This window comes from Chanodichthys erythropterus, chromosome 14, assembly GCF_024489055.1.
Source record: "Chanodichthys erythropterus isolate Z2021 chromosome 14, ASM2448905v1, whole genome shotgun sequence".
Classification (NCBI taxonomy): domain Eukaryota; kingdom Metazoa; phylum Chordata; class Actinopteri; order Cypriniformes; family Xenocyprididae; genus Chanodichthys; species Chanodichthys erythropterus.
In genome coordinates this window covers 25406284-25550462 of record NC_090234.1, presented here as the reverse complement: position 1 = coordinate 25550462, position 144179 = coordinate 25406284, and the positions used below count along the sequence as shown (strand labels likewise).

Here is a 144179-nt window from a genome sequence, read left to right as displayed (position 1 = left end):
GATTTGTGTTTTATGGGGCGTTCTGTATCACAAGTGCAATGCTGTAAAATTGAGTATCAAAAAAGCTATACATTCGGACCTGGTCAAGCTAGTCATAATAGTTTACAAATTGTGCAGTATGGTAAAAATGTTTTGAGGTCATGTGAAAGCATGCAAAAATAAGTGTTTACCAATAACAGATAATCTGCCCCATAATCATAATTTGTGTGAAAGGGAATCAAGTTTGTCATAGTAATTTTAACTGTAAACTGCAGTGAATTTATGTATAGGTATGTTTTGCATAAATGTAGGTAATAAATGTTTTTTTTTTTTTTATCCATTCAGCCAAGGTTGGCTTTTCAAGGTTGGAGTTTTCATTCATTCTTGTTTGAAAAAATTGCTTTAAGGTATATGACATTTGTATGACAGCACGGCCTGTTTTATTTTACAGAGATAACAAATGTGTTGCAGATTTATTGTGTTGTGATTAATAGATTTGGTACGTTTGTTACGCTAATTAGAAGTTGAATCTGCCAACATTAATGATATATGACACCCAAAATGAATACATACTTAAAACTCCCAGAAAGAACAGTCAGTTGGACATGTTCATGTTCTGGTAACTTTGTGTTTCAAAGAAATTAGTATCGTTAGAGATACAGTCACTACAAAACACCCAAGAAATCCTCAGGTGTTTCTTGGCTTTTGCGACAGTCATTCTCTTCCATTAGTGAGATGAGTGTTTACAGTAATTACAGAGAACAAGGTCTCTCATTCTCAAAGGCAAGAGCGTTTAGGCAGACTTCTGATTGGCTGCCAGTGAGAACATTACAGCCTCCTCCTCACACATAGACAGAAATCAATGGTGGGGAGATTGTGCTAAGAATTTATGCTGGCAATTCTATCAGCAACAAGGTGTTATTTTAAATGGCATATACAGTAACAGTATATACTTGTTGGTAATGACCTGAATTTGAAATGTTTGGTATAGGAATAAATGGTCTGATGTCTTCAGCAGAATTTAGATGGGGAAATAGTATTACATAAAAATGAAATCTGCCAATTTAACACCAAAAAAAAAAAAAAAAAAAGATAAAAAATGAATTCTGACTCCTTACCTGGATTTTTCCTACCATCAGAGTAATTCAGTCTTAAAGTAAATGTAACGTAAAGTAAATCCTGTTTTTGTCTACAGTAAGTCTCAAGGCATGCAACTTGAAATCTTACAACATGCATAGTACATGGTGCTGTATAACAGAGAGATTGACCATGACCAAAGACAGCAGTACAATAAACAATGACAAATAATAACAAATAATCAGTCAAATAAAATTATTTTTTTCATGACAACTCTTGGGGTGTTTTTGCATGTTAATGGGTACGACAATGCTGATATATTTGGTCTTGGTGGAATAGTTCTGCTATGCTGCTGCTGCTTTTGCTGCTGTTATTGCTGCTGCTGCAAAGCAAGTACGAGACTTGCTACTGCCAGTACATACATGACACATGAATTAACCATTCAGATCTATACAGGTGGAGCTGGGGAAGGTGGAAGGTTTTCTCAGCAAATATTGATATATCGGATGTATTATGATTATTTGATTAGTTAATCAGCATAAACATGTTGAAAAAAATTAAAACAGTATTTCAGAAAATATAGTTTTTTAATGTGTTAAACTATTTGAATTTGCACTTATAGGAAATAGAGGAATTTCTCTTTAGAGAGACCAACTTATCCATAATCACTACAACCCCTACAACAAACAACCTTGAGAAAAAAATCAATTTTAATTGGTTGTGTTGACAAACTTCCTCTCTTGACATTGGTTTGATGGTTTCAGTCAAAGACAGTGAAACTCCTTCTGTTTCAACTGCATCCGAGGGAGCACTTGAGGGTATGTGTACCATGATGAAAAGTTGATCATAAATAGCATCGAAGACAAATATGATAAACATGCATTGAAGACGATATAAAGACTTTTCAGCTCCAGGAGAGACTCAAAAAGTTGTTAAATTACAGACTGACATGAGTATAGAGACATGTGCACAGTCAATCAGAGCATGTCAGTTCATCAGCACTAACAACCCAGGACTATGATGAGGTACTAAATTAAGACTCCAGTACAAGATTCCACCTACACTTATCAGCTTCTCTGTTTCCCAGCATTGATAGAATTCGGAAAATCAATCTATGTCACCAAATTCACTAAAAACATCACCAACAGCAACAATGCAACAGCTTACTGTTATGATGCTCCCAACTAGTAACTTGTTACTACTAACCTAACTTCTATCTTTTTGCTGACTCTAAAATTACGTGTATTTAAAAAAACAAATAAAACAGTAAAACAGAAAACTCTGCAAATGCAGCATTAATGTCTTAAGTTCAGCCAAAAATAAAAATTCTCTCATCATTTATTCACCCTCATGCCATAAAACCCATTTATGAGATATGTCTGAAAACATAGTTTGTCGATGCAATGGAAGTCAGTGGTCACCCAAACTGTTTGGTTGCCAACATTCTTCAAAATATCTTTTGTAAATAAAGTAAATGAAGACAGAGTGTTCGTTTTTGTTTTGTTTTTTGGTAAACTATCCCTTTCAAGTCAATATGAATTGATTTTTGCAGCCCATTTTCTATCTGTAATTGCCATCATGTTTTTGAGTAAAACAGGATATTCAATAAGAAAAAATGTAGATAGGAACTTTATTTTATCTATCGCTGAATTGACTGAATTATGAAAAGTGGACATTATGTACCAGAATGAAACCAGAATGAATAAAGTTTGCTAAAACAATGCCTAAATAGCTGGTTATTTCTTAATCTTATGAATGTCAATGCAAAATAAGTTTTTTTTTTTCGAAGGACGAATTAATTACTATCAAATAAGTATTTGATTAACACTAGCACTACCGGAATTCTATAACTACTAGAACTGCCAATAGCGGTCATTTTGACTGTTCATACCAGACAGCAGTGAATGTCATTTTTTTCATGTTATATTTACTTCAAAGCTTCTATGGTCATGTTTAATGAAAAATGTGGGGTAATTTAAGCATACATAATATAATATGTTCGTGATATTATTGTGTAAGAGCTACTAGACCTCCCACAAAAGTGCATGCCGCAATTTGCTTTCCGCAATTTGCATCCGGCAAGCTGGAGATCAAAGTTTTTCACCGCAGTTAAAATGTTGTTTTTGAAAGTCAAAATGTCAACAAATATAAAATGAAGCAGAATATTTCGTTAGATAAAAACATATTGTGAATTTTGGAAATGATTACATCTGTCTTTATTCAATACATTTTGACTTTTGGAGTTTACGCTGCTTTAGCATTATCGGAAATGTTTGGACCACACGAATCGGAAACAATTTTATGCAGCCTCTAATGAAATCTAGAAAATCTTTTTTTACGAACCGGAATTATCTCTGAATCACTCTCAGAATCAGTGTCAGACGAACTGTCAAGAGACCAAGAGACTCCAGACTCCATCAGACTCTGCATCATCAATGTTCTCAAGCAAGGATAAAACCTCAGTGACAGTCATTTTCTTTCTTGTTGCCATTTTGACGGTAAAGCTAAGTTTTAGCTTAGCAAAAGCATACAAAACTGCCAGAGAAAGGTTGCTAGGCAACAGCTACGCACATCTTTAACGGTGGGAAAAAGCGCTGAGGAGATACAACGCCTGTAATATGTGCGGTCAAATTGACCGCTATGGCCATTCAAGGTAGAAATACTCAGAACTCTTTTGTGTTTTGTAATTTTAATAAAATAACAATGTTAAAATAAATTTTACATTAATTTAAGAAAAGTCATGGAACTGTAGTTATATGGGTTTTATTTCAACAAAGTTATTACATTGCAAATCTTTAAAACGGTCAAAATGACTGCCTTGGTAGTTCTAGTGTTAAGGGATTATGAAGACTAACTTTTGGAGTAAAATGCACTAATGAATCTTTCACAATAATAGCAGGAATGTGCATGAAAAAAGACAACAATTTCAACTTACTAGTTTTAGGCTGAATGAGTTTGCAGGTAACATAAGGTTATTATTACATAACCAGTCGACTCCCCTTCAATGATCTAATTATCCCCTGTCACTGTCCTTTTTCCCTTTTCATATTCCCTGTCCATTTTCCCCCAGTTCACTTAAATCCCTCATTTAATTTATTTTCATTGTCTCTCTCTCTCTCTCTCTCTCTCTCTCTCTCTCTCTCACTCACACACAAAGATGAGGCAAAGAGTCAAAGGGCTAAAGGTAGATGACTAGAAATCTATTATGTTTGTTTTGGCGCAGTGATGGACAACAGCAGCCAACACATGAGTGCCAGCACACACTCCAGACACTGGCTGCTGGAATGAAAATGAAGCTGAGCTGTGCGTGACTCTGTGGGTGGTTTATAAACTTAATTGACAACAATACTGATACCCAGACTCCAATAACATGTCATTTAGCTTCCATAAACAATATAAACAATAAGTTTATATTGAATAGCCTAATTGATATTTTAGAGACGACTTTTCCACCTAAGCTACTTTGTCTATTTTTGGTTTGTCAAAGAAAACCACAAGCCACAAGCAGTGTCAACCACTGCGCGTCTCTGAGCAATACACGATTCCTGTATCATGTAGTGGACTCTTATTTTGAAGTGCATTTTCTGTTCCCTTTCCTGTTATTTCCTGTTTGCCTTTGTTTCTGTCAATCGGCAACCTCCCCCTGTTTCTCTTAAAGGGTTAGTTCACCCAAAAATAAAAATTATGTCATTAATGAGTCACCCTCATGTCGTTCCAAACCCGTAAGACCTCCGTTCATCTTCGGAACACAAATTAAGATATTTTAGATTTAGTCTGAGAGCTTTCTGCCCCTACATTGAAAATGTATGTATGGTAGACTGTCCATGTCCAGAAAGGTACACTGTAAAATGTAATTAGTTGAGTTTACTTAGAAAGCTTAATTAAACTGTTGGGTTTAGCTACCACACAGTACAGAGTACTTAGAAATCTTGAGGATTGGTAATTCAATTTTACAAATTGAGTACTTAGTTCAGTTAAAAATCTTGTTCACATTATGTAGAAACTGGCTTCAATTTCTCAAGCATTTTTTACTCAGTTGCAACAATGGACCATACATTTATTTGTATTTATTAAACTGGAGATACTGTTTAAAATAGTAAAGTTTGATGTCACCATCATGGTGGAAAGTGTTTGCTTTAGTTGGGCTCTTGACCTTGACTTTTAACATTAGTGTTTCTCTGGCTGTCGTAACTCAGTGTTTGTAAGACGCAGCTGTTATGATGAAAAAAGCCAAGAGAAATAATAGGATTGATCTGTTGGATCTTTCCTGATGAGATCATTGAATACCCACAGATTTAATCCTGAGGTTTATACTTGATCAAAAGTGTGGTTTGTCATTAAAAACAAATAAATATTTTTTTAATAATTAATGAAACTATAGCAAGAGATGGAGCACTGTTGAAATCATATTTTTAAAATGTTAGTCAAAAAACATTTTGGACTATATAGACACACAGAGACATCAAGAATCAGTGTATGCATCTCAACAACGGTGACATGCTTCATGCTGCAATGCATGCTGGGAGCCATGGATGAGTTTTATACTATGATGTCTCCCAGCATGCATTGCATGTCACCGTTGTTGAGATTTATACGCTGATTATTGATTCTCTGTGTCTAAAAGTAGCCCAAAATGTTTTTTGACAAATATAATATTAAAAATATATGATCTCAACTGTGCTCAGTCTCTTGATCTAGTTTCAGCAATAAAATATTTAATTGTTTATAGTAACAAAGCATACTTTTGATCAAGTACAAACCTTGAAATGAAATCTATGGATTTTTGATAATGACATTATAAGTACAGATCCAACAGATGAATCCCAGTATTTCTCTTGGCTTTTTCCACCATAACAGCTGTGTCTTATAAACACTGAGTTAGGACAGTTAGAGAAACACTAATGTTAAAAGTCAAGGTCAAGAGCCCAACTAAAGCAAACACTTTCCACCATGATGGTGACATCAAACTTTACTATTTTAAACAGTATCTCCAGTTTAATAAATACAAATAAATGTATGGTCCATTGTTGCAACTGAGTAAAAAATGCTTGAGAAATTGAAGGCAGTTTCTACATAATGTGAACAAGATTTTTAACTGAACTAAGTACTCAATTTGTAAAATTGAATTACCAATCCTCAAGGTTTCTAAGTACTCTGTACTGTGTGGTAGCTTAACCCAACAGTTTAATTAAGCTTTCTAAGTAAACTCAACTAATTACATTTTACAGTGAATACTCAAGATTTCTAAGTACTCTGTACTGTGTGGTAGCTAGTTTTATCAATTCAAAATGATGAGTTAAATTCAAGGCAATCGGTTTCCTTAAGTTTTTTAAGTAAACCCAACAGTTTAATTAAGCTTTCTAAGTAAACTCAACTAATTAAAACATCATCAAAGTAGTCCATGTGACATCAGTGGGTTAGTTAGAAGTTTTTGAAGCATCGGAAATACATTTTGGTCCAAAAATAACAAAAAACTACGACTTTATTCAGCATTGTCTTCTCTTCCGGAATCCTTTCCATTGAATTGATTCCATTGAATTAATTCCATTGAATCTTTTACGAATGCACTTTTACGTCATTGTTTTTGGCAATTAGGACATCCGCGACATGCACACTTACGCACCATTTTAAAAAAATATAGCAATACCAAAATACAAACAATGTAGAATAGCTTGAATACAGCGTGCGTCTCCCTCAGACTGTAAACGAAACTCTGGTGCACCGGATAACACGTCAGCAGTGTCTTACGTCAACAGCGTCACTGCGGAGTCGTGAACCCAGATTGACAATGACAACAGACCCGGAAGAGAAAACAATGCTGAATAAAGTCATAGTTTTTGTTATTTTTGGACCAAAATGTATTTTCGATGCTTCAAAAACTTCTAACTAACCCACTGATGTCACATGGACTACTTTGATGACGTTTTTATTACGTTTCTGGACATGGACAGTATACCGCACATACATTTTCAATGGAGGGACAGAAAGCTCTCGGACTAAATCTAAAATATCTTAAACTGTGTTCTGAAGATGAATGGAGGTCTTACGGGTTTGGAACAACATGAGGGTGAGTCATTAATGGCATAATTTTCATTTTTGGGAGAACTAACCCTTTAAAGCCAATACTGAAGTGACTTAAACTGCAATTCATCAACTGGCCACTAGGGGCTCCAAAAGAGAGCAGAATCTCATTGAGCCCCATGTTAAAATGCCCAGCTTTACAGCAGCAGAAAAAAAAAAAACATGTTTACAGCCTGGTACAAATTGTGATTTTGGTCAATTTAGCTCATTTTGTCCTTCATGACAACTGTGAGGCGGGTAAAAAAAAATTATAACTCATCAGTTTAAATTATATTAAGCCTTAAAGTTCTGCATAATTATGGGTGCAGCCAGGTGGATTGCTGCTGCTGCCACCACTAGCCATTTGTCTGTTGCCGTCAGCTCCACCCACATCCAGCCTCTTTGCCCATTTTCTGTTATTCGGGAGTGAGGAGTGATGGCAATGGCCAAAAATGCTCTTCAGAAACCTATGGGTGACGTCACGGACAATACATCCATATTTCTTTTATAGTCTATGGTTTCTGTAGATGTCTTGTTTGTTACTATAGTGATTAATCTGTTTCAGATGTGCCTTGTTAACCTTTTGTTGTACTGTGTATATATTCCCTTTTTTCAGTCTTGGTTTGTCGGTTGTTGTCTTTGCATGTTATGTGAAGCTGTAGCATTTCTGTCCTTTGGATAATGTTCCAGTTTAGTTCATGTTCCATGTTCCAGCCTCTATTTGGATTGTCTTTGTTTTGTCTCCTGTAAATATTGTAGCATATAGTATAATAGTGGAGTTTTCGTTCTTGATTGAATCAGTGTTTTTGAATGAATCGGTTGAGTGATTTATTCGTGACTCACTTACTTGTCTATTTTTACTCTATCAGTGAAAATAAATTTAAAGAAGCTACAATCAACTGTCACAAGTCACTGAGCAGCAAATATAGTTGTGTTTTCGGTCCCAATTGAATAGGCTATTTTTTAATGAATCGGTTGAGCGAAATAGTGTTTTGAATGAATCGATTGAATGAACGAATCAGTTACTCACTGATAAAAAACGTACTTGTTGCTACCTACTGACATAAGTATTTAAGGAGTAGTTATTGTCATTTTAGTCAGAAAATGTTTACTTTGTATTTTGCATCAGTTTATTTATCCAGACCTATTAATTAGCTTCAATACTATCCGAATAATAGTAATTATATCCTGTTAGTTGCCACAGAATCTTGTGTCTCTGTGAATGTTCACTTACCACGTCTTCCTGTCCATCATGTCCAAATTTTTCTGTTCATGTTCTATTAAACACAATTAGTCAGTGAGTGACAAACATACAAGGTTATAATTCTTCAGACCTGTGAGCTTCAGTTTAGCCACACGGGAGGCAGTCAAATCAATTACAGCAAGTGTTTGTTCTCTCTGACACGGCATGGCTGAGTAGCTATGACCTTGTGGAGATACTCTCTGTTCTTCGCCTCTATCTTTAGGGATCAGTAATCATTTAAATGGAAATTTCCTCCCAACAGTGTGTAAAAACTGGGGCAAACTGCTCCCTTCGCTTGACACCAAAGACCACCCAGTGGCTGGCACTGAGTCTTATAAATGTAAACTGCTTGGGTTATCAGTGCAGAAAAAAAATGCATAGTTATTTCTTATTTTTCAAGTCATTTTGTTCCCATACGGTTAAGATTCTGATTGTTTCGCACACTAGACTGCCCCAGTATGGGTCTGTGCTCACTCAAAGGGACAAATAATATTGAACACATTCTGCAGAATGAAAGGAGGTTGAAACCTTTCATTAGTGCTGCACGGGGTCTCTGGAGCTGTTTAACTCGTGGGTGACATCCCGACCTCAGCTTCCTTTCACTGACAAAGTAATTTCCCTCTTGAGGTGCAGTGCACAATCACTGCGCTAGAACACATTGACATCCACAAGTGACATCCAGCATGATATATTGACTATTTAGACTTTGGTTTTGGAATTAATTGGATGGTGAGTAAAAGCATTATTGTGTCTCCATAGGTATGTTGCTGGAGAAACAACCTTTTACTGTACATGATATTGATTACAAATGAGGTCACATTTGTAGGATATGGTCTTCAGAACTTTGCAGTTTCTTTGAAATCCATTTACCAATTAATAAAACTCACCTAAGAGACATCATCCCATATCTGCAACAATGAGTTCAGCATCTAAAATATCAAAGTTGCCTTTGCCAAATTTTAGTATATAAAATGAGCACATAAAGTCCTTTTTTAACATTTCTATTTTAAATTTGTGAAACTCAACACCGTTTTTTATTGCCATTTTAAGCATTTTGCATGGGCAATGTCAGTCTTTGCCTTTGGCAAGAGCATTAGCCAAGAGAAACTGAAAACTGTCCAGGAATGTATCTGAATGTATTTGAATAATTACCTAAAAGTGACCTTTCAGTGACTCCATTGAACTGATTTGGGGAGCTGATCCAATCTGATTTCTTTTGATTTCTCACAGCTGATGTCAACTGATATTGTACCACTGTTTGATTCTGTCACACTTATGTTAGTGCCTCTGTGTCAGCTTTGTTCGAAGGAAGGAGGAAGTCGATGCTTTTAGAAATGGAAGGCAAATCAACTTTGTATTAAAAGGTTTCAGAGTCTGTGTTAGAACAGAACAGCAGAACTAATGCAACTGAGCACCAACCAGCAGCTAATGTGCAGATATATCAGAATAGTGTGTGGCTTATTGTGAAGCTTACTAATGCATTTCGAGACTCGTGCTTAAAATTCCCACTGCAGAGCAAGTAAAAATTCATTCCTTTTGCTAATGTGCATGAAATTGGCTGATATGTATTCCTTCTTCTTGTCAGACAGTCTCTGTTTGACTATTTATGATGCTCTGTGAGATGAGATGCACTCAGTATTACAACTGCAGCCCAAAAATTTAAATGTTTTTTTGGCTAAAACATGCAAAATTGGACACAGTGTGTTAGCACACCATATGTTAATGTGATCGAAAGTTATTGCTGTGCTAATTTGCCAGAAAATGTCTTAAGTGTCACTACAATTTAATGTCTATTTTAACAAGCAAAGTGTTATATCTTTATACAGTTATGCTGTGAGAATATAAACTGTTTTTTAGTTGTTGTTGTTGTTTTTTTTTTTCAGTATCTATGATCCTTGATTTTCTTCAAAAGCTGAAACACACTGGGGATATGTTAGACTATGGTTACCCAAGTAATTTTTAATACCAGTGAAACAATACTTTGTAAAAATGTGCCTGTGTCGTACATTTATGGTCATCACGTCTCCTCCCTATGGAGCCTAATGAGGTTTTCATAATGATAAACACTGTATGGAGAACAATAACTATATGCCTTACACTGATGCGTTCCGCACAAATTGCTGAAGAAGTGAAATAGCTTTACAATTAAACAATTGAATCTTAATTTTTGAGCAATAAAAGCAACATTTTCTGTTTTGCTTATATAAAAGGTGGAGCTTTAAATCCCGTTGTGCTTGTCTGGGCTCCAATATAGGCATCTGTCTTTTTGAGTATACTCGCTTCCTGTAGTCTCTCCCTAGAGTGTCTCTCTTTCTCTCTCTGTAGGTTATTTTCTCCACTGAATGCTCAAATCAGTGCATTCCCAACCCCTATAATGAAGCCTGGTCACTGGCCTGTTATTGACCACACGGGGACTCTAATAATCACAAAGTAATATTTCTCCATGGGGGATGAATGTGGGCTGTAATTTGAGAACTGTCAGGGATCTCTTCAGTAAAGTCTTGAGGGTTGTAGTGGGACATATTCTTGTGCATTTCTTTCTGACATTATTTTCTGTTTATCTGTACAGGACTAAAGGCTCAGTAGCAAAATTTTGCAGCTGAAAAAAGGTCCATTGTCCATCATCAATAGTGTAGCGATGATGAATGATGCACTGATTACTCAGAGGTGATTTCTAACTCCAAACTAATGTTCATTATTTAACAAAATTGAATGCAATGAAAAATACACAATGGGAAATATTTTGCCTCATGTGAAATTCCAGAATGATTGGATTCGTTTTGAGATGAATGCATTTGACCTGCGGAATTTTGTTTTACAAAGGTAAATGTGACCTTAGACAGTATATTTATTGCATTAATACTGCAAGTAGCCATTATTACATTAATTCACTTTTAAACCTAGTAAGCAAGCTTCTAAGAAAGGACATTTAAAAATCATTTGTTTCATAATCTCTCTTTTGACTTTAAAATTAGATGGAGAGTGAACGAGGGGAAGAGAGAAGAAGTGCTGCAGGTCTCAAGCAAAGTGATTGTTTAATGACTTTAGGGTTTGTTTAATCAAATTACAGTTGTGTGTTCAAGTACAAGTACATCGTGCTGTTTAAGGCTTAACAGACTATAAATAGATAATTGAAGATAATTTACTTTCCCCTATTTTATCAGATGATTAATTATAAATAAAAATTAGAGGCAAGCTTAGTAGTGCATGTTGAATGCTTTTGCATGGTGCCTAGCTTTAACCCTTAAATGCATACCTCGGGTCTTTAGTGACCCAGGACGTCATTCACTACCCTCCTCCTCGTTCTTTTTTTTTAAGTTAGAAATCAACCTTCTTGGTATTCCTCAATCAATTAATTATAAAGAATATAACAAGAAAAAAATCATTATAAAAGAATGCCTGTTTTTGTATTAATTTTTTGTAAAAAATGTATAGGGTCGCTATCGACCCGAGGTGTGTATAAGTGTATGTATATTTTTTCTGCACAGCAATAATTGAATCTTAGATGATGGAATGAGTGCAATTCACCTTTATTCCACAACTTGGCAATGTCTGATACACAATGAAGAAGTGACGATTCATTCAGACAAAAAACGAAAGAATAAGCAAAACATGAAATGGCTCAGCGATTTACTGCAGAGCAAGTACTGAACGCAATCAAATATGACTGTAACTGTCACTGGATGGATCTGGTGAAGCTATTAACGATCAAAATATTGATTTTGAAGATGCTGAAAATTATATAGTTTTGAGAATATGTTTGAGATCGCGAATGGGCTCATATTCGCGACCTCAAACATAAAACTATCCTATTATTTGATGAATTTACTGGGAAATTAGCTCTGACGAGGATAGTGAGGATTGCATAAAACATCTGCTCAAACTGAGCCCTTTCAAGCTCCAAAAGGTAACAAAATATGATTTATTATATTCTTCTGAAGTTTTATATTATCACGTCAGGTAGAGATCCATCCGTGTTAGATATAGATCCGAGTCAATAAAGACCCAAATATGTAAGAATGATTGGCGAAACAGTCATTCATTTAAGGGTTAAAGATGGATGGATTATGGCATTTTCTCCAAATCAAAACAATAATCAAACCAGTTATACATGATAAATTCCCTATAGTGCTGCTGTAAGATATTTTCCACTATTGCCAGCAGATTTAACCAACCTTGAATACACAACTCAGTTGTTTGCAGTAGAACAACAGATGGAAATTCCATTGAACAGCTGTCATTTTATCCTAATAATAACAAAGCCTGCTGATGCGATGTTTACACATGTAACATTGTCCTAGGCTCTGTGATGATGGGGTGATACCCACTAAATGTCTTTATATGAGTATGTTTGAGGGCCCATCTTTAATAATGTTGTTCCAAACCCCACAAAATCAGGCAACAACTCTGTCATCATCTAAGTCATTAGAAAAAAAGACTAAGTATAAGCATGCAGTTCCCTTGGTCTTCTCTGAAATCTGTAACTGTAGAACATACAGGGATGAATTCTTCCTCTGGCTGCACTGATGTGAAACTCAGGCGCACATCAATGAAGCTTACAAAATCCCTGTGCAAATGTCCTCCTGTTATTATCGCTCAGAACTTACAGAACATCTCTCACTTTGGTAAGTTTAGGAACTTCAACTCTCATGTTGTTTCAACTTCTTTACTGTATATTTGCCTTTCACTGGTACTGCAGGGACATCTGCAGATTACTGTCTCAATCAGACAGTGTTTACACTTAAGCTCTTGGGTTTGAAAAGAGACTGGGTAGGTTTTCACTTCAGAACTACCACCAAATACTCTATAAATTGTCTCTCAGTATGAGGCCTTGAGAACGATTTCAGTTTGAAAAGACTTTCAGTCAGGCTGCCGTTTCATTGCATAATTGTGCCTGTCGACCCAGAGGAACAAATGTTTTATTTATTTCTTTATTTTTATTTATTATTAACCTTCACAAACTTGCTGTTTGCTTTTAAATATTTTAACGTCATTCTGCAAATCAAAACAATGTTACACTGAAATGTCTTAAAAATATCTGAAACTGTGACATCTCCTCATAAAACACAATGTGAGGCCGATGGCCATAGCAAAAGGTGCAATATCCTTTTTATTCTCAATAATGGCCAATAAGGTGCTCCTCATCAAAACACTTATGCACACAAGAGGGCTTTTCATGCATTCTATGGGCTCCCAGGTGGAAGTTCATGCTGAAAAACAGATGACCTTTATCCGTTTGCCTTTATTTTCCTTCAATTTTTGCTGACAGAAAGCTCTTTAAAGCTATAAGTGCTGACCATTGGGATGTACTTTGCTTGGAGTGTGTTGTCTTATTATGTAGGTCAGCAAATTTCCATATAAGCATACCTCTAGATAATAGGAAAATCCATTAGAGATTCCCAGGTGGCCTGTCTGAAATGGTTTGCAATGGACATCTACATAAGCATACAGAAGAAAAGGCATGGTGCTGATGAAGGATGATTGTTGGAAAAATTGAGAAAAATCAGTTTTCTATTGTTATTTTAAAGTTACACTAAGCAGCTTTTGGCCCATGGGTTAAAAAACATACATTTTTCGGAAGAACATTATTTTGGTTGTGCTTTGGCTCTGATTGACTATATGGATGAATATGGTTATCCTACTGCTCATAAAACATTCACTGTTCAATAAAATACCTTACTCACCTTTGAGTAATAAAAACGCCATCTCCGTGTCACTTTTACAACATTTCAAATCCCTCAATTCTCAGATCTCCATTAATGTTGATTCTTGTTTTATTACGAGCTCTGTCACATTCTCTTTTGCTAGCAGAATCTCCTCAGTTTGGTGTTTTTTAAAACGGGTATTTCCCCGGAGATTTAGCGTGCTCCATGTCAACCTTTCTTATTGTTGTGACAACTAACCTATGACAGATCCACACCATAGATCCATGAAAAGTAGCCAGAGCAACTTTTCTCTATTTACATGAGACACACACAGGCAATAAGCAATTCCCTGCAAAAATCATCCCGTAAGGTCTAAAATATAAACACTTATAATAGGCTTTCTATAGTGAATCAGGGTAAGACAAAATATGTTCTGTAAGGATTGATTATGTATTGACTCATTATTTAAATTTCGTTAATTTTAAATAACAAAAAAAGTTACATAGTGTACCATTAAACACATTTATTATTATTTAAAATACACTCAAACTTCCACATCCAGCGTGCTCTGTGTGTTAAAACTGTGCCACATCATTTGGATTCTACGTGTGAAGCCGCTGCCACTCTCTGCTTTAGTGACAAATGAGGACATCTCTCTACATGAGATTTGAGCGGCATTAGGGCTACGGTGCGAGAGTCACGCTTGATAAACCACGGTAAGAGGTGGTCATTTTAAAGCCCTGACACTCTGTCGACCATCACTGATTAGAGAGTGATTGACTGTCACTCACAGGCTCATCACATGCTTGCACAGAGACCTCATGTGAATTCCTGAGAGGAGAGGTATTAAAATCCCGGAATCTCTCTGACTCGATGACAGTACGGTTTAATTTAATGCAATAATGTCAATGCTTAATGCCCAGTAACAATGGAAACTCTTTTGGCAGAGTGATTATGTGCCTCATTTTGTGAAAAGCTGATGCAACAGAAAGATTTAGATACATGAACTCAACACTCGAGACAAGAATAATGAGTGAAGCGTTCCTCCATTAGATACATTTGACTGACATACAGTCTGCAGATATAGTAATCCACTGATGATTATTATTATTTCCAATAGCTAAAATATAATGTGATAATATTATAATTACAAAAAAAATTTCTTGAGCACCAAATCCACATATTTAAATGATTTCTGAAGGATCATGTGAGATGAAGACCGGCGTAATAGTTATTTTAAATTGCAATAATATTAATATTACTGTTTTACTGTATTTTTAATCATATGAATACAGTCTTGGTGTGCATAAGAGACCACACAGCTGCAGACTTTTACGAGGCAATGCCAACGCTATCTCACAACCGATTCGTACGTATTTTACGAGGTGGCTAATTTGTATGAATTTGTACGACCTCACTCATACAAATTCGTATGATGGGTAGGTTTAGGGGCGGGGTTTGGGGTAGGTCATTCGTATGAATTCATACAAATTTGTCAACTCGTAACATATATACGATTTGACAAAAAAAATGTGTAAATTCAAGGTCGTATGAATTCGTACAGATTAGCCACCTCGTAAAATACGAACAAATTGCCGTGAGATCTGGTTGGCAATGCTGCCTAGAAAATCAAAGAAAGATTTTTTGCACACAGATCAGTTTTCAAGGCATTGCTGCAAAGTCTTCTTTCATTTTAAACTCTTGTAATTTGTCTACTACAGAATCACTTTGGAGTAAGCCAGCTGGAAATTGCACCACATGAGGCGAATCAAAGTTTAATGATACAAGTTACTTTTTATAATTATTCTTATAATTCTGCCATCAGATCTAGTCTGGAGTCTAGAGTAGTTTAAATTGCATATGGAGAATTTATAAAATAACTGGGTATCTGCTTCATCTCAAACTGTCGTTTAGCTTCTGCTATAGATGAAAAATGCCTGCCACTTCTTCATTCACCAACTTTGGCAATAACAATTTTCTAATGTGGGGGGAAATCAATTTATCCCCACCATTTTTCTCTCCAGGTAGCAGAAAAAAAATGATAGCATATGCATCATACCACTGAGCCATTTTCTGCCAGTCTCTCTCTTAAATAATCCATTTATTGAGCCCTGTGGATGTTCTGATCACTGCACACCTAAATCTATGGGTGTATTCAATCTGCAGCACAATCCCTAATGTGTGGTGCTTGTTTTGAGTGGATATTTGTTTTCAGTGATTTATAACAAGCTGAAAGCTCACATTTATTGAGGTTTCACCATTCAACACATTAATAGATATCTGAGTGATACGAGAGACATCAAACTAGTATTGCTATGAGATTATTTACCTGGGATTCAAATATGCAGTTTAGTGGTCATCATATTAAAATATTTCTGACCAGTTATAAAACTGACCAGGTTTCCTGTGGAATCAGTTTTGTTTCCATCACATTGGATGGCAATGGTGTTTTGTCTCAACACGATCACATGAGAATGCGTATCAATAGTACGAGTTTGTAATCTCGTAGAATATATAGGCCAAAATGAGTTTTGGCGTGCTTATGGTACGCAGTTTTTCGCGTGCATATGATACGCACTTTATGGCGTGTATATGATACGCTCTTGGTTAGGATGGGGGTGGGGGAGTGGGGGGTTCGTATGTATAATACGCCATAAAGTGCGTATCATATGCACGCGAAAAACTGCGTACCATAAGCACGCCAAAACTCATTTTGGCGTATATATTCTACGAGATTACAAACTCGTACTATTGATACGCATTTTCGTGTGATCGGGCTCTTTGTCTCAGTGACTTCTTCATGAGTCTTCCACACACTTCTGTGCTTTCTGACCTTTTAAAATTTAGCATGAAAAAAAAAATATATATATATATATATATATATATATATATTCTATTTTCTAAGTGCAAATTATAGATGTTATTGGGAACAATTTATCTGTGCATATGTTTCATTTAAAGGTACCCTAGAATGTCTTCTTAAAAGATGTAATATAAGTCTAAGGTGTCCCCTGAATGTGTCTGTGAAGTTTCAGCTCAAAATACCCCATAGATTTTTTTATTCATTTTTTTAACTGCCTATTTTGGGGCATCATTAACTATGCACCGATATATAAGTTGCGGCCCCTTTAATTCTCGTGCTCCCCCTCCCCTGGACCTTGCACTTGCCTTGAACAGCATAAACCCTAATATAACCCTCAAAATGGATCTTTACAAAGTGTTTGTCATGCAGCATGTCTAATCGTATAAGTATTGTATTTATTTGGATGTTCACATTTGATTCTGATTAAGTTTGATAGTGCTCTGTGGCTAAAGCTAACATTACACACTGTTGGAGAGATTTATATAAGAATGAAGTTGTGTTTATGCATTATACAGACTGCAAGTGTTTAATAATGAAAATAGCGACGACTCTTGTCTCCGTGAATACAGTAAGAAACAATGGTAACTTTAACCACATTTAACAGTACATTAGCAACATGCTAACGAAACATTTAGAAAGACAGTTTACAAATATCACTAAAAATATCATGATATCATAGATCATGTCAGTTATTATTGCTCCATCTGCCTGCCAGACGTTCTGCTCTTGTCTAATGGCTTGAACATGAGCTGGCATATGCAAATATTGGGGGCGTACATCCCAACTGTTACTGTTACTGTTATGTTGAGATTTGCCTGTTCTTCGGAGGTCTTTTAAACAAATGAGATTTATATAAGGAGGAGGTAATAATGGAATTTGAAACTCAATGTATGTCTTTTCCATGTACTGAACTCTTGTTATTCAACTATGCCAAAGTAAATTCAATATTTAATTCTAGGGGCACCTTGCATAGAATTCTTTTCCGATAATCTGTTACACACGGATGTACATCACAATATGGACGAAAAGATCTCTTGCTACTTCAGTCTCATGCGGACTTCAAATCCTCATGCTAACCACTTTCACCCAACAAATCCAAACACTGTTGATCTGGCATGGGTTGAGCCAAATTCATCAAAACAAAAGCAGATTACTAACAAACTATCCACATCTCCCCTTGATCTACATTCAGAGTTAATTACCTGATGTTTTTCACTCCTTAGCGGCCACTGACTCATGTGAAATTAGATAAAGATATTCTTCAGGAGAGAGAACAGTAATCATTGTGATCACTGACAGTTTTATTGTGGAGTGCTTGGCTGCACTGCATTATTGGTCTCAAAGGACAGATCATGATAAAGCCAAATGTGCTCTTCAGCTGTTTTATATCAGGTGTGCAAATCTTTATTATTGTTTTTTTTTTTTTCCTCATAAAACCGTATTTTTCAATATATTCACAGTTCAACATTTTTATTTTATTTTATTTATTTTTTAACCAATCGTGAAAAGTAGCTAATAAGAGCCCATCAAACTCATTTAAATCTTCAAGTATACTAAAGCAGACTGACTGAGAGACTGCAGTATTTCCTGTTTCCCAAGTTATATTTGGAGTTTAAATGATTTACTGAGTGTTAGGACCCAGAGGGAATAATTATAGAGTTTTATTGGATCATCATTGGGAAGGGATAAGGCAGATAATGAGATAAAAAGCCAAAACTGTCCTTCAAGCTACAGTATTTAAACAGAAGTTTATAAGATGAAGTTGTCTTCAGCAGCCATCCTTGCATAATTAGCTTCAAACAGAGAGAAATGTTGGTCACCCCTGCACTTATATAACAGAGAAGTTCAAAGGGTTTTTGTTTTGTTTTGTTTTTTTGGAGACATTTTCTGAATTCGCAAAAATGGGACCAGTTACTGTATGTTCCTCTGTTGAATGAAAGCAATGAGATTTATCAATATCCTAAAAAGCATTTGGCTTTTTAATTGTTAAATGATGAAACAATGCTAGCAAATGGGAAATGATTTGATAATCTGAAGCTGTCAACCATAAAAACAGAAAACAATGTGCCCAGCCAAGCGCAATGAATACATTTTATATAGCATTTCAAGAATTGGAGTATAGTTCACTATAAATGCAATCATGGGTGCACACTATTGTCACAAACTCCTGAGGAAATTTGTGAAACTTTTTTTTTTATCTTAGCTCATCCTTACCTAATATTGAGTCATATGTACAGTAGGGGTTTTGAAAACACAATATTCGATTAAAATAACAATGTGAATGCGAATCTTCATGTGTGATGAGTTGTCTGGAATAGCTCAGAACAAACAGCAGCTAACATGCAATGAAAGGCAATTCCACATTTTGTCATAGTACACATTTAGACATTTACACAATTATGGAGCTTTAATGGTTAATTTAAGCCTAAACTCTATTCCTCGATTTAAATAAAGTTATACAGCTGACTGTATATGCACATTTATCCAATCACTGACAGACGTATCACAGGCTGTTCAGCAAAACATGTGCTACACACACCCCCATCACAGTTAATGAGGCATAAAGCAGGTGTAGTGAATGCAAATTCTACTTTCTTTGAAGGGGCAGTCCCAGATTTCAATATACATTTCAATCAAATTGAATGGTTAGATTGAATTCAGAGGATATCATGTGCAGGATCTGATACACAGTAAATGTTCCATAAAGGAGACTTTGCAGATGCAAATAAAGTGGCGTCAGCCCTTTACTGGCAATCCTGACCAATCAGACGGAAGCACAGCAGACAGCAGTATTTGCCAAAATAGGTTAACATATAATACAATAGTGGGATATGCTACATACATTGTCTGTATTTGAATTTTATACTTGCTTATTGTTTTGGTGGCTGTTGAATGAAAATGCTTTACATTTCATTTAATTATAATCAAATAAAAGGTTACTTTACTTTCCACTATATATATATATACACACACACAAATAACACAAAATTTAAAACATCCAACTTTTTCTTGACATTAATTTATGGATAAAATGTATGTTTTTAAACTACTTTAATTTGAAACAGACAAATATGGGAATATTATATGAAAACTTGAGATATATAACGAAAACACAGTTATAGACATTTAATGTGTTATAACATTCCCCAGTCCACCCATAAAAAATATTATTTCCACACATTTCTCATTTTAACCTTATAACATGAATAAAGGGTAGAGTCCACATGCTTGATGTAAAAGATATAATAGATATCAAATATAATGAAAATATAATGATAATAAATGGCATGAATCCTAACACAAGGCATTCATCTTGAGTTTGTTTATCACGCTTACAATTCCATGGCGAAACACAGACTGGGAGAATCCAAAACAAAGTATATTTCCCAAGCTGGATGCTGAGCAAAATGTCATTGTAATAAATCTATGAGGATCAACTATTTCAAAGAGGTCTGTTATGAATAAGGCAGCAACTGCTACAGTCCAGAGGCTGCTGGGCAGGAACAGGGCCGCCTGTACCATGCCTGTTACTGTGACCCGCATCTGGCTCTTCTGCTGGGGTTGGGAAAAAGATTCACTGCTCTGCCCCATCTTTTTCATATGTTCACGCAGATAAACAAATGTTTTGCCCCAAGAGATTAATAATGTGATCATTGGACAGGTGCAATATAGCAAATACAAAAAATTTGCCACATGAAATAAATACAGGTCTAACTCTAAGCTTTCTGCTGATGTTGTGTTCAGATCATGAGAGGTAAAATTCTCTGGGACAGGCTCAAGCATAAAATATGACACTGTTCCCAAAGTCAAAGAAAACACAAGCATTATCTGATTCAGAACGAAGCCGACATATAATACGACTCTAATATTCCTCTTAATCCAGATAAAGATGGCACGATGTTGAGGAACAATTGACGTGTGGTAGAAAATGCTGATCCAGGCATTGCATGAGAAGTTGCCGCAGAAAAATTGATAAATCAAAACTCTCAATAGCGTTTGAAGCCAGAAAGGGGATTCAAAAAGAAGCATAATAATGGCGAGTGCAGTGAGAAGCTGTTGAAATGTTGAATTGAATAACACAACGATTAACAAGAAGCGCAGTGGATTGCGAAGCGTCACTCCAGAGACTGGTCGCATTAGGCAAAAAAAGAAGATGATGTTGAAAACAGTGGCTGTGAGGCAAAGGGGACTGGAAATCAAAGCAAATAGCCATGGCTCCATCTTCAGTGTTGTCTCCAAACTGTTGCATGTATGGTGGCACTCCAGCAAATGCCCTGCTCTTCCTAAAACACCTAGGCTTTTATTACGACATCGCCAATAAATAAGGTGAAAGTAAAATAGGTTGGTGAATTAAATGTGGTTCAACGGCCAACCATAAACAAATCACACACATTCTTACATACTATTCACAAGCTTTTTTTGGAGTGTTATGTAATCAGTGCAATGCAGAAATGATTGCTTGAGCTCTCAATACTTTGTGTGTGTGTGTGTGTGTGTGTGTGTGTGTGTGTGTGTGTGTCTATATATATATATATATATATATATATATATATATATATATATATATATATATATATATATATATATATATTATTCAAGGTTGGGCAAAAATACATCAAAATGTATTTTAAAATAAAATACAAAATACTCTAATTTTAGGTGTATCAAAATAAACTACAAAATACAGCAGCCACACCATGTATCAAAATAAACTACAGTATTTTTGTATTTTAAAAATACTAAAAAATACTTTTACAAGGGAGCATGAAATTTCATCGCAAACCTTCCATCAGTTGGCCTATTTGATCTATCCCTGCTTCATACTGCAGTAATGTTAATCTGATCCATGAACATGATTTCTGACCAAGTCCCATCCTGGTTCTTTTCCACCGGCTGTAGACGTGAAGACAACTCATCCCATGATTCCGCAAAGGATAAGCGACTGAATAAGCGACTTCTAGTGGCGAAAATGTACACACAAAATGTACACATGTGATTCAATCTAAAACCATCTTTAGCTCGATAATAATTTTCCTATTGTCACTGTGAAGCTGTTTTGAGACAATGTGTACTGTGAAAAGCACTATATAAATGAAGATGACTTGACATTGTGGCTTTAACAGATCAAATATTCAAATATCTCTGTATATCAAATATCTCCCAAATGAAGGTTAGTTTTAAAGTAAACATTTTAATGTTTAACAATTGCGAATGGTCATATAATTGTATCCTAATTTATTTACTTGGTGTTTGGTAAAAAAGGGCCTACTTTGCATCAGAAACACTGATGCAATGACAAACAAGTAATTTATAAGAAGAGAACTGATGGTGCCTGTATTCATAGCAACTAGTTTCTATTATAAATTAGCCTATAACTATTTATCTTGGGCTAATAAAACAAACACCAACTTAACATGAACTGTTAAAAGTTATAGCAATTTCTGCAAAAAAAAAAAAAAATGTATGGAAAGCTGGCAGCCTGCACGTTTTTTGACCACCTTTTTCCAAACGGATCAATTTTCTGTTTGTATCTCAACAAGTCTGGGCAAACTACTGAGTATGCACCAATCAGAGGCCGTATTTTTATGGTGTCATCATGTAAAGTATTTTACAGTATTTATAACTACAAAAATACAAAACACTAAAGTATTTTGATACAAAATACAAGGCCATTTTCGTCAACCCTATCAAATACAAATTACAAAATACTATTTTGTATTTGAAATACTGCCCATCCCTGTATATATTATATGTGTATATATATATACTTAATAAATAAATATATATATACTTAATAAATAAAACTGTTCATAATTATTGGGACATATATTAAGTTTTATATTTGTATTCTTTTAAGACTCCCATCTTAAAATCATAAAATCATGTTTCATAGTTACCGAAGAATATGACAGATTTTATCTCCAAAATGTCATCAGATGTGTATTAAGAAAAAAAAATTATAACCAGATTATGACATTATAACCAGATGTTGAGATTGCATTATTTATTTAATGGTGCTTTTTAATAATACTCAAATCTGTAGTTACAACTAGGGATTTTAAAGCTGCAGTCCATAACTTTTTTTGGTTAAAAATGATCCAAAATCAATTTTTGAGTAAGTACATAACTCTCCTTACCGATACACAACGGTAAGCTTGTAATAATGTTTTCAAATAAGAGCGGTACTGGTGGGTTTCTGCAGGGAATTCGAGCATGCAGCCGTTCGTCTTTGCGTCATTACATCATGTCTATTGTAGGCCAAATGCTTTTTTCCTCAGTTGGTCAAAACAAAAGTGGTAGCCATGTTACTTGCTTAGCCATGTTAGTGGTAGCCATGTTACTTAGTTGTCTTAGTTGATTACATTTTCCAGTGAAAATTCTTATTTTGGTCATACTTCCAAGACGTAGAATCTGTGTTTCTGAAGCACAGTATCCACACCGATGAGGTGACTGACAGCAAACATTAGACTCATCCGCATGGAGTCGTGCCGATGCACAATGCGCGTAACAATAATCATTCCGCATACAACTGCAATTGCAGGTTTCAAACAGAGATGGCGTCACTTCCTGACTGCAGCTTTAACAAGTCTCTAAAATAAAATACTACAGTATAGGTCAATATACATATGATTTCTGCCTGGTGGACAACAATAAAAAAACATAGATGGGACCCAATACTTATGATGGACTACAATATCTTGTGTGTTGGCTCTGGCCAATGAGTAACCACATGGAACACCGTAGCAACCACATAGCAAGCATCATAATAGCGGTAAGTTTTGCACAGGTAAGCACTTCATTTTTTGCCAACATAATGTAAACAATGTCCATCACTGTAAAACCTTAAGTCAATATTCATTATTGTAACTCGTTGTTCACTTTTGCATATGCATGATGCAGCTGGGCTCCTGTATTAAAGTGTTTAATTAGCCATGACAAGATTATGCAAACCTTTATGTGATATTTGCATTGGTTAGGATGCTGCATGCTATGTGAAAGACAATAATGACTTTAATAAAAGGCCTATAGGCACAAAGGCATATTCAAATTACACATGGACAAAATCCTAAACCATTGCTGGCACTTCTTTTTGATAAACTATTTAATTTATTCTGTGATATTAAAAAAGGGGGAAACATTATCTCTCCTCGTGTGAACGAAGGAAATGAATAGTGAATAAAGCAATTAAAATAATTATAATTAAAAAATAATACAGTGACGGCCACTGTAATGTGAAATGAGACTAAACTACATTACAGAGTGAAGTTTTTAAAGACGTTTTACAGTGCTAAGATAAAGTTCAAACTGTAATTTTCATATCAAGTGTTCCATTTAATGCTCTTGAACTTATCCACTTCTTAAATTACCTTATTTTTCCTAAATGCCGCAGCAAATACTATAATTGTACAGTACATAAAAATGTTTAATAAATTAAGTTAATAAATTACATTTAAGTAACCAATACACAAAAATGTGGCACAATGATGAAAAAAAAGTGTCTTTTTTATTAAACATGTATTTACAATATAGCTGTACATTTACATTCATACAAAACAGCCCCTAAAATAATTAATATCAATAGAGGTACAAAAGAGTTTGAGAGAGAAATATATCAAAGGACACTTCAGTTTCCAAAGAGAAAGATAAAGATTTGTCAGTCCAGTCCAACATAATACAACCATTTGTGTGTGTGTGTGTGTGTTAGCAGGGAAAAACAATATAATAAATATCATCTGAAAAAAAAAAAAAAAATAAAAAATACAATGCCACTTACTTTACAATGATTATTTTGTGTATTGGAGTAAAGGACAGATAACATCTGTTGTGTTAATTTAATAGATATTCAAGGAAGTGGTTGATATTCAACAACCACAGGTAAAATGTATAGGCATGACAAAATCTTTACTTCAGAGTCAATACTGATTCTGTATTACAGGCAAATATTAAAGGACTAACTGCTACAGTTACGACCTACTCAGAATTGTCTGTGAAGATTCTCAGTTATCCAGATCATTGAATGATGTCTAGTGTTATTCTTGTCATTTAGACACTGTGAACTGATCGTGAAATTCAGTGATACATGGTTTGAAACAGGGACGGCAAAGACGTATTATCCGTCTCAGATCTGATGTGCTGTGACAACATATGATCGGATTTTAAAGGGATGGTCTCTGATTTTTAGAGGAATGCTCAATGTTATTTTAGTCAATCTTCAGATGTTCTTCTGTCTGCATGCTAATGTTGAACCTTCAGAAACATGTTATTACCAGATGTAAATGGGGTCAGATTGTCTTAGGGAAGAGTGGATGGCCCATGACAGATCGTGATTCACATGGTTAGTGTAACACAGAAAGTCCTGAAACAGCACTGTGTGCGATTAAGGTTAAATTCCATCATCAGTTCACAACATCATCATGTCAACAGAGAAAAATGTCCAGGTAACCTAGAACAACTCAGTCAATCCAGAATCACGTTTGGGGTTGGTATGATTTTTTTTAATGTTTTTGAAAGAAGTCTCTTATGCTAAGAAGGCTGCATTTATTTTATCAAAAAACAGTAATATTGTGAAATAGCCAAACTAAAATAATGTTTTTCTATTTTCATTTATTTTTTAAATGTAATTTATTTGTGATGGCAGAGCTGAATTTTCCAACACAAAATTTAAAAGAAGAGCATTTATTTGATTTTTTTTTCTTTCTTTACTGTAGCTTTTGGTTAATTTAATGCATCCTTGCTGAATAAAAACATTAATTTTAAAAAAAATCTTACTGACCCCTTAAGGATTTGTTCATCATCAATATGGCAGATATTTCACATCATAACACAGATGGGTAATGTTACATTAGACAGCATCATGTTTAAATCTACAATATTTCTGCACATTTTTTTTTTTTTTTTTTCAGTTTCTGAATTAAGCCACTTTACTGAATGAGTTTGGTCTCTGTTAGCAGCTTCTTTGTGAAACAAAAATCATTTCCTAAGGACAATTTTGAATCGTCCTGCATGTTTGTGCATTAACTCATTTCATTAACAATGCTTTTAGGCAGAATAACATAAAATTATAAGCCAGGTTTGGACAAGCTACTGTTCTTGAAGCGTTATACTTTTCAAATAGTGTACCACGACTTCCTCCTACAATTTTGCCACTTCAAAGATGTTTCTGGTAACCTAAAAAATTCACAGGCTTTAAAATATGTGTTTAGTTTGTTGTTTTGTTAAGAGTACGATTAACACTTCAGAATCCGCATTCATGCACTAAAGATGACAGTGTCATTCTCCATTCCAGTTTCTATCCAGAGGGCATTTTATTGAATTAATACAAACACCTCCTAACACACCACTCACATCCCATAAATGACCTAATGTTGATTGATCCAACACTTGGGGCAAGCACTGTGAAAACTACAAGCTACTACTTACACAGATCAGAAGATTCCGCTGTTCCCAAAGCGAGGGAATCTCCAATTAACGATCCTTACTGGATAGAAAGGGCCTCATGACACGTTTGCCGAAGGAGACACAGGAGGAACTGACAGCTGAACTGAAAACTACAGGGTCGGATCGTCCATCAGATGTAGTATTCTTGCATGCTGTCTCTCATGGAGTTGTGAAGGTGAAACTCTGCCCTGTAAGCAGCTTCAAGGCTACGTTGGTGCTCCTTTTCTTGGAGGCTTGCAGTTCTTTGAGCTTGTCGATGTTGGTAAAGGAAGCGGGTCATCACTGCCAGCACACAGACTGTACTGAAGACTGCAGCTGTCACCACACCTGTGAATCAGAACAGACACTCAGATTATGGGTGTCTTGAACTGGAAATGGGGCTGCTCACATAGGACCCACTCTTGCATTTCATAAAAAGCTAAATGGAGACCAGTGGAACAGAAGAAAAAGAAGGTCTGTCAAGGCACAAATTTATATATTAAAGGGTTAGTTCCACACCCGTGAGACCTTCGTTCATCTTTGGAACTCAAATTAAGATATTTTTGATTAAATCTGATGGCTCGTGAGCCCTGCATTGAGAACAAGTTCATTTAGACTTTCAAATGCCCAGAAAGGTACTAAAGATATATTTAAAGCAGTTCATGTGACTTCATTGGCTCAACCTTAATGTTATGAAGCAACGAGAATACTTTTTTTGTGTGCCCAAAAAAAAAAAGAAAAAAAAAAACTTTAAAGAACTTTATTCAAGAATATCTAGTGATGGGCGATTTCAAAACACTGCTTCATGAAGCTTCGAAGCTTTACAAATCTTTGTGTATCAAACGATCTCAAAATGCCAAAGTCACGTGATTTCAGTAAACGAGGCATTGTTACGTCATAAGTGTTTCCAAAGTTCAATGGTTCACATGACTTTAGTCATGATTCGAAACAAAAGATTCGTATAGCTTCGAAGCTTCATGAAGCAGTGTTTTGAAATCACCCATCACTAGATATTGTTGAATAAAGTCCTTTTTTTTTTAGTTGGACAAAAAGTATTCTCGTCACTTAAGGTTGAACCATAGTCACATGAACTTAAATATGTTTTTAGTACCTTTCTGGGCATTTTGATTTTATCAAAAATATCTTAATTTGTGTTCCGAAGATGAACGAAGGTCTGACGAGTGTGGAACGACATGAGGGTGAGTAATTAATGACAGAATTGACATTTTCGGGTGAACTAACCCTTTAAAAGGGTTGCATCCTTTCAGAAAGGCATCTTACCCTTTAAAAGAACATTCCATGTTTAAGTTAAACTTAGTAGGCGGCATAACAGCACAATGTCCATTATCACAGAAAATATTTTGGATCTTGCATCTTTATATGCCACACCTGTGAGGTGGATGAATTATCTTGGCAAAGGAGAAGTGCTCACTAACACAGATTTAGACAGATTTGTGAACAATATTTGAGAGAAATAGGCCTTTTGTGTGCATAGAAAAAGTCTTAGATCTTTGAGTTCTGAAAAATGAAAAATGGGGGCAAAAACAAAAGTGTTGCATTTATAATTTTGTTCAGTGTAAAAAAAAAAAAAAAAAAAGATAAAATAAAATAATTACAATGACAGTAAATGTGCCAGTAAATGCAATAATTGAATACTCACACATTCTATAATTTTCCTTTCTCCTTTAATGGAACATTTATGCTGCCAACAAATAACTAACAGTCAACAATCCCTTGCGACAATTTTAATGGAGATTTTATTACCATAAGTTACTGCGCACAACAAATTACCAATACAAAGTCATTACCCATTTCTGAAATAAAGAGAGCAAAAAGGAAAGATGAACATAAACAATACGTGTGATAGTGAAAGCTCATTTCATACTTCACTGACTGTTACAAATGAGACAATGAAGCAGACTGAGGTGGTAAAACAAACCTCCGATTACAGCTGAATCAGGCTGGCTGTCGTCTTCACGATGCTCGTTATCTTTTCCCACCTCCTCTCCGTGATCTACAAGATGGTGGAACATGCATCACACAGAAATACAGCACAGACTGAACTCTAAAGACATTTTTTTTTCTGACAGTTTAATATGTGTGTGCAAAATGCAGTTGCTTTACATTTTAATGGTTTAACCCTTTTGTTTTTCAGAATGACCATTATACCTCATTTACATTATATTATTTCTTCTTTTAAAAAATATCTGTTCAAAGTTAAAAAGTTAGTTTTGTGTCTAAATCTATTAATTTCAGTTATGACAGATTAGTGCTTGTGTTGCTTGGCAACTCTGTAAAAATGGTTTAAAAATTCTGCATCGTTCTCTATCATGTTTCAATGATATCCTGTGCATCTGATGTTTTTTTTATTTATTATAAACTGATTTACATAAATTAGCATCTGTATCTATCTGTACTGTACATTTTTAAGAAATAATTGAAAAGATAATGGCTGATATAAAAAAAAGGACTCTCTGGTTCTCTGACATCACATACATTTTTATATTGCCTCTTGCAATTATTTTTAAGTGTTCGCTTTTTAAATTGCATCTATTTTTCTTCAAACTAAACAAGCCATAGGAAGTCTTTATTATGCCAGGAGTAACTTTGAAGCTATATGAGCCATTAGTAGCACAAAAAAGCACACCAGGTGACCCAGTGTCATGGTGAATTAGGAGATGTTTACCACCAAACACAATTGTGGTGCCCATCCTTTTTTTAAATTGTTATTTAAGTGATGGATATATGTCTGGCAGCATTCCATACCAAAACCATTACTTAAACTGTATTGCAAAGAAATGCTTTACTTAATGCTCTCAAAGGCAAAAACGATCCATTCTCAAACAGCGTGATCATTTCCTACTGATTTCTAAGAACTTACCTAAACGAGACACAGAGGTTGAAAGATCAGCTAATGCTCCGCAATTTGATTCCAGTAAATGTCCTCGTATGCTGACCAGAGAGCTACCTCTGTTCAATAATGCTGCCTTCAATGGAGCAACGTGGTTGTACTGGACAGATGAGAAGCAGCCGATGAATCCTTTGGACCCTGCATGAGCTACCTCATCATCCATTACATCACTTCCTGTTTGGGAAAAATAAAAGTATATAGGTTAGACATTGTTTCTGTCACACACATTTACAGTAATTTCTCATTAAAAACATTAATTTGAATTGTGCATATTATTGTAAATTGTGCATTTATTTCAAAAGTTACAATACAGACAGGCACGAACACTTTCACTCTTTTCAAATCCCTGAATATTCCAGACACAGGCACAATTCTGCTCATGTGTTTCATGATTGTCAGACACCTTGAATGACTGAAAAAAGATAAAAGGTTTCAAACTGAATTCAGCCTTCATTGTTGAATCACCCTTGTTTAATGTCAGGAAAGGGGAAATTCAAACCCATCAAGTATCATGACAGGTTATGAATAGTCAGGGCACTATGTAGCGGGAGTATTTTAGGTGAGGAAGGTGCAAAATAACATTCATGAGTATGTATCAAGATAGGTTTTATCCATATTACAGATAATGCTAAATCCCACAAAGGCTTCAATTAGTGTCTTTTTAAATAGGATCAATTTACAATAGGATCATTACCTGTGACTTTTCCCAAGGTCAGTGACTTCATAGAGTTAAACGCTGCTTCATATGAAAGTGTGTACTTCTTATTTTCATGGTCAACCTATAAAAAATAAATACATAAATAAAAAAATCTGGGGCAGTTGAATGAATAAATGATAAATCACTCACTATATCTGTCCACAATTTAGCATATTCATTGTCTTGGCATCATGTTGAAAAAGTTTGGTTTGAATCAAACTCGCTAGGAGTAATAGTTTAAAATTCAGAGCTTGATTTTCAAAAAAAAACACATTCAAACCAAAATATCTGACTTTCTTTTGGTTGGAGCTAATGACTGTAAATTAAAAAGTTGACCAGCACGATGAGAACAATATATATATATATATATATATATATATATATATATATATATATATATATATATATATATATATATATATATATATATATATATATATATATATACATACAGAGTTTGGTGACTTTTATCAAAAGGTGGCGCTACTGAGCCCCTCCACCACATCTGTTTCGAAGGCCTTGGCCATGTCTACTGGCTGAGACCTCTAACGTGTGTGCCAAGTTCCATGCAAATTGAAGCATGCTAAGAGTCTCAATTCAAAAAGAATATTAAGGTTTGATGCATTGCCATGGTAACAGAACTTAAGATATCAAGAATCCTTTTGCAGGTCTACATCTGCCATGTTTTGACATTATTCTTACGAAGTTTGAAGTGAATCGTGTAAAAATAAGGGCGATCTCAAAGCATTTTGAAAGTGACACATTTCCTGTTGCCAGTTGGTGGTGCTATGACTTTGACTCACAGTAGTCACATCCATGTGATTGGCCTCCTACAATGAACACACAGCTGAAGTTTTATCAAAATCAGTATATGCAGAAGTTATAACACACTTCCCGTTTCCCTATTTTTTGCCATAAATTCGTTTCAACGCCACGGCAAAAAATCTGCTCGCAATTTAGCATCCTCAATGTCTTGAATTTACACTGACTGAGTTTGGTTGCGATCGGATGAATCCCCAAGGAAAAGTACATTCCAGACCATGAATTTTTTAAACAGCCCATAATAGCTAACTTCCTGTTGGGCTGGCGTGAGACTTAGAGTGCAAAAGTTGTTCGGCTCGATGAGATCTATAACTGTATGAAGTTTGGTTACTGTAGGTGAAACAGGGTGCGTTACAGAGCTCCTCAAATACAACCATATAAAAGGGTGTGCCACAGAGCCCCCCCATGACAACTTGTGCCCGGCCGAAGGTTACTAAGTGTGTGCAAAATTACAAGAGTTTTTGAGCATGTTAAGGGACCCAAAAGTGCCCAAAAAGTCGGAAAAAAAATTAACCTAAGGAAAACAATAGGGCAATTTAAAAAAGCAATCAATTCCAGTTATGTAATGTCTTTTGTGTTCTAACATTTGCTAACCATAGCATGTTTTTATGTATGCAGTGAAATATAACACCTGAACAAACACATCCTTTCCCTCCCGCTGGATGTGAACTCTATGCAGCCGTCCGTCTGCCAGGCTGCTCAGGATAGGGCTAAACACATCCGGTCTCTTCTCCTTATGCAGTTGGTACCAGATTTGTAAACTCCCTGAGAGGAACAAATCAATGCATTAGCATATTTGGCAAACGTTACTTATAGCTCTAGTCAGGGATGAATGATTTTGTTGTGAGCATGTTGTAAATCATTGTAAAAATCCATTTTATTATCCAGTTGGTACTTGGATTAGTCAAGCAAAAATTAAAAGCATGTAACTCCAGTCATGGTGAATTATGTATGTTCCGATATAATAGTGAGTCATCCTGTAGCGTTCTTACAGAGCTCAGCAGATGGACTCCTCAGCTCCAGCACCCAAGATGAGTCTTGCATAAGTCTAAGACAACGCATTTATATATAGACTATGCAGGACCTTAGCAGCTGCTCTTAAAGATTTATAAATATTAATTCCCTGGCAGCCCTTAGCCCTTTTTACTCTGTATTGAATTTGTCAATACACATTTATTTGTCCTTCCTACACACATACAGTGCAAATAAAGGGTCAAGGTGCAGGTTGTTGCTGAGATTCCCTTACCAAGTTGGTATAGTTATATCTGAGACGTCTCTTGACTTTCTTTGTGTGCCAAGGATTACTGCACTTTACACTTTCTGTCAATATTTCTAAAAAGCATTGTGATTGGTTTTAGCACAGCAAGAATGTGGGTGGTACTATTATGTAGGAATGAGTGTTGCACAATAAAATCCATATTTTGGTAAGCTGGGTGATGGCATGACTGATCTTAAAAGAATAGCTCTTTCTGCTTTTTCTCAGCCTCTTGTGGTTCTAAACCTGTATGATTTTCATTCTTCCATGGAACACAAAACTTGGGACAGTGGGATGCCGCTCTTTTCCATACAATGAAAATGAATGGTGACCAAAAGGACAAAAAGCACAAAAAAGTATCATAAAAGCAGCCATATGATTTAGCACTATATTCTACATCGTCCCATATCATATCATAACCGTACGCGTATCCCACCTCAAAAGCAGCAAAAGTGTTTTGCAATAAAGTATGAACACAATAAGTACACTGTAGGTTACTTATTTTTTGTGTAAGTACATACAGGACACCTATTATAAAGTGTGACCAAATGTCCATTTTCTTTTTGAGTACTACAGCATTGGCTTTTCCTAGTAAATTTTTACTTACTGCTGAAATATGTATCTAAAAGCTCTGTGTGACACACAAGAGCATTCAGCTAGACAAAACCAGCATTCTTGTATAGTGTAGAAAACAGACAGTCTAACTAAAAAGTAGAAAGCACATGAAATTTGTATTTAAAGTCATCATGAAATCAAAATTGACACTATTTACTTTGTTAGTGCGTATTACTAGTCTTGTGTTGAACAATTAATCAGTGCAAGTTAATACACATAAAAAAATTGTTTGTCATTGTAATCTTTAATCAGAATCTGAAAAGTTACTTCCAGTTTGGAATGGTGTTCCTTCTCTGATGACGTCAGTTTGACGGCTTGGGTTGAAAATGCTTAAACCACTCCCCCTCCAACCGTTAGTCTGCTATGAGCGAAAGATGGAGAGGAGGCGTACTAAAGTAAAACCTGCCCTCTATTCAATATTCCGTTTCACTTGTAAATGCATTACAACACTGGAGAAAAGTCGTTTGCAACTTCTGGGTCACGCGGACAAATACTTCCATGGTGAAAAAAACATCTAAACATTTTATTTTGGTGGCACTGGCCAATTTGCTGTCACATAAACTAGGTTTTGAAGCATGAATTAAATGTTTTGGGTGAGTAACTACATTTTGCAATAGAGTTCTGATGTTCCAGCAAACAATTGTGACAATTACACTTAAGAGAATGTTAAGACAGTTTTAAAAAAAATGTGCCGAAGCGATTAAGAAAAACTGTAATGTGAGCTTGAAGAATAGCATAGAATTAGGAGTTCTGGTTATGTGAAAAAGCCTGATCTTGCTTGGCTGTTAATGTTTTGCTAGTTAATTGTGATTTACTGTTAATACAATTCATACACCTTCCAGTAATCTACAAGGCTGTAAAACTGACAGTTAAAGAACCAAATCAGCAGGATTAATCAACAGCCTTGCGGCCTTAATCTAATTAGAGAAGAACACAATCAGAGAACTATAACTTTTTATGTTTCTTTAAATTTAATCTCGCAGTACAGCATTCCACATAATAGAGGACGTGAGTAATTAATTTAATACTACAATATCCCTATTATAGACATATAAACCTTTCATAAACTAATGTGATCCAGCATGATATACGTTTGCACAGCCATCTCACCGTTCCGTGCTAAGATGATGGCTACATACTGCTGGCTGAGAGTGTTGACTGTGAGCAGCATGGCAGGACTCTGAGTGGTCTGGAAACTCAGTGCTATGTTGTCCCTGGTCTTGCTGTACTGAGAGGGGACAGACAGCACTGTGGCCGACCTGTTCTGTATGACGGAGAATGGCTCCTGAAATATGTAGGTGACCGACGCTCCTCTTTCAAAGGACATGGACACCTCTGTGGACACAAAAAGAACAGATGGATATTGTCACTGGCTATAAATCTAATCAGAGTACACCTGATTTCCTACAAGTTTTGTTTAAACACTTTAAGCAGGGGGTATGTGACTATAGAAAATCTGTGAAGACAAACTCTGAATGTTGGCTTGATAAATCCTTGTCTGAATATATATGAAAGACCATTTACAACTAGTTTTCTATAATATGATGACAGACGGAAGGAAAGAAAGAAAGAAAGAAAGAAAGAAAGAAAGAAAGAAAGAAAGAAAGAAAGAAAGAAAGAAAGAAAGAAAGAAAAAAAGAAGTTTAAAACAAGGGTTAGTTCACCAAAAATGAAAATTCTGTCATACTCAAACTGCCAAAGTCACATGACTTTGTTCAGTAAACGAGGCTTCATAACATCATAAGTGTTTCGAAATTTCAATGGTTCACCACTGGGGGCGTGACTTTGGCAGTTTGATACACACTCTGAACCACTGATTCGACACAAAAGATTCGTCACAAAAGATTCGTAAGGCTTCAGAACTTCATGAAGCAGTGTTTTTAAATCGCCCATCACTAGATACTGTTGAATAAAGTTGTTATTTTGGTTTTTTTGCCGCACAAAAAGCATTCTCGTCGCTTTATAATATTAAGGTTGAACCACTGTAGTCACATGAACTGTTAAATATGTCTTTAGTAGCTTTCTAGGCATCTGAAAGTGTTAATTATCTTGCTGGCAATGCAGGCCTCACTGAGCCATCAGATTTTATCAAAAATATCTTAATTTGTGTTCCGAAGATGAACAAAGATCTTATGGGTTTGGAATGACATGAGGGTGAGTATTTAATGACAGAATTTTCATTTCTGGGTGAACTAACCCAAATATTTACAACCCTATTTAAATATTCCACATATCACAATAAATCAATGACTACTGCAGCAAGAATCAAACAAATACTTTGGCATTAATAATTACAATTTCTTTTCTGTCAGATTTTCAATAACGTGCATCATCACAATGATGAGTCCTATTAGATACAGACTATCAGACAGACAGACTAAGGCAAGAGAACAAAACAGTCAGACTTTCTCATCTCATCCTCGGCGCCTTTGATCAGCACAGCTCATCAGATCAAACTAAAGGCAGCTTAACACACATCTGACTTTCTGATGTCTTCATGAATACAAATGTGTGGATTTTCCCTCCTTATTTACTGACAAAGATTATTCAACCTTTATTATATTGTATTATATAACCTTATAACAATATTTCTGTAAACATTCAGAAAGGTATACGTTTTCAAATACATCTGCCAGTATGTCAAAACTTTCATTAACAAGAAGCTAGAACATTCCACCCACATAAAAATAATGGCAAATTCAAACATAGCAAGGATAAAATAAGCCAATAATGCTTTGTTGTTCTGTATTAATGGCAGTTTTTTTTTTGTGTGAACTGAACGATACTTATGTAAAAAGTAGCTTTGTTTCAAAGTCTGTACATCAAGATGTTCAAAAATCCCACTCAACACATACGCCTCCAAGACTTCTGTGCTTCAGTTCTCATACAGGCAACATCAAAGCTCTCCAATCCAGCATCAGAGAGCCTTTGATAGAGCCGAGTTATTCAACGACTGGCAGCGCTTGCCCGCTGACATATGGATAAATTATTTTTACAGTACATTATGCAAATATATAGGCATCACTAAGTCAACCATGAATTCATGTTTTATATTACATGGCAGTTTCATCATGTATGAGACAAAGATGATGCTGTTGGAAGTAGGCTATTCATTATTGCATAATGACTGTCTGCAAAAACAATTCTATTTTACATTTAGGATTTTAATTGTTAGATTGCATGTGATTATTAAAAAGGAAATTAATTTAATATTTTATTCATTTATTTATTTGATTATGTTTATTTGGTATCCACCAAGTCATAGTAAAAAGCAGATTCTCTCAAATTAAGTATGTTATTGGTGATTATGAATAGTCTTTTTAAGTGCTTTCTTTTTTTCTTCTTGCTAATGTTAATTTTCTGTGTTTTGATTTTACGGTTATAAAAGGTTTAATTTATTGACATCACTAGTTAAATTTGGAATATTACCTTCTGTGCAAGAGGGTCCCCCATAAGCAGAGTTAGTGCAGTCGCACATGTAACCGCTGCTCTTCTCAATGCATTTCCCCCGATTGTGACAGAGCCTAGCTGAGCTGCTACAGTGACCCGCACACCCTGAACTCACTCCTGGTGTCACTTTGGCCCGTTCCTCCATGTCAAAACTCACTCCGTTCATGTTTAATGACCGAATACATCCAAGAAAGCCTCTTTGTCTTGTGGCTGTGCCCCCTGAGAGATGAAATGATGGAAATAAGAGCAATCAGAAATACTTTTCAGTGGCAGATGCATGAAATGACACCTACTAGACTGAATGAAGAATAACAAACAAATAAAACACCTTCCTTTCTGTAATGCACATTCAAAAGGTCAGTTTTACCAACAAACAGCTGGTTTCCAAGCTGCAGGCGAAGGTGTCCATCAGGTGGGGTTTCTATGATCCGCAGGGGCAGCTGGTCAACCTGCAGGCATGCCTCTTTCACATTGCGTTCGGCTCGAACCCAATGCCACTGCCTGTCGTTCAGTGGCACAGGAGATTTGACGGTCAGGACTACTGGCCCGTCGCCCGCATTAAAGGAGAAAGTCACTGCTGATGGAGCTGGGTGCACAGGAACATGAGGATTTGAAAGCAGCCTGAACAAGTAGAAAAACTAACACTTCTAAAACCGCTAGCATTAAAGCAAATCATAGTGCAGGGGTTCTCAACCCTGGCCCTCGAGATCCGCTTTCCTGCAGAGTTTAGAGCCAAACTAATCTGCTTGTAACCTTCTAGTAATCCTGAAGACCTTGATTAGCTTGTTCAGGTGAGTTTGATCAGAGTTGGAGCTAAACTCTGCGGGAAAGTGGACCTCGAGGGGCCAGGGTTGAGAACACCATAGTGTGTTAACATTAGTTGCATCTACAGTGGGTACGGAAAGTATTCAGACCCCCTTAAATTTTTCACTCTTTGTTATATTGCAGCCATTTGCTAAAATCATTTAAGTTTATTTTTTTTCCTCATTAATGTACACACAGCACCCCATATTGACAGAAAAACACAGAATTGTTGACATTTTTGCAGATTTATTAAAAAGAAAAACTGAAATATTACATGGTCCTAAGTATTCAGACCCTTTGCTGTGACACTCTATATTTAACTCAGGTGCTTTCTATTTCTTCTGATCATCCTTGAGATGGTTTTACACCTTCATTTGAGTCCAGCTGTGTTTGATTATACTGATTGGACTTGATTAGGAAAGCCACACACCTGTCTATATAAGACCTTACAGCTCACAGTGCATGTCAGAGCAAATGAGAATCATGAGGTCAAAGGAACTGCCTGAAGAGCACAGAGACAGAATTGTGGCAAGGCACAGATCTGGCCAAGGTTACAAAAATGTTTTTGCTGCACTTAAGGTTCCTAAGAGCACAGTGGCCTCCATAATCCTTAAATGGAAGACGTTTGGGATGACCAGAACCCTTCCTAGAGCTGGCCGTCCGGCCAAACTGAGCTATTGGGGAAGAAGAGCCTTGGTGAGAGAGTTAAAGAAGAACCCAAAGATCACTGTGGCCGAGCTCCAGAGATGCAGTCGGGAGATGGGAGAAAGTCTTTGGGGTCTGAATACTTTCCGTACCCACTGTATATTAACAAGAGATAAACATACACAATTTTGCAACATTTTGGTTAATGTAGTTAGTTTCTACATACATACATACTACATATACGTACATATTACTACATATACATACAGTATATGTTAATCAGTGAGATTTTAATTAATACTTTTATTTAGCAAGAATGCATTCAACTGTTTAAAAGTGATAGTAAAGGCATTTATAATATTACATACGATTTCTATTTCAAATTCTGTTCTTTTGAAATAATAAGAAGATATAAGTGTATATTAATATATATTTATCATTTAAATTTGTATAAATTAACATTATTTTATGTATTATGGACAAACATGAATTAACAGCAAACAGTTATATATTTGTAAATTAAAATTAACACTTAAAATAATTAAGGGTGCGTTCACACTTGTAGTTCGGTTCGTTTGGTTCATTTGGTCCGGACCAAAGAAGAAAAAAAAAACATTTAGTCCTGGTCCGGTTAGCGTTCTCATTGGCAATTTTATCACCGAACCAAAAGATGCCGAACCTTAAGGCATAGGGATACATTCACAACGTGATTGGTCAGATTTTATGACGTATTGCCTATTTTGAGACAGAACTTACCGAACATCCAAAACAATTCTGTGTGCTGAGGTAAACGCACTTGTTATGTGTGTGTCGCCTGCATGTGGTCGCATTTTGGCCAGCTGGGAACTCGTGAAGAGCTTATAAAATGTGTAAAGTAGTCAAAACAACGGCGGGAATCCATCCGTCACACACACAAATGATCTGCTGAGTGGAGACGCGCGTCTGATGCCTGTCATGGGCAAACTCGCGTCTATAACAAGAAAAACCGACATGCGTGAGGATTCTGTCCTTTTTAGGGTCTCGTCTTCCTGTTTTTGGTTCGGTTACATGTCTTTGGTCCGTGTTGCGTTCATATATCATTCGAACCGCACCAGAGTTCGTTTGGAAGTGGACCGAGACCCATCTTTTCAGCGGTCTCGGTCCGCTTGTTTGGTGCCCACCAGGGTTCGGATGGCAGCGTTCACATTATGTTCAAATGAACCGCACTAACCGAGCAATCGCACCAGGGTTCGTTTTAATCGAACCAAACATGACAAGTGTGAACGCACCCTATAATGCTATTTACAACATTTTTTATTGTTAGTCATTATACCTAATGTAAGAAATTGAAACTTATTTTAAAATATTACCCAAGTTATATTACAATTGGAGGCATCATTGCATTAACAATCAGCTAATCATAGTTCAAGGCTCAGTTTCCTCTCTAAAGATTTTCCATGTGTATTTCATCATTACACAGTGCCTCTAAAAGTTTCTCAACCCATTTATTTATTAGTCTGTATGGATTTGTACACCAATCGATAATGGATTGATAAGAATTGAATTTTGTTTAGTTTAATATTAACTTCTTTTTTAGATTTATATTAAATTATTTGTGCTATTAGATTTCTAAAACAGAAACCCTAATCTGACATTTCTACAGTCTTACAAATGTATGATGATGACTCACAGCTCAGCTCAATCCTGATAAAGTCTTGAATGCCCCTGTTTTCCAAAAAGACCCCGGAGGGGGAAGCAGTCTTGAAGTAGAAGGAGACATCGAGGGAAAGCTCTGCCTGAAGGGCTGGGAACTGCAGACTTGAAGCCGCTTGATAAAAAGATACAGCATTCCACAGGGACTCTAACAGGGAGGAAGAAAGATATATGCCATATATTTGATAGTCTGGACCGTTTACATATTCCTTTTATACATAAAATTATCTGCCATTTGTCTTCTTGTTTTCAAACATCATGTTTCACAACAGAAGAACAGATCAGTTCAGTTCACGTACTGTCACCAGAGCACTGCAGGGGTCCCACAACATACATGGCTTCAGAGCCTTGTCTGTAAGTATCGCCAATCACAATCTCCTGCACCGGCAAGTGCTCCTTATATGAGAGGACACCAGTGTCATTCTCCCTGTAAACAAAAGCTCAAATTCAAAACAGTACTAACAATAGATGTATAAGGCAACAAGTACATAGCAACAGCATTTAGACGAAAAAAAAAAAAAGAATGCACACAAATAGACCATGGTTCACATTCACTAATCCTTCATAGAGTAGCCTATGCATATACTTATATAATGCAGAAATCATGCAAAAATCATCAATTTACTTATATTTTTGATGCATTTTAAAATAAACTAAAATGAAACATGGATATGTTAGATATACACTACTGTTCAAAAGTTTGGAGTGTTAGGATTTTATTTTTTGAAAGAAATGAATGCTTTTATTTAACTAGGATGCATTAATTTTATACAAAAGACAAAGAATTATTTCACTTTCAAATGAAAATTACCCTTAGCTTTATTCACCCTCAAACAATCCTACGTGTGTATGACTTTCTTCTTTCTGATGAATGCAATCAGAGAAATATTAATAAATATCCTAATGCATCCGAGCTGAAGAAAGTGTTTCCAACCACATCCATCCATCATAAATGTGTGCTCCACAAGGCCTTCTGAAGTGAATCGAAGCATGTGTGTTAAAAAATTTTCATATTTAACAAGTTATGAAGTAACATATCTAGCTTCCGCCAGACCGCCTTCCTTATTCAACTTACGGAAAAAACGGAACTGGTGTTGCGTCAGTTACACTTTTTCCGTAAGTTGAATAGGGAAGTCTTAGGACTTAGCGTAAGCTTTTTGAACTGCAAGAATTTTACACTTTCTTTGTAAGTTGAATACGGAAGGCGGTCTGGCGGAAGCTAGATATTTTACTTTCATAACTTATTGACAATGGAGATTTTTTTACACAAACGCATCGCTTCGCTTGAGAAGGCCTTTATTAACCCCCCGGAGCCGTGTGGAGTACGTTTATGATAGATGGATGTGGATGGAGACACAGCTCATACTCGTTTACTGCCATTATAAAGCTCGGATGCATCAGGATATTTATTAATATTTCTCCGATTGTGTTCATCAGAAAGAAGAAAGTCATATACACCTAGGATGGCTTGAGGGTAAGTAAAGCTTTAGGTCATTTTCATTTGAGTGAACTAATCTTTTTTTAAATTTATACAAAAAATATATTTAAAATAGATGCTGATATTTTGAAACATATATTCATCAAAGAAAATTGTATCACAGTATCCACAAAAATATTAAAGCATTACAACTGTTTTCAACTGAGATAATAAAAAGAAATGTTTCTTGAGCATCAAATCAGCATATTAGAATGATTTCTGAAGGATCATGTAATACTGAAGACTGGAGCAATGATGCTGAAAATTCAACTTTGTATCACAGGAATAATTACATTTTAAAATATATTAATATTAATATATATAAAATTGTAAATTTAATAAGCATTTTACAATATTACTGTTTTACTGTATTTTAAATAATAAATACAGCTTTGGTGAGCGTAAGAAGCTTTAAAATAAATAAAAAAAATACATATCATAAATTCTAAATGTGATAACTTAGTGACCCTAAAATTACGTCTTATTTCAGAGTAAAAATGTATATACCTGGATCTGGTATAAATTCTGAACAAAAGTAATCTAGGCTTATATAAGGTGTTTACTGTTTTTCATCAGGTTTTGAGCCTTGTCTGCGCATATAATTACGCAACTTGTTCACAATTATCAGTGAATGAGACCCAGCGTTACTAAAAGTAAGGTCCATCTCTGTAATCGAACAGACATAATGAGTTGCATTTGCCTTGTTACCATGACATTCTGTCAGCATCACAGTTGCAAAAGTAGTTCATGTCGACACAGTTCTCTTCCAGTCCGCAGGAGCACTGCTGCACCCCTGGCTGGTATCCACCCCAGTAGGTCCTCTTCTCTCCTCTGCGGTCCACCCACCAGGACAAAGGGGTGCCATCTGCAACAACACCAGACATATTCAAGTTATGGAGAACCTGTATAAATGTAAGGCTCAAGAAATGTAACATCAATATTGATGCACAACAAACTCATTGTTGCTATTTTAGACCTGCACAGTCCTCTACCGCCTCCCAAAATAAAAGACAGTTCTATGCATATAGGCACAAATATTAATAAACAAACAAAACAGTTTTTAGTGTGTTAATAATAATGTGGGGTATAGAGACATAATTTCATATGCAATTGACTAAATCACACACTGACATTATAGTGCTTTTTTTTACTTACTTATACCCCAGTTAATGGGGTAGCCATAGGTAGTGACTGCTGATATATCAAAGATGTTAAGGTAAAATTTCAATGTTCAAATAACTGATAAGCAAGCAAACAAACAAACAAACAATTATGTATGATCTTCCCTATGTGGTCCATTTTGAACATGCGCACAAAATGGAAACAAATTTATTAAAAATGTAAGGAAAAGTAACAGTAAAAGTGACAATAATTACTTGATGACAGTGACTATGGGAAATCTGATACCCTTGATTTGTGTGAAAGAGAGAAATTTGCAGTCTCAATAATAGATCTGAAAAAAACTGACAGATCTTTAAACTGACTGTTTAATTTAGCACACTAAATCAGAAAACTTGTGATAAGGTGTGAAACTGTAATAATGACTTCCAATAAATCTTTGGTCTGCACTGAATATTAACGCCAAGTGGAATTTAATCTGGGCAATAATTATGGTTTCGGACTGGGATGACTGCCAGACTGAAAATAAATATATGGATATTCTTTCATTCTCTGCAAGCTTATGAACTACAAGACATCTGTAACTTAAATAAAACTACATTTGGGATTTCTCTTTTTTATTTTAAAATTTGATAAAATCTATTGAAATCTGTTTCCTGAATGTGAGTGAGTGAGAAACACTTTATTCTTTACACTTCATGTGATGCCATGATAATTATAACGTAATTACCATAATAATTCACCCACACCTCTAAATTGAAAGAAAGAATTGTCAAACTAGATAACAACCCTCAAAATAAATTTGAATTGGTGTTAAACAACTATGATGGAAACCAAACGAGACATTTTTAAGCCTTTAACATTAATATTTCTCTTTAATGTATTGCTTTATGTAATTTAGATATCAAATGGAGCATTTTCATCATAAAATATACTACTACTACTAATAATAATACTTCCAACATAACTCTATAAACATCTTTAAAATTCAATAATTTTTTGTATCTGTTGAGAAATATTCACATGGCATGTTCAACTCATATAATTGTACATTTTAGTTTAATTTAAATTCTGTTTTTTATTCTTTACATACGTAAATAAGTAGTGCTGGGGAAAGTTACCTTAAAAATGTGTTAAAATATTGTGTTGCTTTCTAAAAAAGTAACTAATTGTGTTACTTTTTATGGAAAGTAATGTGCTACGCTACTTTTGCATTACCTTTTCTCACCTGGCCTGGGCTTGTTTGTTTGTTTGTTGTTTTATATCAAACAAAACAAAAGCTTCATACTTTTAATAACAACAGGGGGACAGAGAGAAAACTAGAATTTCAAAAGCAATAAAACAAATTATGCTTTTTTTTTTTTTAAAGACAGCTGGACCAGAAGAAAGAAGATATTTTTTTTTTTTTTTTTTTTTTTTATGATACAATAGGTAGAGAATAATAATCTTGTTTATAGTCTGCAGTGACATGATATCTCCCTCAGGGGAACTGAGATACATCAATTTTTCATAAACTGAGGAAAACTGCACATGACTCCCTTCAAGAGCAGCCAAAACTGAAATAACAGCTTTTTGAAATCTCTCTCTTCCTTCCTCCAGACACTGGATGACCATTATGACCTTTCTCACATACGTTTGTTGAGATGCTAATGATGCATCTTTTTGCATACCAATATTATCTAGTCATTCACTTCATAAAAAGTGTCTGTCTTCATTTATTTTCTCATGATGCTTTGACAGACCAACATGTACATAGGCAGAATTCTCTTCAAGAGTGGCATGTCTAATTTTGATTAATATTTCATAATTCATCATAATTCAGAAAGAATAAAGAGAGGAAAGAAACATCTACCTGACAGAGGGACCCCTCTAATCAGTCTAGTATATCTAGCATTGATTGTTCTTTCAACAATGAATACCGAAACACTGAGAGACTAAGACCAGCACTTACCCCAGGGGTTAAAGAGCCGTGACCTTCTGCAGTGGTAGGTGATTCTCTGCTCACAGTGCTCCGACAGAGAAACTAGGGCTTTCAGTTGTTCAGATGAGGTGCTATAATTGAACCATCCGACATGTGGCTTCTGCTGCGTAGAGCCTCGTACTCTGACTGCATTCGAGCTGTTGTGATGAACCACCGTCCACACTTTGTTTCCTGTAAAGTTTGTTGCTCTGCATTATTTCAACATTCCAGGACATATAAAAGGTACAAAAAAAAAAAAATGAGTGTCTTTTTTATCATTTTAAAAACAGGAGATACAGTGGCATGAAAAAGTATGTGAACCCCTTGCAGAATCTGTGAAAATTAGCATTATTTTAATAAAATAAGAGGGATGATAAAAAATGCATGTTATTTTTTGTTTATTACTGTCCTGAGTAAGATATTTTATATAAAAGATGTTTGCATTTAGATCACAAGACAAAACAATAGCTAAATTTATAAAAATAACCCCATTCATAAGTATGTGAACCATTGATTCTCAATACTGTGTGTGGTTACCTGATGATCTACGACTGTTTTTGTGTTTTGTGATGGTTGTTCATGAGTCTCTTGTTTGTCCTGAGCAGTTAAACTGAGCTCTGTTCTTCAGAAAAATCTTCCAGCTCCTGCAGATTCATCAGTTTTCAAGCATTTTTGTATATTTGAACCCTTTCCAGCAGTGACTGTTTGATTTTGAGATTCATCTTTTCACACTGAGGACAACTGAGGGACTCAAACTCAACTATTAAAAAAGGTTCAAACATTCACTGATGCTCCAGAAGGAAACACGATGCATTAAGAGTCGGGGTGTGAAAACTTTTGAACAGGATGAAGATGTCACAATATTTTTTATTTTGTTTAAATATCATTGTTTTTCATTTAGTACTGCCCTTCGGAACCAGCAGAAGATACTTGCATGTTTCCCGGCAGAAAAATTAAGTACAATTTACCTTGATATTTGAATTCAAAAGTTTTCACACCCCGACTCTTAATGCATCGTGTTTCCTTCTGGAGCATCAGTGAATGTTTGAACCTTTTTTAATTTACTAACCCTCTTCTGGTGTTAAAAAACTACTGTCAGGATTTACTTAAGGATTTAAATACTGAAGAAGCATTTAGCATTTTAGTATGTAAAAAAGCAACTGCATGTCAGTAGATACTGTATTCTGTACTGTATGAAGTTCAATTGTACAATATGTGATAAAAATATATATTTTTTTATATAATCAGGGTTTGAAATTAACTTTTACACACTTATTTGGCTAATAAATGGATAAGATACAAAGATTAGCCTTGACAGGCTGTCAATTCATAAAGTGATAAGCAACAGTTTCCTCACAAAATCAGCGTAATGAATTCAGTGTATTAAAGCCTTCTTCCCTTGACATCCATTCATATCGCACACAGGACGAGTCATTCATTCACTTCAAGAATGAGTTTGAATTTAAGTGTTTGAAAATACAACTGTGTAAACGAAAAAAGAAAGGGTGATCTATATTATCATATTGCATATGAAGCATAGACATTATTCAAGCCACAATACTGAAAAGTAAAAAAATAAAAAAATCAGAACAATCTTTCGGCCTAGTCACAAATATTTATCCCAAGCTATTGTTAATGACATGTAATGTAAAACTATGAGAATAGCATGATTCTGAACAGGCTCTGGAGTTATAGTTAGACATTACCGTCAGATGGACGGTGCTGCTGGTGTTGCGGACACAACATACTCGAATTTAAAAGATGTGACACTTCCCGTCCAGAGTACGACCCTCTTTACACTTTGTTTTGCTAATGATGGAAGCTTGTGGTTGGGGGACATAATCTAATCATATCAAATTGACTAGTGAGTTATGTATTACCCACCACAGCTGATTTTCACACGCATTTGGTGGGTTGGCGGGTATTAATTTCAAACCCTGTTTATAATGTATATAGGGCCTGTTAAAGAGAGTAAAACACATGGGAAATATATAACAGTTTTGTCAAATATAACATTTGAGCTGGGCTGAGGACAGGAATAACTGACCTGTAATATTGCAGTAGACCTGAACGGGATCAAGAGGGCCACTTCCATCAGGATCTATAGAGAAATATCCAGAAGTGCTTCCTGCAAGCCTGTAGTGTTCACATGAAGCTTCATAGACAGCTAGGAACACAAACAGAGAATAAAAGATTTCATAAAAGCACCTGAAATATTTCATAAACAAGATAAAGGCCATTGTTTGAATCTTCTGTACAAAACAGTGCTGTCTAGATGTCTGTACTTTTAACAGACATTATCTAAAGAAAACTGACTTTGAGGAAAAACACAGATCTTTAAATACAGGATCAAAGCTTCCTAAAAAATGTATTTGATAATTTCCATATGTCATGTCAGTTTTTGTATGTTTTCAAAGAATAAGCTCTAATTTAAATACCCAAAGGGAACATTGATAGTGAAATGTAAATGTGTAAAATTAAATGTGACCCACTAACTGTTACTATTTAGTTTAAAAAGTCTAAAAGTTAGGTGTTGTGAATAAAACCTTTCCAGAAATGCTGTGTGTAAAGTAAATCTCACATAATAAATAAACAGTAAGTGTGTTTGAAATGTAGGAATCCATTGCGCAGACCTACAGTTATGGCACGTAGCTCCACTGTATCCTGTACCAGTGCAATCACAGGTGAAAGAAGACCACGTCTGGGAACACCGGCTGCCATGCTCACAGAAATTATATAGACACCTGCCAGAGAAATGGAAGAAACATATTGTATAAAGAGATACACAAACATTTAGTTCAATACAAATTCACTGTGAAAGGAATGAGAACAAACCCAGCGTGACCAAAGGTTACAATGTATATTTAACTTAAACAGAATAAAAGCAGTTAGCATTTATTTTAACAGGCTCATTTCAAATAAAAGTCCTCAGTCGACAGAGAACCGACTACATGTCAATCTCAAGTCAAAATCAATTTTCTGAGACTGAATGAGTATGTCACTATACAATTAAGTTGTCTGTTGCCGGCATTGAAATAGACCTTAACGTGGCCTCGCCGCTCAGACGGCATCAAACAGTCTGTTAAATCAAGAGAATCGTTGAGCTTTTTGACAGAATATTTAATATAAAGTGCAGCTGGATCTAATTTACAAAGGGTAAAATTAATATTTAGATTTGTGTGAGGAGAGAATCAGAGACAGGATTGTCGCTTGACTGGAAAAAATGAATTTCCTTTTCAAGAATGTATTTGCTTTTCTATGAAAAGCACAAACTCATTTTGGTTTATAATCTTTAATAAAGGAAACCTTTTACGAATGAAAGAGCAAAATAAAGTAAACAAATCTAAAAGCTTAGTCAATAGAGGCATTCAGTATAGTATTTGATAACAAGAAATGTCATCTTAACCCAGCACTGAATATTTAAAAAAAAAAAAAAAAATACGGTAGATGAATATTAATTTGCAAACTAAAAATGTTTAGCCAATTTCAGCTCATTTCATCTTTTCTGATTTCCTCAATAACAGTGCTACATGAACACTTGATTTCTTCTGTGTTGGAAAATCTTGTTTTAATGCAATGGTTGTCGATAAACTAACACACAGACATACTAAAAATTGATATGCTTGCAGGAGATGTGTTGATTAATAGCGCATTAATTTGTCTGCTTAACTTTCACAATTACCAGCCTTTTAGGCATGCATATATTATTTCACAGAGCTCAGTTTGCACGCCTGGTCCCTGAAGAGCCCACTTTACGAGGCCTCCACGTGCAATACAGCCATTCAAACAGCCATTAACCACTACAGGGAGAGTCAACTGCAGGCTGGATACTGTTTCAGGTGATGATTTCATTACCTCTGTGCTATTTCTAGTCATGCTTGGAAAAAGGCTTTGCTGGACCATAAAATTATGCCAACCAATGTGCAGAACTGCTCTGGAGCAATAAACCGCCCAGTGAAATTTTAGTGATAGAGGTTGCTGGTAAGGGGACATTGTCTAAAGTAAAAGTCGATGACCTGAAAATTTGTTGTTAGGTTTGTGATGTGGAAAAAAACAGGACACTGTGTGCGTTTTCAATGGTTTCAATAGACAGTCGATCTACATTCGTGATTTTAACTGGTCGTATAAGTCTCATTAAGTCTCATAACTGTCACTTTAATACTTCAGTAACATTAAAAATTTAGAACAGCATTAATATTATTAGCAATATAAATCAATAACTGTAATATAGAGACATAAATCAAAGAACACATTAATCTAAATGGGAATTAAAAGATAATTGTTTCATGAGAATGAATGACCTTATTATCAATGGGACATGCACAGCAATGTTTAGGAAGTTAATTTTGAGGGTTTCCAAACTGATGCCAAGGACCCCCAAATATGATGATACCTTTGCAAAGGAACGTACCCCCTCTTCAAATGTAAAGGCAGCTATACCTATACCCTACCATTCAAAGTTTTTACCAGTTTTTTTTTTTTTTAAGAAATTAATATTCATCAACGTTGCCTTAAATTGATCAAAAGTGACAGTAAAGACTTTGACATTGTTACAGAAAAAATAAAAATCTAATTAAAATGTATTGCTGTTCTTTTAAACTTTTTTGGTTTCCACAAACAATCATTTTCAACTGTGATAATACATTAAGACTGGAGTAATGGCTGCTGAAATTTCAGCATTGCCACTGCAGGAATAAATTACATTTGTTTTAAATTTTAGTAATATTTCACATTTTTAATGTTTTTACTGTATTTTTGATTAAATCAATGCAGCTTGATCATTTCCAAAACATTTAAATATATTACCAACTCCAAACTTTAATGGTTGTGTACTTTCATGCATAAAATTATTATTTGCTAAATTCAGTACTAGTATATTTAAACTATCTAAGAATATAATTAGTGATAAAATTTGCTAAAAAAATTAATTCTTTAATATGCTCCAGCATCGCCAGGACCCTACATGACAAGCAGTTTAAACAATGGATGGATATTTCTATTGGATTTAACTTATATTTAGTTTTTAAACTTATTAAATTAACAACATATTCAGGATTAACTCTACAAAATGCAGTCAGTAGAATGAAGTAATTAAAATTTGAAGACCCCTGAACTAAACTACATGCTATTAGCAAAACAATACACATGTATTTAATATATAATATTATATATATATAAACTATACTTTGATATTATTTACTAATTGAAACAGAATGAAGTTACAACATTGCCACTTTTATTTAGTCACTCAACACTGCCGTTATGTGATTGCCAAACTAGTTCTGATAAGCTTATGTAGCTCATTTGCAGATACCTCAACCTGAAACAGTTTCCCATGTGTCACCACCTTCAGACAAAATAGGACTACATCATTAAAATAAAAAAAATAAAAAAATGAATGTCTTCCACTGAGGCTTCATTAAGTTAAAAAATGTAAGTGCTAGACAAAAAAAACATTTGTCTCCATGGAGAAGCTCTCTTTGACAATATCCAAAACCCAAAAGAGGGCAAAGCGTTGCAGGGGTCAGCTATTTTGGCACTTGATTATCAGAGACACACAGTCTGAGGCTGCATACAGAGGGGACAGAGACGGAGGAAAGGTTCAGTCTAGCAGCCAGGAGCATTCGCCCTCTGGCAGGCTCACAAAAACTGTCACATAGCTCACAGCGGAGGCCCTCAGACTATGACAGCTGCTCATGAATGATTTAGACTTGCCACTGATGGAGGGGTCTTGTCATGTTCATACAAGTTCACTATTAATAAAATCCCACTGTACAGACAAGCCAGAGGGACATGTCCCTGCCATCAAATAAAAACATACTGAGGGACTGAATTAAAGCTAGTATGGTGATCTGGTTGAAGTGATTTGAGGGCTTTTGTATAGAATAATAAGTGCAAAAATTCACTGAAGGTAAAAAATATTGTTACTGGGCTAGAACTGAATAATGTTTGAATTAAAGGGATAGTTTCAGGTTTGTGCACCAATCAGAACTGAATTGAAAATGCCTTTAAAATTTTAGTTCAGTTCCTGAATTTGACCTGAAGTAGCAAACAGGATGCAGAATTGCAATTTAAATGTAAGGAAATTAAATTAAAATAAATTAAATTCACAGAAATTCAAATATGAGTTTTAAATTTCACCAATATAAATTTGTATGTAGTTTATATATTTCATCATACTTAATAAATAAATTTTTTGCCCAATGTGAAAGAAGGTATTTTATTAATAACTTTAGGTTTCCTACAGAATCTTTTAGGATGAGTAGACCTGTATGTAATATTTGATAAACGTTATAATTTGGTGTCAGAATTTTTTTTTTTTTTGAAAGGGGGGGGGGGGGGGGTGGACAGACTAAATTGATCAAAATATTATTTTTAAAAAATATTATTATTTTAAATATACTAAAATAGAAAATGGTTATTTTAAATTGCAATAATATTTCAAAATATTACTGTTTTTACTGTAATTTTGAAATAAATTAAGCCATGGTGAGCATAAGCATGACCTTTTTCAAAAAACAAATAATACAAAAAAAATCTTACAGACCGCAAATATTTGTACAGAACTGTATATCCCCTTTGTCTTCTACAGATCTATAACTGAAGATCCCACCTTCAGTTGTTGCCATTTATCTTGTTTACTCAAAAGAAAGTTAAAAAGGAAACAAGATCAGAAATCCCCCATCCAAGCAGGACCCCTGTAGACCTGGGGGACAGCAGGGGTCATGTGGCTCATGCTCGATGAGGCCTCTGATTCCAGTATGCAGTAATGAGAAGAAGTGCCGAACGAAGCACTGAGCTTGTTATTGGGCCACAAACCACAATGAAAGTACAAATGAACTTCTTCCAATTCTAATTAGGGCTCTGCCAATAGCTCAGACGGCAAGACCTGAGGCCTTAATGACAAAGAACAGCTCTGATATGTGCAAGTTTCCAAGGTGCTATGAATAAAATAAAATCCAATGGATATTTTTGTGGTAGACAAATGTAAAACAGCAAAAGAAATATGGATGAGGCATATGTTCAACTGTGAAATGAAAACTGCACCTGTCACGAATGCCACATAAGTCAAACTGTAGCTGACTGTAGCTTCCTAGATGGCCTTGCTGGACTGACAGAAGATCAACTGGTTGGTTGTTGACAAGGATGAGCCGGACGCAGCCTTGAAAGGCCATTGTGGGACTGAAACAGCTGGATTTGTTCTGGGATACAGGACATCCTGAAACATGAGAACAAAATAAACGTAACTGTAGGTGTGGATGTTATAAAATAAAAAAATGGTAAAACTTTACAATAAGGTTCATAAACATTAGTTAATGTATTAACTAACATGAACTAACCATGAGCAATACATCTGTTACTGTATTTACTAATCTGTTAATGAAAAAACAGTTGTTCATTGCTTGTTCATGTTAGTTCACAGTGCAAAAACTAACATTAACAAGATTTTAATAATGAATTAGTAAATGTTGAAATTAACAAAGATTAATAAATGCTGTATACGTGCAGTTCATTATTAGTTCATGTTATTATTAACTAATGTTGTAAAGTGTTACCGAAAAAATAAATCTAAAATCAAAAACTGCTTCAAAAGTGACACTGACGCCAAAATATGTTATCTATATCTTCCCAATTTCACACATCATTATCTTTTATGGCTTCCTTTATGCCACCAAAATACAGAAAGGCAAAATTCTTAGGGCAAAATTGGGGCCATTATGGCCATTGCTAATATATATTTTATGTAATTTATTTAAAATTGAATACATAAAAAATATTTAATACATAATTACATTTATCTAGAATAGTATATCTTTAGCTCTTGCTAGTGTTATTGCTGATATTAAAAATTGTTTCTGGTAATTGATATAAAGCTGAAATAAAATAAAAATATTAGATTATTAGAAATGCTGCCTAAAGCTAAATACAAATATAAAAAACAACATCTAATAAAAATGACAAAAAAAGCACAGCTGAAAAATGAAAATACAAAAATAAAAGCTAATTTAAAATATTAATAAATACTACAATATTACATAAATAATATTAAAATGACACTGGCTCTTCATCTCAAATCTGTTTCATTTTAAATGTTTTAACTTTGTGATTTACATACTACAAGTTTTAGTCCTTTCTGGAAATATATGTGCACTCTTTTACCTCCAAAATAGTGTTTATCTTTTGGTTCCAGGTAGTTTGTCAGCTGGATGGTGGATGCGGGCTCACTGTCCAGGGTCATGACGATCTGCAGACCTCTAGCATTGAGACTCACTGAATGCCACAAACCATCATTGACCCTCTGACCTGTCAATCAAAATTGCCACGTACTGTTTTAAAGAACACACCGAGTATGTATGAACATGAAACACCTTTTAGTGCAAGATATCACATGATGTTAAACAAACCACACACATACTGAAAAATCATCCAAGTCAACTGTCAACTCTCACCAAAAAAACAAAGCCATGATGAAACAGAGAACTCTATATCACAATACAAAGAGCCAAGAAAGCAAATCTGCTGGCAAAATAAAAAATCTGCCCCCTCTACCCCCATCCCCAAAAGATAAATTCTCTTTGAGGTTTGATTTAATTAATTCTGGCCATTACATGTGAAGGGCGCCCAAGCTGTGTGCGGCCGCTGTGTGTCTACAGTCTCCCCTGTGCCAGCCATCTGTTTGTCGTTTGAGCTCAAGCGCTTCACTTCTTCTATTCCGGTAATTACAACACTCTCTATTTCTGCCAACACTCCTATGACTTGAGTTAGACCAAAAAAAAAATGGTTTCAGGTAGGATAAAACAGCAGCTCTAACACAGACTGGCCCTGAACAACAGATGGAGAGCGCCCTCCTTCCCCTGCTGCGTGTCGATTGTTGTTCAAACATCCGGATTTTTCACTAGACGGAAACACACAACTGTCTGTCTCAGACACTAATCTTGTTTAGACCAGCATGTATGTTTCCTTTGATCTTTTGTCCAGAATACTGAACAAAAATGACTTTGCCTTTTTTGGGTGATGAGATAAGCTGTAAGTGCTGACTTTCATACAAATGGTTTTGTTTTGTTCACGCATCTCATTGGTGAGAAAAAAGGACCATAGAAAAAGCATGTCATTCTGTGCTGTGAAAGTAATAGGATGCCTCTGCACTGCCAGGCTGGCTGAATTGAAAAACAGAGACATTTATACTCTTGATCGTTATGTGCACATAATTGCTGAAACTGAGCAGCATTTCCAATTAGACTCCTTCAAAGCAGTCATTTCAGTGGCTAGAGTGTGTCATGCCTGGATAAAAGTGACAGCTCTACCATTTGATCACTGCTGCATTTCCGTGTCACTTGCTGAAGCTTTACACCTTTTACAATTTGCCTGGTGCATGTTAAATTGCTGAGCTTAAGAATGAATGTTAAAAAGAATAAACGTTATATCAATTACATGATTTAGCAACATAAATGACTGGGTTTGTTATGCTTCTACATGTTTTTAATCAGTTTATGTACATGCCAGCATTTAAAGAACAAAGTCTTGTTGTAAAATTATGCCTATTCTGCTGGAAAAAACAACAACAACTTGCTGGTCTTAGCTGGTTTCCCAGCCTGGCCAAGCTGGTTTTTAGCTGGTTTAGCAGTTTAAATTAACGGTTTCCCAAAACCACATTAACTTTGTCACACATCCATCGCTCAAACCACATTTGTTTAACAATATAGAACTGTCATTTGTAATGTCATGCAGTTGGTGGAGTATTAACTTCTTCTAATTAGGTCGTTCGAGATCATACTAAGGTCATACTAACAAGAAACTATGCTTGTAACCACAGGTTGAGGGCTGTAGTTCCAACCACACAACTTTGCGATGCTGCTTGAGAAAAGTTCATTGGAATTATGGTTTCAGGAAACACTGATTTGTTGGAACATGAACCATAGTTGACCATCAATGCTTTTGGGACATTCACCTTAGACTTGGACACCAACTAAGACCAGCAAACAAACTTTCTAGTTTAAAGCCCGGAACACACCAAGCCGACGGGCAGTTTTTGTTCGTTGGCTGACTAAGTTTTCTCAGTGTGTTCTGCACCATCGGCTGAAGTTGGTCCTCATCAGCTTTTTTTCGACTGATTCGACATGTTGAATCGGAGTCGGAGCTCGTTGGTCAGTCGGTCCATCTGATCACTCTGATTGGCTGTTCAGCTACTGCCAGCCGCTGGTACGGAAAGGCATTTCTTCTTAGGCAGGCGCAGAACGGACGTGCTACTTGGCCATGTGGTGTTGATTATCGGTTTGGTGTGTCAGAGCAACTTTGGACCCAGATGCAGCCGACGTGAGCCAACCCCGCAGTCTGCTTTCGTCGCCACTAGTTCGTCAGCGTCGGCTTGGTGTGTTCCAGGCTCAAGGTTTTTCTGCAGGGTTTGCCGACAAAGTTCCCTCAATGCAACTATCTGAACTGTATTTTTGAAAGAACTGGCACATAAAGTCAAGCTACAGAAGAGCAGAAAGGGGTTTACTCACCAGCTGACACTTCTGACATCTTCAGAGTTAACGTCTGGTGTGTGAGGTGGAGGCGCCCACTGCTGATCTGCAAAATCAGGTAATGAGGCTCCTGACCAGAGATCAGTGGACTGGACAGCAGCAGGCCATCAGGGTTCCAGGTGCGAAACTGCAGGCGCACCGAAAGGCCCTCCAGGACCGGTGCAGGAGCTGGCAGCGACAGAAAGCTGCTGCTGGAGCTCTGAAATGTGGCAGCCACCAGCTGTGGTTCCGAACAGGAAAAGGTCACGTTGCCCTGTGAGAGAAGAGAGAACGACAAAGCAACAGTTTACATGCAAGCAGGGAATGACCAAATGGCAGTGCAGCCTGCATACAAATGACCCAATTGCATCTATTGTAGCTGAGTGCACATGAGGTAATCAGTTCATTTATATCGATGTCAGATGACACTGCTGAGGCCAAAACCATGCAGTCATAAGAGAGTCAAAGAGATACTGTATAAGACTGTCCTGAAAAAAGAAAAGGATAACTCCTTTAAAAAAAATCTACTCGTTACAAATGTGGAATTTGTATTCATGACAGTTTCACAAAATATATTCCAGTTTCAAGAAGTTCCTTGATTCTAAAAATAAAAGTTTTCAAATATTATTAATCAGCAAAACAAGTTTTGCTAAAATATTTACTTTTTTTTTTTTAATTTATGCACTAAAAACATCTTGCAAAGAATTTAACAGAGATTAAAGGTGCCCTAGAATTAAAAATTGAATTTATCTTGGCATAGTTAAATAACAAGAGTTCAATACATGGGAATGACATAAAGTGAGTCTCAAACTCCATTGCTTCCTCCTTCTTATATAAAGGTTTAAAAGACCTCCGAAAAACAGGCGAATCTCAACATAACACCGACTGTTTCATAACAGTCGGGGTGTACGCCCCCAATATTTGCATATGCCAGCTCATGTTCAATGCATTACACAAGGGCAGATCGTCTAGATCTGTGCACAGATGAATCATCAGACTAGGTAAGCAAGCAAGAACAATAGCGAAAAAATGGCAGATGGAGCAATAATAACTGACATGACCCATGATAACATATTTTTAGTGATATTTGTAAATTGTCTTTCTAAATGTTTGATTAGCATGTTGCTAATGCACTGTTAAATGTGGTTAAAGTTACCATCATTTCTTACTGTATTCACGGAGACAAGAGAGCCATTGCTATTTTCATTTTTAAACACTTGCAGTCTGTATAATGCATAAACACAACTTCATTTTTTATAAATCTCTCCAACAGTGTAGCATTAGCCTGTTAGCCACGGAGCACAGCCTCAAACTCATTCAGAATCAAATGTAAACATCCTAAAAATACAATACTCACATAATCCGATGTATGCATGCAGCATGCATGACAAACACTTTGTAAAGATCCATTTTGAGGGTTATATTAGCTGTGTGAACTTTGTTTATGCTGTTCAAGGCAAGTGCGAGCTCCAGGGGCGGAGAGCATGAGAATTTAAAGGGGCCGCAGCATGAATCGGCTCATAGTTAATGATGCCCCAAAATAGGCAGTTAAAAAAATGTATTAAAAAAAATCTATGGGGTATTTTAAGCTGAAACTTCACAGACACATTCAGGGGACACCTTAGACTTATATTACATCTTTTAAAAAACGTTCAATGGCACCTTTAAAACATGCTCATCATAGAAAAGGTGTATTTAAAATGTGTATATGAACTGCAGTTGAAAAACTTGTGGAAAGAACAAAAGAGTGTCATTTTTATCATTAAATGTACAAAATTAAAATGCAATTGAGAAAGCTGGTAGCACAAAAGACTGAAAAAAAAAAAAAAAAAAAGCTGGAGGGTTACATGAGAATTGGAGAGGCTGAGAGCCAGACCCACAAAGGCAGCAGGCGGTCTGGATAAATGTCACCAGCGCTGCTCCACGGAGAGTAACAGAAACACAGAGAGCACATCCGCAGGACAGAAGCTCACGTAGGCGTGAAAAGGTTACTGCACTGTGAGGAGAACACCTCATTGATCCCTGTGCCACAGGGCAGTACAGACACCAGATCGCTGAACTGAGGCCTCGGCAGACCTTCTACCAACCTGACAGCCTTAAGCTGTGTAACATCAGTGCTTAATTTGAGCTGGATCCTGCCGGATCCTGTTCCGGAAAATGTCAGATTTTGGATTTTTGCATTCCGGCATTTGTTAAACCAATCCGGCATTAACAAGTGCATTACATGTTGGTGATGTTGTGTGTGTATGAGAAACAGAATGAGGCAGAGCGAGCACGGGTTTATACAGATGTATTTGGAGGTTATGTTTTGCTATTGGCCCTCAGCAAATATATTTCAAAAATATAGTTCAAAATCACTCTCATTGGTTGCTGCTTACTTGCTAATTGTTTTGTGCGCAGTAAAGCATTAAGTTTAGAGAGTAGCGCTTGCTTTGGATAGAGTGTATATACCTGATGAATGATTCGAAAAAGTTAATATCACTAAAATGTCAAAAAGACAGTTAAGCCTATTTTCATTTTCCATTTCCAAGAGTAAAGCTGATGGTGTTTCTGATCAAAAGAGATCCCGAAGATGGAACAGCTAATTCTAATTAGACACGAGCAGTTAGATCAGTCAGAATCAGAAATCGGTGTAATGAAAGAGGTAACAACATCAAAGGTGAGAGAGATTATGGTAATACTTTATTTTAAGGTGACATAGGTGACAATAAGGTGACAATCTCTTTTAGGTGACTATGTGACACTGTCACAACACGTTACTACATTGCTGTAGAAATAACATCAAATTATGCATAATTACAACTAACCCTAAGCCAAACCCTAACCTTAACTCTTTAGTAAGTACATGTAGTTAATTAATATTACTCAGTACTTACAGTATTTGAGTAAGTAAAATGTAACTATGTCACCTTAAAATAAAGTGTAACTGAGATTATCACTGATCAACTGAACAATACTGGATCTCAATGTACCTATATTCATGTATTTAGGGCTGTGCAGAAACCTATGAATGATGCTCCTATAGTTGTGCCATCACGGTTTAGTGTCGTAATTGTATGTTCAGAGAAAACTGAAGTTGAATAGTCAGTGCTGGTCACAGCACCTTTTAATTGCAATACTACTAGATAAGTTAATTGTTTTTTTGCAGAGCTAGATGCAATATTATTCTTCTCTCCTCTGAAGTGATTTAGTCATGGCTGTCTAGTCATTTTTATTTAGGGAAATAGACAGGAGTGTGATGTGATCATTTAAAAGATATTTCTGTTTCTAACAAGCAGCTTTTCAGCAGTAAAGCAGATCTCAAATGTGATAAAAATATGATTTGTGAAATTTCTGAGAAATTAAAAGTGTAAAACTTGGCACAGTTTGTGCACACCTTTAATGATTGTTGCTGATATTGAAGAGGCAAAAGTAATATGTTTGGGTATGATTGTGAGAATCATACCCAGAAGGCAGAAGTGAGAAGATTACAATCTTATAATAAACCAGCTGCTTACCACACTGTAAATCTGAGGCTTTCGTCGTTTAGCCAGGTCGATGACATTCACTCCATTGTAGTAGAGGTTCTCCATGCAGCCATGAAAGTTACGTCGAATAAAGGTTCCAGGTTTACCTGGCAGTGGGATCCCACCAAAGCTTAGCTGTTATAGAGAATGAATAAAACATCTAATTTCAAAACACAAACAACATTAAATATGTTTTTCTATTTATTGCAATGTATTATAAATATTGTATATTTATAATATAATTAAATCAAATTTATATATATATATATATATATATATATATATATATATATATATATATATATATATATATATATATATATATATATATATATATATATATATATATATAGAGAGATTTTTAATGTTTTTAAAAGAAGTTTCGTCTGCTCACCAAGGCTACATTTATTTAATTAAAAATACAGTAAAAAACAGTAATATTGTGAAATATTACAATTTAAAATAACTGTGTACTATTTAAATATATTTCACAAAGTAATTTATTCCTGTGATGCAAAGCTGAATTTTCAGCATCGTTACTCCAGTCTTCAGTGTCACATGATCCTTCAGAAATTATTCTAATATGCTGATTTGCTGCTCAGTAAACATTTATGATTATTTTCAATGTTGAAAACAGTTGTGTACTTTTTTTTTTCAGGATTCCTCGATGAATAGAAAGTTCAAAAGAACAGCATTTATCTGAAATACAAAGCTTCTGTAGCATTATACACTACCGTTCAAAAGTTTGGGGTCAGTAAGAATTTTTATTTTTATTTTTTTGAAAAGAAATTAAAGAAATTAATACTTTTATTCAGCAAGGATGCATTAAATCAATCAAAAGTGGCAGTAAAGACATTTATAATGTTACAAAAGATTAGATTTCGGATAAACACTGTTCTTTTGAACTTTCTATTCATCAAATAATCCTGAAAAAAAATATTGTACACAAATATTTTGTACAATTGTACACATTAAATGTTTCTTGAGCAGCAGATCAGCATATTAGAATGATTTCTGAAGGATCATGTGATACTGAAGACTGGAGTAATGATGCTGAAAATTCAGCTTTGACATCACAGGAATAAATTACTTTGTTAAATATATTCAAATATAAAACAGTTATTTTAAATTGTAATAATATTTCACAATATTACTGTTTTTACTGTATTTTTAATTAAATAAATGTAGCCTTGGTGGACAGACGAAACTTCTTTTAAAAACATTAAAAATCTTAGTGGTTCTAAACTTTTGGACTGTACTGATATATATTATATACAACAGAGACATGGAGGCAGGCGTAAAAGCAATACAGGTAGGTTTATTTGGTTAAACAGCAGAGCAATGGGTAATGATGAGCAGAATAGCAGTTCTTGAATGATGGAGAGAAAGTGATACTGTCCCTTTGATGTTTCACAGATGCAGATGATGGTTGCGTTGGAGGGAGATGGCGGAAACACTCACACACACAGGCAGGCAGGCACACGAGGAGAACAGGAGACGAAGGAGATGGAGGAGACGACTGGAGCAGGTAAGTATGGCATTTGGTGTCCTTAAGGTAAGCATACATAGGTTGTAGTGCAAACGAGACCGGACAAAGACTGTGTGTGAGTGTGGTGGTTATATGGTGCTGGTGATTGCTGAGATGATGACGTGCAGGTGGCGGTTATTAGAACTCTGGTGATTGTGTGCGTGGATACTGCAGGGAGGTGGAACCTGACGTGTCTGTGACAGTACCCCCCCTCCCACGGCCCGCTCCTGAGGGCCGCGGACCCCGACGTCGTGGTGGCCGTCCTCTAGGGCGTGGGGCAGGTCTGTCCAGGTGGTTGGTGTGGAAGGTCTGTAAGAGGATAGGATCAAGGATATCATTCTTGGGAACCCATGAGCGTTCCTCGGGGCCATAGCCTTCCCAGTTGACCAGATATTCTAGTTGACCACCACGGCGCCGGGAATCCAGAATCTCGTGAACCACGTAAGCAGTGCCATCATCCAGGATGAGTGGAAGGGGGGGCTCGGCGGCTGCCACGTCAGGTTCTGTGGAGGGAAGAACAGAAGGGTGGTGAGGCTTGAGCAGTGAAACATGGAATGTAGGATGGATTCTACTATACTGTGCAGGAAGCTGGAGGCGATAGGTGACGGGGTTGATCTGTCGGACGATGGTGAACGGGCCAATGAAGCGGGGACTCAGCTTCTTGCAGGGCAGATGCATTCTGATGTCCCTGGTGGACAGCCAGACCTTCTGCCCCGGTTGGTAGACAGGAGCGGAGCGCCGAAGGTCGGCTGCCATCTTGCGTCTGTGCATGGCTCTCTGCAGTTGGTGGTGAGCCTAGTCCCAAACCCTCTCGCTCTCCCGGAACCAGTAGTCGACTGCCGGAACGTTGGAGGGTTCCCCATCCCAGGGGAACAGTGGGGGTTGGTAGCCGAGTACGCACTGAAATGGTGTTAGTCCAGTTGTGGCTTGGCGGAGGGAATTTTGTGCGTACTCGGGCCAACCCAGGTACTGTTCCAGGAGTTCTGGTGGCCGTGACAGAAGGTACGCAGGAAGCGGCCTATCTCCTGGATCTTCCTTTCCGTCTGCCCGTTCGACTGAGGATTGTATCCAGATGACAGGCTGACGGTCACACCCAGGAGGGAGAAGAAGGCCTTCCAGACGTGGGAGATAAATTGGGGTCCTCTGTCGGAGACTATGTCTTCGGGTATTCCATAATGATGAAAAACATGGTTGAACATAAGTTCTGCAGTGGCCATGGCGGTAGACCCTCCAGGGGGATCAGACGGCAGGATTTTGAGAAACGATCTACCACCACCAGGATACAAGTGTGACCATCAGACTCAGGGAGATCGGTGACGAAGTCCACTCCCAGGTGTGACCAGGGTCTCTCAGGAACGGGCAGAGGATGGAGCTTGCCGGTGGGAAGATGGCGTGGGCTCTTGGAGATGGCGCACTCCCTGCAGCCCTGCACGTACCTTCTGACGTCGTTGGCCATGTTGGGCCACCAGAAGCGTTGTTTGAGCAACGAGAGGGTCTCATTGACCCCCGGGTGGCCAGTGCCAAGTGAAGAGTGGGTATTGTGCAGAAGTGGAGTTTGACGTGCCCGTGTGACGTATTGCAAGCCTTGGGGACAACCCGGCGGAGTGCGTGTGGAGGCATTGGAGGAGGGAACGGTTTCTTCGGACCACTGGATGGGGCTCACGAAGATTGACTCCGGTAGGATGGTCTCTGGGACTTCGGGCTTTTCTTCTAGGGCATAGAGGCGAGACAGGGCGTCAGCTTTGGTATTTTTAGAACCAGGGCGGTATGAGATGGAGAAGTTGAACCTTGAGAAAAACATGGCCCAGCGAGCTTGGCGAGGGTTGAGTCTTTTGGCCGCCTTTAGATACCCAAGGTTTTTATGATCGGTGAGAACTTGGAATGGATGAGTAGCCCCCTCCAGCCAATGCCTCCACTCCTCTAGGGCAAGCTTGACGGCCAGGAGTTCACGGTCACCGATGTCGTAATTGACCTCCGCCGGGTTGAGCTTGCGGGAGAAGAAGGCGCATGGATGGAGTCTACTTGGTGTCCCCTTCTGCTGCAAGAGGACCGCTCCCACTCCGGTGGTGGAGGCATCCACTTCCACAACGAAAGGGAGATCAGGATTAGGGTGGAGGAGGAGGGGAGCGGTGGTGAAGGCTCTCTTGAGGGTCTCAAAGGCGTTGGTGGCTTGTTGGGACCAGGACAGAGACTTGGCCTGGTGACGGAGTAAGTTGGTGAGTGGACTGAAGATGGTACTGTAATCTTTGATGAAACGACGGTAGAAATTGGAGAAACCTAGGAAGCGCTGGAGTTCTTTGATTGTTGATAGAGTGGGCCAGGTCTGTATAGCGGAGACCTTCCCCTCGTCCATCCGGATGCCACTGTGGTCAATTACGTACCCCAGGAACTGGACAGAGGGCTGGTGAAAGGAGCACTTTTCAGCTTTGAGGAAGAGATGGAATTGCCGTAAGCGTTGGAGGACTTCCACAACGTGGTGGCGATGTTCGGCCAAGCTCCGGGAGTAGATGAGGATGTCATCAATATACACCAGAACGAACTTGTGGAAAAACACCTCGTGTATGAAATCCTGGAATACGCCCCGTTGACCAGGCCATACGGCATAACGAGATATTTGTAGTGTCCGGTGGGCGTGACGAAGGCAGTCTTCCACTCGTCCCCCTCACGTATCCGGATGAGGTTATACGCGCTGCAGAGGTCCAACTTAGTGAACACAGTGGCACCGCGGAGCTGTTCCAGGGCCGCTGGGACGAGGGGAAGTGGGTAGCGGAACTTGACTGTAATTTTGTTGAGGGCACGGTAGTCGATGCAGGGCCGCAAGGCTCCGTCCTTCTAAGCCACAAAAAAGAAACTTGAAGCAGCAGGGGACGTAGACAGGCGGATGTAACCTTGATTGAGGGCCTCTTTGATGTATTCCTCCATGGCCTTCTCCACCGGTATTGACAGGGGGTAAATGCGTCCCCTGGGCACTGGCTCACCCGGTAACAGATCGATGGCACAGTCCCATGGCCGGTGTGGAGGAAGCTTGGAGGCACGTTGCGGGCAGAAGACGTCACTGAAGGGGGCGTAGTCTGGGGAAACATCCACGGAGCGCTTCTCTACAGGACTTTCGATGAACGTGGCATTGATGGAGAGAGACTTGGAGAGTTCGGAGCAGGAAGTGCTGGGAAGCAATCAGGAAAACAGTGGTCGTCCCACTTCAGGACTTCACCCGTGCGCCAGGAGATGGTGGGACTGTGTTGCTCAAGCCAGGGACGCCCTAGAACCACGTCAGCGGTGGATTCCTCCAGAACCAGCAGATGGATGTTTTCAGTATGAAGAATGCCAACAAGGAGTTGAAGTGGTCCCACACAATGACGGATGGTCTTACGGCTCAGGGGTTTGCCCGTGATGGAGTGGATTTGATAGTTAACCGGAGACGGGGAGATCTTGAGCTTGAGTTGTCGACAGAGGGCGCCGGAGATGAAGTTTCCTGCTGACCCTGAGTCGAGGAGCGCCAGCACTTGAATAGAGGCATTTGCAGCAGTAAGGATTACAATAGTAGTGAGTGGTTTCATTTTCTGAATGGAGGGAATAATTGCACTCACCACGGGCTGAGGAGGACGGGTTGGGCATGTGGAGATGACATGCCCCGGAGATCTACAATATAAACATAAGTTCAAGGTCAGCCTTCTCTGTCTTTCATTAGTGGTAAGACGTGAGTGATCGATCTGCATGGGTTCGTTGGCTGGTTCTGGGGAGCTGACGGGTTCGGACCGACGGAGGAGGTTGGTGGAGGGTGACTGGCCCTGGTGCTCGAAGAGACACGACTGCATACGAGAACCCACGCGGATGGCGAGTTGGATGAAGCGTTCGAGTCCCATGGAGTCCTCGTATGCAGCGAGATGCAGCCGCACCTTAGGCTCCAATCCCTGACGGAAGGTGGTGATGAGGGCTTGTTCATTCCATCCGCTGGTGGCGGCTAGCGTTCTGAACTGCAAGGCATATTCGTTAACAGAGTGATTTCCTTGTTTCAGATTATAAAGTTTCTCACCAGTCGATGAATCTGCCAGAGGTTTCCCAAAGACCTCACCGAAGTGAGAGACGAATGCTGGGTATGATTTGACAACAGGGCCTTTCTGGGTCCACAGAGAATCGGCCCATTGAAGGGCCTTACCTTGCAGTTGCGAAATGATGAACGCAATTTTAGCCGTGTCGGTGGTGTAGAGGTGCGGCTGCATCTCCAGGACCAGTTCGCATTGGAGAAGAAATCCGCTGCAGTCCTCCGCCGATCCAGAGTAGGGCGTCGGTTTGGCCATGGGACTGGTGGTGAACGCTGGAGAAGAAGTGGTGATGGTGGGTGCGGAAGCTGCAGCGTTGGTAGATGATGATGAGGATGGTTGTGGGGTGAGTGCTCGACGCAGTGCATCCACAAGCTCTTGAAACGGGTCGTTGGTGCTCATGCTGTTGACTGTTGTTAGGGTCCGGTCTTCTGTTATAACAGAGACACGGAGGCAGGCGTAAAAGCAATACAGGTAGGTTTATTTGGTTAAACAGCAGAGCAATGGGTAATGATGAGCAGAATAGCAGTTCTTGAATGATGGAGAGAAAGTGATACTGTCCCTTTGATGTTTCACAGATGCAGATGATGGTTGCGTTGGAGGGAGATGGCGGAGACACTCACACACACAGGCTGGTAGGCACACAAGGAGAACAGGAGACGAAGGAGATGGAGGAGACGACTGGAGCAGGTAAGTATGGCATTTGGAGTCCTTAAGGTAAGCATACATAGTCTTTGTCCGGTCTCGTTTGCACTACAACCTGTGTGTGAGTGTGGTGGTTATATGGTGCTGGTGATTGCTGAGATGATGACGTGCAGGTGGCGGTTATTAGAACTCTGGTGATTGTCTGCGTGGATACTGCAGGGAGGTGGAACCTGACGTGTCTGTGACACATATATATATATATATATATATATATATATATATATATATATATATATATATATATATATATATATATATATATATATATATATGTCAAATTTACACACATATATCCCTCACAGCCCATAAAAGCTGCTTCTGAACATTGTCTTGAGACTGGCACATTGTAGTGGTAAACAAAATGCCTGAAGTCTTTGGTATTTTGGACTGTCTTACATGATTTGTTTCAGGTCATGCCATAACATTTCAGTGGGTTTAAGGTCAGTACCTGACATGGCTTTTCCAAAAGAGATATTTCCAAAAGAGACTTAGCCATTACGTTGTACATTCTGTGAATCATCATTGTTATTCTGCTTGAGCCTCATTCTGTTAAGCTCCATCTCACATATGGACAATCTGACATGGTTCTATACAATTTATGGATACAGCCCAGAATTTATTTTTCCCATCAGTTACTGTCCAGCTCTGCTGCAGGGCAGTTTTAAACTATTTTGAATGCTTTGGATGAAGTTTTCCTTGTTGGATCACTTTTTCTACATTCCCCAGTTCTTTCTATACAGCACATCTGTCTGCAATACTGTCTTTAGTCCAGTGATGTTCCTTTACCAAGGGCACTAGATTCTATTTAAAACAGTAGGATTGCAGGGGCTTATTTAAAAAATAAATATATAAATGAACAAGACAACCGAGTAATTAGGAAGCATAAAACGACAACAGCAGTGTCCTTGCTGCTGAGGGAAGTAAAGGTCAGTCTGTGGCCAGGCGGTCTCAGTGGCAGTCAAGCGACAGAATGTCATGTCAATCCTGGATCTTGAGGACACCTTGTACAGCTCATACACAGAACAGTGTCTCTCATAGGTGAACTGCTGCCTTTATAGTGCTATTAACTTCAGGTGCTCCTCATCAGCTGCGCTCCAGTTAGCCTTTGACTATTGTAAGTCTGGCTCTGGGACAGCCAGTGGAGGCCTGGGGAAACAGTGATACAAGGGGAGGCAGATACTCCATCAAAGTGGATTTATGAACTACATTTTCCCTTCATTGATCAATAATGTATTTTCTTGTGGTAACCTAGCACCACATGGCTATTAAAAAAATCATTTTCCTACACCCCCCGAAAGCCAAACCTGCATGATGAAGACAATACAAATACAAAAACTCTTTTTTTTTTCTTTTCTTTTTTTTTTTTTTTAAATGTGGTAGTAATATAGGTACTTTACTTCAAACACCTGCTTTTTTTTTCTTTTTTTTTTCCCTTTTTTTTTTTTTAAATGTGGTAGTAATATAGGTACTTTACTTCAAACACCTGCTTTTCATCTGTTGGTTGGATCTTATTTTTACTGCCCATTATCCTTTTACAGTAGTTCAATTACTTATTCAATTATTTGTTCAGTAATTATTTAATTATACTTGGACAATTGAAATGATTTCATTTCAAAATGATACCAGTGCGCTTGATATACACTACCGTTCAAATGTTTGGAGTTTGGGATATTTTTTTTATTTTTATTTTTTTTTGAAAGAATTGGATTCCACAAAATATTGTTGAAAACAATTGGAAGAATTATTGTTAGTGTGAGCACTCAGAATTATTTCTGAAGGATCATGTGAGACTACAAATATTATATTTTGCTATATTTTATTTTAGAAATATATCATTTTATTTTTTATTCAAATGAGTCCCTGTTTTCTATCATAGCTATATAAAAATCAACATACATCTAAGTCAAATGATTTTAGCATAACAGGCCATTTAAAAGAGCCAACTAGATTTCTTGCACCTCTATTTAGGCTTGTGTACAACTGTGACTTACACCACACACATTGCATAGATGTAGAATTTGTCATTTCCAAAAAGAGGAAAATAGAGGGTCCCAGGGTCCTACCTCATAGTCGACCTCTAAAGAGTCTCCATCACCCTTGGTCCTAAAGTGCTGAGTGTGTCTATCCAAAGTGAAGTTGACCTGCTTGTTAAAGCGTTCGATCAGAACAGAGTGCCAGTGCAGATCGTCCAGGAGACTTCCTAAAGTGACCACCATACGAGCACTGCTGGATCTCACCCGGCTGTCATCTGCCAATGAGAAGGTTTCTCATGAGTCATATGTTAATAGCCATGAATAACTTCCAGTCATTAGCATGCACTTCCATTAAAAACTCAGGGGTTGGTAAAATCTTTTAATTGTTTTTTAATATAAGTCTTGTATGCTTATCAAGATGGCATTTATTTGATCCAAAATACAACAAAAACTGTAATATTGTGAAAAATTATGAGAATTTAAAATAATTTATTCCTGTGACAGCAAAACTGAATTTCCAGCATAATTACGCCAGTCTTCAGTGTCACATGATCCTTCAGAAATCCTTCTAATATTCTGATTTGGTGCTTAAGTAACTTTTCTTATTACTGTCTATGTTGAAAACACTTATATTATAATATTTTTGTGGAAACCATGACACATTTTTCAGGATTCTATAATGAATAGAAAGTTCAAAAGAACAGCATTTATTTGAAATGGAAATCTTTTGTAACATTATAAATGCCATTTTGTGTAACGTTTTTTGATCAATTTAATGCATTCTTGCTGAATTTAATAATTCAATTCTTTCAAAAATTGAATTTACCTCGGCATAGTTGAATAACAAGAGTTCAGTACATGGAAATGACACACAGTGAGTCTCAAACATCATTGTTTCCTTCTTCTTATGTAAATCTCATGTGTTTAAAAGACCTCAGAAAAACAGGCGAATCTCAACATAACATCGACTGTTATGTAACAGTCGGGATCATTAATATGTATGACCCCAATATTTGCATATGCCAGCCCATGTTCAAGGCATTACACAAGGGCAGGCAGTATTAACATCTGGATCTGTGCACAGCTGAATCATCAGACTAGGTAAGCGAGCAATAACAACAGTGAAAAATGGCAGATGGAGCGATAATAACTGACATGATCCATGATATCATGATATTTTTAGTGACTCATTTAGTGAGATATTTTTCAAACTCATTCAGAATCAAATGTAAACATCTAAATAAATACTATACTCACATGATCGACGCATGCATGCAGTATGCATGACGAACATCTTGTAAAGATCCATTTGAGGGTTATATTAGCTGTGTGAACTTTGTAAATGCACTGTAATATAGTCGAGAGCTTGGGGGGGGGCAGGGAGCGCGCAATTCAAAGGGGCCGCAGCCTGAATCGGTGCATTGTTAATGATGCCCCAAAATAGGCAGTTAAAAAAATTAATTAAAAAAAATCTATGGGGTATTTTGAGCTGAAACTTCACAGACACATTCAGGGGACACCTTAGACTTATATTACATCTTGTGAAAAACTAGTTCTAGGGCACCTTTAATATATTATTTATTAACACATTCTCATGAATTCCATCATGATTATTTTTTGCTTCGTAACAGTACAAACACTACAATAGTCTCCACTCCAAAGTAAATATGATTCAATGTGTGAATACTTCAGCCCTTTGAAGTCACTAGCTTCCCCCAGTACTGTAACTCACCCAGGTTTAGATGTAAGGCCAGCCTGCCACGATGAAGCTCCAGAGTGATATAATCTCCTCGCTGGCCTTCGCCATGCAGTAAAACACCTTCTGTCTGTCGACTCTTAAATCGCAGTGATATAACATCTTTCACCGTGCTCATAGACTTCTGGTTGAATCGGTAGAGCAAAGAGCTTCTGCCATCAAAATCAGCCACATACGATCCTATGAACACATGAGATTTTTTATGAAACAGCTACTGGAGACATTCTTATTTCACTTAAAATCTAAGCAAATAAACTGAAAAAAAATTATTAATAGGATATTCATTTCACATTAAATGTTAATATAACATTAAAAATCATGATGAAACTAGAAGATGAACTGCTAAAGCTTAAAGATGAAGGGATGAAAGTTGCCTGTGACCACCTGTGAAACAACAAAAGGCTTTTGGATAAAGAGGGGCAGTCATATCGTAAAAAAAAAACAACTAATTTCTGGCATTTAAAAAAAAAAAAAAGAATATTCAGGCGCCTTGAATTTGCAGCTAGAAACATGTCAGGAGGAAACAACATTTTTGCAAACAACATTTTTGCAAATTTACAATCAAGTATAAACAGCAATAAGTAATTTATGTAACCCAAGGCTGGAACACACTACAAAACTTTTAAAATCTGAACTATTTGGTCAACTCTGTAAATTTACATTTAATCATTTAGCAGACACTTTTATCCAAAGTAACTTACAAATGAGGAGAACAACAGACACAATCAAAGGTTCGTAGGTTCGTAGGTTTTTTTAAAAATAAAAAATAAATTGAAAAATAGATAGAATATAAATATAATAGAATAGTAAAAGTTAGTATTAATGGGCATCATGCACTAAATGAATGATTACATAGTCCCAACCTTCTTGTTCCGAACAAAATAAATTCATGCAGAAACATGTGCCTTGTTGATAGGACATGCATGACAAATACAAATAATGTGTTCTAAAATTAGCTCACAATATCAAAATTTTTTGATATCCTCCAACTGGATAAAACCATAGTCTGAAGCTAAAAAAACAACACAACTTTCTGTGAAATCTATCCACTCCGACTGCCTAAATTCTGCAGACTGGCTCTGACTTTCAGCAACTAGCATCAGCTCCTCCAAACTTCAAAGTGGGGCAAAAATCTAGGCAACGTTCATGTAGTGTATTCCAGCATGGAACTGGAGTTCTAATTGAGCTACTTAGAAAATGGGAAGCTATAAGAAAATGAGTTCTTACAGGAGCACTGTTCCCCATTGAAGTCTTAATAGAGCAAGTTAATGGGGCTCAACAGCTCACAGCAAAGACGATCAACTCAGCGAATCAAGCGTTTCACTAATGTATAAATCTAGTGTCTGAATGCCATAACATGTCCTGAGATCAAATGTTTCACATACTCAGTTCTATATTATATACTGGTAAACAGAAATCTTTCTCAATTTTCAGATGACATATTCAGTGAAATCTAAATAAAGTTTGAATTGTTACTCAAAAAGTTAATGAAGTTTGTCTTGAGATCAAAAAGGCATATGAAGGAAAGCATCTGCTATGACTCATTTCCCTATTACCCTTTTAAGCAATGCAACCAGTGTGACCTATTGTTCCAAGTAAGACAGAAGTTTAAACAATTCTTTCTTTGTTGACTTTTATTAACAATACTCATGAAATACTTTTTGATAGACCAAAAACAGTCTAAATATTCTCAGACTCAAAACACAGAATGTTCTTTTTTCATGCTTGTTTGCAAAGTTTTTTTCAGAAATCTCTATATCTGTGTTCCAGTTCATTACTGAATAATGCCAATCATGATGCAAAAAAACCCACAGCCTACTGGAAAATGAACGAAGGAGTGAGTTTAAAAAATAGATAGAAAATGAATGCCTCCTTTTTTGGATTAGTGCAGCAAAGCAGAAATGCCTGTATATATTCCAGCATTGAATATAATGACCTATTTTTGATAATAAGCAACTGCTCCATTTGGTGAAATAAGGATACTGTGAGCCATGAAGGATGTGGTCTGGGCATAACAGTCTTGCAGTCGTGATAATGACACTTATCTAGTATTGCACCATTCTCAGGTTCAGCTTGAGTTCACAACTGTCACAGCAGTCGGCTGATTAGCATTATGGGATATGCGGCTCAAGTTAATCTGAGCTGTTAGGTGCAATCACCACATAACCAGTGAGCACTAGCCGTCAAATCATGTATAATTAAAAGAACATTTATGCTCTTCTTTCAAGGTTATATTTGACACTCAAGATCCAGTGTACATAATCAGACCAGTGCTCATAGATTCATCATATCAAAACGCTAGGTTCAGATTTGTCATGGGATTTGCATGTGAATTCTTTAAGTGTTGATTAGCACAGACAGCTGAACTGTGATTCTTCATGCAGCATTTATTTGTAAAGCACACATTCATCCGAGTTTAATATACGGATCATGCCACTGAATAATGAAGGCGCTAAATGAAGGACCTTTTTATAAATGTCTATGTAATTCAACAATTGGTCTATTTTGTGGATCTCGGAATCATTAAAAGGCACATTTCTTTTTATCTATCTAGCCTATCTGGATAAGTGTCTGATATTTAGACATCTTTGTTCGGTTTTGGAAACGTATTAACAAAGAAAGTCATCAAACGACCTTCATTTAAAGAAACAAAGTGAAACTGCTGCTGTCATGCAATGAATTATCTGTGTCACTTTGATTCAACACCTGTAAAAAATACTGTGTGACTAAAAAAGGACAAAGGACAGAAGGAATGTGAAGATTTGCAGCAAGAGTTATGGGTAATGTTATCACCTTATATACTGTGCCACAACTATTTTATTACCCCTGTTACCAAGAAATGTGCTGTGTGAACTGCTATCGGGTCTAGGATGCTTCTGTAATGTAATTCTGCATCACTCTTTTCTTCTTTTCTTCTTTTCTTTTCTTTTCTTTTCTTTTCTTTTCTTTTCTTTTCTTTTCTTATGGAATGATGTAAAATATGAACTGCATAATATGGAAAACTACATCTAAACTCCAACTTTAATGCTAAGCACAGAAATACTGTGTAGCCTTAAAAATAAATGCAATAGATGTAACTGGTGTGTCTCAGAAAGTAAAATGCCTGCTGGTCATTTGTAATATATATTTTAAACATGAAATACTCTCACTCACGGTAAGCACAGCCGTACACAGCCACCCTGAGGCCCACCCGACCGCCGGGGCTCCAGTCCAGAGGAACGAAGCGGAGGAACCGGGTTCTGATAGACTGACTGAGTTTATGGTGGACCGCACTGTCTGGATTCACGTTACCCACAATCCTCTGGAAATAGAAAAAAAAAAGGAGAAGGGTTTCACTTATGATTATGGTACAGTTTGGAGTCCCAGTAGTTTTCTGAAACATTAGAGGCACAAATCAAGTTTTCATTATGAAAAGTATTATATATATATATATACACCAATCAGGCATAACATTATGACCTCTGACAGGTGAAGTGAATAACACTGATTATCTCTTCATCACAGCACCTGTTAGTGGGTGGGATATATTAGTCAGCAAGTGAACATTTTGTCCTCAAAGTTGATGTGTTAGAAGCAGGAAAAATGGGCAAGCGTAAGGATTTGAGCGAGTCTGACAAGGGCCAATTTGTGATGGCTAGACAACTGGGTCAGAGCATCTCCAAAACTGCAGCTCTTGTGGGGTGTTCCCGGTCTGCAGTGGTCAGTATCTATCAAAAGTGGTCCAAAGAAGAACTGTGGTGAACCGGTCATGGGCGGCCAAGACTCACTGATGCATGTTGGGAGCGAAGGCTGGCCCGTGTGGTCCCATCCAACAGACGAGCTACTGTAGCTCAAATTGCTTAAGAAGTTAATGCTGGTTCTGGCTCTTACATCACATGGATGGCCAAGTTTGTGTGTGTCGCTTACCTGGGAAACACATGGCACCAGGATGCACCATGGGAAGAAGGCTAGCTGGCGGAGGCAGTGTGATGCTTTGGGCAATGTCTTGACGAGTCAAAGCTGTTTTGCCAGCAAAAGGGGGACCAACACAATATTAGGAAGGTAGTCATAATGTTATGCCTGATCTGTGTATATAACATAATGAATATAATGAAATTATTCGTTAATAATGCTACATTTTATAAAATTTTCAGTATGTCCATTTATTTTTAAATAAAATCACACGAACCAAGGGTTTAAACTATATAAAATTCAGTAAAAACTATTCAAAGTAACATTACACTTTCAAGTCTTATTTTATACCATATTCATGGAAAGTGCCTTATAATAATTTATAACATGCAGGTTGATCAGGCGTTTTCTGCATAATGCTATTTATGACTGCACAAATCCAATTGAATCCAAAGTGCAGTATTTGTTTTGAAGGTCTCAACAGTTTATGTAAATGTCAACTCATTTTCATCTGCTAGCACACATAATCTGACAGTAATTTGTGTCTGACTCACTTCACAGTGTAGACTTGTATGAGAACCGATGACCAAAACACCACATGGTTACGGATGAATCACAAAGAGAAGACGTCAGCTTTTTTCAAAGATAGACTTTTCCATGTCCCTTTGAGATAAATAACATCAATAATATCATGAACTCCCCTGGTGAGCCACTCGCAGCCCACAAATGCTGTTATGATGCCAGCAAAAACAACAATCTTACATTAGTGACTTTAAAGGCCCCGTTTTGTTTTGCTTGCAGACAGACTCGGAATAAGAAATACTGCACTAGCCAAAAGTTTTAAAGATAGCACGTTTGTACATAAGCAAGCTTGGCGCATTGGAATTTGTAGAAAGATCTACTTTAAAGTCGGCATGAAACAATAAGTTGCAATAGTCTATTCTTCCCTATTGTGAGGTATATCAGAGAGAAATGAGAAAAGAGAAGAGATGTTGCTGCAAGAGTGAGAAGTTATTTTTATTAAAGGTTACAAGGGAACATTTTCTTTCTCAAAGTCTTTTGCTGTTGTTGTTTTTTTTTTTACATTGACTGTACAAAGATAGGCTGATTCAAATCAAACAGTTTCCTTTGCTAAAGTGGTTTAGATATTGTTTTCCATTATTAAACGCATCAACATCAGCCTGAGCACATTTGTCATTACATCATCAGCTCCTCACCGACACTCATTTGAGCACTCAATGACGACAACATCCTGTCCCTGACTGCTTCTTCCTCTCTCTTTTTCCACCTCTGAGAGGGAAAAAAGAAAACAACAATACATCCATCCAATTACCTATCAGTTCACCTCAGCCCAAGGGCACAGCGGAGCTCCCATCGGATCTGGGGAGATGCCCCGGTTACAGGCTGCCCACGTAAACAGTTCCTCTCTATACTTCATTAACTCTATTCCTGTATCGACTCCTGCTAGACCTCCTCCTCTTTCATAAAGCCCCCGTGCATTGCTGGCGTTATCAAGGACTCTCCATGGACCGTTTCATCAGCCCTGTTACGTCTGCAACTGTTACATCCTCATGTGATTCACCAGTCATTGTTTCCCTAAACCCAGTGTGAATCTACATCAGAAAGAAAAACCAGCACAGATGAGCTCAATTGGGGTGGGTTTTATCTTTGTTATCTGGCAGGAAAATGCTTGTTGGTGCTTGCTACTGTATGTCTCTAATGAAGGACAGATTTCAAATTCAAATAGCAAACCATGGTTATTATCATTAGCTAAAACATAACTGAGAAAATTCAAATAAAACTGAAATAAAATATAAATATTAGATGAAAAAGCAAACATATCTGATGAATGCTAAAGTATTTAATATGTCACTTTTCACCAACAGAATGCAGTTTCTGAGCTGCCCAACTGTTGATTGGGCTTCCACTGACCCTTTCTAAACATGAATTACACTCCGTCCCCAGAGAAGCAAGGGCCAGAGAGTGTCAGAAATAGACAGCACCTCAGTGCCTCTGTGACTGTGTTTAAACGAGAGCTAAGACAGCAAAACTGTCCCCAGACAATAGACAACGAGTCTCTTCCTTTGGTTGCTTTCCTCTCTCACTGTCTCCAGTGTGCATTGCCTGTGCCTGGAAACATCATAAATGTTTTATTCACAGTTGTTCAGCGGAGCAGAAAACAGACAAAATATCTAAAAGGTATCCGAAGGCCTGGCATGTGACGATTTCTTCATTGTGTGAGAGCTGTTGGTGTGTTGCTAGCATGTGTACTGAGAGCCAAGTGAGAAACTCACACCCGAGGTGATTTTTAGAACACTTCTTCTGCGATTCTGATTCTGGCCCGTTACGGCTAAATGAGTCGCAGACTTTTACATCAATTATACTTTATGGGACCCAAATGGGCCGCCAGGCTCATGCTTTAAGCAAGCTAATCTAACGAAACCATGGACCCTCCTATTGATTGCCTATGGGGCTGCTCAAGCCTCCGTGTAATGTGAGACCTGGGAGGTATGGATGTGAAATGGAGGGAGAGAAAGAGAGATATAGAAAGAAATGAGCTGATTTAGATACATGACATGCGGTTAGCGTATGAGAACCAAATGAAGATGAACTGACAAGCAAAAATTATGCAGTTTTTTTAGGACTGTCAATCAGTTAAAACTTATTATATAATATTATTAATTAAACAAATAAATCACTATCACAGTATAAGTATACATTAAAGGATTTGTTCACTTCAGAATTTACTCACCCCCATGTCAACCAAGATGCTTGTGTCTTTCTTTTTTCGGTCAAAAAGAAAAGGTTTTTTAGGAAAACATTCCAGGATTTTTCTCCATATAGTGGACTTCACTGGGGTTCAATGGGTTGAAGGTCCAAATTGCGGTTTCAGTGCAGCTTCAAAGGGCTCTACATGATTCCAGCCAAGGAATAAAGGTCTTGTTTGGCGAAACCATCTGCCATTTTCTTAAAAAAATAAAAACTTGTATACATTTTTACCACAAATCCTCGTCTTGCACTGCTCTGTGATCCGCCAGAAAGGTCACGCGTGACATAGGCGGAAGTACCGCGGTAGGGCAAAAAACTTCATCTAATTTTCTCCTCCAACTTCAAAGTCGTCTGGCATCATTGTTTTATCTTTTTTTTGTAAAGGACGTTTGACTTAATCTTTGCACATTCACTTTTGTTTTGCTTATGGAACATGGTATGATGTTGGCTTAAGTGGTAATGTTTAACATAGTGTTAACATAGATGTTAGAAATAGAAAGAGCAAGATATGGTATGGGGAAATGCAAGATGTATGTTAAAAAACATGTCTGTGCTAACAAAGTGTGGAAAGTTACAGCCACTAAGAGATGTTCCAAATATGGTAAAAGGACAGAGGCTTCGGCCTTGGAGGTTAGAGATATAAAAGTGAGGGGAAGCTTTCGTTCGTCTTACACTCTGCAGCTACTTGTGTTTCTGTATGACCTGTCTGACCTTTCTTGCAAGAAATAAAAGCTTTAAAGACAATTGGACGTGTTTGTCTCTTATGCAGTATAGTCGGAGTTGATTTTTTTGCCACAACACTTTGTAGACATTGGATTGGTACTTTCATTTGTGTCATGTGACCTTTCTAATGAGCATCTGTGGTTAAAAAGTATATACATTTTTATTTTTCAGAAAATGACCAATCGTTTCACTAGACAAGACCCTTATTCTTTGGCTGGAATCGTGTAGAGCCCTTTGAAGCTGCATTGAAATTGCAATTTGGACCTTCAACCTGCTATTTGGACCTTTCTCCACTAAATGGAGAAAAATCCTGGAACATTTTCCTCAAAAACCTTTTCTTTTTGACTGAAGAAAGAAAGACATAAACATCTTGGATGACATGGGGGTGAGTAAATTATCAGGAAATTTTAATTCTGAAGTGAACTAATCCTTTAATATTTTGCCTCAAATGAAGACATTATTTTATTGTTGCATATGCATTGAACATTACAAATATTTCCTTGCATATAAGTGATTGAAAGAGAGAATGGGCTGTGCTTTTAGTAGCTTTTGATGGCTTAGTGCAATGGATCATACAATAGAATTGTATTGTATTTGTATCAATGGAAAAAGCATAGAACATTTCAAAGTTCAAAGACTTTATAGTCTGCCTCCTTATTCACAAGTTTTGAACCTTCCAGTTATTCAAGCACAACAACAGTTTTGCTGACGTAAGGCAAAGCCTTTATAGTATTGATCCAATGATCTGCTTGAAAGAACTGCCAGGATTTCACAAAATCTGCCCCCTTGAGCAGGCTACATCCACTCAGGGGGTGTGGGGGGAATGCTTAAAGGTTCACCAGTGTGAACAAGGTTTTGTGATCCCTCCTGACTGTTAGGCCTGTTTCATATAGCTAATTAATAAACATAAATTAAAAGATCATGACTAGAAGTCGTACATTAATTTTATTACAAACTTTATTGTCATGAAATTTAATTTACACAACGAGGAGAACCATATTTTATTTTTTTACCATATTTCACAGAGTTCAGAAAGCTACTTTATGTGTAGCAAAAATAGGCACGGCACTAACACTCAGCTTACACCTCCTTCAGCTACATTTACATTTACATTTACATTTATGCATTTGGCAGACGCTTTTATCCAAAGCGACTTACATTGCATTATACTATACATTTGTATCTGAGTATGTGCAATCCCTGGGATCGAACCCATGACCTTGGCATTGCTAGTGCCATGCTCTAACCACACTATGCAGTCAGCAATTTTCCGTCAACGTAGGCGAATCCTGTTTCCCCGCCAGGAGATGATGGCAATACAAGATGAGAGAAGATGAAGACAAAGAATGAAATGTGTCAGGGAAACTCCAGAAAGATACATGTCAACCGCTATTTCAGCTTTTGAAGGCTAGTGCTAGTCTATCTTTAGCTACATTCCTGCTAAGTGGTACTGCTCCACTCATGCTTGCGGTGAGAATAGTGTAACCTGTTAATATGGTCGCCAAAATAAAAATCTTTTGTGTGTGGTGTGAAGCAGGCCTTGGCTTATACATTAATGGAGAGAATGCAAGCTTGAAATCTATTAAAAAAAGACAGAAGGAAAAAAGTGGAAAAGAACAAAGGACAAAGGGAAAAAGAGGGGGAAACAAAAATATAAAAGGTCTTTCTGTCATTACAGTGCTGCTTGAAAGCAAAATTATCCATCATATAGAGGTATCCTGGATGTCATGACTGTAACAGCTAGTTTTAACATCTGTCATGTTGTTAACGTTTTCCAGTTTGATTCCTGTCATTCTAAAGAGCAAATCCTCCCTGGAAGACTAGAAAGTCTCCGGGTAACCTTCTCACATTCTAGAGACACACAGAATGTCTGCGGAAAGTAAATGACAAAGGACGGCACGAACACAGCTCAGTAGCTCGAAGCCCCACAGGCTATAAGACAAAAGAAATGACCGCGGCAAGGCCCCCACAAAGCTTATGCAGTCAGCAATTTTCCGTCAACGTAGGCGAATCCTGTTTCCCCGCCAGGAGATGATGGCAATACAAGATGAGAGAAGATGAAGACAAAGAATGAAATGTGTCAGGGAAACTCCAGAAAGATACATGTCAACCGCTATTTCAGCTTTTGAAGGCTAGTGCTAGTCTATCTTTAGTTCACCAAGGCCGCAATATTAAGACTTAATGTGACATGAGCTCTTTTCATGTAATTCAGCACCTCGTAAAATAGTTTTCTTGTGAGATTATTGACTGTTTATTGATAAAAAATACAGGAAAATCATGCTTTTACAAGACGACGTACTTGTTTCTTTCTCTCTATCCTCCTCTGTCTCACAGCAAACACTATTACGCATCAACACACTCAGCAGCAGTAGCAGTGCAGACTGGAGAGAGCAATTATCTGTCACTTTGGGGAGCCCATTCACACCTTTCTACACGAAGACCTTCTCTGACATACAGCGGAGGCAAACAAGCTCTGTGGTTGCGGTGTCCTCTTAGCCCAAAACCTTTGGCAGCTTTCCCCGCCACTTCTGATACAGATATAACACTCATTAAACCAAAAAACAAGCTTGAGAGCAAATTAGGAGTGTTTTCTTCTTGTTCTTTTTACTGACAAGCCATTCTTTTAATTTAGCAGACACTTTCTTTTCACATAAACAGTGTGAACATAAAACCCTTGATGCTGTCTAATACTCTTTACTGTTGGCTTGTCACAGCTCGCTAAAATAAGAAAAGTGAAGTTAGTTGGGAGAGAAAGAAAGAAAGGAAAAAGCAGAAGATTCATACATACAGTTTTACATTCACATTACATTTATACATCTTATCCAAAGAGGCTTATATTGCATTTTAAAGATGCTTTTATCCATTCATTCAGGAATGCTAATACAAGAGCGCTGAGGATCTGATGACTGGAAATATTTGTTCGCTCTGTCTTTAAATTTTGCTGCTGGGAAAATATCAGCCTAATGTACCATCTTTGCATAATGAGTTTTCACAATAATGCCAAAAGAATGAGAATATTATGTCGTCGTCGTAGAAAAAATAATCCAAGGCAGCTGGAGAAAAACATACTACTTTTCAAAAGTTTGCGGTCTGTAAGATGGTTTGTTTGTTTTCATTTCTGAGAGAATGTTTTGTGCTGAGCAAGACTGCATGTCTTACAGTAAAACAAACGTAATATTGAGAAATATTATCGCAATTTAAAATAGCTGTTTTCTATTTCAATATATTTTAAAATGTAATTTTTTCCTGTGATGGCAAAGCTAAACTTTCAGCATCATAACTCCAGTCTTCAGTGCCACATGATCCTAAAGATCCCATTTAGATATGCTAATTTGCTGCTTAAGAAACATTTTTCTTACTGTCAATGTTAAAATCTGTTGTGCTGCTTAATATTTCTTTTGTGGAAACTGATACTATTTTTTGATTTTTTGATTCTTTGATGAACAGAAAGTTTAAAAGAACAGAATTTATTTGAAATAAAAATCTTTTGTAACATTTTTGTCACTTTTGATTAATTTAATGCATCCTTGTTTAATAAAAAGTAATAAAAAAAACATTATGTATTATGAAAAGCGCTATATAAATGAAGATTTCTTGACTTGACATGATTACAATTGATGAAACTGTCTGTATGTTCCCAATACCTCACTTATAGGAATATATATTTATATCCTTTATATTTATATATTTATATATATATATATATATATATAATGTCTTTTCTGTGATGCTTTGATGTATCTATGTGTAAAGGATCAAGCTTCTAAATCTGCTTCTAAACGACACTTTTTTTGAAGAATTAACATAAAATCAATCAACTGGTACCGCAAAAACATTTAGGCTATATACAGATTACTAAATCAATCCATTACAGTGTGACTCAGTGTCTGACACCATTTCTTACTGTATATCATGTCAAAAATTCAGAGCTTTATAATGAACCAATTGTGTATCAAATAAAAGTACAGGTGGAGTATTAATAAAGCTGAGAGACAGTCCTGACATTATGTATGTCCATGCAGAAAGAAAAAACTATGTCTGTAGTACAGCTAAACCAAGCAAATCAAACCTGTAAAATGCAGAGAATTTATTACTGCATCACTTCACACTGCTGAGCACGTTACCTTTACCACTTTATTCTACATTTCCACCACATTAAAAGCTAATTACATCTTACTCGACTGTAATCTTCTCCTTTCATTAAACACACTTTGAAAATGTCATTATATCTTTAATAAAGCGTCAGTCTCATCGTTTGAATATAATTACAAAGCAGCAATATGAGACAATGAATATTCCATCATTTACAGGCATTATAAGTGTGGAGGCCAAGCCTGAGGACAAAGACAACAGATGTGTTGGTGGATCAAGCCATCTTCAAACACCTGTGATGATTGAGAGGCTGTGGCAAGTTCAACATCATTAGTACGTTGTATTTCAGGAATCTCAGAAATTGCTGGCAGCAATTCATATGTTTGTAACCGAATTCAGAGTTCAGTTAATGGGGTTTCAGAACTATTCAGCCCATGGAAATAAGCTGCACTGAAGATGTTCAAAACAAGACCATCATTTTCCTCTGCAGCAGCACAGGTGATGCATAATCAATTAAATCAGTAAGTATTAAAAAAGAGATTGTCAAAAAGGATGACTTCATACACTCTTTTGAAAGTGAATTTAAATAGGGTGATCGGAACCCAGATGCGAAGCAAAAGAGTCTTATTTTCCACTAATGATCGGGCGAATGTACATTACGCCACTATTGCCAAATAAATAAATAAACTGACATGAAATATTGAGTTGAGTTAAAATGATTTGATTATGTGCAAAGAAAGAGAATGAGGAGTAATATGAGAAGCACTGAACTACCACATTGTAGGAAATTGGTTGTCAGAGACAATGGTGAAATATACAGTTTAACGATCATTACACAAAAATATATTTAACTGCAGAATGTTGTGACTGACCAATCTGAATTTAGTATTCCAGATTGCTGTGTAATAATTTCGTATAATGACCACTAAACTGTATAATTTTCCATTGCCCCAGACAACTGATTTCCCATAGCTGTACGAGTTCAATATTTCTTCCCACATAATATAATAATTTAGACCAAAATCAATGTCTCATTTGTATTTCTTCATTTATTACACAAGCAGGATAATGCACAGACAGCCAGTCATTTTCACAAAATAAGGCCCTTCAGGGTTTTCTGGTAAATTGGTACCAAAATACACACACTTACCCCAACATTGTCCTCCAACATGTACTGTTTCCAGATGCGTCCGGTGTCACTGTACAGGAGCATGTAGGCACTGACCCAGTCCGAGCTGCCGTGACGACCTTGTGTGGCCACTGCTGTGACCTCCATTCGGTCCTGGAGGTCAACCTGCAGCCAGGGCGACCTGTCCATCGACTCTGGGCTCCAACCACCTCCTCCTAGAGAACCCCATAAGGTCTATCAAAATCTTATTCAGCTTTGAGTGTCAAATAGTGCCCTTGCTCAAAAGCAAGACACACAGGAAAGGAAACTGGTACAGGTTTTCATTGAAGCAACTATATGAAATTATGAAATCTGCATTTCAGTTTGGCTTTTCAGTTGGTTTTGTATTCATGGGCTGAGCTGCTGTCAATCAGTAGACTGCTTCCACTCCAAAAACAAGCCAAGAGCCTCGACCTCTTGACCTCACTTAACATGTACAGCATTCACTTCAGATCGCAGAAGGCTGTCGGCACATGTGCTCCATATAAAAATGCATTTCTGCATCTACAATCTTCCAGCTCAGAACTGTGTGGAGAAATTGGTGTGACTTGGGCAGAGAGGTTCATTACTCAAGCACTGCGGACACCACAGGAGCAGATCAGAGCAGAATTTTAAACTGGGGACCTCTGACTTGAAAGAAGCAGCGTTTACACAGACCCCCTAGAGACAGGAATCATTTAGTTTGTTACAGATGCACGCAGAGGTTGGTCACATCTATAAATAGCTCAGGACATGCAGAGATAGGGTGAAAGCAAACAGCTCAATAACGCATCAACTTGCCATTTTCTGAAGTTGTAGTTTTTTTGTTGTTGTTGTTTGTTTTGTTTGTTTGTTTTGTCATTTTAGGCATGATTTAAAAGCACATGGACGCAGTAAATATTTAATTATTGCTTTGCATCACTGCATCTTGTACGGTATTTCTTCAATCTATAATTTATTCATATGATTTAAAGTCCCCCTGTGGTGAAAATCAAGTTTTTAATGTTGTTTATTTGTCTATGTGTTATATGCTTTAAGACCAACCATGTGCAAATTCGTCAACACTATTGCTTAGTATTGTCTCTTTAAAGGTGCCATCGAATGGAAAATTTAATTTACCTTGGCATAGCTGAATAACACAAGTTCAGTACATGGAAATGACATACAGTGAGTCTCAAACTCCATTGTTTCCTCCTTCTTATATAAATCTCATTTGTTTAAAAGACCTCAGAAGAACAGGCGAATCTCAACATAGCACCGACTGTTACGGAACAGTCAGGATCATTAATATGTACGTCCCCAATATTTGCATATGCCAGCTCATGTTCAAGGCATTACACAAGGGCAGGACGTCTGGATCTGTGCACAGCTGAATCATCAGACTAGGTGCAAGCAAGAACAAGGCAGATGGAGCAATAATAACTGACATGACCCATGATAACATGATATTTTTAGTGATATTTGTAAATGTCTTTCTAAATGTTTTGTTAGCATGTTGCTAATGTACTGTTAAATGTGGTTAAAGTTACCATCGTTTCTTACTGTATTTACGGACACAAAAGCCATTGCTATTTTTTTATTTTTAAACACTTGCAGTCTATATAATGCATAAACACAACTTCATTCTTTATAAATCTCCCCAACAGTGTGTAATGTTAGCTTTAGCCATGGAGCACCATCAAACTCATTCAGAATCAAATGTAAACATCCAAATAAATACTATACTCACATGATCCGATGCATGCATGCAGTATGCATGACGAACACTTTGTAAAGATCCATTTTGAGGGTTATATTAGCTGTGTGAACTTTGTTTATGCTGTTTAAGGCAAGCGCGAGTTCCGGGGACAGGGAGTGTGAGGAATTAAAGGGCTGCAGCATAAATCGGTGCATAGTTAATGATGCCCCAAAAAAATTAATTAAAAACAATAAATGGGGTATTTTGAGCTGAAACTTCACAGACACATTCAGGGGACACCTTAGACTTATATTTCATCTTGTAAAAAAACGTTTGATGGCACCTTTAAAATTGCAGTGATCTAAAGACAGTTTCAAAAACGTGGGTTGAAATCACTGGTGTCTGTGACGTCACAAACTACCTTGTAACCAATCACGTCAATGTACTGGCGGGCTTTAATATATTATTAACATATCATTATCATTTTCTGTTGACAATCATGTCAACGTGCCTACAGGCTTTAGCATATCATTAACATATCATTATCATTTTCTGTTGATATGAAAAATCTGAAAAATTTAGCAATATACAGTAGCGGTGTATTTCGATGTTATGATGAACTATATGCCTTTCTCCACTGATGGTTGTTCAAAGCGTTTATAAGGATATTTACATTTATAAAGCAGCTGTCTGTCTTTGAGATGGTGAACGTGAACATGGTTTATGTAACATTAGCAACACATTATTAGCTGTTTGATAATGTAGTCAAGCAAAAGGCTAGTCATATTAATTACCGCTATGTCCGACGTTGTAAAGAGCGATACCAAGCGTTCAAGCGTTTACCTCAGTAAGTTGACCGAGTGGATGTCTGAGCTTGTGCGAATGAGTGGAGGTGGGGGTAATTAGCATATTCATAGATCCTCATATAATAAATGAGGCAAGGGTGTAGAGTTACACCCAAGCTTTTTTAAGGCATGGAGACATTTTTTTTCCACAGGAAAAAAAGTTTAAATATGTAATTTTGGTGATCAAAGATGAGTTCTAAGGTATACAAATATTGACTACAGGGGGACTTTAAACAAAGGTCTAGATACAATGTTCATACAGATGATGATGATCTTATAATATAAAATATTTTAATTGCATAAAATATTGTATAATAATTGTATAAATATAAAGAATATTCTCACTCAATATACATAAATACAAAAAAAGTTTGGGGTGAGTCTGTAATTTTTTTTAAAAATATTTTTGAAAGCACACCAAGGCTGCATTTATATGATTATAAACACAGTATAAACAACAATATTGTGAATTTACATTCACAGTGTAAAATAACTGAATATATTTAAAAAATTTCACTTATTTCTGTGATGGCAAAGCTAAAATTTTCAGCAGCCATTACTCCAGTCTTCAGTGTCACATTTTGAACAGGACTTTTGAAAACTTTTGTATGCAGAAGAGGTTCAGTGTGTTCATAAACAAAAGGCTCGCATAACTCTAATAAGGCTTAAATTCCCTAGGTGTCATTTATGTTCTTTCCTTAACTGACACATATATGAATGAATTAACAAACAAACAAGAACTTAAACTTACCATCTCTTTTGTTTAGCTTGGCAAAATATGCAGCCCGACTGTCTGAGAAATGTGAAGAGCTCTGAAAGGAAGTTGCAGGCAGAAGCGATGCCAGAGATCCATCACAGCTGTCTGGATAACACAACAAATAAAAAACAGACAAATATTAGCTAATATGAAAATAAACCCCTCTGCTCACATATGTGTAAGATTTTCTTCAGGCGAATCCTTTACTGTTGAGATAATCTTCCATCAGACAGGTGAGATGGATCTCTTCACTAATACATCTGTTAAAGAAAACCTGATAGTGTGGAACTTCATGGCAAATTCATCTTTATGTTGTTCATATCACATCTAGTTGTATGCTAGAGAGTCTGAATAACTGAGTGAACCTTTTTAAGTTTTCAGACCTGTAGATTTGAGGCACAACCTGGAAAAAAAATGGAAATCAACGTACAGATATCAAATTAAATTAAATTTAGCAATTATTTGAATAAAATAACACAAACACACACATAAAGATTTGACAATGACATGGTTTTACATTTTTTAAAGGCTGCATAATCTGTAATTTAAACAAAAAATGGCGTAGTGGTCAGAAGCTTAAAAATGAGATGGAGAGAAAACAGGTTTCTGGGTCAAGAAAGCAACTGCTGAAGGTTATCTCTATGGTAACAGCAAAATATACCTCTGTACTTTAGTGAATGTGTCATAATTAGGGTTAAAACTCAGTAGGGGTCTTGACTTTACTGTTTGATAGAAAGGGTTATGTGCTATTTTATCATGTAAAGTTCACAGAGAAGACCTATTTATACTATACTACAAAAAAAAAAAAAAACATTTCTAGCTTACAAAATTCACTCACACACAAAAAAAAAAAAAAAAAAAAAAAATCAGCTAGAAATTTTTAAAAAATTATTTAGTAAAAAATTTGCCCATAAAACAAGCATGCTTTTACAAGGTCAATGAAAGTTGCCCCTATAATGTCCCACATGAAGTGTCCTCAATCAGACTTCCAATGGCTTCAGGACACAAATACTTTAAAGGGTTAGTTCACCCAAAAATGAAAATTCTGTCATTTATTACTCACCCTCATGCCGTTCCACACCCGTAAGACCTTCATTAATCTTCTGAACACAAATTAAGATATTTTAGTTTAAATCCGATGGCTCAGTGAGGCCTTCATAGGGAGTAATGTCACTTCCTCTGTCAAGATCCATAAAGGTACTAAAAACACATCTAAATCAGTTCATGTGAGTACAGTTGTTCAATATTAATATTATAAACCGACGAGAATATTTTTGGTGCGGCAAAAAAACAAAATAACGACTTATTTAGTGATGACCGATTTCAAAACACTGCTCCAGGAAGCATCGGAGCATTATGAATCAGTGTATCGAATCATGAATCGGATCGCGGTTCAAACCTGCCAAACGGCTGAAATCACGTGACTTTGGCGCTCCGAACTGCAGATTCGATACACGGATTCATAATGCTCCGATGCTTTCTAAAGCAGTATTTTGAAATCGGCCATCACTAAATAAGTCGTTATTTGTTTTGGTTTTTTTTGGCGCACCAAAAATATTCTCGTCGCTTTATAATATTAATATTAAACCACTGTACCCACATGAACTGATTTAGATGTGATTTTAGTACCTTTATGGATCTTGAGAGAGGAAATGTCATTGCTCCCTATGAAGGCCTCACGGAGTCATCGGATTTGAACTAAAATATCTTAATTTGTGTTCCGAAGATTAATGAAGGTCTTACGGTTGTGGAACGACATGAGGGTGAGTAATAAATGACAGAATTTTCATTTTTGGGTGAACTAACCCTTTAAAACCTACTATTAAACACCGCAAATGCCATTTTGAACTGTAAAGACAACCGCATGTTTGTAATCAATGACTGAAAATCAAAATGAATTTAATTAGCATGTCGACAAACATCTCAAACCTTCTCCTGGGTGTCTGCTAAAGATGCTCAGCTTCTTTCACTGTGGTTTTCATTACAGCTCCCCAAATGATGTGAATTACTTTGCATTGCAAGCAAAGGCCTTGAGGCAGGAAGAAAGAGATATGAAAGGGTAATTGAATATCAATAATTACACATGGGATTTCTCGGTCAGCTCCCTACCGGTGTTGCATTCCACAAACACACTTCCATTTAAAACATTCTGGTGTACTTTATGTTTGCCGTCCAGAGGTACGTGCGACAGACAAAGCCTTGGAAGGGCACTTAAATTAATTGATAGCTATAAACATAATGAAATGATAGTCAGAGTCAGAGTCAGATATATGAATAATTACTTCAATCACAAAAAGCACAACAGAGAAATGCTGCACGCTCCAGACAACCCCTCCTTTTAAATTTAGACGACATATGTTCAGCTATTAACCTCCCACTAAGCGCTAACCACTTTTGACCTTCATACATATGTGAAGTCACCGCAGTGTCTGAATCTCTTCTCTGTATCATATTCTTATGTTCAAGCTCTCTTGACCTTTGCAGATTCCTAGTGATACGAACAATAGCAGAAAATAAGATCTCTTTCCTGAAAGCTGTCATGAAACGTTAATTGTCAGAAAATGAGAAGCTCTTATTTAAGCAGACCTTACAATTTGCATGGATTTGAATAATGAACTTTCATCCAATTACGGGAATTTGGGTTTTGAGTATTTTTGCCAGATGATGATGGCACGACACTGACATTAAACGGAAAATAACTGTAATGTGGCATTTACTAGGAATATAGCTATTCTAGTCTCCACATCATAGCATTCAATTGTTTGGTGTTAATTGAAAAAGTTTAACACATTAAGAAGTAAATTGTTTTATTGTGAAGTCATCTGAATGAAAAGTGAACTTGCAGAAAATATAATATTATGGGAAAAAAGGCCACTTAAGAGCACTTTAAGAAAGTACACCTTCACACTTCATACTAAATGTCAAATTAAAAGTTTTACTTTTTAAATGATTGTTTTTATAATTATTTATCATGCTTTATAGAAGTACACATATTTTGAAGTGTTGACTAACAGTACATGATTATAACTGTATAGCTGTAGTACGTTATTTGAGTTTACATTTAAAGTGATTATATTTGAAATTTCATCATAATTACAAATGTGTAATTACAAATATATTTAAATACATGACATAGATTCATTTCAGTAGAAATGAAATTGAAGTATATTTTAGTTTACCATAAAGCATTCAGCAGTACAGAATAAAAGACACTAGAAGTAAGGATAACACTTTACAATAACATTCATTAGTTAACATTAGCTGACTACATTAGTTAACATGAACTAATAATGAACTGCACTTATGCAGCATCTATTAATCTTTGTTAATGTTAATTCAACATTTACTAATACATTACTAAAATCTTGTTAACATTAGTTAATGCTCTGTGAACTAACATGAACAAACAATGAACAACTATATTTTCATTAACTAACGTTAACGAAGATTAGTAAATACAGTAACAAATGTATTGCTCATGGTAAGTTCATGTTAGTTAATACATTAACTAATGTTTAATTAATGAACCTTATAGTAGAGTTTTTCCAAAGTGAGAAATTATGACATAACACATAAAGATGCACTTAAATACTACTTAAGTGGGTCATAAGAACTCTTAAGATCAGATAATTGTAGTTTATAAAAATTTACACTATTTTCAAGTAACAGTATATAGTGTCATTGTTACACATTGCATTTACTGTAAATGCTATAGTAAATTATGCATAATTAATTACATGCAACTAATCCTAAACAAAAGCGTTCCCTCGCAAAACTTTTGCGTTCCCCAGAAAAACTTTGCCTTCCCTCACAAAGATATTTGCGCTCCCTTGCAAAACTTTTGCATTCCCTCGCAAAGATATTTGCGTTACCTCGCAAAGATATTATCATTCCCTTGCTGTGAGCTCGGATTAACATAGGGAACTAACTGAAACACTGTGTTTACATCCTCTTTAATGTCCCGCTGGCTGGCAGTAGTGTTTCAGTTAGTTCCATACATTAATAATACACACAAATAATGCATGGCTCATAGAGTTTGAACTTGTTTGACTCAAATATAAAGAAATGCGGTCAGTGCTTAACTCATGGAGTTCAGTAAAGTTGGCAATATATTCACAGATTCAAGCTTCCGGGATCACCCCTTGAGCTAAACGTTGTTAATACACAAATGCAGCTATTTCCAATCATAATAACCTAGACAACGAGCTACAACAACCCCAATTTTCATCAAATGTGCTTCATAATAAATTGGTCCCTATGAGCAGGCAGTGCAGAGACACGTCTGAAGGGACCGTCTGAAAAGTGCAAAACCCTTTTGCTCATTTTATATTATGAAAAATACTCAATAACTTCACTGTAACACACTGTACTGTCACCAAATTCAGTTCATACATCACTGCTCTCCTGCTAGTTGTACTGGAACACTTAGTTTGATTTTAAAGTGTTGTAGTACCTATAACCAAAAGGTAAAGCAGGAGAGCAGTGATGTATGAACTGAATTTGGTGACAGTATAGTGTGTTACAGTGAAGTTATTGAGTGTTTTTCATAATATAAAATGAGCAAAAGGGTTTTGGGTTTTGCACTTTTCAGACGGTCCCTTCAGGTTTGTCTCTCCACTGCCTGCGCTTAAAGACCAATTTATATATTATAAAGCACATTTGATGAAAATTGGGTTGTTGTAGCTAGTTGTCTAGGTTACTATGATTGGAAATAGCTGCATTTGTGTTTTAACAACGTTTAGCTCAAGAGGTGATCCGGGAAGCTTGAATCTGTGAACATAATGCCAACTTTATTGAACTCCTTGACTTAAGCACTCACTGCATTTCTTTATTTGAGTCCAACAAGTTCAAACTCTATGGGCTGTGCATTATTTGTGTGCATTATAAACGTATGGAGCTGAATGAAACACTACTGCCATCCAGCGGGACATTAAAGAGGAAGTGTTTGTCCGAGCTCAAAGCAAGGGAATGATGATATCTTTGCGAGGGAATGCAACATTTCTCGGGGGAACACAAAGTTTTGCGAGGGAACGCAAAAGATTTGAAAAAAAAACAAAAAAAAAAACACGTCCCTTTAGGGGCTTCGTAAAATTGCGACCATTTTAGTCACATATGTTACCTAAATTTAACGTGTGCGACCTTAAAATATATTTGGGAGCATTTGTGCAAGTGCAAATAATTGTTGAGGTGCGACCTGTTTTCATTTCTCTACAAAACGTTTGCTAATTACAGCACAGTATGCCTGCTGTCAGCTGCTGATACAGTGACCGGTCCACCATTCTATCACACAACCAATTAAACTTTATCTATATGTTCTTAAAGGAATACTCCACTTTTTTTGAAAATAGGCTCATTTTCCAACTCCCCTAGAGTTAAACAGTTGAGTTTTACCGTTTTCTAATCCATTCAGCCGATCTCCGGTTCTGGCGGTACCACTTTTAGCATAGCTTAGCATAGTTCATTGAATCTGATTAGACCGTTAGCATTGCGCTTAAAAATGACCAAAGAGTTTTGATATTTTTCCTATTTAAAACTTGACTCTTCTGTAGTTAAATCGTGTACTAAGACCGGCGGAAAATGAAAAGTTGCGATTTTCTAGGCTGATATGGCTAGGAACTATACTCTCATTCAGGCGTAATAATCAAGGAACTTTGCTGCCGTTCCATGGCTGCAGCAGTGCAATGATATTACGCAGCGTCTCTCACAAACGTCTCCATGATTGCAAGGCACGTTCCCTGTGCAAGCAGGGGCTCACGGGCGCTGCATAATATCATTGCACTGCTGCAGCCATGGAACGGCAGCAAAGTTCCTTGATTATTACGCCTGAATGAGAGTATAGTTCCTAGTCATATCAGCCTAGAAAATCACAACTTTTTATTTTCCGTCGGTCTTAGTACACGATTTAACTACAGAAGAGTCAAGTTTTAAATAGGAAAAATATCAAAACTCTTTGGTCATTTTTAAGCGCGATGCTAACGGTCTAATCAGATTCAATGAACTATGCTAAGCTATGCTAAAAGTGGTACCGCCAGAACCGGAGATCGGCTGAATGGATTCGAAAACGGTAAAACTCAACTGTTTAACTCTAGGGGAGTTGGAAAATTAGCCTATTTTCAAAAAAAGTGGAGTGTTCCCTTAAGTTTAAAGCAGATTTCAGGTTGATTAATATTAGCCATCAATCACTCCATTTCACTGCGCTTTGTTGTCACGTGACAGGGAGCTAGCGAAGAGAGAAGATGAAAAGAACCGTTACACACGACTGGACATTAACACTTAAGTTTTTATATTTAAAACATATGATACAGTTATAGTTCCAAACAAAGATCACGGCAGAACCATCTGACATTTCATGACAACACAATCGTGTTTGAACGAATCGGTTGAGTCAAAGAATCAATGACCTATACATAAACAACTGCAGGTGCGTCCCAATTCGCGTACTTATGCACTATTCTATGACGTTTTTAAGTATAAATAGTGTGAGTAGTGCGTTCACACTGAAAATTCCAAAAAGAAAAAGTGCACTTTAAATACCCGGATGATGCATTAAATTAACGGAAAAAACGAAGTGTGGAATGTTGGACACTTCGTGTACTCAACTGTCGCAGCTTTAATTACATAGTGGAGGGGGAGGGAGGATCGGACTCCGTTATTAAATGACAAAATAACCTTATACAATTCATGCACTACATGGATGAGTGCACAAGTAAATAGTGTATAAGTGCATAGTTTATAGTGCGTCATTTGGGACGCAACTTGCGTCATTATTGAATGAATCATCCGTTCGAACGAATCGTTTCAATGAATGACTCAATTACTCTCTCATTAACACGGTCACCTCCCACCACCTACTGGCGGTTTAGTTTCATGTATAAAAGTAATCATTCTTTCCAACATTTCTTATTTGTATATTTAAAAAAAAAATGAAAACAATCTCATAACATTATTTAATGCAGTTGTAATTTTTCAGTGTAAATTATTTAATTTGACTGGTAACATGTATATAGTATCAATTATTCTAATTGCATTTATTGATCAAATTTAAGAATTTAAAATGAAAGATGAAGCATTTAATAAGATTAGGGGAAAATAATACCTTCATAAAGGTAAAAAAAAAAAAAAAATGCCCTCGGGGTAAATACCACAAATATGCAGATTTAAATGTCAAAGCTGAGTGAACATTGATGAGAATATTGCTTCAGTAAATTATAATTACAACACAAAAATCCTATTTTTTCCAGACAAGCAGCTTTTTTATTTGGACAAGCGAATGACAAGGCTTTTTAGTTGTGGTGCTCCTAACTTTTTGAAGTTGGGTGCACCAGTGCTAACAAGTAAAAAAGTCAATTTCGAGCCCTGATTAATATTATTCAGTACTTAAATGTATAATTACATTGTAAAAAGAACATCTTAAAATAAAGTGTAACCCATTTTCATTTAATTAACATGCAATTAAGTATCTGAAAAAAGAACATTGTTCACACCTAAGTATATTCTTTGAAAGTATATTATTTCTGTAATACAGTAGGTACTCTTTTAATAAGTAAGCCAAAGTGGACTTTTTTCGCAAGGGTCTGTAGATATGCTAGTTGTGTAGTGTTGTTTGGTGATGCGAAGAGTGAAAATTAAACAATGAAACACACTTATTATCATGCTTTAGTAGTGGAGATAATGGGAGAATCAAGTAAGGGAATTAATTATTGCGTAGTCCGGTCTCTAAAACTCACAAGTATGAGGGTAATGTGCATAAAAGTCAGAAACTGTCATGTTCATCCACACTGATAGATGGCATTCAGTGCACATTACTGAACAAATCTGCACCTTTTGATGAAAGGAATCAAACTGTCTAAGTTACAATACATCATGTAGTATTACTGCACAAACTTACAAGGGCAATGACAAGAACCTTTTAGAGAAAGCCTGTGGCGGCCCCGGCTTTCCCTGTGTGCTTGTTGAGCTGCGTTTAGGATTACTGTGCCTCCAGCGTGGAGTGGCAGATTATGAGTACAGCGATCTGAGCGTGTCAGCACTCACAGGCCGCTGATCCGGGATAAGGCAGGGGAGCAGATCTGCTTGGACTCCAACTCTCTCCCCATTGTTCCACGTCTCCACGCCAGTGCACAGCAAGAAACTCTAATCTGCTGTAGAGCAAGCGAGGACACAGTGAAAACTGGCCGCCAAGCGATTACAATAATCACTGCATTCCAGCCATCTGCGCGTCGAGAGCTGTGTTCATTTAGTGAATCCATTCGGTTTCAAATAGTGTCCATGACTGACTAGAGGGAGCCGAACAATCTTTTCAGCTCGATGAAGTAACAAGGATTGAGTGCAGATGAGGTAAAATATCATTCCATGGCTGCAAAAACCCTCTGAGTGACCTGACTTGACTGCACTTATATCATGTATGTGAACAGATGTCTGTAATACTGATTTAACAGCCAAATGAAGAGGATCAAGCAGTTTTCATACATCTGAGTGTCTTATTCTCCCGTCGTGTGTATTACATAGCAGCTGTAATACATCAGAACTCCTCAGGGATTATGCAGATGACACTTTCACACGCTCTAACAGCACCATTCAACCCCTTTATGATTTAACCCTTTCATTCTTCCTATTCCTCTAATTTTTATCTACAGTCTCATTAGCTGTGAGAAACGTAATTCATATTATAGCACTACACTTTGTTTGAGCGTTTATTCAAATTAGACACACCGAGTTTGTTTAAATTCACAAAATACTATATTCACACTATTTTGCAAGCTATTTTGAAAGTGTAACTTGTCAAGCTACAAGCTAATCTTAATTGGAATAAGTTAAACCACAAGGTACTTTGAAAAAAACGAAGTTAGCTACACTAAAAGCAGCAATCGGGGGAACTTACTTAAGGGGCAATACACATTTTTTAAAAGTTATTTAATGATAGACAGTACACTGCCATTCAAAAGTTTTGGGATGGTAAGATTTTTTTATGTTTTTAAAAAAGAAGTATCTTATTCTCACCATAGCTGCATTTATTTATTATAAAAAATACAGTAAAAACAGCAATATTGTGAAATATTATAACAATTTAAAAGAACTGTTTTTTGGTTTTAATACTTTTAAAATGTAATTTATTCATGTGATGCAAAGCTGAATTTTTAACATCATTACTCCAGTCTTCAGTGTCACATGATCCTTCAGAAATCATTCTATTCTGATTTGCTGCTCAAGAAACATTTCTTATTATTATCAATCTGCTGCTTAAAATTGTTGTGGAAATTATGATGCATTTTATTTTTCAGGATTCTTTGATGAATAGAAAGTTCAATGAACAGCATTTTTTTTTTTACATTTATTTATAAAATTTATTAAAACATTTATTAAATAGAAATAATTTGTAAAATTCTAAATGTCTTCAGGGTTTCCTGTGATCCATTTAATGCATACTTGAATGAATAAAAGTATTAATTTATCTCTTTTTTTAAATCTTCCCACAAATGTTTGAATGGTATCACGGTTTCCACAAAAATGTGAAGCAGCACAACTGTTTTCAACATTGATAATACTCAGAAATGTGTATCGAGCACAAAAAAAGCATATTAGAATGATTTCTGAAGGATCATGTGACTCTGAAGACTGGAGTAATTATGCTGAAAATTCACAGGAATAATAAATTACAATTTACAATAAATTCACATAGAAAACAGCTATTTTAAATTGTAATACTTTTTCACAATATTACTGTTTTTACTGCATTTTTTTAGTAAATAAATGCAGCCTTGGTAAGCAGAAGAGACTTGTTTCAAAGACATTAAACAACTGTAATGTTTCCAAACGTTTGATACTGTATATTTTCTGCCTTATTCTGTAATCATTTATTTTACATTGTATAAGATCCATGAGGACAATGTCACAGTCTGTTGGTTTTTAGTTGGACTTTTAGTTGGTTTGACTTCAGTCACGTTTCCTTTGTTCTAGTTTCCCGCCATTAATCTGTTACCATGGACACTCATTTAACGATCACATTGGCTTGACATTTAGTTTGTTATCTTGTGTATAAATGCCCTCTGTTTTCAGTTCCTCATTGTCGTATTGTTTGTGTCTACACGTTACCTGCTTCTTGTATTGGATTGTTTGAGTTTGTTTTTAAATAAATACATACTTTGTTTTGGAACCTTTTTCATCCTTCTCTTCATCATCTTAACCTACATGTGACAGACAAAGGTCAGATAAACTGGTATTACACCCAACATTTCTGTCCCCCTCACTTCTGAAATGACGGCTACACCCCTGAGGGAAGCACTACACCACAGCTTGTTAGAAGCTTTTTATTAGAAAAGATATAGAAATTGGCAGATTCCTCTAAGGTTTTGACTTCTAAATGCAAACTAGACATGCACACATTAAAAAAAAACACCACCTGAATAGCAGTAAAGGTGTTTATGTGCAGACTGAGTGAAATCTGTGTAATGGGCAAAAATCTACAAAACATATTTCACTCAAGAATTTTCCATATTACACCAATTTCACTCCACATGCACACCTTTAACAGCATTCAGATGGTTTATTCAATGTCTGCATGTCCTGAATAAATGCATGCATGTTTATGCTTTGACATCAAAACCAGAGAAAAACACACTGACTTCCAATTCTTATGTAAAGGCCGGTATGCATGTGTGAATTACACTCTCTGTAATTCAAATTAGGCCCTTTCAGTTAGTACTTGTGGTTAGATCTGGTCTTCATTTACATGATTTCTGGTAATTTAGTGTCTCTCCTGAACTCTGCTCTCATTTCTCATCATTTCTCTTCTAATCAACACAGAATGGCCATTTTCATTAAGCTCAAGTGGATTTAGTTTTTGTTCTGCAATTTGTGTATTTGTGTTGGCAAAAGATTAATAGTCAAAAACTGTCCCCTCAATGATAATATGTATTTAGTATCAATGTAATTGTATTATCCTGCTCTCAATGATAAGCATAAATAGCTTTCTCACTCCTACACATGCTGGGAAATGAAAGCTCTCAATATCTGATTCTATCAGCATTCGTTTAGTGCGAGTCATCCATCTTTAACATCATTGACTCCCACTGTCACAGACTGCAGCCCAAACAGATGCTGGCTGCATTAATTATATTTCACAATTGTCAGCAGATTAACGAGGACACTTGTGGTCGCCAGCATGTCATAAAGTGTCTGAATGCATCAAACTGTAACAATCTTTTGACCTTTGTAAGCATTCAGAGTAGCCAAAAGGTCAACACTCAATGTTAAGACCAAAATAGCAATTTGTTCAGGCTTAAAAAAATAAAGTGAAACAGTATTCAGTAAAAAACAATACCGAATCCTTGTTTAGTTCTACGGTTCAACTGAGACTTTCACTGCTGGCAGGTGAGCTGATTAGAGAAAGGAAAAGCTATTCTGACAGACTATCTGAGCTCAGTGTTTTTTCCCACAGTCTCAGCACTGAAACACACTGAGATTACAAGAGCAAAATATACGTATACTATCAAACAAGACAGATAAAAAGAAAATGTTCATCCACTGAAAAATCCAGAACAGATTAACTAAACTGGTTCAGTTGGAAACCATTTTAAATTACAAACCATCTAGGTTAAACAACATTATGAAGGATACTAGTACACTATCATTCAAAAATTTGGGGTCAGTAAGCTTCAGTAAGGATATCATGGCCCAGTTTTACAGACAGGGCTTAGTCTAAGCCCAGATAGGCCTTAGTTCATTTAGGCATTTAAAGGTACAATATGTAAAATTTTTGCAGTAAAATATCCAAAAACCACTAGGCTAGTGTTATATATTTTGTCCAGCTGATTACTAACAATATCTCTAATGTTTTCAACTACTTGTAAATCATGAAATTCCCATTTTAGACAGTGACACGGGGCAGTGCAGTCATTGCTGTGGACAAATGCGGAAGTAGTGTCTAGCGTCCAGCAAACCACTAGCTTGCTTCAAGCAGTTCCTTATTCACTTCTTGCACGTTTTATGGTGGATTGTGTTACTTATTTATGGAACATAATTACTGTTTACCATCTGCCGCTGGTTCTGTCGACAAGGACAGTTCCCGTAAACTCATGACCGGAAAAGCGGAAGCGGCGCCGGCGACTGTGTCATAATAAAAGTCCCGCTGCTCGTGAGGCGTGTGTTGATCAATCGCTCCAGCTCCTCGTTCAGCTCCCGCAACACTCGGTCCTGCTCTGCTTCATACTACAATAACGTTAATGATCGCATCCACGAACATGAGTTCTTCCAGACTCCAATCCCTATTCTTTTGCACCGTCCGTTGAGATGGAGACCACATGTCCCAAGTTTCCGCTCTAAAACTTGGCGTCATCAAACTACGCCTTTGTTTTGAATAGGCTTCTAGCGACCTCTAGCGGAAAAAAATATCACAAATTGTACCTTTAAGTAGCTTTTATAAAGATTCAGAAATAAATTTACTGGTGTGCATCTTGAGACAAACCAGTGGCACTGATATATTTTAAGATCTGTCAGTACAACTTACTTTCAGTTAAAACAGCTCGAACATGCATTTTAGTCTGGGACTAACTTAAGCCTCATCTGTGAAACCGGTGGCAAAAGTGACAAATCTTCTGTAACATTATACATCTTACTATTTCAAATAAATGCATTCAAAGAATCATAAAAATACTGTATCACAGTTTTCAATGAAATATTAAGCAGCACAACTGTTTTCAGTACTACTAATAATAAGAACTGTTTCTTGAAATCAGTATATTAGAATGATTTCTGAAGGATCATGTGACACTGAAGATTGAAAACGTTTAAAAAAGTCTTACCAACCTCATACATTTTGAACAGTAGTGTACATTTTACTACAAGTGTAGTCCAAATAAATCACCAAACATCACTGTAATTTCAGTATATTGAACAAGGTGTAATCATAATTGCATTACAAAAAATACCAGGTATAACAATATAAAAAATATATGAGGTATATGTCAGCAATAAGGTACGAGAGGCTGTGCTGTATAGTGAATAAGTCACGGCTGAAGGGCATTGTTAGGCATGATGCGAAGCCTAACAAAAATTAAAGCCAAAAATATGTATCAATGCAACTTTCATGAATTAAACTTTCACCAAAAGCCTTCCTTCCACCCGAAAAAATAGTCCCTTGCTCTCTCTCTCTCTCTCTCTCTCTCTCTCTCTCTCTGTGCACGCGTGAGCCTTGTAAGTTATGTATGTGCGTCTTTGCCTCTTCTAGCGCTGGAATGGTTTTTATATCTATTTAATTTGTAAACTAAAAAACCGTGCAAATGATAACCTTTCACTCTATTGCATTTAAACTTGCAATTGATCCGCGAATCATGTGCGTGCCGAACCATGGGGCTTGGCCCGTACGGCTCACGGATCAACAACGATCCGTTTAACAACTAGTAAAAGTGCATAGTGTTTAGTGCATCATTTGGGACGCAACTTGTCTTTATGAGTGTGTCAGTCAGTAGCGAAGACTTTTACGTTGAAAAGACTTAACTGTTGTGAACACAGAACAAGACGCAACTGACAAATAACCTGAAGGAAAATGCTAAATCTGAATACAGGTAAAATAAACTCATAAACTCACTCACTCGATCTATTTCTCACATTACTCTTCTACATAATACAGAAAGCATCAATGAACAATATCAATTGAGAACATACAGTTTACATTGCTAAGAGTGGTTGCTAAGGGTGTTGTGTAGTGATACACAGAACGGTTGGGTGAAGCGGTCATAGCCGTGTTTTATCGTGAATAAAGGGAATCAAGGACAGGAACTAACCATTTTATAAATCAGCATATTAGCCCATAAAATGCTGGGAAAGTTTTGAGTTTGCATTAATGAGAGAGATATTTCTTTTGTGAGCATTTTACAAGTAAAAGAGCATTGCAGGAACATCTTTATGCGCATCTAATTTATATGCACATTTATTATTAGCAGTGACCAGGGAAGGGACTACATTGCTGGTTTCAGCAAAATAGCTTTAGTGTCACCCGTGAGGTCAATTGTGAAGCCACAGTGGCTTGGGAAATGTGACCAAAACTTTCTTTTTTTTTTAATTGGATGAAAACAATATTTCAGTTCTCTCAGTCTAGGAGTGAAAAGGCCTTGATGGCCTTATATTTTGGTGACATTCATGCTGGTTTTGGCATGGCTACACAGGTTGAGATGGTCTACCTGCAACAATTGCCAGCTTAACCAGCCTGTGCCAGTAACAGTCATTGTCTTATTCCAGTAACAGCTTGTGCAAGCTTGTGCCAGAAACAGAACAGCATCGCCCATCTAAAAAAAGTGTTTTTTTTTTTTCTTTTCTTTCAGCACTAGTGTGGGGACTGTCATTAGTGTGTGGTCTCTATTTGAAAACGTGAATGATGTCCTAAAGCAGTAGCTTTGCATGCACACTGGCCCAGGGATTTGCTGGCCCAGCAGTTATCATGAGAATACTGTTCCATAGACAACCATATGAGAACTTGACCTTCCCATGCAGAATGGGAAGGAATACTTTTTGTGACAGATATGCATCATGAAGCCTAATAGGAACATTACTCAAAACCTTGATACGTTATTCTCTCCAATGATTTTAAGTAGAAATTGTAGCCAGGCCCAAGAAACATTAACCCTTTTTTCAAAGTCAATGATAACTGCTATCCATTTATGCTCTTCAGATTTTTTTTCTATCTCTCTTTAATCATCTCCTTAATACAAAGCTTCAATAAAATGCATTGCATGTTATGTGAAAAACCTTAGTGATCATACGGACACCTTCACTTAAAATAAAAGAGGTTCATGCTAATTTTGTGCATGTTTGCCAGAAAACTATAGGGACCTTATTGCCAAGACAACTGCTAAATTGATCGAGAGAAGGTCACCCACCAGGAAGCCTAGCCAAGTTAATTTTTAGCTTCAACCAAGCTGTTGATGAGACTCAAGCTAAGGATGTAAAACAGCATGTTACACCCGGAGTGCACCATTGCTCATAATTAAAGGCAGCAAGACAAGACCCAGACATGCAGGTTGAACACTCACTGAACCACCAAGTGCAATACAATATATTTCAAAAAGATAATATAAAAGCTTTTTAAACATATATTTCGTGCAAATTTTCATCTGATTGTTTTCTGGAATATGCCCAGGAGCATAATTTTTTTTCCAGTCAGTGACAGTTCTGATTTGTCTTCCTAAGACTGTGAGTCATCAGAGTCTAGTGGTGTAATTTTATAGTGTGCATGGGGGTTGGGTACAAATCCTGATATAATATACATTTTTAGCTAACACATTAGTTTGGGGACCAATTCTCATTAAATAGTTGCTTATTAACTTGCATATTATTAGCATATTTGCTGTTTATTAGTATTTATAAAGCACACATTAATGTCTTATTCTACATGGCCATATTCTACATCCCTTAATCCTACCCAATACCTAAACTTAACCACTACAACAACTACCTTACAAACTATTAATAATCAGTAAATTAGGAGTTTATTGAGGCAACAGTTGTAGTTTAGAGTGAATTTGTGTTGCCCAAACTAAAGTGTGACCAATTTTGATAATGAACTGATCTCTCGTGCCAGTGATCGCCCTGGATTTTCATCAATGGAAAACAACAGATTTGGCTTAAAGGGTTAGTTCACCCAAAAATGACATTTCTGTCATTAATTACTCAGCCTCGTGTCATTCCACAACCATAAGACCTTTGTTTATTTTTGTAACACAAATTAAGATATTTTGATGAAATCTGAGATTTATGTTGCAGAGCTTCCATGTTTACATCCGAACGCCGGCTCAGTATTGGCTGAGCCAGCATTCGGACGTAGAAACTGGAAGCGCTGCAACGTAAATAGCATAGCAGAATGATGGGGAGAGATGAATTTGTTGAATAAAGTCGTTATTTTTGTTTTGTTTTTGCTCACAAAAAGTATTCTCATCACTTCATAATACTAAGGATGAACCACTGTAGTCATGTTGACTATTTTAACAATGTTTTTACTATTTTTCTGGACCTTGAATGGGATAATTTTGCTGCTTTCAATGGAGGATATAAAACCTCTCAGATTTCATCAAAATATCCTAATTTGTGTTCCAAAGATGAGCGAAAGTCTTACAGGTTTGAAATGACATGAGGGTGAGTAATTAATGACAGAAATTTCATTTTTGGGTGAACTAACACTTTAATAACTCTGTTTGTATTGCATATCATTTTTTTTTTAATTATATACGCTATGCGTTCACTGTAATAATTACTGCAATGTCTCATTGTATCACTCACGTTTTGGTATTGTTAACACCTTTATTGTTGCTATTCCAGATGTTACGAATAAAAAAAAAGTCCTACATCAATTCAGTCTCCAACATATTCTATGGCTTATGCAATGGACACCACAAGGCTAAACTGCACCTTATGTCTGCATTTGGAAATGCATTTTGTGAATCAGAGGATGTTCTCCAGTCCTTAAAGCACTGCACCTATAGTACAATATAGTATAGTACCTATATAGTACAAGTTAAATGGATATGTAATACATATCTCATTAAATGCTAAAACTGTTTGGTTGTATTGTGTTGACAAATTAATATTTTGTAAAATATTGGATGTATTCCCCCAAAAACCTGCATGCAATGCTCATTCTGCAAGATACACATAGGTTAAATGTCATTTTGGCTTCAAAATGGTAAAATTCACCAAAAGGTGACAACTTTGGGGCACTATTAATTTATTTTGTTAGTAATCATGGAACGTAATTATTAAATGGAAAAAAAAATGTGTCTTTTGAAAATTCTGAAATCTACATGACTCCATTAGGGCCACGTGCCCCCTTTATTTGAATGAGCATGACAACTCTGAATATGCCTGGCCTTATAATGTGATCATCTCAGAACAATTCATTTTAAAAAAAAAAAAAAAAAATTCGCTATGAGCACTTTACTGACATAACTGTGACTTCACTCAGCACTTACATACTGTTGTTCTCATGTTGATTTAATTGATTCTACTACTCTCATTTGTAAGTCGCTTTGGATAAAAGCGTCTGCTAAATGACTAAATGTAAATGTAAATGTACTAAATGAAATGTCTTCAATTAGACTTTCTCAACTGCCCATATTTTTGTTGTTGTTGAACATATTGCAAGACATTGCTAAATGAATTAAAACATGATATTTTTGTAACATGAATAGATTATGATGAATGTCTATTGTCATTTTCCCACTTTCCACGCCTGTGAGATGAGTTTCGTTTTGGCTACTCTGCCAGCTATCATTTTTCAGCATTATTGGTCAGCATTTCCTCCTAATAGCTTTTGAACAGCTGTTATTCCATGGCCTCTGCAAGCACGGAGCTGTACAGGAGATTGGCATCACTCGGTCCCTAATTAGGCTGCCTGCACTTCACCAAAACAAACATTGCTCTACAAAGAGATCCGACTTAATAATGCCAACAAATTGCTTTCTGTCTTCCAGCAAAAACATTTCTGCTTTTTCGTCTCTATCTGTGCCAGAATAAAATCAAATGTCTCAGGTAGGTGTGTTGTGTTTGGAATCTAAAATAGAAAAGATGATTAGAAATTATAACTTTGTTATAATGCAGAACATGATGAACTGGATGTTGAAAAGATGGATTTTTTGAAACAGAGCTGATGGTTTTGGTTAATATGAGATTAAATGAGTATACTGACATGCTTCTATAGAAGCTCTGAAATAGAAATGAATGGAATGAGGAGGCTTGCAACACAAGAAGATCAAGTAGCTCAAGGATACATGGCACAATTCAATTCGGTCCTCTGTTAGGAAGCACAGACCTATTGATGGCAAGATCAGCCTTTTTCTCCAATAAACACTGAGCGTGAAAACCTAGGAATGAAAAAACAGCAAGAAGGCAACATCAAGCATCATAGCACAAGGAAGAAAATACAGATACAGAGGATCATGAAGAAGAGATATGAACCACCAGACCAGAGATCATGATGTTATCTATGATATCTTGTGCTAGAATGATGGATAGTAAAAAAATGTCCCCCATGGCACACAACGCCAGATTGAACACTTGTGAAAAAGCGGATAAAGGACTTGCATATCAAATTCAGTCAAAGGTTATTTAGAGAGCGCCACGCATTGGCTAAGTGATTTGAAAAGGTTAGTTCACCCAAAAATGACATTTCTGTCATTTGAATGATGGTAATTATGTTTCTTTCTGTAGGGGATATATAAAAAAAACCTCTCGGATTTCTTCAAAAATATCTTTTGTGTTCCGAAGATGAAAGAAGGTCTTATGGGTTTGGAACGACACGAGGGTGAGTACTTAATGACAGAAATTTCATTTTTGGGTGAACTAACCGTTTAATTCCACATCTATTATTGATTCCTACATTTTCTAGACTGAAATTGGGAGTCTTGACATAAGTCCCAGGGCTAGACCACTGTTAACCTGTAAGCTGGACAGAGTGAGGGAATGCCTGAGGTTATTGTCCTGTGAGCTTCTGGTGAATATCACATGTGTCCGCTTCCATCCCATCAGCCCAGATGGTGGGGCACATGCTTTGCCCCCCAGCTGGCTCATGGAAATGTCACAAGGTTGGCTAGCATTTGGTTCATAATGGGCAAAAATACAGGAGCAAAGGTGTATGTTTTTCTTTTTCTGATGTTCTGCCTTTAACATGACAATGTTACCGCATCACAGTTTAAGAACTTCAGTGTGACATACTTTGGATTCTAGGATGGAATAAGGTTTTAACAGGGAGAGGTTAAATCATTTAGAATGGCACCTGATACGCACTACTTCTCAAAAAAAAAAAAAAGTTTCAAAGAGTGTTTTGGTAATCTTAGCACTGGGAAGAATGTTCTTTGATGTTGTTTTAGGATGAAACTCCCTCCCTGAAAATGTTTTAAAACTCTCATCAGGTTTACAAAGGGAGTGAAACTGGCAAAAAAAAAAAAAAAAAAAGTCTTTTGAAAATCATTCCACTGGGCATTTGGTTTGGTGAAAGAGATCAAGAGAAAGAGAGCAGGACTGAAGTGGCATATGCTAAATACTTTGGCATTGCATTAAGCCTACTGTTTAAAACAACAGCATCTCTCACTCTTCAAACATTCACATGGAGTCACAACACACTTATTTATACCACACTTTAATACAATAGTTATATACAAATAATTACATAGTGTTCAAATATTTGTAATCAGTAATATTTTTTTAAAGAAAATAATACTCCTATTCAGCAAGGAGACATTAAATTGATTAAAAGTTCAAGTAAATACACTTACAATGTTACAAAAGATATTTCAAACCAAATGCTGTTCTTCTGAACTCCCTATTCAAAGAATCCTGAAAAAAAAATTGTATCATTGTATTGTCAGTGTATCGTGCCAAAAATTAATTTAGCCAGCGAAACTGTTTTCAGCATTGCGTCAGAGTTGTTTAGTGTTTTTGTTCATGTGTTTTGGTTTCCTGCACATTCAGTTTAGCGTTCTCCTCATCCTTGTTAGTTTCCTTGGTTTCCCATGAGTTAATGATTACTTTCACCTGTCGTCTAATTAGTTACCTTTAACTACTCTGTGTTTTGTTCAGGTCTTTGTCAGTGATTGTTAACATGAGTGGAAAGAGTATTTCTCCTGAGATTCTCCTACGTATTTCTGTTGTTGGATTAAAGACTATTTAGACTGAATTCTGGTGTTCTTCGTGTTGGCTTGCTACCACGTGTTACACATTGATAATAAGAAATGTTTCTTAAGCATCAAATCAGCATATTAGAATGTTTTATGAAGGATCATGTGACATTGAAGACTGGAATAATGACTGCTGAAAATTCAGGCGTGTCATCAGGAATAAATTGCATTTTAAAATAAAGAGAAAAATGGGTTTGATTCCTATGCAATGCATGAACTGAGAGAGAAAAAAATGCACCTTGAATGTAAGCTGTACAATAACTATAACAATAAGTATTGTTGTATCACATACTGTATGCATTCTAAATTACTAAAATGAAAACCAATTTAAGTTTCAAGATAAAGAACAACACTTTTCGAGGATGGTACTCAAAGTATGTGATTGGAAAAAAAATAACCCAATTTGGGGGATTTTAAAATGTTCAGAGGAAAGCTTCAGGATTAACATTCAGAAGGGGCCACTGTTGTAATATTACATTTCTGTTCCATTATTCCTGTGAGTGTCTCAGTGCTGCAAACATACTGAGGCACTGTAATCAAAAAGCAAATGAAACAGTATCTAACTACTCTGACAAGTTACATATTCATGTCCACATATCTTATCTGCATGTGAATCGTGTTTTAATTGGAAAGGAATACCGAATGCACACAAAAGAAGGTTGATTGCATGCATTATCATGGCTGGTATAACCCAAGAACATTTATTGGAGTGCTGACTGTATGAAGATTTGAGATAGATAATTAATACTGAGAGTTCACTAGAGACAAATACTGAATGACTGAATAGAGAATGCAAGATGTAAAGCAATTCAAACCACCATTTAATGTGCATTTCTCATTAATTATTTTCAAATAAATGAAACTAGACCAGCAACAGTATCATCCTGCCAATAGCTCACGTGCAAGCCTGTGTGCAAAATCCTCATTCATTTATAACTAATCATTTTCCAGATTCAATCATCAAAAGATATCAGATGAAAGCAAATAAGTAATGAGAGGCCACAGTCATGTTCTAGTTTCTTGTTTGTGCTCATCTCAGACGGACAATTCAGACAGTTTTCAAAGCATCCCTCTAAAATAGTTTGTCATATCATTAAAGTAGCTATTTCAAGCCTTACATTTAAAGGGGTGGTTGATTATGTTTTCACTTTTTTAACTTCAGTTAGCATGTAATGTTGTTAATACAGCATAAACAACGTCTGCAAAATTACGACGCTCAAAGTTCAATGCAAAGGGAGATATTTTCTTTTAAAGAATTCTCTAAGGACTACAACAAACGGCTGGTATGAATACAGGGAGCTTCTTCCTGGGTTAGTGACATCACTAACCCTAAAATTTACATTAACCTTGCCCCCGAGAACATGCAACAAAAGGGAATGAGCTCATGTTGGCCTGCTTTAGAGAAGAGGAAGAGTTGTTGTAGAAGAGTGTTGTTACCATGCCATTATTTTATGCCAGACTGCTTCAAAATTCAATTCAATGCTGGATTTGCACAAAAGATTAACGTGACGCCACATGCTGATCTCCAAAGCAACTACAAAAATAAATCCACTAACCATTCAGAAATATCCAGATGCATTCTATAAGTTGTAACTTCTTCCTGAGTCTATCCATCAGTGTCCGACTCTGGTTTTAACAATGTAAGGCTGAACACCGTTACTGACAATCATCATTTTGGCTGTGTGAGACTCTCCAGCTTTGTTGATGAGAAACTTAGGCCCTGTCCCAAATGGCACACTTCTATGCACTTTAGGTCTTGTGTAGTTACAATGGCTGCCACGTGCGCGTCTCCGTTAAGTCCATGAGACCGTAGGGTGTCCCATTTGTAAATTTAAGGCTTCAGAAAGTCCGCACTGGTGCCAGCTCCATGGCAGACTTCTTGTCGCCATTACGTCACAAAAGTGAGGACTTGTAAGAAGACCGTGAGTGTTTAAGATGGAGATTTGGGACAGGGCCCAAAGCCTGTTAAAGCTCCGCCCTCTTCTAGAAAGTGGCCACGAGCAGCAGCTCATTTGCATTTAAAGGGACTCACACAAAAATGGCGTGCTTTTGCTCACACCCAAATAGGGGCGATTTTCACAAGCTATAATAAATTATCTGTGTGGTATTTTGAGTTGAAACTTTACAGACACATTCTGAGGACACCAGAGACTTACTGTGTGTTCACACCGCCAGCGGCGAGAGCGTCAAAGTGACGCTAGTCATTCATTTTCAATGAGAGCCGGCGGCGAGCTCCGGCAAGAGCGGCGCGGCGCGTCTTGGACGGCGAGAGCGTCGAAGAGAGTTGAAATCAGGTTAACTTTATGGTAATGAGCTATGACGCGGTTCGGCGGCAACCAATTAGAATGTAGAGGTCCTTGCTTGAGAGGCTTCCGATTGGTTGACGCGACTTGTCATTTACTTTGGCTCTGCTTTGACCCTCCCGTCGGCAGCGGTTTGAACGAACAGTACAGTGTTGTTGGCAGGGCAGCCAAGGCGAATGTTAACGCTCTCGCCGGCGGCGGTGTGAACACACGGTTATATTATATCTTGTGAAAGGGGCATAATAGGTCCCCTTTAAGTAACATTTTACACTACATGACCCAAGTTAATTCAGCTTAATTAAATCTACAGAACCAAACGGAAGAATAAAAATATAAAATAACATTTGACCCCTTTTTTTCTTTTCTAGCCTGGATTTACATTTCTTTGAATGTATTGGTTAACTTTCCCATAAGTTGTTTTACACATGCTAATGCTGTAAACGCTTCAAGAGAAAACTCTTCTAAATAAATCATACTCGCAATACATGCGCAATACTCTAAAAAGAACGAGAACAAGCTCTAATCTAACTCCTAAAAAACTATCTGTTATGTATTTTCTGTTCATTTACACTGTGGGAAGAAAGGAACAGTGTGATGGATTATCACAGAACAAAAGGAGAGCCATATGTGTGCTAGTAACTGTAAATGAACTGTAATATCTACAAGAGCAATTCCTTCTTGTACCAAAAAGCCACAATGTTTGAAAAGATTCATCATCCAAAAAAAAAAAAAAAAAAATGTTGTTCATCTAATCATAACAAATGAGTGATTCAGACAGCATACGCTTTACAACGACTCTTATTTAACTGGCTGAATGACTGATTTGTTGACCACAAACTGCCTAAGAGGTCATACAGTAGCTCCACCGGATATAGCTTATCTCAGATGACTGATAGATAATAGATGCATGATCCACAGTAAGGCGGTCTACAATGTTCTACTCTATGATTTAGGCATAGGAGAACTACTATGGCTGCAATTATTGCCTAAGATCATCAGACATACAGTAATTGCAGACAGAGCACATGTGTGTCAATGTCAGCATTTCACGACAAACACAGGCTAATGGAAATGTATCTTTATAAGATTGCGAGCAGAAAATCCACAGATGTACAATCTGCTGACTATCCACTAACCTGCAATACAAAAAAAAATCAGACCTAGTTTGTCAGTATCAGAAATTCAGCAAAAATGGACTCATTTTGTTACGCGTATCTCCCTTTGCAGATGTGAAGCTGGGAATGCAGTGATTTAGGTTGAATAAAGCCTTGATTAATCAATATTTTCATGCTCTGACACCTACACAGCATAAATCAGCATGGAGATGAAGTCAAGTTTACAATATGGACAACACTGTCAGTGCTCTTTGCCGCCTCTACTCTTTCAAGGAGATTTATATTATGTGCTTAATGACATTCTCTCCATTTAGTCTTTTATCACTTTCCAAGATGATTCAGTGCAATTTATTATCTTTTTGCATGAATTAAAACAAAAGCCAGTTAGTTAGTTAGTTGTGCATCAATATTTGAAAGAAAATCTGAACTGGTCCAATTCATCTACCAAACTATTATACAGGAAGCAGAAAAAAGATTCCCTCCCCTACAAAGCCCACAGGGAATCTGGTCAGCTCCACAGGAGAGCTCCCTTTAAAAAGCCTCCCGCGTTTGACCTCATAAGAAAGTTGAAATAAATGACTCTATCATGCTAATGCCCGACAAGACTCTGCTCTACCCCACTGAGAGGGGAGTTGTATTTAGAATGTTAAATCAGTCCGCCTGTACCACAACAGCACTTTGACATGCGTTCAAACTGAATAAATATCTGTGTCCTGTTTGGGTCAATGCACACACTTTGCACTTCAAACTTGGAGTCAAACTTCAAAGACAGAATTTAGGACAGAACTTTTAGTTTCTGTCAGTTATGGATGGGTTGATTGACAACACTGCATGATCAATCAACGCTTTTATTCACAGTCTTTTTCTAACAACAACAGCAAGCACTCTTAAAGGTGCAGTGTGTACATTTTAGCGGCATCTAGCGGTGAGGTTGCGAACTGCAACTAACGGCATCTCACCCCTCCTTTCGCGTAATTTGAGAAGCTATGGTGGCCGTCTGGTCGACACAAGTCAAAGATGTCGTCGTCTGAGACAGCAGAGAGTATGTTAGCCAGTCAAGCAATGAGGTTTCTTCTTACTTATAACAAAGAACGGTCTCTACTTCTAATTAACCATACGACTACTACTACTACTTTGTGCGTATTCAATGTATTTACGATTCAAGCTGCCTCTAAAAACACAAACGATTTATAAGAAGAACAACATAGTGACTAAACGCGCTCTGTAGGGTGTTTGTCCGTTTAGGGCTGCTGTAGAAACATGCTGGCACATAATGATGACTTGACATGGAGGGTGGACCTGTGGTGTATGAGATGGAAATGGCTCATTCTTAGGTAATAAAAACATAACGGTTCATTATGTAAGGTCTTTATACATGACTGAAAACATAGTCCTCTTAAATCCCAACCTTTTCTTACAATCGACTGCAAGCCCTCAGAGCTGCATCCATCGATCAAATCTGGATACAACCATGATAATTTTTTTCATTTTTGATAACCTGTTTCGTTGAGGTTTGGATGTGCATCACAATATGCAAGAAAACCTCTGCCACTCCTTCCATTTCATCACAACTTCAAAGAAATAGTATGGGATCAATATAATTTAACCCAGAATTCTCCATTAAAAGTCAATAAATTCTTTGTGTGGGTGTATATTTCCATGAAGAACCTTTTACTCTTAAAAATAAAGATTCTTTATTGGCATCCATAAGGAACCTTTAACAACCATGGAATCTCTGCAGTGCACAAAAGGTTTTTTATAGTGGAAAACAGTTCCTTAGATTATTAAAATGTTCTTCAAGTAAAGAAAAGCAGTGGAAGGTTCTTTGGGGAGCCCAAAATGGATTATTTTAAGAGTGTTCAGAACCTTCACATTGCACAAAAGCTCTTTGTAACAGAAAACGGTTCCATAGATTAGAAAATGTTTGCCACACTAAGAAAAAAAACGATGGACCTTTCCCAGAAAGTTTCTTTGGGGAACCAAGAAATGGTTATTATAATGCAAAAAAAAAAGATCACTTCTATTTTTAAGAGAGTATATCAATGTATGTCTGGTTTCACTGTCCTTGAAGGGTTATTTGACTATTCTTCTCAACTGACTATTCTTTTTAACTGTCCAGGTGGTGTGAAATTCAACAATGTATGTTCTAGAGATGCTGAGATATCTAAAACATGCAAGTCTCATACTCAGAAACATGCTTTGCAACAATTCTCAATGACTTGGATCAACTGTTCTGCATCTCTACATCTATTGTTTTTTTTTTGTTTTTAGGTTGGACATTTTTAATACAATCATGTCCACAATGTCAGTAAACACTGAGCCTCTGGGTCTTCGCTGTTTGCCCTAGCCAGGTGAAACAAGGCTTTTATCTTGTGTCATGTTGGGACCCTCAACTGTCCCAGTGGTCACAGTAAAAGGGATGTAGTTGTTCTTCCAGGGACACCAGATCTGAAAGGACATCCCCTTGTTATCCCTCTCTGAGAGCAGAGCCAGGGGCTCCTGAGAGAGACAGCAGCAACCATTATCTCTGTTACTTGACACAGATGACAAGGGCATGATGGATCTCCAGCTTTATTCTGGTACCCCTGTGGTAAATATGAGAATATCCTTTTGCATGTCCTCAGTGAGGATTCACTTCATCTGATCCAGCTGATCTTGATCCACAGAGCACATCTCATGCGGAGCAGAGCCATGAATGACTAAGGAAGTTTTTGTTTCGTATCATGTAACGACGCAAACCATCTCTGAATACATAAAAATGACAGATATCATTGTCTAGTGAAACCTACAGATTCTTCGAGTAGCATAGTGTTTCTCATCTTAATAATACAGAAAAAGGTGGATCTGTGAATAATGTGCTCCCCTGATTCACACAATTATAGCTGTGAAGGCACTGTAAGAACAGTATAGACACATCAAGCTTCACACACAGGAATAGCAATCATTCACAGTAATGAAAATATAATAAACTGTGTTGGAAATTTGATGACAAAAGAAATTGTCCCTTTTGGCACACATAACACTGAAATAGCACAGAGGAAACCCAAGAATGGGTAAAACCATCAGTTTAACTGATTAGAAATAAGTCACATCATCAAGACCACCACTCTCTTCAAAACAATTTTGAGGTAAGAAAGAATTTCACGCTTGGTATAGAATTTAATTTGGGATTATGTCATTGCATAATGGATGTTAAAGGACAGGACTGGAATCATTTGGATCAGCAGGTTATCTTCTTTAATTTGATATACATGTTATAACTAGAAATGCATATTTGAGCAGATGAGGAAGGTTGTAGCACTTTTCCATTCTACTGGAAGCACAACAATGAAAGCAAAATGGTATATGAACAGAACTGTTGTTTTTCTAAGTTTTAAATTTCTGTATTTGTTGACATTTTCCCCTTGCTGCTGTGAATTAAAATGTTTCCTATAAAATGTTTATAATAAAATAAGGCTGGTAATGGGGAACTTGCCGACATCAATTAATCCACAAAATGTAAAATGTACTTTATTAGTGTTACAAACCATCCGGTATTCCCATGCGTATATAAGCGCTCTCTGTACTTGATATTAATTTAGACAGTTTAGTAATAAGCAGTAGGTTTGTAACAGACACATATGGGGATATTATATCAGTTTAATACACAAAAAAACAATGAGTTACAGACGCTGAAACAAAATGTTACAGCATCGCCTACTTAATCGAGAACGGATATAGGCTGCAAGTAACTGCTTCTTACGCATCACTTTCCGAGATACAACCACTAACTTTGAATTGCTCAATGCCTCACACCTGCTCCACGATCTTTTGCTTATGAGAAGTCGCATCGTGAAACGCGAATGCACCAGTCATTTATCATACATTAATAGTTACGGGTTCATCCGATCCAGTAAAAGTTCACATTAGCAGGAATCGTCTTTAAATCCTCTCCACTCTTTCAATAATTGAATTAATTTAAGGATCTCTGATTGTATAGCATCGGTATGAAACCATAAAAACGCATTTAAAGAAATCACAAACCAAAGCAACTTCTAATACAGTGTTCAACGGCACTGCATGTACTTACAGTGACTGGCGCACATTGCCGAGCTGAGAACGGAGAACAGCGTCAAACTGACAGCAAAAGCCTGTGACTTTGGGGACTGCATCTTGTCCTGGTTTCCCGATGTCCGTATATCCTAAATGCGTATGAAAATAAACGTATTTCCAATACGATGTGCGCGTCTCTCTGTTCTCGTGAGTATTTCAGTGGCTCGTGCCTCTCTATCCTGACACCAGTGAGCAGCTGAAAGAAGCTCTTAAAGACACCCACAGCTCCCCAAACGCCGTCATCGTCATCCCTCTAACGCGCACACACTTACACACCGCGCTCCCTCCTTTACCACGAGTCCCTCATTTTCCAAAACAAACACTGGTTGAGCTCCAAATGCATCAGAAGCCAGTCCCATATGACGTATAAATGTGTTTTGGTGGAATAGAGGCGAACGATGTGGAAAAGTGTATGTGGCATATTCATCTGGGCATAGTGATTTCATCAGTGAATTGTGAGCCAGCACGCTTTCAGCACCATGGACAGCTCCACGGCTGCTTTCCCTGCTGTGGATAGTTAGAAAGATGGTGGTTTCAGCTGGTCTAAATCACTTGGTTTGGACATTTATTAATTTAGCATATGCTTTTATCCAATGATTTACAAAAACAGTCAATGTCTAGCTTAGAATATTTTAGACCAGCTATTCCATGTTTCAACACAAAGATACCAGCTTAAACTGGATTTTCCAGCAGGTTGAATTCTGATTGACATTGACAAGCAAACAGCAGTGATTTAATTAAACCTAGTTAATGTTCCATTACTTTACAATTGACATTTTTTCTAGGTGGTTTATAAAGCATTGGGGAAAGACTTCCGGAGGCTATGCACTCGGCATTTCAACAATTAGAATGCAGTTCTGAATATGTCCCACTCTTTCTCTGTAATTATAGGAAAATAAATTTTAAAAAGTTATTTATTTATTTATTTATTTATTTTTTTTTTGTGAAAATATAATTTACTGATGCTAAGAACAATTAATATTAGTAGTGGGCAAATTCCACATCATTAGATTATGCATGTTAATCCTGTATTTCTTATATGAACAGAAAGTCTATTATAACTTATCAATAAACAGTAAAGAAGTTGACCATCAGTGTCACTGACCACTCAAAATTGTGAATAAAGATGGATGCTCTACATATTTTCGAAAGTGTTTGCCATCCTGTGCGCCTATCTTGTCATGTGCACTGTTTATTTATTTATATTGTTCTTGGGCTGGTGGTTGTAAACACTTTTGGATCTCATCCATCTTACTTTACTAGACAGCTGGTGACACCCATAGGCTTTAAATGGGATGACAACACCTGCCTACTGACTAAATGATTCACATGGAAAAAAATGAACAGGACATGGTGTGAAAATCAATTAATTATGTTCAAGTGCCATGACTCAATATATAAAAAGCTTTTGCTTAGTACTTGATGCTTTTAAATTGAAGAACTAAACTCGATAAAAACCTGCTTCATTTACTCATTTTGGTCACCTTTTTATCTTCATTTGGAGGTTATTCTCATCTGCTTACATTATGCTGACTGCATCACTGGCCAGATCAACAGCAGGAGGGTTAAAGAACCTCAAACTAACCCAGTGACCGAAACTAAATCACCACAGGTGATGTGCAAGATTTTTGTGCTAAATATAGCAGTCAAAAGTTTTTAGCAGCCTGATCTATTTCCAAGTGCAGTAAACAGATGTTGTTGAGTGGCATTTCGGTTACACTTTATTTTACAGTGCCGTATTTACATTGTAATTACTCAAATAAGTACTGAGTACTATTAATTAATTACATGTACTTACTATAGAGTTACAGTTCGGGTTAGGGTTTGGTTTAGGGTTAGTTACTTGTAATTATCCATAATTTACTGTAATTACTGTAGTAAGTACATGTAGTAACATGTAACTACGGCACTGTAAAATAAAGTGTTACCAGAATTTCTTTTTATTATGTGTAATGCTATATTTAAGCACTCAAACTACTACACTCTAAAAAATGCTGGGTTAAAAACAACCCATGTTGGGTTGAAAATGGACAAACCCAGCGATTGGGTTGTTTTAACCCAGCAGTTGGGTTAAATGTTTGCCCAACGTGCTGGGTAGTTTTATTTAACTCGACAGTTTGTTTAAAAATGACTATATGGCTGGCTTAAAATGAACCCAAAATAGGTTGGAAATTAAAAATCAGACACATAATTAATTACTAGAGGCAACAATAATAATCAAAAGGTGAACATTTATTGATAAGCAATTTAATAAATGTTCATTTATTAAACATTAATAATTTCCAACATAATTTGGGTTCATTTTAAGCGAGCAATACAGTAATTTTGAACAATATTTGGGTTAAATAAAACAACCCAGCAGGTTGGGAAAACATTTAACCCAACCACTGGGTCAAAACATCCCAATCACTGGGTTTGTCCATTTTCAACCCAACTTGGGTTGTTTTTAACCCAGCATTTTTTAGAGTGTACCAAATAGTTGAATTAAGAGAGATTAATAGGTTGGTTAACCAAAAAAAAAAAAAAAAAAGAAAGAAAGAAAAGAAAATTCTGTTATCTTCGTAACGCCATGTCATTGAAAACCTGAATGTAAAACATATATATTATTTGCCAATACAAGTGTTCTGCAGTAGAAAGGTCATCCAGGTTTGAAATGACATGAGAGAGTAAATGATGACAGAAATTAAATTTTTGGAGAACTATTGATTTAAAAATTATGCCATGGTTTACTCACACTCAAGCCAGGTGTATATGTGTATACGAGATCTTCTCTCAGACTAACACAATTGGAGTTATATTAAAAAATATCCTGGCTCTTCCAAGCTTTATAATGGTAGTGAATGGCGCTCATGATTTTGAAGCCCAAAAATGTGCATCCATCCATCATAAAAGTAATCCACACAGCTCCAGGGCATTAATAAAGACATTCTGAAGCGAAGCAATGTTTTTTTTATAAGAGTAGAGGAGCTTGAGTTAGTTGCACAGCCCTATATTTTTGAATCGCGAGTGGCGTCTACTCTCATCTACTCCTATGTCCTACGTCGCATCACAGATCACGCTTCTGCCGTAAGTCGACTTGCATACTAATGTTTGTCAGAAGCTGGTTATTAAAGTTTATAAAGTTTTAAATATGGATATTTTTCGTACAAAAACCCATTACTTTGATTCAGAAGGCCTTTATTAACCCCCTGGAGCCCTGTAGAATACTTTTATGATGAATGGATGCACTGTTTGGTCTTCAAGTTGTAATGTCACTACCATTATAAAGCTCGGAAGAGCCAGGATATTTTTAATATAGCTCCAATTGTGTTCATCTGAAAGAAGATAGTCATATACACCTAGGATGGCTTGAAGATAAGTAAATCATGGGATAATTTAACATTTTTTGGTGAACTATCCCTTTAAGTCAAATAAATCCAATAAAGAAGTTATGATCGATCGATCAATAGATAGATATAATTGTTACAGATCCCTTGTTTCCCTGGACTCCATTTCCCAGTATCCTCCTGTTCTCCACACCTGCACTCACTTCCCTCGTCAGCTCCTCATCGTCACTCATCACCTGCACCTGGACTCTATTGTCAGCACTCCCCATATATTGCACTCACTCCCTTCACTCCTCGTCCGTTCTCTGTTTTGTTAAGGTGTCTGTCTGTTGTTCATTGCCATTGTTTGAAGTAAAGTCTCTATTATCGTGGAAATCCGTATCTGCCTCATCTCTCTACCAGCCACCCGTAACAGAAGAACGGACCTAAATACTTTGGTTTTCCACAGTATGGAGACTTCCACCAGCTCCCTGGCTCCTGCTCCTCCAGCGCCTCTCACTCTTCTAACAGCCAGCGAACGCATTATCGGGCTCCTGCAGGTAGGACGTTCGCTGGAGAGGTATGTGGAGGAGTTCGTGGAGCTTGCTTTCTTGTCTGACTGGCCTGATGCTCAGTTGATCTCCTTGTTTTTGGATGGATTGGATGACGACACTATCCGTTTTGATGAACCTGTTTTTTGTTTCTCCTTAAGCGACACTATCAATTTAATTTTGTGGTTGAATGGCTCCAATTTCTTAGTAGAAGAGGTTCAGGATCAGTGTTGTCGTCCGGTCCATCCAGAAACACGGTTGGCCGGGCCAGTCAGTCAACCTCCGGCTTCCTCCGCATACCGCTCCAGCGAACTCCCTGCCTGCCCCAGGCTGGACCCATATTCCGCTACTGGGCCCAGTAAGCGGAGGAGGAGGAAGAAAGCGGCCCCAATGTCTCCAGAGCCCGCTCCAGTATCTCCAGAGCCCGCTCCAGTATCTCCAGAGCCCGCTCCAGTATCTCCAGAGCCCGCTCCAGTATCTCCAGAGCCCGCTCCAGTATCTCCAGAGCCCGCTCCAGTATCTCCAGAGCCCGCTCCAGTATCTCCAGAGCCCGCTCCAGTATCTCCAGAGCCCGCTCCAGTATCTCCAGAGCCCGCTCCAGTATCTCCAGAGCCCGCTCCAGTATCTCCAGAGCCCGCTCCAGTATCTCCAGAGCCAGCTCCAGTCCCCACAGAGCCAGCTCCAGTGCCTGTGGGGATTTTAATTGTATTTGAGGGGATGAAATGGCCCTCAACCCCAGTCTCCGCCGAGCCAAGTTCTCCAGTCTCCGCCGAGCCAAGTTCTCCAGTCTCCTCCGAGCCAAGTTCTCCAGTCTCCTCCGAGCCAAGTTCTCCAGTCTCCTCCGAGCCAAGTTCTCCAGTCTCCTCCGAGCCAAGTTCTCCAGTCTCCTCCGCCGAGCAAAGTTCTCCAGTCTCCGCCGCCGAGCAAAGTTCTCCAGTCTCCGCCGCCGAGCAAAGTTCTCCAGTCTCCGCCGCCGAGCAAAGTTCTCCAGTCTCCGCCGCCGAGCAAAGTTCTCCAGTCTCCGCCGCCGAGCAAAGTTCTCCAGTCTCCGCCGCCGAGCAAAGTTCTCCAGTCTCTGCCGCCTACGAGCCCTCAGCTCCAGCCGCCGCCGCCGAGCCAGCCGCTCCAGCCGCCGCCGCCGAGCCTGCCGCTCCAGCCGCCGCCGCCGAGCCAGCCGCTCCAGCCGCCGCCGCCGAGCCTGCCGCTCCAGCCGCCGCCGCCGAGCCTGCCGCTCCAGCCGCCGCCGCCGAGCCTGCCGCTCCAGCCGCCGCCGCCGAGCCAGCCGCTCCTAGTATGGTCTCTGTGATTGAACTCTCCAGCCCAAAGACTGTTTTCCCTCCCTGCCTCCCTCTCCCGCCTCCTCCAAGTCATGTCTATACTGCACCTCCACCTCAAGCCCCCTCGCCCAGATCTCCACCTCGGACCTCTGGGCGATTACCTTCACCCCGGCTCCAACCTCCCTCTGCTCCACCGTTGTCCAGCAGTCCACCAGTGTCACCAGCCTCCATCCTGCCCCCGTTCACACCTTGTTCCTTCGTCGGCCTGCCCTCACTTCTGGACTGCACTCCTCCGTCTTCACTCTGTCACTCCGTCCCTCAGCTCCAGTTGGCCTCCTCACTCTCCCCAGTGTTCACTTTGTTGTATGTCGTCTGTCTTACACTGCGGCCTTCTGGAGCACCGGCTGCGCTTCGGTCGGCGGAGCCGCTGGTTCCGCCATCTCCCGCCGGTCCTTCAGCGCCGCCTGGGCACTACGGCATCAAGCCTTCGGTCCCTGACCCGCCATGGCGGCCTGCTGCACCTGACCCGCCATGTCTGCCCGCTGCACCTGACCCGCCATGTCTTCCCGCTGCATGTCTGCCCGCTGCACCTGACCCGCCATGGCTGCCTTCAGCCCCTGACCCGCCATGGCTGCCTTCAGCCCCTGACCCCCCATGGCTGCCCACGGCTCCTGACCCCCCAGGGCTGCCCACGGCTCCTGACCCCCCATGGCTGCCCACGGCTCCTGACCCCCCATGGCTGCCCACGGCTCCTGACCCGCCATGGTTTTTGGACCTGCCCTGGAGACCTCCACTCCAGTTTACTCCTCCCCCTGCTCCGGTTTGAGGTCTCCAGGGCGCCCGCCCCCTCCCGGTTGTTACATCTACGGCGCGAGGACGCGCCTGCTACCGGGAGGGGGAGGTACTGTTACAGATCCCTTGTTTCCCTGGACTCCATTTCCCAGTATCCTCCTGTTCTCCACACCTGCACTCACTTCCCTCGTCAGCTCCTCATCGTCACTCATCACCTGCACCTGGACTCTATTGTCAGCACTCCCCATATATTGCACTCACTCCCTTCACTCCTCGTCCGTTCTCTGTTTTGTTAAGGTGTCTGTCTGTTGTTCATTGCCATTGTTTGAAGTAAAGTCTCTATTATCGTGGAAATCCGTATCTGCCTCATCTCTCTACCAGCCACCCGTAACAATAATAACAATAGATACATATAATTATTATTTTATATAGTGTTTATTTTATAAAGTTTTTTCTAAGTAAAATATTGCTAAATACGTGTCATATATTCTCATACTCAACAACAAAAACGGACATTCCATTGGAAATTCAAAGCTGTTGTAGACCGTTGGATGATAAGTGTTTTTGTGCAACAGTGTCTTAATGTTGCGGTCAGGACTCATGTCCCACTGGGAAGAGTGATAAGCATGTTATCAAATAAGAGAATATAAATAAAGCTTCACATGGGACAGAATGAAGAGACAATGACATTAATATTTAAAGTTTCACCCTATCAGTTTAGATGTCTAGTTTCTCATGGGTCAAAGTATGAAAGATTAAAATATTAAGGAAGAAGTGAAGTCACCAGCATTTCAATATCTCTTTATCAATTATTTATGAACCCAAAACCATACATGATGATATATCAGATAATGCGTATAGAACGTATTGCTCATGAAACAGTTTGCTGAAACAAATACATGATCACTCAAGGTTTTTTTTCTTGCAGTTTGCTATGAATTGATCTTATTCATGAGCTGTAACATTTTTTTCTATATTTGCACTACTTCATATTACATGGATCAATACTGAATGCTTTGTAGAGCATCAATTGTGTGCAATAAATATGCTTGTGGTCTAATTAGTGCAAAAAGTTTCATGATCTCACCGCCACAATGATGCTAGTATTACGCACTCTATATCTAATCACCACATGAGGACTTTTCAACCGTGCATGCTAGTTCCTGTTTTCTTCTCCAGTGGTTGTGATGGAAATAGATTTTCAATGTGACAAGAGTCTCTTGAGAATGTATAGCTGAAGTTTTTGTTTGATTGACTGTCCAATTATAGAATCATTATGCACTATTTAATTGATATTTGAAATAATCTATGTGTAAAATCACTTTAATGCTTTAGTAGAAGAAGTTGCATTGAACTATTTATTAATGTGCATAATGGAAAGGAAAAAAAATGATTTATGTTCCCTGTGTTCTACTGACGGCACTATTTCCACCATCTGCATAAATGCATTCAGTTCTCATTTATCTAGCAGCTCAATAGACTCTCCCTTAAGGTCTTACCCTGAGCCTTTTCTTGTCGGATGTCAAGTTATGAGTCTGTACCGAATCGCTATTAAATTACAAGGCCGTTTTTGACACTTTCTTCCACCCATACAAATCCAATTCTGGTTAAACATCGCCTTCCTAAAGATGGAGAACCATGAAAAATGTTTTATTTATTCTAAATTCTCAAAGGTTGCAAGATTTTAAATATTTCAAGATCTATTATACCGCTACTCAGAAACGGATACAATCTCACCACAATGAAGAATATGACTGCTTAAGGCTGTATACCAATCCTTTTCAATGTCCAATGATGCTGTGTGAATGCAGCTATTAGGTAATTTCCATATGGTCTTTAATCCTGGGAAAACAGAATTCAGAGGTTGAGATTCTGGTTCGATAGATGTAATTTATTTGGTGTACTATGGCTAAGCATTAAAAGCATTAAAAGTTTCTTTCTGCACCAAAATCCAAAATATATAATGAATAAATTCTACACTGAAATTTACAGATCATCCTGAGCATTTACTGATATTCACAGTACTTGTACGAACAAAAGAAATTCAAGTAAAGCTGACAAAATTTCAGAGTAAATACAAATCATTTGAACTTGTCACTGTTACATATTATTTATACTGTAGGTGCCATTTACTTAATAATGTTATGTTTATTACATAAGGTAAACACATTTATTTACTTAATTTGCCTTATTAAATTAACTATTTGCTCTACAAAATGCACTCAAAAAAAATAACTCATTGAATGAACTGAGTTTATTGAGTAATATCTAGTGATGGGGAAAACATTGTTTCATGAAGCTTTACAAATCTTTTGTTTCGAATCAGGGATTCGGAGCGCCAAAGTAACATGATTTCAGTAAACGAGGCTTCGTTACGTCATAAGTGTTTCGAAATTTCAATAGTTTAAGTGAGTGGCAGTTTAAGGGGGACACTACAGGCAAAAACACTGTTTTTTCAGGCACCTGTCAATTTTGAGATTTTGCACTTTTTGGCTTTTCATAAAGTGTTTTTTTTCAGACTGGTGGAAAGAAAACTTTTTAGTGTATGTTTTATAGCACTTTATCTATTTGCGTCTATAGATTTCAATTACAGTAAATATCTTTAAAGGCCGTTTTCTCAAAATGAGTTTTTTCTCCTGCTCTAAGTCAGAAATCTCCTTTTCAGCAGAACTTATATACACCAAACTTTACAGTGTTATTCCTATCTATATTCTGAAGGTTTTTACAGAGGGATTTGTTGATATATAATTTGCCTGATTTTATACAACATTTTATTCCTAAAAAAATGGTGAAAATATATATTTTTTTCTGGCTGTTGATAGTATTTTCTCATTTATGGAGTGATAAAAAGAGATATCCAAAATTCCCTCTGTAAAAACCTTTGAATTTAATATGTCCAAAAAAATAAACGAGAACTTGACGTCATCCAATATTCCGATTTTTGTTCTAGAAATGTATGCAAACTAGCGCATATTTAATTAGATAACGCCTCATTTGCATATTTAAACATTACATTTTAGAAAACTTGTAATACAAAAAATGTTTGCAATTTTTAATGTAATCAATCACCTGGGGTAGTATGGTGATTTATATTACAAAACAAAAAACTTAAGTCACTGAAATAAGGCCAAAAAAAGTATAGTAAATCTGTGTTTACAAGACTTCTGGGTATTGGAGGTTGTAAACTAGAGTTTTTGCTTCTAAAGTATGTAAAAATTATGCTGCCTACTCCTTCATATAAAACAATATATTGATTTAGTTTTTGTAAGACACTTTTTGCCAAGAAACACAGTATGCGAGGAGGCGTGAATCACCACTGAAAATGGGCCATTCTCACCTGAGAAGACAAAAGAATTGGATAGTAATGAGCTGAAATGACTTGCATATTAATGAGGCATTTCAGTCAGGTAGGCTGTGAAAAAGACCTTCTGTGATGTCTCAAGCTCATTATGATATATGAAACATACAGAAAAATATTATTACAATATAAAGTAATGGTTTTATATTATACTTTAAAATATAATGTATTTCTGTGATGCAAAGAGTCTGAATATAGGCTTTTAGTTTAAAAGCATGCACATTTGGAGAAATATTGGATTCTCATATGCTTATGTCAATTTTCTATACAGAGGAGTTATATTTATTTAATATTCATTGTCATTACTATGAGCGCTGGTGTTTTCAATTCATCCTTGTCGGAGGGCGCTCTGTGCATTTTTAGTCCACAAATTCATCTAAAAAGAAGAGGCTATTCCATGAATGGAGTTTCCAATTTATACTGCAGCCGGAGGGCGCTAAAGAAACAAAAACTCATCTAAAATTCATCTATAGAAGAAAAGAAAACAGGAACTAACTGCATGTCTTTTAGAGCTCCCTAACCATGACTTTTACATCCAGATAAACACTTTTCAAGACAATAAATACACGATTGAGACGATGAATGCATGTATTGCCTCTGAATTTGCGTCTGAATAGCGCTGGCTCCGTGGGCGTGGCCGCATTAGCGGATAATGAGCTGAATCACGGATTTCTGACATGGCTCTCTTTTCATACAGATTACATAAACACAGAAGGTTTGTTTTCGATTTGACTTACATAATTTAAAACCTGACATCTTAACATTTTTTTTAGACAATAGTTTAATTTTTCTGTGATTAGTATTCATTAAGTTACAGTTCATTTTCTGAGAACTATCAGATTGGACTTCGTTCAGAGGGAGAGGAGAAATCACGCATCATGTTAGTTTTCTTTATTTTACAAAAAGCACAACATTGTGTTTTTACTCTGAGTGTATACAAATAAAAGAAAATATTCTATATTTTCAATTGATATATTACTTATGTCTCTATGACAAAAATGACTGAGTATTTTAGGTCTGTTTTGCTGCAATGTGAAAAAAAACCTGCAAAATGCGCCGGCGCGTTTCAGGTTGATCCACTGTAGTCATATGAACTGTTTTAAATCCGTCTTTAGTAGCTTTCTGGATGTTTGGAACTGTTGATTGTCTTGCTGGCAACGGAGGCCTCACTGAGCCATCAGATTTTATGAAAAAATATCTTAATTTGTGTTCCGAAGATGAACGAATGTCTTATGGGTGTGGAACGACATGAGGGTGAGTAATTAATGACAGAATTTTCATTTTTGGGTGAACTAACCCTTTAAATACTAACATAAACTAACAATGTCTTTCCCTTTACTGAAAAACACATAAAATAGCACTTTAATCCCTAAATTTAATCTCCTAATGCAGTCCCTTGCAAAGTATGCTGGGAACTATGGATCAACTGCCCAGTTAGTTATGTCAAGATTAATTTGTGCATTTGACTCAGCAATATTAAGTTGATTCAACAAAAACGTATTAAGTAAAGCTGACAATACTATTTTTAGTAGAAACAAATTAAGTTCATGTAGTTACATGAGTTTTTTTAAGTAATGTGAACAAGGATGGATTGAGTGAAACTAGCAACAGTGAAAGTGTTGAGTGACCACAAAGTTCCTCTTGTAAGCAGATCTGGAGTGAAATGTGAAGATTCTCCTGAAATCGTTCATTCTCATTCTCCTGTAACTGTTGCGAGGGATGGATTTTGTCTGCTCTGGTCTCCTTCATTCTCGGCACAATGTCAGATACGAGCCACTTCATTACTCACACCTCTCCAGAAGAGTCTTCACCTTCACTGGCCCTGTCAGCACTGAGTCAGATATGTGTGAGGCTCTGAACTACAGACAGTTCTCCAAAGTACATTTCCTTTATGAGACAGCTGTCTGTATCCATCTACCTTTAAAGACTGAACATTTGTATACAGAGTGCTTCAGAATCTTAAAATTTGTTTTGTTTAATTTAAATTTAACAGAAAATATACACTGTACACAAGTCTTTAAAACTTGGTCTCTTTATATAAAACATGAGTGGATTTTATGAAACACAATTCAAGACATTTCCTCCATTAGAGGACCTAAATTTAGATGCATTTATTCTGGGCGCCACGATCTGAAAAGTCCTACACAACTCAGTGTCCTTTCCAGCTTAAATGAGTCACAGTGTGGATTCTGAATAAAAACATTTTTAGCATATTCAGGCCAGTGCTGATATTAACTAAAACTATTTAAAAAAAAACAAAACAATTTCTGTAATTAAATTAAAGCTTAAATAATAAAAAATAAAAAAATAAATATGTTAAATGACAATCTTAAAATTAGAAATCTTCCCTCGACGGCTAACTGAAATCAGTTTTAGTAACATTACAATAACTAAAAGTTAAATAAAAACAAATTAAAGCTACAAATAAATATTTAAAAAATGAACAAAAATGCCAAAAACACATCATAATTACTCATAATTTCATAAGACCATAATAATAATTACTAAAACTAAAATGAAAACTGAAAAGTATTGGATTTATTATCGTGTTTGAAGTACTGCAATCATATTTCCATGTGGTAATGATGAAAAAAATTAAACCAGATCTTTTGCCTGTAATTACTTTCATCACAAGTCACCTCAGGCTCTTGTGCACTAGATCGAAGTCCATCTGGCTCTGTTTGTTTACTGCACTAAAGGACATATATTCACACTTCATACTAAACAAACTGAATCCATTAGAAGAGGATGAGTTTGTTGGCTATCGCAATCCAGTCATTCTTCACTTGTGACTCTAGGTTAAAAAAACAGGAGAGAAATCAAACTCTCACTGGCAAAATTCAGGCAAGGACTCATCAGTTTGATTTATAGAAACTCCAGTGACACCCATCATTTCTGTAATAGCAGTTACTGACAGATAACATCACAGGAGATGGCCGATGTCAGGCTGAGAAAGAAGTAATGCTCAAACAATGCTGAAATGCATTTGCTATTTCAGAGAGGAGACACATTTGTTACAGGCTGACACTAAATATTATGAATGGTCAGGCTGGAGATTGTGGCATTCTCAGGGTTTTCAATAATTTAAAGGTGAGTAATTTTCTACCATTAAAAAATACATTTCCCTCATTTAAACCATGAAATGAATAGCACTTTTGGAAAATACATTTAAATTATATAAAACCAAATCAACAAAACAGCTTTTTCTGATATGACTGGAAATGACTATCTCATGTAAGTATGCATTATATTAACAATATTTCTAAATATGCTCTTCACTTCTTTATGTCTAAAAGCTATTCAGCAGAATATTAGATACTGTTTTTCCCACAGACCCGAACAATAAACACCAAACAACTTGAGCACCTGAGTAGAATACACTGAATCATGCAACATGCTATCGGAATTCATAAAAAAGCAAGAAAAACTCCAGATTGGCCCTTGTAATATTTTTGTCCATTTCTCATGTCTCAGTGATTATTTTCTGTCATCAAAAATCATAAATCATCTTATCTCATTGCAGAAATAAGTGATTAGTTGGACTGAGCTAAGAAAAAAAAATGTCTTTGAGTTGTCTCTCTCCCTCATGCTGTCCTTAAATTAAAGAAAATATCCAATCTTTTTCTGCACCAACAAAAGAAAGACTCCATGGAAACCTGACATCCACAGTCATCACTGTGTCTTATTGCTTTTCTCGTGTAATTATCTCTGTAGAAAAGAATGACCCTGGCTAATATGCACTGACTAATGCTGCCATTAAATGACAAATCTACCATAAAGTTTCTAGATAAAATTAAAGCTCCACATTGCTTACATTGAAGGAAGAGAAAATTATATGATAATTGAGCAATATCAAAAACATCACTTGCTGTTGTTCCAAATATCACCACGACTTTGATTTAACCACAGTGAGGCCAGTAATCAGTCGAGGCAAGCCAAAAAAAATAGCACAATTGCAAGTGTGATGTTTTTGTTGGACTGCTGTACAAAAGCAATAAGGTAATTTTCTTAATTCTAAACTCTGCAGGACAGTGGGTCCCCAGGAGCAGGGTTGAAGACCTATGGTGTAGAAGGTTTGGTTGAGCTTCGGCTTATGTTCGCTGGTCAGTGTTTACATGTGCGTAAAAGCCTAAATTATCATAACAAGCGGTCAATTCTCTTCAGAAAAATTGGACTAAACCGCTCAATTCATATGGATTAGTTTTCCGAACTCTTTATGAAGTAGTTTTTGAAGCCTCAAAGTGGTAGTTACAAAAGCAGTCAATGGAAGGAAATCTGACAGCATTCTGTCATCAAAAAGACATTGTGTTCTGAAGATGAATGAAAGTCTTATGGGTGTGGAACGACATGAGGGTGAGTAATTAATGGCAGAATGTTCATTTTGGGGGGAACTATCCCTTTAAGCAAAATACAGCAGTTGTGTTTCATTTATGAATAAATCAGTGTTTTGGAACGATATGGTTCTGTAAATTATTCATTCCTAAATGACTCAGCACATTTGAATTATTCATTTCAGTAATTGATTCAATGACTCAATCATAGACAATAATTTGTCGCCACCTGGCGTAATTATGTAACCTGTTACTTAAAGGTGCCCTAGAACTTTTCTTTCAAAAGATGTAATTATAAGTCTAAGGTGTCCCCTGAATGTGTCTGTGAAGTTTCAACTCAAAATACCCCATATATATTTATTTTAATTCATTTTTTTAACTGCCTATTTTGGGGCATCATTATAAATGAGCCGATTCAGGGCTACAGGCCCTTTAATTCTCGTGCTCCACGCTTGCGCTTGCCTTGAAAAGTGCATAAACAAAGTTCACACAGCTATTGTAACCCTGAAATGGATCTTTACAAAGTGTTCGTCATGCATGCGGCATGCATGCGTCGGATTATGTGAGTATTGATTCTGAATGGATTTGAGGCTGTGCTCCGTGGCTAACAGCTAATGCTACAGAGTTGGAGAGATTTATAAAGAATGAAGTTGTGTTTATGAATTATACAGACTGCAAGTGTTTAAAAATTAAAATAGCGACGGCTCTTGTCTCCGTGAATACAGTAAGAAACGATGGTAACTTTAACCACATTTAACAGTACATTAGCAACATGCTAACGAAACATTTAGAAAGACAATTTACAAATATCACTAAAAATATCATGATATCATGGATCATGTCAGTTATTATTGCTCCATCTGCCATTTTTCGCTATTCTTGCTTGCTTACCTAGTCTGATGATTCACCTGTGCACAGATCCAGACATTAACTGGCTGCCCTTGTCTAATGCCTTTCATAATGTTGGGAACATGGGCTGGCATATGCAAATATTGGGGGCGTACACCCCGACTGTTAAGTAACAGTCGGTGTTATGTTGAGATTTGCCTGTTCTTCGGAGGTCTTTTAAACAAATGAGATTTATACAAGAAGGAGGAAACAATGGAGTTTGAGACTCACTGTATGTCTTTTCCATGTACTGAACTCTTGTTATTTGATTATGCCAAGATAAATTCAATTTTTCATTCGAGGGCACCTTTAAGAAAAAAATCTGTCATTATTTCCTCCATCATCATGTCATTCCAAACATGTAGCCAATAACTTTCTCACTTTCCTAGAGTTTTGTTGTTTGTCATTTTTAAACTTATTGTAGGCTATGACAAGCTGCATAACAATCCTTTAAACACATATTATTTTATTTTTCAAAGAAAATTAACAACATAGGAGTTTGGAACTACAGGAGTATGAGTAAATGACAGATTTTCTTTTAGGGGTAGGTAGCTTCAGTGGCAGCGAGGGGTCTTTGGCAGCTTTTAAAGACAGAAAAACAGTGTATGGAGAGAACTGCCAAAACATTACTGCATTTAAAAACTCATAAGCTATAAAGGATGAGCATCCCTGTCAACGGAAGAGTTCTCTCACGTTCCTGCAAAATAACCTGCTATTTAACCTGCTGTAAGTGATTTCAGCAGATTTTTTTTTTTTTTTTTACCTCCGCCATCTTCAACATGTGTGCTCAACAAAATGCCACCATCCAAAGACATCTCACCAACGCTCAAGGTGAATCAGGTAATGACAACTATGCTGATATTCAGAACACTAACATGCACAAGCAGCAGTTCAATGAACAACACACCAGTATAAAAATTATAACAGTTCAAAAAAGTAGTTAATATTGAGTAACTTACATTTTAGACATAATATTTCCAGATTCTGTGTCGATTTTTGTTCTGCCGGACGAAAAAATAGTTCTAAAGCAAGGCAAAAGAAAAGATCACAATTTGCGCTTGCCCATCTCTGAACAGCTCACATAGAAGTGGCGTTTGTTTGGTCTCTGAATGAACCAGTGTTTTTGAACAATTTGGTTGAATAATGGATTAAATTGCTCTATATTAATACAGACAAAACAACACTTCATCTACTGACTGAACCATATAACCTGAGCATTTAACAATGAAGCCTGCCATGTTGATAATAATAGTCAGAAAAATCATTTGTTTGTTTACTTAACCTTTAGACATAATGTAAAAGAAAATCTTAAAAAAAAAAAAAAAAAAAGTTTGCAAATGCGTTTTATGTTTTATCAGGCTTTTATGGCTCAGTAGGCTTTGATAGGCCCATATATCCTGAGAATGGAGCTGCACACTCGAGAAAAAATGATGAATGAATTATCAAGTAAACCTAAGTTGCTTCAGTCCAGTAGATGTTCATCTTTAAATATTAATAACAATATAAAAGTTATTCTTACATCTACTTGATTAAAGGTAATTAAAACTTGAAAAGACACATGGTCCAACCTTAAGGTGGACATTTTTACATTCCTACTAAAGGTATTTTACTTTCTAAAAATGTATGCACTATCAATCAGAAGGCATCGATGATTGTCTACAAATAAAGAATAAAAATAAATTGAATACATACTGTAAGCTAGGAGACAGTGGACAATGGACACCAGCTAATCAGAGACAAGAAAACATGAGCAATCACACATCAAAACAAGTGTACGTTTGCAGAAGACTTTATTTATCTGATGTTTTACGTGTAAAATAAGTAAATTCAAACTGTAAACTGTAAATTCAATACTTGAAATGGTTGTAAAGTAGTATTTTGTTATTCTTCTTTTCAAACACCCTAGAAGAATTTAAACACTTCTTCTAAATGTGGTATTATTTGAATACACATCATTTTGTTTTCATTATGACTCAACAAATGCAGCATGCACACCTTCAGCCACCTGCTCACCTACATCTGTGAAAGTCTTCCAAGTGTTTTAAAAACATTGTGAAATATGACAACATTTTATAAGTCAAAGCATTGTTCATTTCTCTATTTTCATCTCTCACAGAAGTTGAGTTGGGGGCAGGGGGACAGGTGGGCCGCCAGCTGTTTCTGCAGTACACAGCCATCACCCAGAAGAGCCAGATGGGAAATCTAAACACCTCAGAGAGAGGGCTCCCCTTTGAACGTGAAGGGCCATCAGTGTGACAAATGGCTTTATTTATATGCAAAACCGAAAAGAAATATATTGGATCAGTTTTACCATGCTGAGGATGAGACCAGCGCTAAAGGCAACCACAACATCATACAGCACAGCGTTAGTGTTTTCACACTTCATTCTCCTCTGAGAAAGATTAGCAAGGTGCTGCAGGTGTCACTCCAGTCAGATGTGACTACATGAAGTCATGAATGACAGCAATTTTGTTGCGCACGGAATCTATGTTTCTTTTGAGATTATTAAACTGTTAAATCCTAACTGAAAAAAACTAAATTGCCGCTATCCAAAACAGCAGCTGCAGCAGCAGAATGTATTGTTGTTTTGTGTTACCGGAGGATGTATTATAAAATTATCTTGCTTCCCACAACCCGCAGTTCACAAGCCTCTTAATCAGGATCTGCAATATGATTAATATGATTGAACTTCCCCCTCAGGATCTCACAGGCCTTGTGCGAAAGATTTCTAATCTAATTACCATGATTATCTTGAGAGAGAGGAATACTGTACATTATAAAATAAAAATATATGATCAAAATTCGCAAAAATGATTCAGTATTTAGCACCAGCGAACAAATGAGCCAAAAAATGGTACTTCTCTGAATCCTTACTTAGATGAACTGCGTCAGTTTTGCTCCTTTTCAGAACAATTTAACATTCATTGGGTGAAACGGATCTGTGTGATGGAAAATTACAGTTTACTATTACATTGACAAAACAATCATTATACATTTATCAGGATCATTGCTCATTAGCTGCAATTTTGCCCAGAAATGAATTAATTAAGATGCCCTCTGCACTTCATAATTTGTCTTTTGCTTCAGGGCCCACCAACAACCATATCACAAACTCCATTTGAAGATCACCATTCGTTATTGGGCTTAATTTCCACTTGTGAAACGACAGGATAAATGACAGGGAATGTGGGGCATATGCCAGACTCCCAGCTGTCCCATCCTAAAGCACAGTGTCCATTAGCATAAATTGTTGTTAACATAGCTTTTAACTGTGGCTATATTATTGTTGATATTACCTCTCACTATAGCACTCGTGTTCTTCTGGACAGTAAGTTAACAAGAGGATGCTGTAAAGACAGGTTAGAAATACCAGTTGAAAGTTCATTTTAACCCCAAGAGAGCAACAATTTAGACATCCTGACAGCACCTCTCAGGCCACTATTAGCTGATCTGGATGTGGGAAGTGTAAAATGCTGCAAGCTGGGTTCGTCAGGAGACATTTGCTGAGTCAGGTGTATGTTGTGGGCGATTGTAGGCCTAATGGATAAAGTACCTGGAGCCATTTTGGGAATGAAATCACACAAGTGAAGGCTGGAGGGAAAACGGAGACTTTATAGACCTGAACAATATCAACGTGGCAATCGCAATGTGAAATGACTCTTATCTCGACATGATGGGAGACATAAATCATGTTGCTGACAGCCATTTGACTGTAGTGATTGTGCTTTGGGTATAACGTGTTGTATATCAGAGCAGTGTTGCTGCACCATTGAGCTTTGTTAACTACATTAACTGCATGTCACTAAATGGTACTGACAGATGCACCAGAAACAGTTTAATAAAGCTAAACGGTGCCAACTCGTTGCATACAAAACATTCCATTATTCATTCTTACTTCTGTCTGCACTTGTTATATAAATTAACAACAAAAAACAAACAAAACAAAATCTATATTTTAATCACAAAGCCAACCATTTCTGCTATTTAACCCTGGAATAATAAAAATAATTTTAATAAATCACACGTTTTCAAAAATATCTACTGTTTTATTCAATACAGAGATGAATATCTATAGATTAATATTATATGAAGGTCTTTTTTATCCAAATGTCACTCTTAAAAATAAAATGTGGTTTATTCCAGAAATTTCTAACCTATAATGAATAGTAATTTCTGATCTTGACACTGAATTCTCCAGTGATACATGTACACTGTATTCCCGTTTGGACATTGTTACACTATGAAAAAAAAACATGTTTTTTTACGCATGTTTTATTTCTAAAAGTTGAAGTCGAAGAAACACCAAACTCATTCTATATGCTACAGCTATAAACAGATTTGCCCATTAAAAACTCTGATGAGAACCCTCTTCATTAAGCATCTTGATATTTTCTAAGTCTGTTGAGTGGATTTTTAAGTGCATCCAGATGCAAAATTGTGAAAGGCAATGACTGCATTCTGCCTTTAATTACCCGCATTAGCATTTGTAAACCCAATCATTACTCCAAGAATGGGTAAGCTTGTTCATGGCTAACTTATCAGCCACTTTTAGTTGCTTTTATTACTTCACTAAGTAAATTTCTGTTGGTCTGTAGGTCAGTAGATCACATTGACCAATGTCTCTTGAGGCATCGTCATGTCCAAAGGAGTCTTCAAACCTCCCCAGATCATTGGCAGAGGAATATTCATTGCTTCTGTCCACAATGACAAACTGTGATTCAAACAGTAGCACTACCAAAGCCTGAAATTGCACAACAGAAAAAAAAAAAAAAACACACACCCTATTTGGCTTACTCTTTGTGTTTACAGTATATCAGACGTGGGTATTTTTTGAATCAGTATAAAGTCCAAAGTCTATTTTATGTTTCATACTGTAATCGATTTGTAGTTCTCGAAGAGGTTGATTCTCATCCTTGAAATTGACTGTCATGTTTATATGTGGATTTTGACTGGTTTTATTGACTGGTTTAATTTATCAAACTTTATATAACTATATATTACATTATTCGGTAACAAAAAAACTGGTAATATATATAAAAAAAAATGTTTTAAAGTGAAAGTTCTAATTGGCTTGTTGTGCAACTATATTATTCAAATGAGTGCCGAGTGGGAGAAAGCTGTTACTGACATGCACAAACGTGTAATCTTTAATTGCTGTAACTGTGAGGCTGTTATTGATGCTAAAGCAAACAAATGCCCTCAAACAATTAGCAATGTTTTCATAGCCTATATTTCCACATGACTCTACACTCTACACAGTAGGTTTACAAACAGTAACTTAATTCTGGGGCTCTCAGGGCCATTATTAATTAGGAAGTGCCAAGTTTTAGCTTTAAACAAGGTTAATTTATCTTTACTGAAATGCACAGATTGTTTCAAGACATCATAATGCCAAGGGCATAAGTTTAACAATGTAGGAATTTAAGTTAAATCAAACATATATAGACGCACCATGTTTTACAGGCGTAGTTGCCTTCTACAGCTGATAAGTTGTTCTTCTAAAGAGAATTTATACAAGCATGTATTTGTCCACTACCTTTTATATGCTAAAGGTACAGGTTTTTGTACAGCTCTTATTCAAAGTAAAAATAAAGGCACTTTAATAGGATTTTGTATTTAAATCCAAGCTCATTTCATAATATGATTTAAAGGTTTAGTTCACCCAAAAATGAAAATTCTGTCATTAATTACTCACCCTCATGTTGTTCCACACCCGTAAGACCATCTTCGGAACACAAATTAAGATATTTTTGATGAAACCCGAGAGGTATCCCAGGTGAAAAAAAGTACATTTCTATAATATACTTAAAGTGCTCTATTTTCATGCACTAATTTTGTACTTAAGAAGTACTAAAGAAGAATGTTTAGTATATTAAGATCATCTTAAGAACATCTAAGTGTACTCAACTGTGCTATTTTGAGACACCATGAAATATGTACTAAAATGTGCTTTTAATATACTATCTCTGTATTTAAAAAATTTATTTAGATACCACTTATAGTACATTTGAAGCCATAGTGTACTACAAGTAGCTAAATATATTTTTTAAATAGGGAGTAAGATACAGAACGGACTTGCGTTCTCGTGGAGTCCGGTCTTGCCAGGCGACCTTGAAAGAACGAACTCAGAAGGACGCGAGGACACAGAATGCATCCTTGTGAGAATTGAGATGTGCTGCCATCTTTTTGCTCAACTGACCGTCCCAGGATATAATAAGTAGCAGCTAATGCACAATAAATGCAACATAACAGCACAAACAAATGTAATAACCTATTAAAAGACTTATATTATTATAGACATTGTTTTCATATGATTTAATCTGTTTATTTTGCCGCATGTATTTATGAAAATGAGTAGCCTGTGTTACCTATGCTTTGTCAATGTTAAGATCCTTTTTTTATATGGCAATAAAAATAATGCAGGCTTTCTTCAGGTTATCGCATTATTAAAATTAAGCAAAACAAATGGACAAATATTTACTTTCACAAACCGTCACGTATTTGCGAGCTTGTAGCGGGAATCTCAAAAGTGCTTAAACTTGCACTTAAGTATTAGTCTATAAAGGGAAATAAAATACTTTTTTTCAATAAACACAGAAGCAAATACTTAATTTGCATGTTTGATATGTCAATGCCAGATCGAGTGAACCTCAGCACAGTAAAATAACCTTGATAAGGGAATGTCCCTAAAGTCCATATGTCCACCTAACTCCACCACCATGCATAATGCAAACAATATTTACATTAGTAATATTTACAGTACCAGAATCTCAAATCATTCATTTCTCACTATATATGTGTTTGATTCAAAATGACAGATGACAGTTTTTGAAGCAGATGACCGTTTTTGCAGGATGTTACGTAAAGCAATGTTGTCTTTTATCATTTATCTCAGGGAGTAGTTTGAGGGTTCTTTTTTTTTTAATTCTCAGATCACAGATGAGTGTCAGGACAGACCGCTGTCACACAAACACCACAACAGAAGAGCTGTCAGTCAAGCGCAAACACAGCCTGTGACATCTGAGGCCAGCACAGACAGATGGTCAATAAAGCTCTAATACGACCTGTCATGCTACATGACAAGAGCAGTGAATATGACACTGGCGGATTTTGTTTCCTAAAGGGCTCTTATCATGAGGAATCAAATCTTACTTGATCTCTTGAGATAAAAGTGTTCAGTATATTATGAAAACATGCTCTAATTTTCAGAAATCAAAACTTTCCCTCAAGTGGGAAAAAAAAAAGTTTAGTGAAATCAAGATGCAAAAATCAAAACAACTACAGACATATACATTTCAAATACATTGAAACCCATTACATGCCCTGATTACTTCCCACATTTATGTTAATATAGTCTATCCAGCATTCAGAAACTTGAGAAAGCAGCAGAGAGATATTATTTTAAAACAACAGAAGTAATAATAAAAGTAAAAAAAAAAAAACCTGCGAACGAACGCAAAAGCATTGAAATATAAAATTTTCTCCTATCTGATTTTTTTTTCATTACCATGATGTATAAATCTCAATTTTAAGAAAAATTGACCCTTATGACTGGTTTTGTGGTCCAGGGTCACATTTGCAATCTATATTCTATTGGTCGCACCTAGGGTTGCAAAGGGGCGGAAAGTTTCCGGTAAATTTTCAGAAACTTTCCACGGGAACTTAACCTGGGGAATTTTGGAAATATTCCAATTTGGAAACTTAACAGGAATTTACAGGAATATATGGAAATTTATGAAATTTTATGGGAATTAATTGGAAATTTTGGGAAATTATATAAATGTATAATATTTATATAAAACGTATCTAAAAACATAAATATAAACATTTTGTTTGTGCATAACATGAAATAACAGTTATTTATTTTTTCGCATTCAATTAATTCTAATTTAGTAAATATGTAAAATAAATATTTTTTTATTGCAGCAATTATGTGTTATTTTTTCAGTGTCACATGATCCTTCAGAAATCATTCTAATATGCTGAATTGATATATGCTGAGTTGTGCTGCTGAATATTTTTTTGGAACCTGTGATACTTTTTTCAGGATTCACTGATTAATAAAAAGTTAAAAAAAGAACAGAAGTTATTCAAAATAGAAATATTTTCTAACAATGTCACTTTAATATAACTTTTTTATCAATTTCACACATCCTTGCTGAATAAAAGTATTAATTTCTTTCAAAAAAAAAAAAGAAAGAAACAATTACTGATCCCAAAATTTTGAACAGTAGTGAATATTGTTACAAATTCTGTTCTTTAAATTTTTATTCAAAGAATCCTGAAAAAAAAAAAAATATCACAGGTTATAAAAAATATTAAGCAGCACAACTGTTTCCAACATTGATAATTGAGTATCAAATTAGCATGTTAGAATGACTTCTGAAGGATCATGTGACACTGAAGACTGGAGAAATGAAGCTGAAAATTCAGCTTTGCATCACAAAAATAAATTACACTTTTATGTATATCAAAATAGAAAAACATTTTAAATTGTAGTTATATTTCACAATACTATGTATTTTTGATAAAATGTTCATGTTATGGATTGGGGATTATGGATTATATGCCAGCCCATGTTCAAGGCATTAGACAAGGAAAGGCAGTATTAACGACTGGATCTGTGCACATACAAGGTAAGCAAGCAAGAACAATAGCGAAAAATGGCAGATGGAGCAATAATAACTGAAATGATCCATGATAGCATGATATTTTTAGTGATATTTGTAAATTGTCTTTCTAAATGTTTCGTTAGCATGTTGCTAATGTACTGTTAAATGTGGTTAAAGTTACCATCGTTTCTTACTGTATTAACGGAGACAAGAGCCGTCGCTATTTTCATTTTGAAACACTTGCAGTCTGTATAATTCATAAACACAACTTCATTCTTGATAAATCTCTCCAACAGTGTAGAATTAGCCATTAGTCACAGAGCACAGCCTCAAACTCATACAGAATCAAACGTAAACATCAAAATAAATACTTTACTCACATAATTCGAAGCATGCATGACGGACATCTTGTAAAGATCCATTTGAGGGTTATATTAGCTGTGTGAACTTTGTAAATGCACTGTAATATAGTCAAGAGCTCGTGTGGCAGTGAGCAGACGAATTAAAGGGGCGGCGCGCTGCCAAAATCAGTGTATAGTTAATGATGCCCCAAAATAGGCAGTTAAAAAAATGTATTAAAAAAAATCTATGGGGTATTTTGAGCTGAAACTTCACAGACACATTCAGGAGACACCTTAGACTTATATTACATCTTGTGAAAAAGCATTCTTGGGCACCTTTAAGTACCCTGTTATAGGCTAACCTGCAGTTTTGCAAATTCCCTGTTTATTCCCATTGATTCCCGTTAATTCCCATGGAAAGTTTCCAGCTTTGAAAATTCCCGGAATTTTGCAACCCTAGTCACACGTCATCATGAGACACAAATTTGCAGGGCAGAGTTCACCAAACTTGAACTTGAGCGAAACTGCATATCATTCACATGCATATGAATGGGAGTCAATGGAACTAAAAGAATAGTGTGACCGACTGTTGTGACTCTTACTGCATAAGAGACAAACTCATCGAAATGGCTTTCAAAGGTTTTATTTCTTGCAAGAAAGGTCAGACAGTCATACAGAAACACAAGTATCTGCTAGACAAAGAATGAAAGCTTCCCCTCACTTTTATATCTCTAACCTCCAAGGCTGAAGCCTCTGTCCAATTATTGTTCTCTTTACCATATTAGGAACATGTTTACCACTTCAGTGTTTTTCCTCCTGTCATGTGACAGTCAGTCACCCTAACTCACCTAAAGAATGCATACTCAAGCACAAAAACAAAATCATTTAACCATAAGCATATAAGTCAAATCATATGGAAATTATACAGAAACTTAAAATTTCTTCCACACCAACCCTTGACAGAGAAACAAATGTTTAATGTATATCCAACAGAGCAAATACTACATTTGGCCAAATGTCATTGGATTCCTTTCTATCATGGCAAGTGTCAATCACCAGAAGATGTGACTGCATATAAAATACATTAGTCACACATACAAGATTACATGAGAACCAACTTCATTGCTTTAGTGCTGTTACACATGCAGCGGAGACACTCAGCTGCTGTCTGCCTACATGCACTACCTTAGAATAGTAAATGTAGGCAGGATTACATAAAAAACCTGCTTAAACTGTGCACTGTATGCAGGAATATAAATCATATAAAGACACATTTGAAATGTAAATTTTCCTTATTGTTGATGAAAGGCCACTGATGGTCACATTCCTTCCCACAAGGACAATGAGATATCTAAATGCTTCTTTGATGGTCTCATTGCAACTGTTTGGCATCTCATCTGTTTCAAGGACAGTAAAAAGAAAAAGAGAGATAGATTCTGAGTTTTGGTATCTTCAATTGAATTCCTATTTGAAACATTCCACTAATCTTCTTCTCTGATGTATTGCACAGTTGGCTCCCATTCACCAGGAGATTTGTCATAATACCCAGCCAGAGCCGGATTTATTTCCATCTTGTCTGTGGCCTTTTGTCTTGATCTTACACAACATCCCTTCATTAACATAACTGATCCTCACAGGGGGCGTTTTACATACATGTCTGAATGTCTTATTACTCGTGAGCAGTTTAAACCAAAAGTTCAGAGAATGCCTGAGATGATCCGAAATGTCTTGATAGACAATCAGCTCATATTAGGTTTAAAACAGTGGTAGAAACAATATGGATAATGCTTTAATATTATGCAAAAAATATTGACTTTCTGCTAATTATGTCTTTAAATTAAACTAATAATGTCAGAGTATTGTAATGTGTTTGATACAAAAACAGACAGAAATTATTTTCAATTAGATTTTTCACTTGTAGGTAGTAAACCTAAATTCTGATACCTAAAAACTGTTGAACTGGTGGTTGAAAAATAAGCATTTACAAAAGTCTCTGCATCAGTAAACTGTATTCTTTATTAATAAGATGCAACATTATTGCATGGTGGCATAAAAAATGCTGAGAGCCCAGGACAGCTCATAAACATGTAAGTGCCTGCCAAAGACCCTAAATATCCACTGACTGCTCTGCTCTCATATCAGAGGCAGCGGCTAATGTCTCGGCGGTCTAGAGCACAATGTGCAGATGTAAGCAGGTTTGGGTCTTTACTAGCCAAGTGAAGAATCTGACACTTCTATCCCAGAAGAACAGAATCATTAAGTTGAGAGCTGTTTAATGGGCAGATTTTACACAGCTCTCTGTCTTGTTCATTTTAAACTTGAGTAAATACGTCTGAGGAATTAAATGTGACTGACTATGTTTGTTTTAAGAATATTTATCATTTCAGATTGAAAAAAAGAGGTTATCTTGATGTCCAATGTAGATATTAAGGTACACAGAGGAATTGTTCTGTCATCATGAGGTTTAGCTTTCTCTTATAGTGCAAAGTGAGGAGAAAGATCATGTTCTGTTTCACTGTCATTACCATGCTAAAAGGAAATCTGGTATATGAAAGGCCATTTCTTTTTAGAGAATCTCTCTTCTTCTTAACCGGCTGAAGAAATATACTCAAACCACTTATTATTTATTTTCATGCAAGCTGAACTCTGTTGCCCTTTGCACTGATTCAAGATGCAAAGGCACACTGATAAAAATACACTTGCTTAGAGCATATGTTCATGTAAATCCATTTCCTTGCATATAGTCTGAAAAGTGTTTACATTGACCTAGTTGATAAATGTCTGCATGTGACATGTACTGACATAGACATATACATTTACTCTAATATAGCATGTGGTAGCAAAAATAAGGCACTTTAGAATATTTTAAATGATGGAATTATGCAAAAAAAAAGGCCATGAACAAATGGCATAAAAATGGATTGCTGGTGTGTAATAAAATATGATTTTTTTAAATCATAATTACACACTAGCACAGATGGGTGATTATCATTAATATTGTTGACAAAAGATATACTTAATAAACATATTGTGACTAAATGTATGTAGTCTCTGACTATACTGGCAACACAACATTTCCACAGCAACAGCAAACTTCTGACTAAAGGACATTAATGAAAATGATGTGCAGAGAGTCAGAAGTACCTTGGCAGAAAAAGATTGAATAAACAGTGAGTCATGGCCAAGCAGGGGGATTAATTATTTACTAGAGCAACGCATCAGTGGTTTATTAAATTAAATAATGTCCGATGTTCCAGAGCATTCCAGTAATCACCGCCATTTCTGATCAATACCTCAACTAACTACTGTTAAAATGATTCTCATTCATTAGAGACAATAGCCCATCCTTTGTTAAACTGCCCTGAAAAAGAGCTGAGTTTTAGTTCAAGTAAATCATCGGTATTATGTTCAGGGTTGTGAGTATTCACCGGATAATAAAAGTGCACAGAAATAACTTACAGTACATAACTCAAATTAGATTTCACTTGTTATTGTACAGGGTTGAAACTTCCTTTTTGATTATTATAAAGCGAAAAGAATATTTTTGGTGCGCCAAAAAAAAAAAAAAAAAAAACACGTCTTATTTAGTGATGGCTTCTTTAGTACTTCTTAAAGGTGCTCTAATCGATGTCACACGTTTTTAGGCCAAAACATTTTTTGTCACATACAGCAAACATCTCCTCACTATCCGCTAGCTGCCTGTCCCCTGAACACTCTGTAAAAAAAAAAGCCTGGACCACAAAACATAATAAACATGCTCCAGCCAATAACCGACAAGAATGATTTTAAATGCGCGTTTATGACTGTTTCAGGAAGCACGGAGTGTCTAGCTCGTCTCTGTTTTGTTTGACAACACTTCGAACGTCAACAGGAAGTTACTCCGCTCAGGATCACTTAGAGCACCTTTAAGATAATCTTAAGAACATGCAAGTGTACTCAACTGTGCTATTTTGAGACATCATGAATATGAACTAAAATGTACTTTTAACATACTATCTCTGTATTAAAAAAAATGTATTTAGTTACCACTTGTAGTACACTTGAATCTTTCATATAAAGTGTACTACAAGTGGTAACTAAATACTATTTAAAAACAGAAATAGTATAATAAAAGCATATTTGAGTTCATATTAATGGTGTTTTAAAATAGCGCGTTTGAGTACACTTAAGTTCTTAAGATTATCTTAAAGCCCAGAACACTCCAAGCCCACGCAGATGAAAGTAGACTGCCGGGGTTGGCTCACGTCTGGGTCCAAAGTTGCCTTGACACACCAAACCGATAGTCGACACCCGACGGCCAAGTAGCACGTCTGTTCTGCGCCTGCGTAAGACGAAATGCCTTTCCGTACCAGCAGGTGGCAGTAGCTGAACAGCCAATCAGAATGATCAGATGGCCCGACTGACCGATGAGCTCCGACGCCGATTCAACATGTCCACTGACGAGGACCAACTTCAGCCGACGGCGCGGAACACAGTGAGAAAACTTAGTCAGCCAACGAACAAAAACACACGGCTTGGTGTGTTCCGGGCTTAAGAAGTACTAAAGAACAATTTTTAGTATATTAAGTACAACATTATTGCATGAAAATAGAGCACTTTAAGTATGGAAGTGTACTTTTTTTTCACCTGGGGCAGCAAGCCACAATTATTGCCATTTACAACAGAACAATCCAAGTGTTTTTAGTTTGAACTTAAATATACAATAGTGATGAAGTAAAAGATGAACTGCTGTGATGACTGACTTAGTGTCCATTGTAACAGAAGAGTGGTGGAAAAATCAAACATAGGAAGAAGAAACACAAACTAAAAGTCCATAAACTAAACTAAACTAAACTGAACATAATGGCGACGGTTATGACAAATGCAATCATTTGAAAAACAGCATTGAAAAGAAAGATTGGACTATATTAAGATTGGATTATATTAATGGTAGCACTTTCAGTAAGACATGAAGTAACTTCTACAGCATTTAATCATCTTTGTTAATGTTAATTTCAACATTTACTAATACAGTATTAAAATCAAAAGATGTGTTTGTTAATGTTAGTTAATGCACTGTGAAGTAACATGAATAAACAATGAACAGATACCACATAGTAACAGTAACCAAGCTCCAACAGCTCCAACAATTGTCGCTTAAGGACACCATGCCCTTCTCTTCCTTAAGTGTCATCTCCTAAATAAAAGCCCTGACCACCTTCCCACAACACTTTCACTCTTCTGTTTCCGACCACAGAGTTCAATTAACAGAGAATTTCACAATCCTTCGCTTGGCTTGTCAGGCCTGGAGCACAGTGACTCTGAATGACTTTGAGAGGCCACAGAAGGATCAATAAGTCACAGACACCTTTCTCAACAGAGCTGCCAGCCCCACTAGACACTTTTAAAGCAACAAAACATGTTCCAACAGTGCGTGGACTGATTTAGCTTGAGCTTATTAAGTCAAATAAAAGGAATATATTCTGTGACATTAGATGTGTCCTTTTCTGAACATGGAGAACTCTTTATTGGCTCCTAAAGTGCAATCAAACACACTCAAATTCAAATATATATAATTTTTAAGTGACGAAACACCAAATTGTTATATTATTTTCAAAATACATTTTGCCTTCAGTCTAAAAAGCCGATTTTAAATGTATAGTTTGTCCAAAACAAAAAAAAATTAAAGCTGCAAGCAGCAATGAAAGGGCCCTCGCACCCGGGCTCACCGCCACCCGTTGGCATCAGGAAAACCGTGAGCAGTGGGTGACATGCATGCAAGCGAGTGAATACAGAAGAATTATGGCCAAGTCATTTCAAAGTGCCACACTTCCTGCTGCCAACAGTTGGCGCTTTGACTGTAACTGAATATTGCCATGTAGAGTGTAATAGTCCTCAGGCCAGGACTATTATCAACCATGTGAAGTTTGGAGCAGATCGGACATTGTATGCCTGAGTTACTACAACATCCTGTTTCGTGGCGTTAATCGCATACATTAGCACTTAGCCAAGTGTTGCATGATTTAACGTGTTTCTAGTATGTTTGGTACTTCGTGGCATACTGAAATGTGTTTCTGGGAGTGAATTAAAGTGTAAAGCATACCATTTCCTGTTGCCAGCAGGTGACGCTATGACTAACTGAATATTGGCATATAGATGTCTTTAGGCCAGGACTATTATCGCACATGTGAAGTTTGGGGCAGATCCAACATTGTATACCTAAATTATAACAACTTCCTGTTTCATGGCAAAATATCAGACTTTGTCAGGTTGTCACGGACACACTCTTCAGCGAAAAATCTAGATCTTCGCAAATTAATGTCTCAAAGACCTTTAGATTAGACTGACCAAATATGATGTTGATTTGATTAAAGCTCTAGGAGGAGTTTGTTAAGGTACAACGTGTGGAAATGGCAAAAACTGCCAAAAGTTTGCAGAGAAAACTCAAAATATCTCACTTCCTGTTGGATTTACAGATTTTGCTCCTGGGGCTTTTTTGTAGGTATTGGGCTGTTATATCTGTCTACCGAATTTCAGAACTGTACGTGATAGCACGAAGGGCGCTTAATTGAAATTTTGTAGGTGACGCTATCGAGCCATTTTGCCACACCTAATTCTGAAACCCATATTAGATGTAAATTTTCACCACTTCTGAAGCGTTTGCAAATTTTTATGAGTTTTCGAGCATGTTTAGGCCCTCAAAAATGCGATTCATTTCAGAGAAGAAAAAGAATTGGCCGAGCAATTACAATAGGGTCCTCACACCATCGGTGCTCGGGCCCTATAAAAAGAAAAGAAAAAAGATTTTCTTAAAAAAAATTCACTTATCTAAAATTTGTTTTCAAACCTTCACAACTTCTTTCCTTCTTTGAACTCAAAAGAACATATTTTAAAAAATGCCTCAGTGTTTTGTTTTGATGTTGCTTTTTTATTCCATACAATGAAAGTCAGTGGGGTCCAATGTTATTCTGGGCCCCATTTAAACAAAACATTTTCTATTACTGTGTGTTGCAAAAGAGAAAATCATTCAGGTTTGGAGCAACATAAGTAAATGATGACAGAATTTTTGGACAAACTATTTTTAAGTATAATCGGTTACTCACTGCACACCATCCTCTGCATTTTCACACTGTGTCTGTTCTTCCTGTTTTTCCTGTTGCTGTCTAAAACCCACCTCAGTGAGTCTCATTAATAAACCCTGAGACCGCAGGCTTTGCTCTAGACCTACCACAGCTCAGAGCGGAATATGATGGACATTTTGTCAACAGAATCCAAAGATGGATTATATGAAAAACTGGATAATTGTGGTATTCAGTCTGAGCCCATCTGTTCATGTTTAAGATTCATTGAACCTAATTAACTTCCCACATGCTTTGTGAAGGTTTGACATGTAGCTGATTGACATTGTTCACTTAAGAGAAGCACACACAATTAATTTTGTCTTACTGTGTTGGACGTAGAAAGAAGGGGATACAGGTGATTTCACACTAAATACTGCATTACATATTCCCTGGGGGTAAGTGTGGTAGAGATTGAGCACGTTTGATCCTGCTGTTAGGGGAATATTGTAACCGGAGGGGGCAAAGTGCCTGGCAAGTATATCATCACTAAAACTGCTGAGACTGGACATGTCACCAATAACCAGGGCACATCAAACATGCAGATACTCACTCACCAGAGGTGTCTATTCCTATTATACGAAAATGACTATTCATTCATAATGATTTTACAATAGGTAAGAATTGTATATTAAAATATCCAAAAACCACTTGCACAGTGTTATATATTTCGTTCAGCTGTTATCCTAAATGTTTCCAAGAATTTGTAAATTCAGAAAAACTCTTTTAAATAGTGCCCGTCCCTCCATTGTCACTTGTCGCCTATCAATGACGTAATAAATGCGTTATCCCTGCTTTTGCACATTATTAGACAAGGTAAGCAAATGTAGGCTACATAAGACTAATCAATGTTATATAGCTCAACACGATGAAATGTTAGAATATCATCAGTATGATATTCTAATGTTGATCTAGCTTACTGTTACTCTCATACAGCCAACAAACTAAAACATAGAATATCATTACAACTTTAAACACACTCAAATGCAGTTTAGTATGATAGTGTCACGTGAGAGCAAGAGAAACAGTGCTGCGCTACCTTAATTTTAATTCGTCAAATAAACTGACCTGTATTAGTAGTATTTCAGCACTTGCGAGTAGTTCGGTAGAATGAAATGTCCTCATTCCTTTATATCCCCAGGGATTCGCGTGTGACACTGATATCTGTCTCTCATTAGCAATCGCGCCCGCGATTCTCGGCCAGGACCTGCTTTATACCACTGTCATGCAGTAGCGTGTTTACCCACCACGCAAAGCACGCAATTGCGTGGGCCCCCGCGATTTCTCCCGAGGGGGACCCTACGGTGGTGTAGTTTACGTGATTCCATAGGTTATGCCGTATGCCCACTAGGAAAGGTCAAGGATTTGCATATACCCGCTTTAAAAAGCGCGAGGATCCGGATTTGGCGCTCTATTAGTGATGGCCGATTTCGAAACACATGCTTCATGAAGCTCCGAAGCTTCATGAATCATTTGTTTCGAATCAGTGATTCGGAGCGTGTATCAAACTGCCAAAGTCACGTGATTTTAGTAAACGAGGCTTCATTACGTCCTCACTACTGTTTCGAAACATTTCAAAACAGTTCGACATTTCAGTGGTTCACCGGTAGAGGGCGATGATAAAGTTAACCCTTGAATCATGTAGATTCACTGAGAAGCATTGAACAAGTGTCTATGGGTTTTACCTGATCTCTGATCAGTTTTATACATTTGTAGATGTTTTAATTAGACATTAGAATAATTAAAATGAATAATGGTAGTTATTAATCTCTTATTGGCCTGTTTAGCTTGAGCCATGGAACAGAGAAACAAGCCTTGAAAATTGATAAAAGAACAGATATACAGTCACTCTATATGTAGCCTAATCTTATTAGAGAATTAGTTAATTGCATTTAATAGATTTTACTTTCAATAAAACATTTGCAATAGATTTGTAAAAAGGTGTTTTTACTGCATGTTTAGTTTGAGTTTTGTTGCATTTACACTCTTTTGACCACTAGGGGTCACCGTGGAGTCAAGTGTCAGATTGTTTCAAAGCCTCGAATCATCACGGCACATTTGATTCAACTGCTTCAGTGTTTCACAAAGCCTCGCTCTGCCCATCACTACGCTCTATACTGTGGCGTTCAGGTCGTAACGCCTGAGTGAGAAGCGGCAGCCTGACGCGCACGTGAACTGATATTCTCCTCCACTTTAATACCTGTTACAGCGTGAAATAAACATGAATGAACAACAAAAGGTATGTTAAAAGATACAGTTCAACTTATCAAAATCCATATCATGTCTCGTGTAGCCTAATCGTTTAATTATCGTTTCAACCTTGGAAAGACGTTAATAAAAACGCTGGTAACAAACAAAAGTAACTTCACATTTACCTCAGAACAAGCTAGAAAAATGAACTCTAGAGAGGAGCATTTAGCTTAATATATGTACCATATTACATATTAATTATATTTGTAATGTTCTTTAATATATAATGCATGTTTGAATAAATATATCAAGTTGACAGCCATACTTTAAATGTTTATATTTCAAAAAACTAATTGGAGTACAAATAATTTTAAATTTCGTTTTAACCTTCAATATTAATGTAGTACTACTAACTGATTCCGCATGTATATTTTACAGCATTAGTTGAGAGATTTTTTTTCTTGAGAAAATTTGCCATGTACTGTACCTGATATACAGTATATTCCAAAATAACTGATTCTGAATTTAATTGCAAGCTTGTGAACCAAAATGCATAACTATGATGACAGACTGGCAGGAAATTATGCAAAAAAGAAAACAAAATCCAAACAGGGTGATACTGT

The 144179-nt window shown here is 36.9% G+C and overlaps 2 protein-coding genes across 2 annotated transcripts; both read right to left on the bottom strand.

Annotated features, from left to right (window-relative positions):
- Nucleotides 1-20161: 20161 nt before the first annotated feature.
- On the bottom strand, nt 20162-21103 carry tas2r203 (taste receptor, type 2, member 203). The gene has a single exon (XM_067410271.1). The coding sequence runs from the start codon at nt 21086-21088 to the stop codon at nt 20162-20164; it is 927 nt and encodes a 308-aa protein (XP_067266372.1). The 5' UTR covers nt 21089-21103.
- Nucleotides 21104-26435: 5332 nt separating this feature from the next.
- Nucleotides 26436-110873, bottom strand: cntnap5a (contactin associated protein family member 5a). The gene is made up of 24 exons (XM_067409120.1): nt 110792-110873; nt 83638-83748; nt 80367-80560; nt 70895-71042; nt 67718-67921; nt 66076-66260; nt 57731-57874; nt 54234-54507; nt 51892-52035; nt 50779-50950; nt 46369-46475; nt 45779-45898; nt 43723-43923; nt 41361-41517; nt 39475-39602; nt 39153-39323; nt 36402-36620; nt 36014-36253; nt 33695-33919; nt 31346-31479; nt 29890-29974; nt 29166-29369; nt 28224-28298; nt 26436-26632 (listed from the first exon to the last, which is right to left on the bottom strand). The coding sequence occupies exons 1-24, from the start codon at nt 110871-110873 to the stop codon at nt 26436-26438; spliced, it is 3921 nt and encodes a 1306-aa protein (XP_067265221.1).
- Nucleotides 110874-144179: the final 33306 nt, after the last annotated feature.

Coding starts and splice junctions, on each gene's coding strand:
- tas2r203 (XM_067410271.1), bottom strand. CDS start 21,088: ATGGAGCCATGGCTATTTGCTTTGATTTCCAGTCCCCTTTGCCTCACA.
- cntnap5a (XM_067409120.1), bottom strand. CDS start 110,873: ATGCAGTCCCCAAAGTCACAGGCTTTTGCTGTCAGTTTGACGCTGTTC. Junction 41,518..43,722: donor ACGGCTCTTTAACCCCTGGG/GTAAGTGCTGGT, acceptor GTGTTGTTGCAG/ATGGCACCCCTTTGTCCTGG. Junction 36,254..36,401: donor TGGAAACCAGCTGTTTGTTG/GTAAAACTGACC, acceptor TTCATCTCTCAG/GGGGCACAGCCACAAGACAA.